The sequence below is a fragment of the Phaethon aethereus genome (genome assembly GCF_964289735.1).
Source record: "Phaethon aethereus genome assembly, chromosome: 5".
NCBI lineage: Eukaryota > Metazoa > Chordata > Aves > Phaethontiformes > Phaethontidae > Phaethon > Phaethon aethereus.
The window spans coordinates 7,053,051-7,174,946 of NC_138579.1; the positions used below are offsets into that span (position 1 = coordinate 7,053,051).

A 121,896-nucleotide genomic window follows, 5' to 3' on the forward strand; every position below is an offset into this window, starting at 1 on the left:
TGTCTCACAGGCATGAGTCTTTCTAGACTCATGAATCTTTCTAGACTCATGAATCTTTCTAGACTCGTGAATCCAGCTGTGGGTCAGACACAGTATATGCCACTAAGCAAACGCTAAGTGCAGGGTTGTAAGGTATTTCATTTTCAGTCAGACATAAATTAGCTTTATTAAAGCTGTGCTGTAAAAACACTAGTGGTTTTCTAACAAAATGTAATGTTCGTTCCCCCAGACTCGACCCTCTAAACCAGGAGCTCTGGAGACCTAGTCCTGACTTTCCCATTATCTCCAGATACAGCACTTTTGGCTGAACAAATGCAGCACTCTTCCCCCAGGGTGGTGAGATAGGAGCCCTCCTCCTCATTTCAGCTAAATTCTCACTGCCAGACAGATTTTCAGCTCTCTTCTTTGGCCCAAAGCATCTGCATATGTTTGTGTTTTGTGACTTTGAAAAGAACGTAAAAGGTCTTATTTTATTAACAGCCAATAGACACTTCAAAGCAAAAATTGAGAAATTAATCATTCTGCACCTCCAAAGTTAGATTTATTATAGCTCTGAAACGAAACCAGAAATGAACAAAAAGCTACATGCATTAATCACTCTTTTAAAACAAAGTCAGGATTTCAATGACTATGGTATGTGTACTGGTAAAATCAAATGCAGGGCCAACTAATTTTTTTCATTTATAGATAATGTTAAAGTAACATGTTGGTCCTTAGTGTCTCAATGGCCCAGGGAAAGTGTTTCCCTTTAGCAGAAAGGGTCTTGTCTGATAGTACTTTCCCAGATTACTGAAAAGATTTTGTTTCCCACTCTTCCTATTTTTTTTTGTCTAAAAATCCAAATTAACTTCCTCAGAGGAAATGCCTACTTTCTGTGTTTACCAGGGCAAAGGTGGCCATTGTCTGGGGAAAATGACTCTGATGGGAATGTGAATGCAGGGACAGGGCATTAACATTTGCTGAGTTGGGTTACAAGTGGGATGTAGTTTCACCTAAGGGATTACATTCATAGATTCTTGGTGGATTTTTTTTTCCACAGTTTCTCCCAATGCACGATTTGCCAGCAGGAAAATGTGGCCAGCTCTAGCTGCAGCTTCAAGGGTGCATATTTAAATAACGGTAGCAATTGCCACTCTGGGAGATGGTTCCCAGCAGCTCCTGGAAAGACGATGAGGTGCTCTCTGCCTGCTCCTGTGCCCACAGCCTCCGTGATCACAAGCTGCTGGCAAAAGTAGCCTATTTCACAGGTGAGACTGTCACCAGAGGAGCCGCCACAATAACCCTGCTATATTTTCTCAGCCCATCTCCTTGCTTTGGGGTCTGGTTGAGCAAGGATGGTGCTTTCCCAGCTGTGTGGCCATGCAGTCTCCATTGTCCTTGGTTCCCTTCAGCTCCTTCTAGGCTGTTGTCACTGTCTTGTAACTCTGTTTCTAATGATGAGTACGTTCTGATTTTTTCCTCAAACTGTATAGCACCAAAAATCTCAGTAGGCAGGACAGATTTGTCTTTTTGTTAAATTATTTATACACAAGATATGCTTTTCCCCAAGGGTTGGAAAGGCTCAGCTTCTCATAATAAACACTTGCCTAATGCACTAAAGTGTCTTGGAATACTTTTATTTTCTGTCCTCCTTGGCTTTATTTTCAAAAGTACAAAATCTCTGACTAGAAAAAATGACAGCTTCACAGTGCAGGGATAAAGCACCTGGACAAAAATGTTGCAGTGATATGAAAGGGAAATTCAAACGTCAACATCAAATCCTTAGACACCTTTGAAAGAGTTTCCTGTTTTTCCAATCCTTTAGGGCCAGGAGGTGTGTTCACGCAGAGCTTGCTCCAAGCTCACTTTACATGAGTAGGCCAGCTCACAGTGAGGACGGCATGTCTACTAACAGCGCCTCAATGCTGCTGATGACCAGCAGAATTTGCAGCAGAAACCCACCCCAAAGCAGGCTTCTTGCTTCAAATTGTGTGCCAAAAACAGGCAAGAGTTTCAAACACATGTCAGCTTCCAGAAGATGGGGCTGCCCTTCCTCTCAGCATCATCCTGCCTGCTTCAGGGGACATCTGCAGCACACAGGGCTGCTCACTCAGCACACTCAGCAACAGACTTTGGTACAGAGCTTGTTTTCACATGATGGTCCCTCCCTAGTCCAAAAAGCACTGTGGTGTGTTCACATGTGCTGCTGCTTTGGAGCTGGGGTGAGCAAAGATGATGGTGTCAGCCCAAAGAGAGATTAAGTGATTGTTGAGGAATTTTTTTATCACTATCCTGTGTAAATGGAGATTAGAGACAGAACAGTAAGTTTTTCTTACAGCTGTGAGTCACTTCTTCAAACAGGAGGGAATACAGTGCTAGGCAGTATTACATAGCCAGCTTCAACAGTGGTGTTGCAAAACGGGAGGACGTGGACTCATCGCAGCATCCAGGTAAAGTGAGAATGGCAGTGCTGTTCTGCCTGCAGTCCATTCCTCCATTGGCAATGCCCTGTGGACCAGCAAGGCACCAAGCCCACATAGCTGGGTTTCTGTTAGTCCCAGCTGAGCCTCACCCCAGCAATGACGTGCTCCTTGCAGGGCAGTGTTTGTCCCCTAGGCGAAGGTCTCTCTAGGCAGTGGAGTCGCAGGAGCCCTGAGGAGGTCCCTGATATACAGATGAGATCAAGCAGGAAGTTTAGTATATTTGAAGTGTCATTTCTCATTGCTTTCTGTGATAAATTGCTTTTATTTGAGGGGATGGCTAATTCTGCACACCAGGGCTTGAATTCTGATCAGAAGTAGTAAGCTGTGCATGATATAGGAGAGTATATAGCGTAGCTTCCTATATTTCAGTGACTGCCTCCTTACTTGAAAGCAGGCCTTGGAAAGCATACAGAGCAGATTAAAAATAAAGTAGTATTCATCACCGGTAATGAAAAACTACTCCTATCCCAAAAGAGAGGAGAGTAACATTTTCCACAGTTTGAGGTGTGGGCATTTGACAGGGCAGGTCCTGCTACGTGCTTGGATGGCACCCAGCCCACGTCTCATCACTGTTTACTCTGTAAATATTGATTTCCCAGTGGGAACAACTGTTATACAGTACAGCCAGAGTTAAAGAACTGCTCTGCAAAAAAAAAAAACCCACATGCATGTCTCACTTCTGCAACATTCCTGGGACAAGGCTGTATTTTTATCATCTGCAAAACAAGCTACATCTGCTGTGCCGAGCTATAACTGGAATCCCAACTCCCTCATTACGAACTCTGTCAGAGAAGTGAGCCAACTTCTCTGGGGTATAATTTAAATTCTACCCAGTTCCATGGCTTTCCTGAGAAAAAGATAACACCCTGGCACATGAAGTTGGATGAGAGACTAGCCCGGCTCAGCTGCTGCAAGAGGACTCTGTGTGCATAACTTAATCTTTCCTCAAAGTCACTCCAGGCCACAAGCATCCATTGCTGCTGTAGATGAACCCTGTTAAAAACCATCTCCCCCGTTTTAGCCTCTTCCTGCACGCAGCAGCTTTGAAGCAATGAGCTTTCTCCCTCCACCTGCCTCCGGAGGCTTGGGTTTGCTGCTCTCGGGCGCTGAGCAGAGGCTGCCCTCCTGCAGCACAGGGAGTGGGATCTCCCGCACAGCTCCCAGCTGCCTGCAAGTCTGCCAGAAATGCCTGGCTTCCTCTGCCCCTTCCGCCGGAGCGCTTGTGCTGTAGGGCTGCTCCCAAAACGCCTCGCGGGCCGGGGCTGGATGCCGTTGCTGTCAGCTTTTGCTCAACTGGTCTGAAGAGCTTCAAAATCCCCCAGGGGAGGGAGCGCAAGGCTCCGAGTCGGACTTAAGCCCAAGTCCTCTGCATGCGGAATAAGGGACACATGAATGCACAGAGGAAAACTGCAGCAACTCTCCCCTCTTACCACTCATCACAGGAAGTTGTTCCCCTGTCAGGGTGTCCTAACATCAAATACATGAATAATATGCTCCTTTTGTAGCACATTTCTTTTACGAAAATCATTTCTGCAGCCTCTGACTTCAAAGAGAAATACCTGAAAACAGGGAAATAAAGCCAACGCCAGGCTTTGCTGGTCCAGTGAGGACTGCTAGCAGGAGAAAAGTTTCTCAGTTTTGTTGCATCTGTTAACAGGATTCAATTAAGCTGCCAGAAATTATAAGCATTTAGAGGGACATCAGCCATCACTCCTCACTACCAAACAAAATCTCTGTCATGTCAGCAGTCATAAATCACAGTGATTGTATTTGGGAAGTGTTATGCACTGTAACTCATCACCAGGGCTTAATTCAGCTTCCCTCGGGGCACCATTGTACCTGGTAGGCCAAGGTAAATGTCTTGCATTGTTGGTATACCCAAGGAAGGAGTATTTGGGGGGTATAGTAACTATGTCTGTTTTCACTGAATTAAAAAAAAAAGGTTCCTTCTAAAACAGATTGAAGGTTGCAAGTGGGAGGTTGGTCAAAAATCAGGGAAAAGTCAGATTCTTTAAACACTTGGTGTGATACCAAATCAGGGCAAGAAAAGGGAAAATATTCTTATTTTTCACAGAACAGTATTTGTCACAAAGTTCTGGGCACGTTTAAACCTTCCACCCCTGCTCAGTTTGCAGCATACAGGCTGTTCACTGCAGTGCTGGTCCCAAGGGGCTTTTGCCCCTGTTTTTTGCCCAGGCTTAGGCAGTATCTCTCACAATGCACCCAAGTAAAAAAGGAACTTACATGGACACAGATTAACATCAAACTCACAGGAGCTAAAAGCAAATGGCCAAACTGAAATGGTGAAGCCTGGAATGACCAAATGGGTAAAAAAAAGTTTTATTTTCAGGTTAAGATAAGGAATGGGAAAATGTCAGTAAAACTGGCATCATCACACAGGATCTATCTGTTCGCAGAAACAGGCATTTCCCTCCCAGATGCCTTTCAGCAGGAAGTCCTTGACCAGCTGCAGGAGAAAGCAAGCTCCAGATAATGCCCAGCATGAATGTGTGAGCCTGGCACTCCACTGTTTCAAGTTGAGGTCTTGAGGTCTACATTGCACAGAGCCCAACAGGCTCCGCCTGGGACCCAGGAGAGCATTGTAAGTCGTGATGGATACATACAGACCAAAGGGGCATCTCCTTCCACCGAGGGTCCACAGGGATTTAAGAGCAGAGGCAAGTGGTGGATGGAGATGGACAGACAGAAAAGCACAAGGACACAGAAGAGTCTACTGCCTGTGAGGGTACAGCCTCCAATGTCTTAGATGCCACTACTGGCTGTGATCTCTGCAACCATCACTGCAGATGACCCATGGGCGGGTCTCAAAGAGATGTTAATGGGAAGCATGAGGGGAAGCACAGGAGAAAACAGGAAGATGGTGGAATGAAAGTGGAGCAAGATGGTTACCATTGACCAAATCCATGCTTGGCCAGGAGAGCAGCTGCTGGGCCATGGAGATGAAGCAAGAAGGTATGCTGTGCTGGGGAGAGATGAGCTGGAAGACAGCTGCAGAGAGATGAGATGGGTCAGTAAAGTGGTAGGGTGGGAAACACCATCTCCTTATGCAGCATTTGAGAAGATGGGCTCGTGCTGAGGATGAAACAGGCCTGGGTAGGGGCTTTGCTGCACAGATGGATTGGCAAACAGACGCTGCGAGGAGGGAGATGCTGCCTTGGGCCAAGCTGGGGAAGTCTTGCCAAGGACCCTCTGGTGTGGCAAGCCTGAGATTCCCTCAACATCCTTCTCGTGGGGGTTGTCCACCACCTCTTGAATTTCCCAAATTGTCAGACCTTTGTCTGGGGATGCCAAGATATGACCCATTCACAAGTGCTTTTTTTCCCCCTAGCCTCCTAAGGTCCTGGTTGCAAATTGCTTCCTGAAATCCAGCTCCTTCCTTGCACATTGGCAAGCCAAAACAGTCACCCCAAGCTGATACAGGCTCTGGAAAATGTTGGTTCACACTTGGCTCTTTCAGCGCCCTGCACCAGGCAATGGAGGCATTTTGGTCCTTGTCCTTCATTTCAACACCATCAATATAGACCTTTTCTTTCCTTAATTCAGGGAGGTAGGAGGGACAGGAAAGGAGGTTTGTTCTTCGCTCTTGCTTTGTGAGCTGAGCAGAGGAAAGAGACACTCAGGGCTTGGCCAGCTGGTGGTTATTTGCTCCTTCGTCCCTCTGCCAAGGTGTTTCACTCGCCTCGGTGCTCCCATTCCACCAACCAGTTTGGGGAATGTGGCACCAGCTCTTCCTGGCCTGGCAGGCAAGCATGTGAAAGACTGGGTGGCCAATGTGCAAACCACGTTACCTCGGGGGACAGCTCACCTTGACATTGCTTGAAAATAGAATTGCCAGGTCAGGAGGGTTTTGCTGTTTTCTGCGCTGCGGGAAGGGGCTTTGCCACGAGGCAGGGGACAGGCTATTTTGGAAATCAGCTGCTCTTTGCGTTTTTTTCCTCCTCAGTCTGCAGATCAGATAATGGGTGCCCAGCAACGGGCAGTCTCAAAGAGTCCTCTGCTAAGAGCAATCAGATCAGGTCAGAAAGAGCTTGGCCCCTGGGCACCAAAATTACTGCTCCTACCTATACTGCCCATGTTCAAAGGTTTAATCAGGGTCTTTAGAAAGTGGGTGCTTTTCTAAATTCTTGTTTCTGGAGTCAGGCAATTGTGTTACAGGTTTTAACCTTTGCAGAAGGGGTTGTTTCTGCTGCTACATGTGCAGGGAAAAAAAGCCAAGACATGTCCTGAAAGCACAAAACCTCAATGAGGAGAGCCAGCTTCTGTTATTTAAAAAAAAAAACAAAACAAAAAACACTCATGATTTGGGGAAGCTTAATTTAAAATTTGTAAAGTCTGAGATTAACAGCGCTGCATATTCGTGAGACTTGAACAGCAGTAAGTGATTTCCTCTGCTTAATTCAGTACAAAAAATGTAACAAGACCTTGGGGAAAAAAAAAAGTCTTCATCGTCCAGCCCACACAAGCTCAGCCTAAAGAGCAACTCCCAGCAAGGCAGATGGGAAAGCCAAAGCACGCATCCAGCCTTGAGCCAGTGATTTCCAACCTGTCTCACCAGTTGTGCGTGCCACAGCCAGCGCACTGCAAAGAGCAAGATCAGGGCTTTCAGCTGGCGCTGGCTGCTGCCGGCAGCCCCGCGGTGGCGAGAAGCTCTGGCGCGTGTGCAGCCTCTCCGTGCCGTCCTTCGATCCTGCTCCTCATGGAAGTGATGACTCAGGCTTAACGAAGGAGCACACCTTCATCCGTGTGCGAGCAAGCTCCACGGCACCTTTGTCTTACCACCGCGGTGACGCATCGTGCCTCAAGGCCTAACCAATAGTCTCATTCTCTTACTTTGTAAACAGAAAATAAAAATAATTTGCTTGGAAGTCGCCAACAGATTAACAACCTCCAGCTGTAACTTTGATGACTAATTCAGCCTACTCTAACCCAGCCGTGCCAAAGTTCTCATTTGTATAATTTGACATCTTCCTACAGGTTCTCCGTGAGGAGGATTAAGAGAAGATGGGTTTTCAGAGGGAGCTGAGGTTTGTTTGAGGTTTGTTTTGAAACTGCGCACTCAACAGGGTGTAAAGATTGTGCAGATCGTGTTAGGATAAAGTGCTGCACACCTGTCCGAAACGAGACGTGGAAAGGGCTGATCTAGAAATCGGAGAGGCTTTTTCACAAAGGTGGAGGTCTGGTTTCAAAAAGCACTGAATGCCGTTCCATGCTCACAAAAAAAGTCTCAGAGTTAAATGCTTTTAAAATCTAAGTTGATTCCAGCCAGTTTTCAGCATGAAGGCATGGAAAAGCTTTGGTATCAGAAAAAGCAAGGGAAAACATTGAAATGTGGGGCTATATTTCTCATATCCCTCAGATTCTTTGTTTTTCTTCTAAGCTGATTTACTGTGTTATTGCAGATTTATTAAAACAAAAAGGGTCAACACTTCAGGAGGAACAGATAGATAGCCAAAATGCCCAATCCAATGCTATCTGTTTTCATCTTTAGTTCATAGCAGCTTGCAGTGGGCATGGGTGAGCAGATCCTGGCTGAAGTTAAATGCAGCTAATCTACTGTGTGAGCTCAGGGTACCTTTCACTATGCTCCACGCTGGCTCACAGAAAGGTTATCTGTAATATTCAGGAAAATACGTCCTCTTCCTTTTCCACGGCTGAGCTTGTATTTAAGATCAAGCTGTAAAGATACTTTTTGACCATGCAGAGTTTGTCTCTTTGCAGGAAGGGAGAGAGGAGGCTGAGGAACAGCCCAGATGGACAAACAAAGGGAACAATAGGAGCCATTCTGCAGGGGGAAGCTGTTGCGTTCTTGGACACATTCACATGGATAAAGGAGATCAAATAAGAGCCTTCAAAGTTGCACAATGATAAGAGAAAAATATTACAATGCTGTTCTGCAGGCTGGATTTTGCAGTGATTATACAGCAGTTTGTCCAAAAGAGCTCCCCAGGGCCAAAATGCAATCAGTAACCCTTCCCTTAGACTTCTGGCTTCTCTGCAGAGCCACAAGAGCATCTGACGATTCCCTAGCAGTCCCAGCCATGGACAGCCTTGTGCAAAGATGTGGTAAGCTGAATGTCCGGTTTGTGCGCTTTTCACATAGAACGAGGCTGGGTCGGAGGCACAGCACAGGGAGGGATGTCCACTTCCCTTCTCTGACACTGATCCACTCTTTGGCCTTGGGCAAGTCATCTAGTTGCAGTCTGAGCCCCAAGAGCCATGGCTGCAGGAGGTATAAGGTGGGACCAGGACTCTCTTTGTGCTGCCATGTAGCCTCCCTGGACATCTGTGCCCAGGGAAGGTAGGTCCCGATGGCAAAGGGACGGGTATGGGTGAGAGAAGCAGATGGAGATGGGGTGGTTGGTGGCAGCAGCTGTTGAGTAGCAGAGTTCAAGGTGGTGTACAGGCAGGTGGACCGCAGGTGGGGAGAGGGATGGGGACTCCCTTCCTGTGGTTAAAAAGGAGATACCAGCCAACTTGCCCCTTCTTGGCTCACTAGAGCTTCAGTTAGAGGGAGTACTTTGCTGGCAGCTCCAGAAAGCTGGAACTGGGCTTTTGAAGAGGAACAGTCGAGGAAATATTATCGAGTGCTTGCTTCCAGGCAGCTCTGGTTGATGTGGAGCACAGACAGCAAGCAAAGACAAACGAGCACAGTCTCTATTGTAGCTCCGTTAGAGCTTCATCCCTGCGCTCCCAGAGCAGTGGGCAGCATTGCTGCACCAGCTCTGGGGCTGGCAGGCTGCCTCTAGGCTGGCTGGGAATGGAGAGGTGCATCTCTCAGACCCCTTGTTTCTCCGCTGGGGCGTTTCCATGCAGGTACAAATCGCACCACTTCTGACACAGGACATCTCATAACTGCACCACCCGCCCCGCTTGCTCTCACCGTCTCTGAAGCCTAGCGTTACACCAAACCCCAGAGACACGGCAGTGCTTTGAGAAGCTTGAAAGATGGATGTTGTTAAACATCTCTAAAAGGAGTCCTGGATGCAGAGATGATTTCTGAGCGCATCCAAAGGAGCCTCTTCACCTATATTTCCCACCAGCAGAATCGCTCAAGGCATCCGTGTTTTAAACAGATGGATGGTAGCCCAACAAAAACAACAGCAGCTTTTATATACAGCCTCCAGTCCAAGCCCTTCCAGAAGAGACTGTTTCAAATAGCAAAGAAATACACATCAAAGCTAGCCCACAGCATCTGCCGGGTTTGCTGTGGGAGCCGTAGCACCTGTGTCATGGGTACGTTGCAAGCGTTCACTCCCCGAGTGGAAATCCCTCTTCCAGGACTGAAAAGGGGAGAACGGGGCCATTTGGGTCTATCAAGAACATGCACGAAGCTCCCGACTCCAGCTCTGCTTTTGCAGTTACTGAACTTAGGTGGGTGGTAGGACATTCCTGGAGCATCCTCTCCAGGGAGCGTATCGGGTGTTGTGTGGGGCAGTGCTCAGTGCCAGAAGAAATGGGTACCAAGAGCCAATAGGGAGAGTGTGAGCCAGAAAAACAGCCAGTCTCATGTTGGTCTCTTTAATCCAGACTTGGAGATGTGCTAGTAGCATGGTTGGCACCTCTGATTGCAAAGAGAGTCACTTAGAAACGAATGGAGGGACTCGAGTACCCTGTGCCAGAAAAAGACCCTTGCATCCCAGAGAGGAGCTGGCTGTCCAGATGATCAGGTTGTCAGCTCCTGGTTTTCATGCCAAGGTTGTCAAGGACACAGCAAAAGTTAATGGAGACTCGTCTGCTGTCATCCCCTGCAGTCATCCTCTGCAGTGATGCCACGTCAGAAGAAAATCTGGGCTGGGTAATTTCACCAGCGTATACAGCAGAACCCCCCAGGCAGCCCTTCCCGAGGCCAACTCAAACCAGCCCTCATACCCAGGATTGGTACACTGGGTGGCCATGGGTTTGCAGCGGCCCATGTGCTCTCTTTTCAGATGAGCAAGGCCAAAGCCAGGAGCCCATGCAACTATCATTAAATTGGTGATTAGTGGAGCTTAATTTGTTTTCTAGGCCTTGCTTCAGGAGGGTTGGAGGAGAGTGCAAGCCTGTCCCAGCCGAAAGAGGGTTGGTGGCAGTCTGTGCCAGAACAGGATGGATGGCTGGAGGCAGATGGGTCACTGGGAGCCCAAGAAAGAGCCCCTGGTGAGCTGCACCATGGGTGTTGGTTGCCCCTCAGCCAGGAGCAGCCCTGGCAGAGCCATCTGCCCAGTGCAGCAGGTAAAGGGACACAACAGCCCATTGCCTGTCCTGAAGACCTAGGAAATGACCTTCCCTCACTATTCATCTCTGCATCTGGTGGGGTGTCCATAACGCGTACATCTTCCTTAAGCCAAAGAGATCTCATTGGCAAGAGCTTGTTTGGCCTGGGAAAGTGTCTTCTACACAGGATCTTTGCTAGTGTAAAAAACACAGTATAAAATGTCATCCACTGAACTGATCTTACTGTCCCAGTGAAAGCTTTGAGTGTTCTGGACTTAGTGTAAATAAATAATGTAGAAAGAATAATGCAGAGCTAATAAAGCTATTATCTGGAAAGATTGCAGCCTAATCTCCAGCACAATGAAGATAATGAGTGTTGAATCATGCCTGGAGCATCCTAAGTAAGCAGCAGTGGTTTTGATAAAGTATAGGAGTGAATTTTTGGTTTCAGCCTATAGATTTCTGGGGTGAGCTGTGTTGGTCCCTAAGCTGTGGGTTCACATTTCTCCTGGTGGCAGAGCTGGCTCAGCCTCCTGCACTCCCATCACCTTCATCTTGGATTGGCCTGGGGAACTCGCCATCTTGACCACACCAGCATGCCCAAGTGAGTAACACATGGCAGGGGCAAGCATATGGAGACAGGACAGAGATGGAGAGAAGGGGATACCATGTCATTTCAGCCCCCTTTTCAGCCTCTGCTGGACCCGCATGTCAATAGCTGTGTGTCACCAAAGGAGATCAGCCTTCCCAATGTAATTACAGTCGTAAAGGATAATAAAAAATGTTTTTACAAATACATTAACAACAAAAAGAGAGGCAAGGAGAATCTCCATCCCCTACTGGATATGGCGGGGAACATTGTCTCCAAGGACGAGGACAAGGCTGAGGTACTTAATGCCTTCTTCGCCTCAGTCTTTAATAGCCACTCCAGGTATCCACAGGATATTCAGCCCCCTGAGCTGGAAGACGGGGATGGAGAGCACAATGTACTCCTCATAATCCAGGAGGAAGCAGTCAAGGACATGCTAAGCCACCTGGACACCCACAAGTCTATGGGGCCTGATGGGATCCACCCGAGAGTACTGAGAGAGCTGGCGGAGGAGCTTGCCAAGCCACTCTCCATCGTTTATCAGCAGTCCTGGTTAACAGGGGAGGTCCCAGAAGACTGGAGGCTTGCCAATGTGACGCCCGTCTACAAGAAAGGCCGGAAGGAGGATCCTGGGAACTACAGGCCTGTCAGCCTGACCTCTGTTCCAGGGAAGATTATGGAGCGGTTGGTTTTGAGAGTGCTCACAGGGCATCTGCAGAACAGCCAAAGGATCAGGCCCAGCCAGCATGGGTTCATGAAAGGCAGGTCCTGCTTGACCAACCTGATCTCCTTCTATGACCAGGTGACCCGCCTAGTGGATGAGGGAAAGGCTGTGGATGTTGTCTACCTGGACTTTAGTAAAGCCTTTGACAGCGTCTCCCACAGCATTCTCCTGGAGAAACTGGCGGCTCGAGGCTTAGACGGGTTTACTCTTCGCTGGGTGAGGAACTGGCTGGATGGCCGAGCCCAGAGAGTTGTGGTGAATGGCGTTAAATCCGGCTGGCGGCCGGTCACGAGTGGTGTTCCCCAGGGCTCGGTTCTGGGACCAGTCTTGTTCAATATCTTTATAGATGATCTGGATGAGGGAATTGAGTGCTCCCTCAGTAAGTTTGCAGATGACACCAAGCTGAGTGGGAGTGTTGATCTGCTGGAGGGTAGGAGGGCTCTGCAGAGGGATCTGGACAGGCTGGATCGATGGGCAGAGGCCCACTGTATGAGGTTTAATAAGGCCAAGTGCAGGGTCCTGCACTTTGGCCACAACAACCCCATGCAATGCTACAGGCTTGGGGAGGAGTGGCTGGAGAGCAGCCCGGCGGAAAGGGACCTGGGGGTGCTGGTTGACAGCCGGCTGAATATGAGCCGGCAGTGTGCCCAGGTGGCCAAGAAGGCCAACAGCATCCTGGCCTGTATCAGGAATAGTGTGGCCAGCAGGAGCAGGGAAGTGATTGTGCCCCTGTACTCGGCACTGGTGAGGCCGCACCTTGAATACTGTGTTCAGTTTTGGGCCCCTCACTACAAGAAGGATGCTGAGGTGCTGGAGCGTGTCCAGAGAAGGGCAACGAAGCTGGTGAGGGGTCTGGAGCACATGTCTTATGAGGAGCGGCTGAGGGAACTGGGGTTGTTTAGTCTGGAGAAGAGGAGGCTGAGGGGAGACCTTATCGCTCTCTACAACTACCTGCAAGGGGGTTGTGGCGATGAGGGTGTTGGTCTCTTCTCCCAAGTAACTAGTGATAGGACAAGAGGAAATGGCCTCAAGTTGCGCCAGGGGAGGTTTAGATTGGATATTAGGAAAAATTTCTTCACTGAGAGGGTGGTCAGGCATTGGAACAGGCTGCCCAGGGAGGTGGTGGAGTCGCCATCCCTGGAAGTGTTCAAAAAACGTGTGGATGTGGCACTTCAGGACATGGTTTAGGGGACATGGTGGTTTTGGATTAATGGTTGGACTTGATGATCTTAAAGGTCCTTTCCAACCTAGTGATTCTGTGAGTCTGTGATTCTGTAATTAATTTCCATGAGGAAGAAACTCCATCTGTGTCCCGGGGCCGCGAGGGCTGTGACTGCAGCTTGGGTAAGACACTGGCTTTGGCTGCTTAGCCAGAGTGAAGCACACCTTTCCCTGGGGCAAAGGGAGGGTGATCCCATGGCCAGAGCAAATTCCTGCTTGCAAAATCCTTTGCCCTTGAAGAATGGCAGGCACAGCGCAAGGGAGTTGCAGGGGCCAGATTCAGCAGCGCTGCGCGCTTATGCCGTCACTGGCTTAAGGAGAACGTGGCAGGAGGGGGCTGCTAAATGCACAGCTTTGCAGCAAGCACTAGAAGCAAGCAAAATAAAACAAAACACCCCCAGACAAGTTGAGGATACACAAAGGAACTGACAGCCTCTGAATCTGGCCTCACATCAATGAGTTGAAACTTGAAAGCTTTATTTAGACTGCTAAGAAAAACAGCTGCAGAAAAATACTGATGACCTGCTTTAAAGGGGGATTTTGACAAGGAGAGAAGCGCTGGGCTCGTTCTGGAAGAGGAGCACCTAATTCCCCTAAATCCCCTTCAAAAAGCCCAGCCTTAGACTGGAGAGCACTGGAGAAGGGCAGGATTTGTATAATCTGAAAAAAATAAAAATAATCCTGAAAAAAAAAAAAAAGCTAGCAATTTAAAAGCAATAAAAACCTACCTTGAGGAGATGGGGAGAACTTAGGGGTGTCATGAACAAGGGACAGGAGTCAGGGAGTGGGTGCTGTGCTTGGCAAGCTTTTGGGTTTGGGCTCCCCCAGGACAAGCTGAGCTTCTTGGTGCTGGGTGGAGGCGACGCTGGTAGAGCAGGCTGTGCACATGGACCTGTGCAATGTTGGAGAAAAATATTTGCAACTGTCAAACAGACCAAGCTTGCTACGGTACCCAGAAGAGCTCTATCGCCAAATCCCTATCTGCACAGCGATAAAAAGCAGGGAGGGGGAGATAACTCCACGGTGAGATTCTTGCGAGCTCATAAATCACTGCAAGCCCTGGTCTTGGGACTGATGAAATCACCGGGAACCCCAGTGGCCTGGTTTCCGCAGTGCTGCCTGCCCTGCCTCCGCTAGCAACAGTATCATTGGAAGAAAAATGGAGCCAAACTGTTGGGAGAGGGGTGGCTTTTTCCGAGCAAGAGGGAAGCTGTTACAGCCCAAGGCTTTCTTAGGATGAAATGATTTAAGCACCTCTCCGGTATCCTGCTGATCTTTTGGAGGGGGGGAGCCCGATAGCTGAGACTCCTCAGGATGATAATTGTGGTGTATTTGCAGAATCAAAGGTTTCCCCTTGGAGTGGAGCCAGCAAGCTTTGGGAAGAAGAATGGATCTGATACAAAGGGTTTTTTTAAAAGCCCATTAAGTCGCCTAGGGGCTGAGCTCATGTTCCCACCGTCTCGGCAGTCAGTGCCGGGGCAGTGAGGTTTTGTTCCCATCCTCTCAGCCCAAGTGAGAAAGTTCTTCGTCACCCTTCCTCCCCTTCTCAGGTCTGCACAGGGAGGGGAATTGCCCCGGGGTCTGGGGGCAGATCCTGACTGCAGTCCCGGAGGGAGCTGGGCGGCCGTCCTCTCCCACCTCCTGCACTGTGAACACCTGGCCAGCTGTGGGGACGCTGGAGCCAGGAGCCCTGGGCTGCTGCAATACCCATGGCTGGGAGCTGCAGGAGACGTGTGAGACTTGGCATGTGTCTGAGCCCTGAAACCTGTAACCTATGCTCATCATTTGCGTTGTCCCTTACGCATAAGCCAGGCATCTGGGCGGTGCAAAAACGCTCCCAAGACCTGATCTCACCCCCAACTCGCCATGGGTCAAAACAAGGAAAGCCATGAACAGACCAGGTTTGCTGCAGGAGCTGGGGGGGTCTTCTCCAAGACATGTTTGTGTCCCAAATGTAAACTCTGAAGGGATTGAGGTGTTTCAGAGATGGTGGAAAAGGCTGAGCTATGCATGCCCACCCCCTCCTATAGTGACACTGTCTTGGAGGATGCTTGGGGCAGCCCTCTCCATCCCAGGCCCCCCTTGGCTGGCTCTGTCCTGTGCCTGTGTCAGCGTCCCGCTCCTAGTGCAACCATTTGGCTCCCCTGATCTGGCCCGAAACTTACCCAGCCTGATAGTCCTGTCAGCATTTCTCTCATTGAGGGTTTCTGGAGGCAACAACCGGCCCTAGGAGTCAGCTCTTACTCATGCCACCCCCGTGGAAAATATAAGAATGGGGTTAGTAATCCAGCTGTGACTAAGGAGGTTGCAGCTGGGGAGGTCCCCCTTGCTGTTGGTGTGACTGTGATTTCCCCCTCTGCCAACTCAGCAACACCCTTGTGTCACCAGCGATTCGAGGCAGGGAGGGCATGGCCGGGATCCCTCCACCTCGCCAGGGCAGGGCATGCAGGGAGCTGCTGTCACCACCGCATCTCCTACAGCCCCAGCCCTCCACCACTCATTCCTGCTCTCCCCGGGGCTCCTCCTGAGCTGGGGTGGTGGTGCTCTGCCCAGGCTGTGATCTGAGTTTGAGACCTCTGAGCAGTACCAGCCGTGGACAGCTTTTAGATACTGAGGACATCAGTCCTGCCAGGATATCAGATGGAGCCCTATGCATGGACCTAAAATGATTGCAAGGTGGACGGAGGAGGAGGAGAGGTTTGTGTGCTTGGGCAATCAGGGAAAAGGCTGAGCAGAGGAAAGAGAAAAGCTTTCCAGCAGTGTCCAACCCCATGCCCAACCAGGAAACCTTTCCAGCAGGGCTATTGCTGTGGGTGCAGCCCAGAGCAGCCAGAGGTGGCTGCAATACCTTTCCTTCACCATTGCAAACTGCTCCCAGCACAGGGGTCTGATGAGCTGATGAAGCCACAGCAGCACAGAGACCCTGGGGTGGGGCAGCATCTGGGTACCATGGAAAAGGGCATGTGAGCCTGCAGAAGTCCTTGCAGCAGAGAAACTGCAACCAGAGAGGAACCAGAAGCCCTCCAGAGAAAACCCATAAGCAAAGAGAGCCAGCCAAGAGAGATGATCTCTGCTCATCACCCCAGGAGAGCCCAGGGATGGAGCAGGGAGGCTGGAGCGGTCCCACACTCGCTCCACCCACGCAGGATGCCTGTTCCTGCGATCTCTTGACAGGGATGCAACAGGACCTGCTGCTCTGATGACTGTAACATCATTGTTCAAGTCTTGTATCAGATCTGTCCCAAATCCTGCTTATTAGAAAGAAATCCAGTATGAGGACCTGAAAAATCCACACTGATCCTTTGAAAGATACTGGGAGCGTGTATGTCCAGTAACACAGCCGTCAGGGATGGGAGAAAGTTTCCTGCCTGTGCTGGTCGCTGAGTCTTCACATTCCAGCCCCTGTGCTGGGAGGAACAAAACCTCTTAGCTTTGTACTTACTGGAGACAGGAGACACAAACTTGAAATCATTTGGAGTCAGGCGCTGTAAAAATTTAGTGATGCAGGACAAATCAGGGTGACCAAAATAGCGAGCAAGACAGAGACGGTCTTGTGATTTAATGCACTGGGCCAGGAGTCGGGGTATCTGGGAGCAGTTCCCAGGTCGACCACAGGCTCCACGTGTCACCTTGGCTGAGTCACTAGGGCCAAACACCGCCAAGAATTGGCTTAGGCATCTTGCAAAAGTAAGATAGGTGCTTAGAAAACCAAATTGTATCAAAAATCAGGAGGATTAAGATATTTCAAATGCAGCTAGGCCCTTGATGAGGGCTCCCAGTTCCCCTCGGATAAGCTCCTCTCCCTAACGGATGGTGGAGTTGGGCCGGGACCCATCTGGTGATGACCTGGGGGTTAACTGTTTTGTTAACTCTTTTATGCTCCATTAGGAGGATGGAGGCTCAGCAAGAGCCTAAGGCGACTTGGCACTTCCTCAGTCTGTCTCTAGAGCAAAGGACTCCCTACCGATAGGGCAACGGCCTCACTTGGCTCCCTGGCCATCACCCATGAGGTGGGTTTGTAGCCTGCTCCCCCAAGCCATGAAGCCAGCATCTGGTCAGGCCACTTCCACCTCCCCATTTTCACTTCCTGCAAAGCCTTAATCTGAGGTTTTAAACGGGATTTAAGTGACGCCCTGGCTTTTGCTGGCCCCTCTGCAAAGGCAGTAAATTCAAGCCCTGCTAGATGTGAACAAATAAAAGCAGGTCTCCCTGTAGGCTGTGTATGCACACATCCCTGTTGAACCCTTCTCTGACAGCCCAAGCAACAGCTGGTGTAAATCTACAGCAGTCTCAGGCTTGAGAGAGAGGCACTGATTTACGCCCCTCTCCCCCCCTTCTCTCCTCTTCCTCCTGCTTCACCTCTTCCCTGGCCACTACCCCTCACCTTAACTCTTCCCTGCTCTCAGAAGATAAATAACACTGGATATAAGGAAGATAACAGGGAACTGAACTTTCACCCATTGAGAATTTGCTCCATCTACCTTGACATAGAGGTTTTTTTGGCCTGGCACCTTCAATAACTGTTCAGTGCAAGAAGAGTCACCTACAGGGCTAGGGGGAGAAAATAAGGTGTGGGCAAAGCTGGAGACCCTTAATCAGTAATGGCATGTTTTCCGGCAGGGGTTGAGGAGTCTGGGGGGGAAGAGATAGTGCCCTCAACCCACCCCCAGCAACACAGTTAGCCCCAGACCCAGCATCTGATGCTGGCACAAGGCTGTGGGTGAAGCCTGGCACCAGTAGGAGGGTCTGGGGAGAAGGATTCACCCTTGGCTTCACGAGCAGGCAGGATTTGCGTGGCAGGAGCCTGTCAAAGACAGGCAAGGCACAAGCAAGATGATCCAAACCAGGACACGGCCACACGCACAGCATCTCACGGGAGACAGCCAGGAGGATGAATGGTGAGGGAAGTAAATGAGAGGGGAGGAAGACAACCACAGAAGCCCCAAAGAGTCATGGGGTGAAAGACCCTGGCCGAGGCACTGAGATTATTAATGGCTTCCTACACCCCCAGCACGCCTGCAAGTGCTTTATAGCTCACTGCCACTCATCTGTGTCATCCCTTCCCCGCAGGGCACTGCAGTTTGTGCAGGGGAAACAACCGGCGGAGGCTGTGCTCTCTCAGCATCTCCCAGCAGAGAGCGGGCTTGGACAGGGCAGGTCTGGAGGAAGACCTCAACTAGAGGCAGTAGCTTATTGCAAGAGGTCTCACCATCTGCTCTCTAATTATTTCTTACATTTTACCCTACTCTGAACACGTCAGAAGAGAAGTCGGTTGCTCCACCAAGGTATGACTCCCTTGTATGCCATAAAGCATTTACGTGCATGTGATTAAATGCCATTGAAGCGAATGGGAATTGGCTTGCAAGCAAATTGCAAATTCCTTACAAGCTTAAGGACTTTGCAGAATCAAGGGCCTAAATCCACTGAGTCTCTGCTCACGCTCCCAGCCAATACAGGCACGGCTGAGTCCTGCCTTGGGAATGCATTTATTTTCCCTTTTGAGGCTATGAAACACTACGCCGAAGCTTCGCCTCCCCCTGCCAGCTGCCGGGAGCTGATGTGAATCCTGGGGCGAGATTGGGCTCGGCGCTGTTAGAGATAATGCTGGCTTAGGGTGCGGTTTGTTTTCAAGCAGAACCTCCCAGCTCAGATAGAGAGCCACAAAAGGTCTTCTACATACTCTAAAAGCCTCATATCAAAGAGAGAGCAAAAAGCATAATGCTGTCTCCTACCTTTGAGCTAAATCCAGCCCTGACTGCAGTCGATGGAAATCTTCCCGTAAGCTCCAGCGGAGCAGGATGGTGGTAGCAGCTTAGAGTGTGGTTTTGTTCATTTGGCGCAAATCTTTGACGTAGACCAAAACAACAATTTAATAAAAGCTATGGCCCATTTTTCTGCTGAGCAGATCATCTATGCAACATGAAAGACTATAACCTCAAGAAGAGAGGGTTTTTTCCTTCCAAAATCAATTTTATTTAATTTTTGTACGGGGATGGGTTCCATATTCCATTACTCTCAGCTGAATCGAGAGTGCCCTTTTAAGTTTCACTGCAGTGGACACAATAAAACTCTCCCCCAGGGATAAGACAGTATTGATCTCACACAGATTGAGCTCAGAGAACATTTATAGGGTCTAGTGAGCAGCTAACAATGAATAAAACCAAGTATATTCTTACAGATTTAGAAAAAGAAACCCATTTTCTTTCCCACAGCTCAGAGAAGGTCCTGGTCTAGTTTTGCATTCAATGAACAAATCTTGTCAAAAATCTCCTGTTACAAGGCATTATAGGGATTTTTCTCCAGGTAGGCTTGGTACCCATGTTCTCCTCTTCTCAGTGCTGGATCTGTCTTATAGGATGACTATTGCATGTGCCCTACTTAGCCAGAGAGGCTCTGGGCAGCTGGTTATTGGGCTTTCCTGTCTGAATATAGGAGCTTAATTTAATAGGCAGCTGTTGGAAAAACAAGCAGGAAAGCAACACAATGGGACTTGATAAACAGCCTCCAAAACAAGCTCCGAGGAGGCAATTAGAAGAAAATGGCTGAGCTGTTTTGACGAGGAAGATGCATTTCCAGATGCCAACTGTTATGCAGCTGCTTGCCCAGGCTGGGAGCCTCCAGATCAAACCATCACTACATGGTTAACGAATGTCTTTGAGGAGAGGAGTGAGAAGGGGACTCCTGGGAGGATGTTTTGTGAAAGAAAAAAGATGAACACAAGAGCATAAGAAAAGCTGTGCTGGGTCAGACACAGGAACCGTCCTGCCCAGCATCCTCTCTCTCCCATAGCCAATGCCGCATGATAAACCAAGGGTATAAGAAGTGTACAAGGATATTTTCCTGTAAACTCGCCAAGCCTGCAGCAGGCTGCATCTCCAGGACTTCCTGAGCCCAAGGCTTGTATAGAAATGCTATATTGAATAGTCCTAGCCTAGCCAGTTATCTAGGTGAAAAATGTTCTCTATCTTTGATGGTCAGTTCTTTGGTGAGAACACAGACTAGATCTGCTCACAGTATTCAAGAGGAGAGCAAACCAGGAATTTGTACAGTAGTTTTTCCTCTTTCCTTATTAACTCCTACCTGTCTACTTGCTTTCCTGACTTCTGCTCAGCAATGAGTTGATGATTTCATCAAATTTCCTGTGATAACCTCCTGTTCCTGTGGGGTGACGGTCAGTTCAGAGCCCATCACTGTGTGCATGACGTTAGGAGTAATTCCACTGAGGTTCATCACTTACATCTACTGCCACTGAATTTCATCTGTCATTTTATCAGCGAGTGTCCTGAGGTCCTTCTGTGGTTTGCTGCTGTTAGCCTTTCTGAGCAGCAAAGTGTCACTAGCAACTATCGCCACCTCCCCACCTGCCCCCACTTCCACATCATTGATGAAGACACTGAGCAGCACAGACCCCTGCACAGCTCTCCACCAAACTCCCCTGGGCACTCCTTTACTGTGGAGACTGTCCATCCCTGTCTGGCCTTTGTGGTTTCTATCTTTAAACCACTTAATTTTTCATGGCTCCTTATTCTCTTCAAGAGCCTTTGATGAAGGATTTTGTCAGAGCCTTTAGGAAATCCATATCTGTTATATCCATTAGATTTCCGTTGTCTGCCAGATCTTTGGCTCCATACAAGGACTGCAATGGATTTTGTGAGTTATAATTTCTCTTGCCAAAAGCTGTGCTGGCTCTTCCCCAGTACAGATATGCTTATCCTCGTGTCCCACAGGTTTCACAGCACCATCATTGGGCTTACTGCTCCTGATAACCTTCCCTTGACACCTTTCATCCCAAAAATACCTCCATGATTGCCACCTCCCATTGCTTCAACACCAAGGTAACAAGAGAGCACCTTCACACTACGATAAATATGGTGCCATTTGCACCTTGGTTCCCTGTGCAATCTCTGCAAAAACCAGTTGGTTGTGGCAATTTGTAATTATTCCTTTTGCCAGTATGATCTGTGAGACTTTTTTCTGGTACTTCAGCTTGAGATGCAGCCTCTGACATGTCCCTCTGCAAAGAAGGGGTCTAGTATTGGGAACCTCCCAATACCCACCATGAACCCAGATGGGACACCGCATGCATCACATCACATTAGAACGGGAATTACAGTAATGCATCTCTTGCTGTGGGCTGGCACGGACACAGAGGCAGGTTCTCAGGTACCTCTGGCAGTTGGCAACTTATACTCACAGAATCACAGAATCACAGAATCACTAAGATTGGAAAGGACATTCAAGATTATCAGGTCCAACCATTAATCCAGCGCCACCATGTCCCCTAAACCATGTCCTGAAGCGCCACATCCACACATTTTTTGAACACTTCCAGGGATGGCGACTCCACCACCTCCCTGGGCAGCCTGTTCCAATGCTTGACCACTCTCTCGGTGAAGAAATTTTTCCTAATACCCAATCTAAACCTCCCCTGGTGCAACTTGAGGCCATTTGCTCTCGTCCTATCACTAGTTACTTGGGAGAAGAGACCAGCGCCCACCTCACCACAACCCCCTTTCAGGTAGTTGTAGAGAGCAATGAGGTCTCCCCTCAGCCTCCTCTGCTCCAGACTAAACAACCCCAGTTCCCTCAGCCGCTCCTCATCAGACTTGTGCTCCAGACCCCTCACCAGCTTTGTTGCCCTTCTCTGGACACGCTCCAGCACCTCAACATCCTTCTTGTAGTGAGGGGCCCAAAACTGAACACAGGATTCAAGGTGCAGCCTCACCAGTGCCGAGTACAGGGACACGATCACTTCCCTACTCCTGCTGGCCACACTATTTCTGATACAGGCCAGGACGCTGTTGGCCTTCTTGGCCACCTGGGCACACTGCCGGCTCATGTTCAGCCGGCTGTCAACCAGCACCCCCAGGTCCCTTTCTGCTGGGCAGCTCTCCAGCCACTCCTCCCCAAGCCTGTAGTGTTGCATGGGGTTGTTGTGGCCGAAGTGCAGGACCCTGCACTTGGCCTTATTAAACCTCATACAGTTGACCTGTGCCCATTGATCCAGCCTGTCCAGATCCCTCTGCAGAGCCCTCCTACCCTCCAGCAGATCAACACTCCCACCCAGCTTGGTGTCATCTGCAAACTTAGTGAGGGAGCACTCGATTCCCTCATCCAGATCATCAATAAAGATATTGAATAAGACCGGCCCCAGAACCGAGCCCTGGGGAACACCGCAGGGAAGCACTTCTCGTGCTTCTGGGGAATGTAAGTCCTTGCAAGACAAGTATGCCTACAGGAAGGTGTTGATGGTTTCAGAAGGGGTTATTTCAGTTTTCAGAGTATTGAAGATTTTCCAGGAAGGTGCAGGATGGATTCCCTGCTGAAAGATTCATTCTCAGGATGGCAGCTCAAGGGCTGGTGGTTGTTTGCCAAAGGCTAGGCTGTAAGAGCAATTTTAAAAAGCTTAGAGGTGTAGCCAGCCCAGTAACAGGGAACTGGGATGACTTTGAAATTTACAACCAATAAACAGTTTTTTTGTTGGAAATTCACACTTATCCTGTGGAGCTTATTGCTACAGGAGACCAGAAGTGGTTGGGAAAAGGATTGGGCACGGTGAGAAGACGGAGAATATCCATTTTATGGAAGTGTGGCTTTGTTGAGATAAATATACCTTCTTGATTTAAAAACAAAGAAGTCCAGCTGACATCTTAATGAATTTTTCTAATGGGTATAACTGTTCTTGAAAGTCTATTGCATTTTCCTCCAGGGATGGTATAGACCACCTGTTTGAACATGGATTTTGGTAGGAAGCGTGGGGTTTGGGACTGAAACCATATAGGATGGGTTGAAACTCTATGGGTCCGACCCTGGTTTTATTTTGCAGATCAAGTCCTGTGATGGAGCTTAGATGGGCAGAAAAAGCCAGTGTCAGGCCTGTAGGTGTTTAACCTGTCTAGCACTTGCATGGCCTCTATACACAGATACATTTCGGTCTTCCTGCTTCGTACAGAAAGCCACCCTGGAGTCTGGATGGCTGTGTATAACCTACCCCGCTTCTCATGTTACATTTTGTTCCTGCTTTGGTATCAGCTCCACTAAGGATGCTCTTTCTTTACTTTCCCATCATTGGCTCTTCATCTCTGTAACAATTTGTGTGGGCTCCATATGAAAAACAATCCCTGTAAATCCCTTCCAGCCTTTCAGACCTTCCCATACGATTGCTGCTGAGGAAAAAAATTCGTACCTCTTATCCAGAAAAAAAAAATGTTTACTTAACCAAAATGTTACACGCTATTAATTTGTTCTGGAGTTTTGATTTGCACCAAAAGCAATAACTACTTCTGCACGAAGCCCACAGCCTTATCTCGTGCAACGAGGTTATTCCAGTGCATGTGGAAATCCAGCCATGTATCAGATTGCTGCTCTGATTTACGTGAAATGGGAATCTCTGGAAAATTGACTTCTTAAGTCTGAGCTGACAAGCGGAGAACATTGTAGCTTGGGAGAACTTTATCAGGCAGCTGGGGCGCTGATCCTTGCGTGTCCGTGATCACCCGTGTCGCCAGTCGGGTGAAACTTGACCTTCACCGCCCGTCTGGGTGGGAGCCGGACCCTCTCCGCCGCGCTCCCGTCCCACTTCCGGGAGACGGACGGCCTGGGGCTCCTCTGCGGCATAAGCCACGGCGGGGAACCGCACCGTGCCTCCCGCTCCGCCGCCGGCCCACGTTGCCCCGCTTCCTCCGTCCCAGTGCCGCTGCCCGCGCTTCACTACAACTCCCGGCAGCGGCGGCGGGAGGGGGCGTGGTGGCGTCGGGGTGACGTCAGCGCGCGGGGCGGGGCCCGGCCGGGCGTGTGGGGCGGGGCGGCCGCGGCCCATTGTGGGCAGGGGCCGGGCGGGCTCCGCGCCGCGCAGCGCAACGCCGCGCCGGCAGGTACGGCCGTCCGCGCCCGCGGGGTGAGTCCTCCGCGCCCAGGCAGCGGCTCCGCCGCCGCTCGCCTCTTCTCCGCCTTCGGCTGCGTGGGTGTTTGTTGGGGTTTTTTTGGGGGGGGTGCGGTGGGTTTGCCTTTCTCCCGTGCCCCGGAGACGCTGGCCGTGCCGGGGGGGAGGGGGGGCGGCAGCGGGGCGGCGGGCCGGGGCTTCTCTCCGTCCGGGGGCTGCCTTTCCCCCGCCGTGGGGAAGGTGCGGAGGGTGGGAGCCGAGCCCGCGCTCTACTCCGGGGCGCTGCGTGAGGTTGTCCCCTCGGGCGGGGCGCGGCGGGGCCCCGCGGCGTCCACCCCCGCCTCGCCGGCATCTCGGGTCTGCTGTCCCGCGGGGCCTGGCGTGCCGTTTGGCCCCGGTGTGGCCTGTGCGCGGGGTGGAGGGGGGGCAGCGGGGCCCCGCCGCCGTGCCCGGGCGGTGCCCGCCCCCATGGACGCCGGGCAGGGGGCGCCTACCCGCGGGCGTGGGATGCGGGATGCTGCGGCGCTGCCTTCTCCATGGCAACGCCTCCGAGGGCTGCATCGGCCCCGGCTCCTGCTGGCACGGCGGCTCCCACCCCTGCGGCAGCTCCCAAAGCGGGCTCGGGCCCCGCAGGGCTGGGCTGTGTCCCCCCGCTCACCCGCAGAGCCCCAGGGATGGGGTTCCCCCGGCTGAGCAAAGCGGGTTTTGGGGTGTCTCTGCCCCCGCCCCCCCCCCCGCCTTTCCACCAGGCACAGCAATTTGGGCCTGCCTAATCGTCTATATGTGCTGAGCCACCAGCGCTGGTGTAAAACACCTTGCTGCGGGCGCACCCTGGTCCAGCCCGACGCTCTGATGTGGGAACTGGGGTGGGCGTAGGATTTCGGCATGTCTCAGTATCGGGCTACAGCTGCGTCAGCGGTGGAGGACGAGCGGGCTTTTGGCTTGGGCACCAGCTGGAGATCTGCCAGATGGGGTGGTCGGGTCTGTCACTGGCTGCACTGGGCTGGAAATTTGGGGAGATTCAGGTCAGCAGGCCTGCATGGAGGAAGGACGATGCCCTTGCTGCATGCGAACCTCGGGGGTTGGCACCCGCTGCCATTGGCGTGTGATGGCTGCGGTCAGATCCTGCCTGATCTTGACTCACTTGGCACAAAATCGTCAATATTAACAGTGGGGTTTCATCCTTGGGGTCTGTGCTGTTCGTGGATGGCTGTGCTGCCTCATGTGCTGGCGCCTGTGTGAAACAGGCTTTCTGCATCTTTAAGTGATCAAGGATAATTTAGGGCAAAAACAGATGATAATTCTCCTCGTGATGAAAGCCGCTTGAACTGACGGGGCTGCGCGCTGCCAAATGGGGGGCAAGAAGCTCCCCCTGGAAATCGGAGGCAGGCAGGAGATCACAGGACATGGCTGAGCCCCCTTTGCCAGGTGCTGGGGTGAGGGGAGCCACTGGGCATGGGCAGCCCTGGTGGTTTCAGCCAGGTCTGAGCACTGCAGATGCTCAGCTTTGTACAACCAGCTGGCTTATCCTGGCTGCACCAAGAGGGACATTAGAACAAGCCTTTTTCTTTTCTTTTTTTTTTTTTCTTCTCTCCTCTCTAGAGGTTGATTCTGATACTGCATACAAAATCGGGTGGTGATGTGTATTAAGGCTACCGTGGTGAACCGTGATGCAACCTTGTTATCCTCCCTCACTGAAAACAACATCTGCCCAAGCCATTGGCGTTCCCTGCCGGCACCTCTTTTGGTCCCACCAGGAGTAAATGGGTCCTGCAGCATCCGGACCTTTTTTCCATGGATGCTGGGGTTCATTTGGGCATGCGTTTCCCCCTCGAGCCTTGCGGGTTGGGCATCCACCTTGCTGTTCCTCGATTAATGAGTGACTCGCCTTGCTCTCCCCATGGCTGTACGCCGGGACCTGCCCCTGCTCCACTGGCAGCAGGAAGCAAAAGCCAAAGTCCGCGATCTCCGACCGCCCAACGTGCGACATCGGGACAGTAGGAAGTGCTGATGCTTCCTGGCTCTGGCCGGCTCTCAGCTGGCGTGTGGCTCTGCTGGTGATGCCCCTGCCAAGGCCACGGGGTTTTTGGGTCCAGCCAGCCAGGCGTGCACGCCACTCTGTGGCCTGGCCTCCGCCCCAGGGAGGCAAACAGGATGAGTGAGGTGTAAAATCAGTGCCGAATCCGCTCCCCTGGGCTTGAAACGGAGTCAAACCAGTCTTGCCCTGAGCTGGCTCCTTATCTGACCCTTTGTGTGCAGCAGGGGAGCGGGAGGGAGCAGGAAAGGGATGGGATGTCCGTGGTGGGCCGGCTTCTCTGGTCCCAGACAAGCCCTCCAGCCGAGGATGGGCAGGAGCTGGGGACAGCCAGTCTAACTGGGTCATGTTTATCTCCCTTTGCTTCTGTGCTTTGTTTTGGTTTCTTCCCCTTCTTCTCCCGTGCTGTGGTTGCCACAGCTGAGGAACCCAGCACAGAGGAGGCACAGAGCTGCCGGGCAGCCGAGCTCCTTGCAAATACTCTGCCAGCCATCCGGGACCGTGTCCCCTCTCGCTCCATTCTCCTGCTATGCAGTTTGCGTGCGTTGACCGCTGGCTCTGGCTTGCTGCCTGAAGGCCTGTAGCTGATGTGCTTACGGCGGCCCACCACATGCACAGGTAGCAAATTTAACTCCTGCATTTATAACCTGAACCGGTTAAAAATTGGCTGGGGATGCTGATAGATGCACCACCCAGAGCGGGGGGTCATCTTCTGCCCATCCTCCTGCTGCATGGATGTGCGGTGAGCTGCTCCTACACAGCCACTTTTATCTCTGAAGTATTAATAAATGAAGCTTGCTTATTTATGTGAGCCTTTTTAAGAGGCTGGCGGGGCTGCCTTAAAGGCTTGCTCGGCACTGCAAGTATTCAGAGCTTTTATTTTTTATTTCTTTTTTTTTTTTTTTGCCTGTGCTCTAGCAGTCGATAAGCCAGGGCATCCAGCTGTCAGCTTTGGAGATTGCCAAAGCCTGCTCAACGAGATTTCTGCAGGCTTCGCTCACAAATGAGGATTTTCTTGGACGCTTTGGTTTCTGACTTGATGCTGGTAATTAAATATCTTAACTTGGCTTCGGAAAGCTGCCACTGCGTGGAGTGACTGGTGAGACCATGTGAAGCAGGATGCGCTTGTTCTGCTGGAGTTGAGTGTGACCTAACTATGGTTCTTCAGCCTGCAATTTTTTTTTTTAAATACACTTTTTTATATAAGTAAAACTCTCTTAAAAGGGGAAGAAAAATCTTGCGTTTTACTGCTGTTAAGCTTGCATGGACCTGCTGGGACAGCTGTTTATTTGCAAGTCGTGGCAGCCGAATGCTGTAAAATTCAAATCATGTCCATATTGATTCTCCCCACCCCCCTCTTTTTAAGATAATCATATGTGGACTTTTCGCTCCTGCACCATGACAGATGTCAGTGCTGTGCTGTAAAAAGGGTTGATCTGAACAAAGGGCTGTAAATTGGGGAAGAAATACTGAATGTCTGATCCTGACTTCTGTGTTGGTTAATCTAGATGCTAAGCCGTATAGATTTACTTACTCTATGTGCTTAGCATACTAGGGGATGAGAGAAACAACTAGTAAAGGGCTGGAAAGTAGGTAAATATGTCAGCAGAAGCTTTTCTGTATATTGGATTAGCTCCCTCACCCTTAATGACTATTTCCAACTTTCAATTTAATGCAAAAAATAGAGAGTCCTCAGCCCCCTGCAAGACACTGGTGGTGATTTGCTGTTTGCCTTTGATTCTTCTTTCCCTCCCTCACCACTTCCTCAACCTGAGCTGGGGTGGGAGAAAAGCTGTGCTGGTGCCTTCTTACCCTTCTGCCCTCTCAGGAGATAGTTTGCACTTGGTATCTCCTGTCCTCGTGGCGTGTCGTAACCTTTTTGGAATATGCTGAAGAACCAGGAGTTCTGGGGTAGTATTGAAAATCTCAGCTTAGTGAGTCAGAAAGCTTTCACATCTTTGTGGCCACTGGGAAGAAAACCGAAGGAGGTGGAGATGAGAGAATTGGCCTGGCACACCATGAAGACGTGGTTAGTTGATTGGAGAGTTTCATGATCTGAGCTGACAGTACTTTGTTTCATGATTGGTGTGGCCTGAGCACCAGCCACCTGAATTATAGCAAATTAACCAAATTAATGCGTGAAGTTGTCTGAACATCTGGCCCATGTTTTCCTCGTGGTGAAGTTGGGTGGGGTCATTCCCAAGGGCATCCTGTCCCACGCTGCGCCCAGGTCTGGAGCAACCTCTGTGCGCTCCGTGCAAATCTCCAGTCACCCCATCCTGTTGGTGCTCCCTCCTGCATTCACCCCCAGCCCTTTGAGGGAGTTTGTTGTGAATTTGCTAAATGGAAGAGGTTTGTGCTGCTTGGAGCACCCTGGCAGGGAGGTCACTCCTGGCCTCTTCCTAAGTCACCCAAATGGATGGGGTGGCCCAACCTAGTGACAAGTCAGTGATGAACCAGTATTACCGTGACTCAATAAATTACTCAATATATTACTCCTCAAGGACTGAGTTGCCTTGAGAGTCGTTGTGTTCAAAATGTTGTCTTGACCCACTGGAGGGGCAGTGTTGGTGGGCAAGCATGTTCTCACCCACCATGGCACGCACCAACCTGTCATCACAGCAGCGCTGACTGGTGCTAATGTGTCAAACCACCAGAGCAGGGTTGCTCTTCATGCCTTGTCTCTTCCCAGAAGACATGCCAGTTGCTTCGTTGCTATTTGGAATTTTCTTTTACGTCATTTTGGAGCTCTCTCGCCAAACTTTTCCGCAGTCGGCACTAAGGAAATACAGCAGTGCGTCCGCAGCACAGTTAGTAGGAGGTGGTACGTTGCTGGTTGGAGGCACCCTTGTCTTTCTCAACGCAGAGTGCCGAGCTCCCCAGTGCTTGCAGGGCCTGGCAGATGATTGAAGGGTTATTTGCCTTGCCAGACAAGTGGCTTCATGTTTCACCTTCTGCATTCCTCCGGGTGAGAATTGCATAGCGATGTGCTTTCAGCTACGTGCTGCTTACCTGAATCATGTCTTCCCTGTGCACGCAGCTTCACTGCCTGGCAGGCAGGGCCGTCCCTCTCCAGGCTGCTCCGTCAACGTGCAAGGGTTTTTGCAAGAGGGTGGACGAAATAACGTGGAGGCTGTGGTGAGGGAGCAGCAGAAGTGTCCTGCTCTGGCTTCAGTGGTGAAGGTAACTGTTGCTGCTTTTACCGCCCCTCCTGAAGGGATGGTTTTTGGAAGCTGAACCCAGTGACCCAGTTCCCAACCTCTGGATTTGGGCTGTTGCCAGGAGTTTTGCACTGAGGCTTCTCATCCCTTTTTCGCAAGGGCCCTGGGTAGAAAGCAGCCATGCCAAAGGCCAAAGCAACCAGGCAGCATCCAGACACAAGTGAGATAAAGAGAGAGGAAGGACCCAGTTCATTCATTTGACCTGTGCCCATCCTCAGGAGAGCAGAGGAGAACACAGTGGGAGCTCCAGGCGTTCATTGTTCCCTGCTGCTCGGTCTTTCACCTTGGGGCTTTCATGTCTGTCTCCCCGTGGCGATGGGCTGGGCTGCTGGCAGGTCCTGCCCTGGGGTACTGTGGCAGGAGGAAGGCAACTCAAAATTGTGCTGTTCAGAGGCTGACTTGGGGGAGTTTTGCGTGACAGACCAGCAGCCAGGCTCTGCACCAATATGCAAAACTGCTGCTACGGAGCTTGGCAGCTTTGGGGGAAGGCTCTGCGGGGCACTGGGTCCTTCAGTGCTTTGCAGGAGGATCAGCTTGCCTTCCTGATGGAGATCCTTCCAGCATCCTCGGAGATTTTAGGGTTGAGCGTTTGAGAGTAGATTGTCAATGAGGAAAGTGCATGCACCATCTTTTGGACAGGAATAAAACCACCCGTACCCGAGTCTGCAGGGCAGGGGAGCTGGGGCAGTGCTCTGCAGCTGAGGGCCAGCCTTGCACCGCTTCAGCCGGGAGGAGAGGATGAAACTTGTCCTAAAAGTCAAAGAAAACTGGAGTGTGAGCAAGGGGGATGCAGAGGGGCATTTTTCTGGGGCAGGACCTGCAGTCGCTCAGGTCACGGGTGTAAGAGGGAGAGCGCAGCAGGTCAGGGAGTGGAAAGACCCATGGTGTTTTATGCTGCTCACATGATGCCCTAATGGCTGGGTGCCTGTTACTTGCTTGGCCTCAGCATCTTCTGAGTGAATGGAGAGGAGCTGTGAACTCTTGCGTGCCGCTCTGGAGGGTCGGCGGTAGCCGAGGTCCGGTGCAGCTGTTTCCTTCAAGGATGCTTGCGTGGATGTAAGCGACTGTAAATCTGTTTGCGTAAAGCTTTCTCTCCCGTGGCTGTCAGTCACATTCTTTCACGCCGCCACTCCAGGAAACCACAGCAGCTTCTCACCCGAGCCAGACCTGAGGACAGGGGTGATGTGGCTGGCAAGGTGGGTACCCTCACCCTGCCTGGCTTTCACAGAAATCCCGTGCAAAAGACGCCTCATTTACTGAGGTTTTCTACCCTCTGCCCCCAAGGCGCTAGGAGCGCCGCGGCTGCGGCCGTGCGCCCAGTGCAGCGAGGAGAGGCTGCTCGCTGCCTTAATATCAGGTTAAGCCCTTCGGATGCGTGGTCCGTTTCAGCTGCCCTGTTTTGCTTGGCACCGTTCTCGTTGCATACCCCATGCATAACTTTCAGTGGCCATGCTTCTGCCAAGGGACGCTCGCCCGGCTTGCTTGCGGACAGCTTGGTGTTGGAGCTTCTCCAGCTGCAAGGGAGAAGAGCAGCCCCGTGGCGATGCCGCCTTGGGTTGTCTTCTGCCATCAGGTCTGGTGGTCGAGCTTCTCCCATCCCTGTTTCTCAGCTTCCATGTGCAGGAGTCGGCAGGGTTAAGGCTGTCGGGAGCCCGGGTGTTGCTTGGCGGTGCTGGGCAAGCGTCAGGCAGGAGAAAAGCTGAACTTGCAGATCCGTTCCTGGGTGCTCCAGTAAGTCATGCCAAGGACTGTTTGAACTGCGCTAATCCCCAGCGCCTCCAGAGCAACGTTGTTTACAAGAGCCGGCGCTTCAAACGGGTATCCTGACAGATATTTTACGTAAGCCATTTGCTTACCAAAGCTCTGCGGGTGCAAGAGGTTGCTTTTGAGACCTCAGCCCACATGCCACCTCCTCACCCATTTTGTACCATTTTGTAGGCATCCTGCAAAGAGGCTGGAGGCTTTCTGGGGACAACTCGGATCCATTTATAAATTCCAGCTCCTTTTACCTTCTGTGGAGAGTGCTGCCTGACAAATTGCATGTGAAGTAGCTGGTGGCTCTGGAGCCACAAGAAATCTCTACCCATCACACAGAACAAAAAGATGTCGAGGAAAATTTTTGGAGCGTGCTAAATATTGTAATCCCTACAGTCAATTTGCTTTTGTTTATGGAGCTGGAAATGAGTCTTTATGCTCATTGTTTTCTCACATTTACTTTTGTATTAAATGCTGCTTTTCTACACAGAGTTCAACAGCATTTGCCATTTCTTAAGTGATGCAGCGGTGGTCGTAGTTGTGTTCAGACTGCAGTGATGTGCAGTGGACTGTGATTTGGGTTATGTAGTCATGAAATTGTGCTGTTCCCTTAGTTGGCATGCCAGGACTTTCCTTATATCCATAAGATACAGTATGTCTCTGGCGTTTCAAGCCATCCTATAGCGTGACCGCTTTCAGCATGAGAAAAAAAGAGTAAAGAGGGACTTTAACCTCAAAATACTCAGCGGGTGGATTTCCAAAGGATTGCTTGTAGTTACATCAGAAGCAGCTCTGCTGGCTTTGCACTGGGGATGAGGCTGAACTAGGTGAGAGATGGGTGAGACAGTGGTGATGACGTGCCTCACAGCTGTAGCTCCGTTGCCTCATGTCCGCACTTTCTTCCCTTTGCCTTGTGTGTTGGACTACATCTTTTGCTTTGGGGGGAGTCAGGGCAAGACTGTGCCTTTGGGGTCTAGCGTCTCTGGTATGCCATGGGGTGTTGGAGCAATTAAGGAGGGACCCATCCCTTGGAATAGCAAGGGCTGAGCCCAAGCTACGACAGTCGGTTGTTACAGTGTGTCCTGAGATGCATGTTCTTGATCTGGGAAATCGACTCTTTGGGAAACAGGGAGCACAGAGAAAGACCCATGAAAAATGGGTGCTCATTTTTCCAAGAGGGGGAGAAAAGCCAAACAAAACACATTCAACAGTCGCCTTGTCAGCGAACGTCACAAGGATGTCTGTACCCAGCCTCTGGGCTGTACTCGGTGCTGCTAATTGTGGCTTCTCTCACTGCTGAAAGTAAAAGTTTGAATCTGTTCACTCTGGGGCTCCCACGGCAGCTTTTTGGGATGGCACCAGCCCAATATCTCCGTGCCTGGCAGCCCGTGCCCAAGGATGGGGACCAGGCTGCCTGTTGCTCTCGCTGAGCATGCCAAGCCTTGGATTTGTGAGTGTCCATCGTGGTTGGGGCAGGTCATGGAAAAACACCTCGCGGGCTCTTGGCCCTATAGTGAACCTGCCTGCTGCCAAAGGCTCTTGCAAAGATGCTCTGGAGCTCGAGGGACGCTGCTGTAAAGGTCCAAAACACATGACCGCCATCCTTTCCGGTGCTGGTCTTGCTTTCGGCTCTGTCCCGCCAGAGGATCCACAGCTCCGCTCTCCTTTGGGTGCAGCACTTCCCACCAAGCAGAATTGGCTTGGATTTGGGAAAATAAACAGACCTCCAACACCGCCCACGCTGGAGCTGGGAGTTTTGGGCTGTTGCACAAGGGGAAAAGGTTGTACCCAAACGGCCCTTTCGTCGCCTCTACCTGTGCCACTGCTGCAGCTGGCTCCATGGTGCTGTAATTGTGCTGCCACCTCGTTTGTAATATGCTGCGTTCGGAAGATGGCTTTAGATTCTTGTTTTTAAATTCTTGCCTAGCTCTGAGAGGGGAAATTATCCTTTCTATTTTGCACGTGGTTTTCCTTCTGTTTGGAGTTCCACATTATGAAAGCTTGCGGGATGCTGCTGTTGGATGTGGTGGGATAGCCCGCACCGCACATCTGGGCAGAGGAGCAGGGTGGTCTCTTGCCTGTGCCTGCAGGGTGCTCGGTGCTTTCCCAGCGCCAGCTCCCGGTCATCCAGTGCCCAACGCAGATGGATGTTAACTGCTTGCCAGTGCTGGTCTAACCCCAAGCCTATTAAAAGCTGGGACTTTTTTGGACTGAGTCTTCCCCTTCCTCCTCCTGCTTCCTCCCCCTCCCTTGCTTTTCAACACCAGGTATTTGAATAAATCATCTAGGATGTGATCGCACAGGAAACTCACTTGGGTTTTTTTGTTGGGGTTTTGGGTTGGGTTTTTTTTTTTTTATACTCCAGTTAGGAAGTGAATTCAGCTCTCCAGGGTTTCAGTCCTGTGCTTTTTAATCACGAGGTTTTCCATCCTTTCTACTCCATCACTTGTGACATGACGTCTCCTCAGCCGCATAAGCTTTTCTCCTGCTACTGCCTGCCTGCAGAAACAATAGCTGCTGGAAATGCTCTTCAAGAACCCAAAATTGCCTGTGGAAAATAGTTGGGGATTGCCTGTGGAAAATGCAATTTGATCTATATTAGTTCTTTTTGTTCTTATTTTGTTTACCACTTGGTTACCCTTTTCCTTCAAAGAAAAGAAAACCCCTTGTTCTTGCAGAATTCATCGCTTCTGGTGTGTTACTCGCCGGAGGTAACATGCTCAAAATACTGCATTCCTTTGTGCATCTTCTTATTTTCTTTTTCTTTGTTGGTGGGAGCTTAGGGGGTATAATGGGCAGATTAGCAACTGTATTTGTGGAGTAACCCATCTTTGTGCAGGTCTGGCTAGAAACCAATTAAGCTTGTCTTGATCTCTAAATGAGATTTTTGTCGAGCGCCTTGCCCTACTGCCTTTCGCATCCATTAGTAGCGGGGTGGGATGAAAATAGCTGAACGTGTACAGATCGCGTGTTGGATAAATAGAGGCGTTGGTTGCAGGGAGGTTCCCTGGGATGCGTGCGAACCGCTGCCTCTTTGTGCGGCTGTTTTGTAGCTCTGGTTCTTGAAACCTGGGATTCGGTGTATTTGGCTGCTAGTGTGCACCCCCCCGCAGCAGCAGCCGTGGGGCCAGCGGCAGAGCTGCTGGATCAATAGGGAACGTCCCGCGGACTTCATTAACGTGCTGGTCCCCAGCCCTGTGGCATCCCTGGGGCAAAACCAGGGTGTGTTTGGGAGCTCCTGGTGACTCTTAGCTGTGGGTTCCCCGAAGTGCCTTGGCCTGGGTGTATCCCCCTGGACCTGGGTTGCTTTTTAGCCTGGGAAAACCCCGCAGCTTTTGCGGGGGGAGAGCACGTTGCATCACTGGGCTGGGGGACCCTGCCTGGGTGGTGTTTGCTGCCGCTGCGATGAAAACCAGTCCGGGAACTGTGCTTCAGTGTGGCTTTTTTGAAGAGAACCGACTAAATAAAGATGCCTTTAATAAACCGTGCCTTCGGGGAACCCTTATATCTCGGTCACAGACTGTGTCTGCGTCAAGATAAGATTGGAGAGCAGCTGGGTTTGTGCAGTGCTTTGGGAGGTGTCGGTGAAGAGAACTGGAATTTCTTTTTAGGGTGCAAACGTTCGTTGTGATCGCCTTTATTTGTAAAGTAACTGCAGACAAGCAGTGCGCAGCCTAATATCTTCTTCGCTGAATGCCTGGCTTCTCTGTCATGGCCAAACAGTGGGGAGAGCGATCTCAAGAGAAGGAGGGAAAGAAAACACCAGGCAAGTGTGTTCTCTTTGTTGGAAAGGATCCCGTTTTCCCCATCCCGGTCCTCCTGGCTGCCACCCGACCCCTGCTGCCCCAGCTCCGGGCTGGGAGTGTGGGCTCTGCCAGCGGTGGGTTATGGGGCTGTTGGTGGTGGGATCATGATGTTGCGCTTGTGCAAGGGCGTAGCTGCTGCAGATGAGCCAAGCTGTGGAGCTAGGAGGAATGAATCCATGCGAGGTGTGGTCGATGGCAAACAGGAGCTCCTGGCGTAAGCAGGCTCAGCTAATTTAATCTGCGGTGGACCCGATCTCCTTTGTCTTCTAGTTGAGTTAAATATACCCTTCGAGTTGTGGTTATGGAGGCTAACTTCAATTTTGATTATGCAAAATGCGCTAACGCAGGATGCAGATGGCTGCCTCCGAACGGAGCCGGGAGGAGAATGGGATGGAGCATCCCATGGCCAAGACCCTTATTGCTCTCTCCTGCTAACCTGTGTCTGGACCACAGCCAAGGTGCGGGATGCTCATTAGGCAGCTGCGTGGAGATCTCTAGCTCTGGATTTTTGAGCAGTGCAGATTTTGGAAGCACTAGGTCTTGCAGCATATTCATAAGCTTTCCATTGTCTGACAGGTTTTAAAGCTTAGTGGCCATGCAGCAGCTACCTGGCATGGCTGGTGGCTTCAGGATGGAGAAAAGTCCGCTCTCCTTCTTTGCAGAATTCCCAGAGGCAGCAGTTCGGTATTTCTGCATGCAAAGAAATAAAATGCTGTTGGTCAGCTTGAGCAGCAATTGGAAGAAATTTTAGTCTTGGAAGGCGAAAGGGAAATTAAATGCCAGTGGGGAAATTTAATGTATTAGCCCAAAGGTGCCACCTGGGAATTTATGTGCCTGGGATGAAGATCAGCAAGTTGTGGCTGTGCGCGTGTTGGGGGCTGCCTGCTTGCACCCCAATCTGTCTGTGTTGGTGCTCTGCCAGAGCTGATGGGTGGGTCCCTGGTTGTTTTATCTCCCGAGGTTTGTCTTGTGTGACAGCATCTCAGATTCTTCCACGTTTGGCCCCATGAGAGTCCTCAAAAGACCAAAAAGTCGCAACAACAGGTAAAAAGCGCTGCTGCATCTTCTCCAGGGTGCCAGCCTCAAAGCCAAGAGCTGCTTTATCTCTTCAGTCTTCTCTTGCAGGCTTCAAAATAGCCATGAAAGCAGTTCTTGAAGCTTTAATGAAATGCGGCTTCAGGGCTTCCAATATCAGCAACTTCTGAGTTAAATCCCCAGTGCCAATCTCGCAAGTGACTTGTGCCGGTGTTTGCTGTGGGCTGGCAAACCGCTAGTCACCGTTTGCTTATTTGCGGTATGTAACCAGCTTATCCTTGAGCAGCTGGATTTAACCCCCTTATCTGCCTGTGTGTCTGCAGCGTGGTGTGCCGTGCTGTGCCGTGCCGTGCCGGCCTACCGCGCTCTCCCGCTCCTCCGCCCCGGCATGCCGGGAGGAGCCCGGATGGCTGCAGCCGCGGCTGGAGGTGGGGGCTTCCGGGGGAAATGGGTGTTTGCCCTCCGAGGGATGATTGATTGCTTCTGTTATTTAAAAAAAACAAAACAAAACAACAAAAACAAACCAAAAAACCCCTCCTGGAGAGGGATAATTAAGCTGATTGAAGTGTTTAAGTGAATGAGTTTCCCTTTAATTTAAAAAATAATAATAATTAAAAGAAAATATATATGTCATCATGTTACCTAGAAGAATGAGCTACTGACCTGCTTCATCCCTGATTTGGCTTACAGATGGAGAGGGGAGAGGCAAATTTTAGATAAAAGTGTGGGGAATCAGCTTTACACTTGAAAGATCCGCTCCTGGGCTTCTGTGGCGATGCCTGAGTTTGTTAGTTAAGAAAATCAGAGGAAGATAAGAAAATCTGTGCCTTCCCGATGCCTCTGGAGCAGAGCAGAGCGGAAGGTGCGGGATGAGGTGAGATCTCACCTCGCTGGCTCGCGCGGCTGCTCGCGGAGCAGGGGTGTTTCTGCGCGCGCGGGCGGAAGAAGGTCCCCCGGCGAGGGCGAGGGCTGCCGTGGGTGGTCGCACGCCCTCAGCCCCCCGCCCCGTCGCCCCCACAGCGTTTGCTGGGCTTGGCTCCAGCCCCGCGCTCTGCCTTTCCTCTTTGCCACGTCGAGTGACGTCCAGCGCCCGAAGAAGCGGGTATTTGCTGGCTGCGCGTCCCCGCTTGGCACCTTAGTGGTTCGCGCTGGCGTGACACCGACTTCAGGGGTGTATTTGTGCCCGTCCCGCGTTGCCGCGGGCGTGCGCCGGCGGCAGCCGAAGGGAAGCGTGCGGTGCACGGGGATGTCCACGGGCTCACCCACCCCGTCCGGGTGCCAGGGTACCGCTCGAGGGCCGCAGCGGGGAGCAATAGCCCCCAAACGCTGCCGTGCCTCCCTCGAAGGAGGGGTGTATTCACAACGAGGGTGATTTCTGATCTGCTGCGAGGGGATGACTGCAAGCGTCCCGGGCTGCTGCAGCGCTGCAAATCCGTCATTTGTTTGGTGGCTTTTTTTTTTTAATTCTCACCGTGGAAAGGAACCGTTTTCTCCCCACCGCCCCCAAACAGCAGGCTGGGGGCAGGGGGTCCATCCAGGGTGGCGGTTCCCAGAGCCAGAAGGATGCTTCGGAGCCCAGAGACGTGCCCTGGGGCTGGGAGGAGGCGAGGAACCGCGTCACACCCGGGATGCGAAACCCATTATTAGCGTTTTATTCTGCAAAGCTGATGCACGTGGGAATGGCAGCCCCTCCATGGCGAGTGAAGCGAATAGATGTGACAGACACGTTTGTTTACCAAAATATTAATCGGTGCCAGGGGGATGGGGTGTGTTTTGGGGAACGGGTGAGGCAGCGTGGCAGGGTGTGAGTGACCGAGAGCTACGGGGACCGCAGACACAGCTGTGTGTGCCTGCACGCCCTGCTCACTCGAGCTCGTCGCTGCTGGGAGTCCCTGCCTCAGATTGCTGCCAGAGGTGCGATACTCTTTATTAATCTGCAGAGATAATTGTAGTTTTAATGTCACCAGTGGGGGAGTTCACGTGAGGCGGAGGCATTCCTAGAAGACCTCCGCAGGTGCCATCCTGGAGGCATCCAACAACATGACTCAGCGGCTTCGCTGATGTTTTTTTTAAAGTAGGTCTCAAATTGGCACCGATTTTTAGAAATTAGGAGATGAGCTGAAGATGGGGGTGCTGGGAAGCGATCCCAGGAGGTGATTTGGAGCCGTGGAAAGCAGCTTGAGCCATGATCAGCTGCGCCCGCTCCTGCAAAAGGCAGTTGGGGAGCGGGGCTGCCGCTGGGCCCGTGGCGGCAGGGTCTGGCCCTGCCCTCGGTGTTGACGGGGCTGGTTTGATGAGGGTGCGGAGAAGTGCCTCACGTGCATAAACGCTGGGGAAGGGCTTCGTGCTGGGGAATGCGAGCGCTTCTCTCACCTCTTCATCAAGAAGCTACCAAAGGCAAGCGTATAGCGCGTTGTCGGGGGGGTGGTGGGCATCCAGCGGCTCTTCAGTCCAGCGAACAGCCCATGTCTGGAAAGCAAAGCCAGATGCACGCTATCCAGAGCAAGGCGCAGGTACGTCTGGATATTTATTTATTTTTGAGCTGCGTTTAACCACTGGAACAAACACGTGCAGAAAAGGGCCTTAGCCTTGTCTCAGAGTCCTGGGTCCAGACCACAGGTAGCTCTGGGAGGGAGTTTGAGCTTGATGAAAGCACGTTAAGCCATCAGTGTCTAGAGAAGTGGGTAACATTAACAAGCTGCAATGCTTGGGAGTCCCGTACTCCAGGAGAAATCACTCTTTCAGAGGAGACACTTCTACACAAGCCAACAAGCAGGCGTGGGTGGAGTTTCTGTGGATGTGAAGCTGACACCAAGCAGCATTTTTACCTACTTGCTTGCAAAAATTACGCATTGGCTCTGCCTGCTGTGGGGCAGAGAGGTGGGGACCAGGTGAGATGTGTCACAGATCCATGCTGGCCTCTCTATAGTCCTCCGCCAGCCTCGCGAAGCCCTGTTAGAAGTGTCTGCTTTGAAAGAGTGGTTTCTTCTGGAGTATGGGACTGAAATGATAGCGCTGCAACCTCTCACTGCCGAGGATAGCCCTTGTTTTATCTTGTCCCGTTGATCTGAATGAAGTAATTTATAAGGACGTTCTCCACGAATCAATAAATCCATGCTTGCTGCTGTGCCTGGGAGGTTTAATTTGCTCTAGATGCTGCACTGAGTATCTCTGTCCTGAATCGCACTGCAGAGTCCTGCTTTTTGGGAGAGGATGGGGATATGGCTGGATGCCCCAGTAACACGCTGTGGGTGGCTGATGGTGCCTAGTCCCTCTTAACTGTGCATCTCCCAACGTGGACTAAAGAGGTGAGGGAGGGTGTAAGTGCAATAGTTTCTCTAGATATGCGTGTGGAGTCTGAGGAATTTGTCACTTGTGCCAAGCAATATTACAGGTCTTGGGGAAACTGAAGCCAAAAATTAAAGGAGAGGTGAGAGCGTTGGCCTTTGGAAGGAGATCATGGTGTAGAAATCTCAGTTATAGGTAGGTTTCCCTTGCAGATCACTGCGTGATGTTTCCTGTTGTGATGAATTGAAAAATTCCTGTTGCACCATGCCACCTCCCCTTTTAAAAACTGGTTTTGCAAGCCAAGGAGCGCGCATCTTTTGAAAGCGATGCATGCGTGTTGAAGAAGCCAGCCACGGGATCTGCCTGAAAAAAGAGGGTTCAAAAACACATCCCTGCTACACACAGAGAAGTCAAAGATAACCCCCAGATGCCCAGTCCCCAGCTTGTTTCCCTTGCTTTGTCTGAGTGTCGTGGTCTCGTGGGGTTGGAGTGGTTGTCATGAGTGGGTCCATCCCCTCGAAGGGAACCTTGCTTTGGGTCGTGTGCCGTGGGTTTGGGGTGTTGTGTTTGCGTGAGGGCTGCAAGGCTGTTGTCATGTGCGGGAGATGGTTTCTGACTCGTTCTTCGGGCACAATGGGTGTTTTGGGGACCTCTGTGCTGATGGGACATGGACTGGGGTCAGCCATCACTGTGGGCACCCAGAGCCTGGCTTTCCATCCCTCTCCAGCTGCCCAGCTGAGCACCCAGGGACCCCTCCACTTCTCCTCCAGAGTGACTCCAAGACCATTTTGCAGCTCTTGGAGGTCAGAGCTTGCGCTGGGAAATCCAGAAGTGTTTCCAGAGCCAAACCACGCCGCAGCAAGTGGGTGTGTGCCTGGTCTCTGCTTCTCATTTCCTTCGTCGCTGCAGAGAGCAGCTGAGCTGCACACGAGGTTTCAGCGGGGTGTCCCCTCTTTTGTTCCTATATATGAGAAACGTCTGTGCATGTGTTTATATTTAATTTTTTTTTTTTTTTTAAACATAACTGGCTGTGAGCTATGCCACTCGGGACATGGTCCAGTTGGGCGGAGGAGGGATGCTGCTCGCAGCTGCCTACCTGTTACGCTGGTAGCCGTGCGATGCTCCTGCTAGTCCGGCCATGCTTGCACTTGGAAAAAAACAAGTGTTTACAGGCAGCTACCCCAAACTTGCTCAAACGCAGCTAGAAAGGCTCCCTCTGATGTGAACAGTTTTTGGAGTAAGTCTCTCAGCATCGGTGGCAAGGCGCAGTTGTTGTTAGCTGTATCGCAGCCCAGCCCAAACCTTTCTACGTGCGCCTGTTGCACGTTTTCTGTCCCTATTTTCCCGCACGCTTGCTGGCGTTTTGGGATAAAACCCATGCATCTTCTGGTGAGAGGGCTGGGTGTGGGTTTGCTGCTTGCCACGCTGCTGCCCATCCTCTGGGATGACAAATGCAAGGTCAAAGCATTGTCGTGCCAACAGCAAACTGGAGCAGCTGTATGAAGTTTTCATTTGAAATAATGGCCAGGATGGTTTCTCCTCCCTCTCCTCCTCCCCTACCCTGTCCCCATGTTCTCCCCCAGCACCGTGTCCTTCCCCACCCACCACCCCGGGGGCTGCCTGGGTCTGTTCAGGATTTATGTTAAAAGGCAATAAAAGGGAAATGTTATGTACGTAATTAAAATGTTGTATTGCTGGGTAGAAATGGGTTTTGGTGCTTACTGCTGTGACTCTTTCTCATGCGTGAGGGTGAGCTGATTGATTACTGAGGTTTGAGATTAAATATTCCCCTGAGCTCCGCTGGCATTTAATGTGGTGGGGGGAGGGCAGAGAGAAGAGGAGGAGGAAAACCGTCCTTTTCCTTCAAGACAAGGAGAGCAGGGGAATGTCTACTGAGCACATCCCTGTGTCCTGCTCTGCCCGCCATCTGCTGTAACGGAGGCTCCCGGCACTGGTGTCATGGACCTTGATAAATCAGGTGCCTTACTCCGCATCCGTGATAGTCGGCGAGCTGCTGGTGGGCTTTGCCGGTTCCTCTCACCTCTGCATCAAGCATCCCATTGTATCCTGTCCCTGTGGGAATTGGATCCTCACCTCCCTGCATCTCAGTCCCCACTCAGGTTCCTCCCCGAGCCCAGCAGCAGGGTAGACCTTCTGTTCCCTCCTTTCTCCCTAGGAACATACCTTATTTTTTTATTTTCCTTAATTTCTTTTTGATGAAAAAAAACCCAAAACCAAAACCTCTCTTTTTGGTTTGAATGAGAGGGGAGGAAAACCCCAACACGCCACTCCTCAAGTGCACGGTGGGAGCCTCGCTGTGCCGGCGCAGGTTGGAGACACCCACCTGCACTCGCTTTCCTTGAAGTCTAATTTTAGCTGAAGGCGACGGGATCCCTCTGGGGTACGGCAGAGGTTTCCTATCAGCCTAGACCTTAAGAAACATGCACGCAAACAAAAACAACACAGAAGCACTTAGGTTTATTTGGGTGAATTCTTTTAAAAAAGGGCGTGACTTATTTTTTGCGCGCAGTGGCTTTGTTCTGCTGCAGTCGGGTATTTCAGGTCTTCCAAGATTTAATCAGAATAATTAGTTACTGTCTGTTTATACCTTCTGTTTTTGTTGCAGGGTTTCCAAGGGACGTATTTATCTTCCAGGGTGCTGTCTAAGTGTCGCTTAATCATTAAGCATCTGATTTCCTCCAAGTTATCTGTCATGCTGCTTGTGTAAGTAAACAAAAAAAATAAAAAAAGACGGGAGGGTGGGGATGGTGTTGGTGGATTCTGCTTGGGGGGGGTTGTAAGGATTTTTCCTGATTGTCACGGGTTTAATTGCGAGCTGCCTTTGGTTCCCAGCTCATCATGCGGTGATCAGAGGACTGCGTGTTTGGATTGGCTTTTACGACCCAGCCAGTTTAATGAGGTTGCTTTCAGCCAAGCCTGCATGTATACCCCACTAAACTGGCAAGAGCTACTTTACTCCCTGTCATTTCAAGAGGGGGAAAAAAAAAAAAGACTTTACAGAAATAAAGGTCTTTTGCTTTTTGCTTGTACAGTTACGCCTTTGACTCTTTAACCCGGTGGTATCCCTTATAAAAATCACAACTCTGCCCGGAAATAAGTTGCCACGATAAGTTTGCCAGGATTGGAAATTGGGTCTTTTTCAGCCCATATTTGTATGTTTGTTTGGCTTGGGAAGGGGGACCGGTGATGCGCACATTTCCCATCTCTTTAACATGGGAGATCAGAAAGACACAGAAAAACACTGCAGAAGAGGATGAAATGGCTGGAAAGCCTCGCAATGAGACAGATGTGGTGTTGAACCCACATGGTTCATGCTTGGCGCCTAGATGAATCGCGTGATGTTTTCCCTTCAGTATTTATCACCGAGAGCCACGGAGGGCAGACGCTGTGCTCATGGCAGTGTGAAGCTGAACAATTTGCTTTTTTCCCGTTGGTTTCCCTTCCTTCCCAAGCTGGGGCGGTAGGGGTTGGTAGGGGTTGCGTGTCGGGATGCTGGCTCGTCGTCTGCCCTCACCACCTCATTTATCGTGTCAGCTGTGCAAACTCTGGGGATGGGGGTTTGGGTTGCACGCTGCTTCTGTGATGGGTTTGGATCCTCTAAAATCCAGAAGCAGCCACTCCAGAGCTCCTCTGCTCTCCCATGTGATGGGGACCACAAATTTTTGAGGTCAGTAACTTTGTGTTAGCCCTTCTCGGGGATTACGGATGCACAGTGGGGCTTTGCTCTCCGCCTTCCCTGGGAGAAGCTCCTTAGTGGGAAGGGGCCAGGGCAAGTGTAAGGTGGGGCCATCGGGGGCTGTGGGGATTTGGTGTCTTCAGTAGACCCAGCAAACACTCCCAGCGTGGAGGCTAAGGTTGGAGTCCATCTCCTCTCTGCATTTGTTGGGGAGAGTAAAGATGGACCACTGCGTTGGGGCACATGTTGGACTCTGCCACAGCAGAGCTGAAGCCGAGCCAGTTTCCCACGTCCTGTCCACCTTACCCAGGTCCCGAGGAACATTTTGGGGAGATGCTGATAAATCCTCCATCCCCTCTGGGACCGACGTAGCGGCTGTCACAGCTGATACTGGGTTGCTGGTGGCCCTCACTCTTTCTGCTCTGGTGTGCATGGGGGTGGGAACAATCTGATTTGATGGAAATATTCTTAAGGAAGGCTGTCAACCTGATTTCTTCCTTGATGTTTACCCAACTGGAAAGCTGATGAAGGTTCAGACGACACTTTCTGAAGCACTGCGGATGTGTGATGGGCCATTGCTCCTGCCCAGCATGGCCTCTCCAGCTGCAGTGAGGGATGCCAGAGGGGTCGGCAGGTCTCCATCCCCATCCTCCTGGCATTTGCGTGCCCGCTTGGCTCAGCCTTTCACAGATCTGCTTGGTTTGGAAGAGGGAGGGGTGGGGAGGAGGAGCAGAGCTGCTGGAAGTTGAGGAGAGTGAAAGCACTCCTCAAGAGGGGAAGGGAGGTGGCCAGCAGTGTGGAGGCGAATGCTGGGAGGAAAAGGAGGTGATGTGGCTTGTTTGCCCGGTGCTTTAGAAGCCACTCAGTTAAATGAAGCATTCACTAGGGACCTAAATTTGATTTTTAAATAGCTTCAGAGCATGTGGCTGCTTCGTGTTGCTCTCTTCTCCTTTCTGTGGCAGGAGTCACCTCCTCTCCCCACCTCTCCTTGAAGAACGTCCCCCTGTTAGAAGTCCACCTTGGGACATGGGAGGTGCAGCTTGATGGCCACGTGCTTTCAAAAAGCCCTTCCAGTTGTCCCCAAGCTCCTTGTCACTCTGGATCGCCCATCCTTTGCCTTCTCCCAGCGTAGCCACTTGCAAGCGCTGGCCATCAGGACTGACCACAGGTCTCCTCTCCTGTGGTGGCCACTCCATGCCAGAGGGTTTGGTGCTCACCACGTGGTACTGGCTGGTCTGGGATGGGCCGGCTGGACTTTTGTCACGTCTCTTTGAGCATCCCACTTAAGGCAGGGCTGATGCCCAGTTGGCTTTGCTATGCTTCTGCAGGGCTGTGCATTTTGTCTTTCCTTTCAGCCACCTGAAATACTCCTCCAGGAAACTGGAAGATTATTTTTTCCTGGAATATCTTGTATTTCCCCAGTTGTCCCTTAGTGCAGAACTGGCTGTTCTTTGTGTGCAGGGTGTCCTGATACTTGGTAAAGGAAACTCATATCACTTAGGTTTTTTTAATTCCTGTAGAAAATTAAGGTATTTCAAGCTGTTTTCTCTTCTTGGGCCCCAGAATAACACGACGCTGGGATGGAGAATGCCAAAGGCAGACCCAGATCATAAGGATTGGGATGCAAAGGACGTTTGCTCTCCAAAAACCTTTATCTTAGTCAAGGATGGAGAATATTGCCCCACACCATAGCCACCCTCGGGACGGGCTGTATCTGCCCACGCAAGCAGATTGTGGCCACCGGGTGCCACTGAGGTGCCCCCAGGCACCGTGCCCCCAGGACTGGGGCCGCTTCCCTGCTCTCGTCCTCTGCTACGTGCCCACCGGACGTGGCAGGGGAAGGTTTGGGAGAAGCACACCCCATTTTCCTCGTAAAACTCCAAACAAGAGGCTTGGCCTGGTTTAGATTTTAAAAATAACTTGCACATTTGGAAGCTAAAGTTTCAGAAGGGCTCTGAATGGAATAATGGCTTTGATCGTGGCAGGCCGAGATCAAGGGAGGGTTTTTTAGGTTTGCTGGATCAGCTGGAAAATATATTGTAGTGTCTAGACTTTATCAACCTCGAGCAAGGCTTTTTTTTCAACTCTACAAAAGGTCTAATCAAAAGCCCACATACAGTTAACAGGATGGCCCCTTCGGAAAGGAGCCTGCTTTGGGTTTTGATTGCGTCCAGAAGCAAATTGAAAGAGGTGGAGATGAGCTTTGGACTTTGAAGGACCTCTAAGACTATGCTTTACAGGTGCGAGCTGTCGTGTCAGCAGCAGGGTGAGGAGGCTGGGGACGGGGACCAGCCATGTGCCAGCCCCCCGGTCCCCAGAGCGGTCGGTTCTTGCAGCTGAGCACTGCTGAGACCTCGCTGCTCGCCCTTTGGCTGCTGCTGTTGGGATCAGCTGCTCAGACCAGCATCTCCCACAGCCGTCTCCATTTTGGCTATGTAATAACCATAAATGTGTTTGGACAGAACTTCAGTGTTTCTTGCTTAAGTGTAGAAAATGTATGTTTTTCTCTCTTTACTTTCCATAGGTGGGTTCTTTAAATATTTTTATTTTATTTTATTATTTATTTTATTATTTTCCATAATTCCAAAGGATTAGAGGCAGAGGAATGATTTCCTAAAGTACTTGGAATAAACTCAAAAGCCTGCCATGAAGATAGAGGACATCTGACCGCGTGCATTTACTGACTCTCTCTTCCTGAAAGGTAGCCATTGAGCTCTGTCACGTTGGAAGATGCCCCATTGAGAAAGCAGAGGCAGTTTTTCTTCAAAATGCTGTGTTTTCTGCACAAGGATCTTGGGCGTGTTTTAGCAGGTGTGTTGTTAGAAAAGTCACCACGGACCATCTCCTCAGCACGCGCTGCAACACACCATGATGCCGCACTCATATAACGGCACGGGCTGCAACCATAGCCTGAGGCTTTGGTGGAGTCACAGCCTAGCTGTGAAAGCTTCAGCTGGAAGCTTTGGAAAACATTTGGAAATGTTTTGGAAAACATTTGGATCGAGGATGTCATAGCTCTGCATCTGGTTGTTTTCCTTTGCTTTGTCCTTGAGAGAGGGAACTGCTGTTGGGTTTCTGTTTTTTCTTTTAGACATGTTTATTTCCAGGGATGAATCAGAGCAAATGCCAGCATCTAAACAGTTTGCAGTGTAAAATGGTATTAAAATTGGGCTGGAAGGGATCTTGAGAGGTTACCTTGTCCCCAAGGCAGGGTCAGTTGTATCCATGCATCAAACTGGAAGGTGATTGTGTTTTCTGGGAATTGTTTTCTCATAAATTATCCAAGGAGCAGAGGCAAAAATCTACCAAATAATGCTGTCAGTATGCGTGTGCAAGCCTCCCTCAGTTTATTCAAATCATTTGCTGAATAAGTGTTGAAAATTAATGCTGGGTTCCCAGAGCTATTCAAAGTAATATTCCAGAGTAACTTTTTCTGCCTTGGCATTTGCCAAAATACTGCAACTTTCATGGACGAGATGCATTTACCGATGTCTGTATTTGTCCCCATTTCTGGGACAACCAGACCCTAGAAGCCCCACTGGGATGAAGAGCAGTTTTTTTCTCTGTTTCTTGTGAATTGGATGTGACTTTTCAGTTCTACAGGTGGTCCCTGCTCGAGCTGGAGGGGCAGCAACAGAATCCTGCAGTAACATGGGGTAGTTTGGGATGCTGCAATGCCAGCCCCATGGAAATCAACAGCAACATCTCCCCTTGACATCCGCAGGTTTAGATAAAGCTGAGAGATCCTGGGCAGTGGTGGGAGAGGATAAGTCTCACTAGAAATCCTCATCTGTTTTGAGATTGAGAGGCAAGCGATGACTTTCCGTTAATTTCTCCTGCATCTTCCTGTGTCCCAGCTTTGTGTCTTGAGCGATAGGTCAAAAAAAACCCCAAACAACTATACACAGGAGCATTAGCTTAATCATCTCACCTTTTAAAGGTGCTGCAGAGCTCTGGTGGGTCTTTTTTCCTTGCTTATACCTCCCCATTTCAGATTTTGAAAGATGTTCACCTGTAGCCAGCTGGATGCTGCCTTGCTCTCCAGCGAGCATTGTGTTGGTATTAGCATCCACACAGTCCAGACAGTGACTGGTTGCCTTCATCTGGTCTTTTTCCCAAGCAGTTTATAGTAAGTGATAGCAAAATTCACTCATCTTTGGCCGTGTGGCAGTCTTGGTAAGTCCTCCGCTCCCCCATCTGTAGGTTTAAAGTGAAGATGGCTGGCATTAGGATTATTGTTTGGCCAAACATATGCAGAGCTATCATGGCTTAGATTTGTTACAGATGGGTTTCTGGATACAGTCTAAGGCATTCTGCCAGCCAATTTTATATCCGTGTAAAAGTGATTGGCATCCCTATAAATAAAGCTGCTGTGGGGTTATAAATCTAAATATACTTATTCATTAAATTATTTTTACATCTCAAGTAGGTTGCCATCCTGGGTTACCATAAGTGAACCATACTCTTTGCATGTGTGTTATCCACAGCTCCAGAAATGCAGCTTCTGAGGCTTTGGAATATATTTTCCCTTGGAGATACAAGTGTGTGAACTATCCATGAGTCACTGTGTCATGGTGGGATGAAGGACCTCTTCACTGGGACCTCTTCACAGTCATCACTGGGAATGACCCTGCCCTGGAGACTGTTGTAGACAGAGCTCCAGAAGTGGTAGTGGCTGTAAATATGGGAATGTGAACTCCTTTTTTGTCTCACAAATTAATATGACTTTGCTGGAGTATTTAGTCCCCATGGTCAGGTAAATACTATTTGCATGGCTCCTTCGGTTCTGGGAAGGACCCCCCACTAGCGTCTCCATCCACCTCCTCGGGCGCGGAGCCTTGCAAAGGGTTTCTTGCCTCTGGGCTGTGGGCTGGGCTGCGTGGGAAAGGGGCTATTTCCACCTCGTTTAAGCACCCCTGCTGTCGTTTCAGCTACAGGAGTTAGGAAAAAAAGTCCCCAGACCATCTCCCGGCATTGCTGTGAGCTGGGGAGGCGCAGAGCTGGAGGGAGAGCCCAGCCAGCCGCCCACGCAGCCGGGCAGCGATGCAGGCGCTGGTAAATCTGGCTTGGTCTTTGAACAGGCTTATGAAAACACTGTGAGCTGCAATCTCCGGTTTCTTTGGGTTTGTTTTCCTTCTCCTTTCAAAGCATTTGAATATTCATTCAGTAAATGATGAAGCATAGAGCACATGTGCCTGAGAGGCAGAATATCAGCTGCCTCACTTTCCTCGGTAATAACGTGCATCACTGAAAGTTAAACTATGATTTTAGCTTAGTTTCCTAATGAAAGGAAGCTTTAAAGTTGGTCTGTCCGTGTGCTCCTCCTCCCCTATCACAATTAATTCATCAAGTCTATTGGCTGGTTTCGTCCTCTCTTCCAGATTGATTTTCAAATCTCAAACACGTGGAGCTGCTGCAAGTTTTGTCAAAACAGGCATCAGGTTAGAAGGGTGTTGTGGAGGTTTTTTATTAAGGGAAAGGATGCAATGAAAACTCAGTCTGTATTAGACACTGGGGAATACACATAAACGTTATGAACATCCAAGCCATAAAGAGTGCTTTAGTTGGATTTACCACATTACGAGACACCAGAGGGCCCACGCTGCAAGACTCTGCACAGACATGTAGGTGTTGCAGGGGGGATGTTTGCCTGTGTGAATTCTCTGATGTCTAATAAATGTAAGTTCATCCTGCAGCCTTAATATAGATGTGGCTTATATTGCTTAGGTTCACAGAGGGAAATCTCTTCGTTAGTGTTGGTATTCCTTGTGCTGCTTACCCCACCAGTGTAGTTTCTGTAGTGTAGTAGGGTCAACGGAGCCTTACAGGGTCTTCAGAGGCTGGTAGCAACATTTGCATGTCTCGACCCTTTGCTGGAGCTGGTTGCAGGTCTGTGTGCCATTCGGCATGGTGGAGGCAGGGGAGGACAAGCAGCTGGGATTTGGCATCCTGAAGGTCAGAGCTGGAGAACAGTGTTGAAAACCTCTTTATCTTCCACCGCTGGAAAGCTTAGTGGGACAGATGAGCAGCAGATGGAGAGGAGGACCTGTCAAGCCTGAGTAGTGGGTCCTTGCGTCCGTGCCTCAGGGTTATTTCCGGTGCACGGTGGCTGAGTTGTAGCTACATGGTGGAGGTGAAAGGTTGGCATGTGGGTTGTGTCCTGGAGGTACCAGGAGTGGCATATGGCTTGGACAGACCAACTATTTGACAAACTTAGAAGTGAAAGGAATCATCTTGTCCGGTGCAGGTAAGGGCAGAGATGACCTTGGCCGTGGCATGAGCCCTGCTGTGTGGCTGGTGCCAGCAAACACGGAGGTGATGGCCTCTGGGAATGACATTCCCATGGTCCCCATGTCCTGCATGCAGTAAGGGAACCCCTTCCTCCCCAAAGCAGCAAACAGCTCCGGATTGGCACATGTTACTGAGGCTCTGGAGGTCCTGGCATGGGGCCCAGAGCATCCATAAGGTAGTCTGGAGGTTATGGTGTGACCAGCTGTGCTAGTGGTGCTGGGAGCTAGCTGCTGGTAAATGGATCCTACGTGGGTGTGTGAGATCCTTGCATCACCTTATGTCTCATGGCGGGAAGGGAGAGACCCCAAAAGACCAGCCACTTACTTGCCTGCAGGGATGTGATGGGGCGTGAGCAGGACTCAACATTCATTGTGTTCTTGGTGAGCTGCCAAATGTTTGCATATCTGCCTGGCTTTTACTGGTAGGTGTCAATACTTTTTTCCATGCCTGGTTTTTGTTCTCTGCTTTCCACCAGAGCTTGAATTCTTTGCAGTGTTGAGTTTTTTTTCTTTGGTTTTTTTTTTTTTTTTTCCTCCTCCATTTGGTGCCTTAGTAAGAACACAGCTGAAGTACTGGGAGCCCAAACTAAACCTGTCTATTATGCATTACCCGATTAGACGCCATGGTAATAAGCATTTAAATCTAAAGCTAGATTAGGCAGGGAGCAGTCTGTGGCTGGATTTGCATAGCACACATTCCTTCTCCATATGACGTGTTGGTAAATCTACTGAAAGTGAATTTATAGAGCACCAGCGTGCTTTAAGTACTCCTGTTGATGCATGGGCTGCTGCTTGCACGGGGCACTCAGCTGGGCAAAAACAGCCTGTGATTGCCTGGAAGATGCTCTTTCTCCCCTCCTGCTGCTCTCACAGCTCCTGTTGCAGCCAATGGGGACAGGTAGCTCTTGCCAGCTCTAAAAACCTGCATTAACAGGGTTTTTGTCTGTAGAAGCAGTTATTTCAGGGTGTTTTCTCTTTCTGTGCAATCTCTGTTGGTAGTGAAGTGAATCTGGAGGTTTTTGGGTAACTAAATCCAATGTGCAGCTTCTTCGAGCTTTCGCTGCAATGTTACAGGTCTTGTGCTGGGAAATGTGGTGAAGATTTGTTATCCAAAAACCATTTAATTTCCTTCCCCTGTGGACAGTCACAAGATTGTGGATGATCTCAGGGTTGCTTCCTCTTTGAGTTATTTCATTAGTGTGTGTTTAAGGGCATCCAAACTGCAGGGTTAATCTGGAGCAATGGGCTACTGAGGTTAGACACAGAGGAAAATGTTTTTCAAGGTTTAGTGCAGTGGCTAGGCTGCAAACCTTCAGGTCCTCCATTGTAGGGAGGTTCTGGACGTTGGAGGTTCTGGATGTTCTTGTTCCATTGGAGGGAGGGTTTGAGATGGGTGTTCTTGTGCTAAAAGCTAAGCAGAAAACAGCTTTATCCAGCCCCTTCTTGTGGTGACTTCCATCTTGTGGCAAAGTGTGTGGCAACGATACCTTTGGGTGTCTGAGCAGAGATGCTGGGATGTCATTGCAGCCCCTGAGCCAGAAAGCACCATCCCTGCTGGCTTGGCTTTGCGTTTTTGTAGTTAGGGCTCTGCTTAGCCTCTGCAGGAGCCCAATGAACACGGCTCACCCTGCCTGAAGCCGTTGCTTGGCCAGCTTGTGACCCTCGTAGCGTGGGCATGAGGAAACACGAATTAAGGAATAAGGCTCATCTCACTGGGTTTCAAGCTCGGTTAGCCCTGCTGGGCCCTGCTTTGTTATCAACGGTGTTGTCTGGCTGTGTTGAAAGATCTGGTGAGCTGGTTGATGGAAAGCTGCAGCCCTGAGTGGCTCCTCTCAGCAAGAAGTTCAGTCACGACCTCTGCTGCTAGAGCTCTTTCAGCTTCAAAGCTGCTAAAGGAATGGGGAAGGTGTTCTGGGGTGTTGGGGACCCACTTTCACATAGGAGAGCTGGGTGGATCTGATGTCAGTCAAATACATCGCCCTGAAGCCAGGAAGGCAGATGAGCTTTCATGAAGGCACTGATCACCAGCGGTACTGTGAAGCCTTGCCCAGGTAGCAGATGTGAAATCCTCTGCAAGGCCCTGCCACCACCTTGACTCAGGACCCCTCAAAGAGGTGAAGTTCTCCATTGCTTCAGAAGGTGAGTAAACCAGACTGGTGTCGATGGGGAGAAGTACTTTCACTCTGCTGGCCAGAGTGGTGGACTCCAACCCCAAGCAAGAAGTCATTTGCAAGGAGTTGTGAGCTTGGAAAGGGCCAGGAGCATCCTGGTTTGAAGACTCAGGAAGGGGAGCAAAGCGAGATGGTGTTGAACCATGGACCGTCTCTGCAGAGATCGCAATGCGTGCGCTGGAGGGAGCTGGTGGATGGAAGAGGGCAGAGCACAGTGCTGTACCCCAGCCGAAATGGGTGAAGTTGTGACTTTCTGAGGCCATTTCGTGCCTGCTGGGAAGGTACATCTGTGCTTGTAGATGTGTCTGGAGTGTGGCTAGTCCCAAATATATGAACACCAAGACTGGCCTTCTGCAGCAGATGAGATTAAATTAAAAACTTCAAACACAGTTATCTTATCTTGGGGTGTCTGAGCCTTTCAGGATCCCCTTGGGTCACCTTTTCAAGCAGTTCCTTGCAATTGCCAGGCTGTTGGTTTTTTTTTTTTTTCTTTTTTTAATGAAAAGAGAGATCATTGTATAAGTACCTACAGGGATGGGAAGATTGAATTGCAGTTTGTGGCAGGTGCAGTGTGAAAACCTGATAGAAAAGAAATCCACTTCTGCACGTAGCTGTGGTGGGGAGGTGGCTGCTGTTGCTGCAGTATTGCACCGTTGAGGGGAGGTTTCCTCACTGGAGCATTTGCTCCGGTGGGGTGGAAGGGCTCATTTATTTTAAGGAACATATAGAGATAGAGGCAGGCAGGATGCCTGAAGCATTAGCAATGCTACGGATGCCTTGTTTGGACTTCAAAGTGTCTGAGAAAAAACAGATTTAGTTAAATCAGTGCGTGCTCCCTGGCCCCGCCCCACCCCAAAATCCTGTGCATATACTTGGTGTGTTTAAATTTGGTTTGTATCGATGTTGCTGATGCTGATACTTTCCTGGATTATGCATTAAAATAGCCTCTATTGATTTTTAAATGCACCCCCTTGGGACCTCTACCAGATGGACATTCCTCTCTGGATGCTCCTGGCAGGGAAGAGGGACCTTCCTTTGGTCCATCCCCAGCAGCGACGTGTTGTCCATCTTCGGAGCAAGCCCTTGCTTGCTCCCTGCCATCAGCAGGAATCAGGATACTTAGGCAATTAAAATGACATGCCTCCATTAAGGCAGGTCCTCCACATTGCAGGCGGTGGGTTTGAGCAGCTCTGCTGGGAAAGCCAACTCCCACTCTCCTGCAGCTCCGTCCTGGTCAAAGCAGAACTTCTGCCATAAGCTACATTGTGTTGCATCCACATAAAAAAATATAATCAAGCCTTCCAGTTAGTCCCGCCTGCTGTGCTTGCCTGGTTTTCTTTATTATGTTTAAATGCAAACAGTCTTTTAGTGTAATGTGATAAAAAATTGCTGCTTTTTCCCAGGCCGGGTGGGAGCTGGCATCATGTTGAAGCTGTTGGGATCGCGTTGTGCCTGACGCAAGCTCACGTATATAGTTTTTCAGCGTTCATCTGCTGAAGCATGGAGGGGGTTTAGTGTCATACTGGAAAGAAAGTGGCCAGTGGGCCATTTCTGCCATCAGACATTTTTATCAAGGAATTCTCAACCCCAGGTTCCTAATTTAGTGGGGGGGAAAATCAATGTGGATTAACATCAGGATTTTAAAACCTTTAAAGGGAAGTCAGCATTGCAGATGGGTAGGCCAGCTGAGAGATCTGACAAATGTGTTTTGTTTGCTTTGGGCACTTTCTGGACTAGACGTTTAATGATATCTTAGTTTAATGATATCTACCCATCAGGGTCCCTGTTAGGAAGGACTCCTATTTACAGCAGCCTCCACCCGGTTTCCATTTTGAAAGAGGAAAAGGACCAGCTTGCTACGCACCGCAAGCTGCATGAACACCAGTGGTTCCAGTAGCCTCACCCTAAGCAAGGATAATCCTAAAAATCTCCAAACACAACCTGAAACTAGCCCGTCGGGACTCAGCCGGTAGCTCCTCGTTGCCTCGCCGTCGTGGTGGCCCCACGGCAGATATTGCTGTGCTGATGGACTGGAAGCGTCTGCTGGGGAGCGACTTGGAAACTCCAGTTTACGATGCCAAATTAATTACGAGGCTTTAAGAGAGGAAAAACCTGCCTGCCTTCCCCCTCGATTTCACACTCAGAGAGCCTGTCTCACCCCGGGGATTACTGCTGAAATGGGGAGCAGTGAAATGGAAAGCTCAGCGGTGAGGCTTTGCATACGATAAATCAAAGTCAGAGCCCAAATAGTCACTGGAGGAGCAGGGCTTGAGGCTGGGGGGAAGGAAAAAAGGGGGAATTAAAATAAAGGAAAGCTTTTATTGAACTATTGTTCTCCAGGAAGAGGCTAATTGACAAACAAATATCCTCCTCCAGTGGGAAATACAGCTCCTCTCTCCCCATTTGCCAGGCTGTTGAGTTTTTATTGACAAAAGCTTTGCCTTGTCAAAGGGAGTAGCAAGAGCTGGGAGTGATCTCGGAAATGAAGCGACTTAAATCCTCGTCCTTTCAGTTGGAGAGGGAAATAGTGAGAGGGGAGGTCTCCTTACAGCAGCCAGGCTGGGAGGTGGTCCCGGTGCCCGAGATCTCAGGACGTTCCTAATCGCCAAGGACGCTTTTCCTGGCTAATTATGTGTAACTTGTGAGGTGCGGGGTGGGCTTCCCAGCTCGGTGTTATCAGCCTCCTGGAGGTGTGCTGTGCTTTGCGTGAGCGTTTTTCCCCCAGCTGGGGCCAAAACCAGCGATGGAAATGGAGCGTGGCTGGACGTTGGCTTCTGCTTGTGATAGGGATGGAACTGGGATGGAGGAAAATGCTCGCCCTGGGGTGCTTGGCAGTGCTGTAGCAGCCCCCTGAGCTGCCCGGGGGGGTCTTGCATTCCTCCCTTGGCTGTTTTTGGCCTTGAGGGCTGCCTGACCAAGGCTCGGCATTGCCCAGCCTGGAGGTCTGCAGCACTGCAGACGCCTCCAAAGGCTCCCTTGAGAGACCAGGTTCAAATGGCAAAGGACAACCTTTGCGAGAGCCTTCACTACAAGGCTGCAGGCTTTCAGGACAGCCCGGGGTCGGTGCTAATCCCTCGCCGCGCGTGACCCCGGCTCTGAAAGGGCCGTCTCTGCCCCTTTGAGCCCCACCACAATGCAGTGCCGGCAGCTGCCGCCCCAAAACAAGAGCGGGGTGAGGGGAGCAGCGGGAGGGATGGCCCCTCATGTCGCCTTTCCTTTCTGCTGGGTTTCTCTGTGCTGCCTTTTGAAGCCAGACTGGGGCACAGGGAGGGCAGGGGGTTCTCCAGCATCCTTCCTGGAGAGCCCCCCACCACCTCCACCTCCCTTGGAAGTCCCTTGAGCCCAACCCACCTCCGACAAGTGTTGTGCCTGGCTTTCAAGATGCAAATCATTCAGGGCGTTTAAGAGAGCAATATGTGACTTGAAAACTCTTCTTCCCACAGCCAGCCTACCCCACTTTTTGGTTTGCTAAAGGAGGACCACAGATTTGCCCAGATGCTGGAAAAAAGGCATGTGTGCATTTGTAGAATTGGGTCAATTAGCACCCTAGTGAGTATTAAGAAATATATATATATTTATATAGGTTCCCAAACTGGGTCTTGTCTGTGGTTCCACGTTTGTTGTCCTTGTTCCTGAAATAAATGGCATTTGCCTGAGCTGATCTGCTGGAGCTCCCCTAAGAAGCGGTCTGTAGCCGGCTCCCAGCTCGTCACCAATTAAGTTGACCCTTTTAGTGGCGAACTCGTGACCTCCTTCAGCATTACTGTGCCACTCGTCGTCTAGCTGACTGGGAAACTTCCAGCGAGGTTTGTTTTTTAACCCTGAAAAACTAAACAAAGTTCTGCTCCAGCAGGATCTCCCCTAGTCAGATTCATCTGTGCAGTGAGCTGTGCTGGACTCTGCAACCTCTGCAACAGGAACTAAAGGGCTATTGTGGGGATCTCCTGGCAGCTCCCATCTTGGAGGGATGCTGCAAGCATCTTCTCCTTGGACCCAAGCTTGTCTCTGTGCCCTGGGACAGGTGTGGTCCTGCAACACACCGGCAACCGTCCCCTGCTTCGGATTTCTGCTGGCTTGCCAAACCGAGCGGCGCTGCTAAGGATTGATTTCAGTTGGAGAGCGTTGAGACAGATCTCGTCCCGCCCTGCTGTGCGCCACGCTCTTCCCCCCGAAAACTGGATTGCAGAGTTAACAGCGCGTGTGCTTCCCTTGGCAGGGACCTCGCTCGCGCACTGGAGAGGTGTATTCCAAGCCAAGCCGTGACATTCTTGCGGTGCAATGAAGGTGGTTGCTCTTTTTCCTGGGTAGCATCATCAACACCTCTAGAGAGGAGAGCTCCACGCAGACACATGCAAAAAAATCTCTCCCAGTGCTTTAATTGCTTGCAGTAGGTGTAAATTTTTTTTGGATGGAAAAAGGAAGGCTTTTTCTGGTGTGTTACAAATTGGTGCAACTCATTTTTTTTTCCCACCGATGAACATATAAGTGTTCAGTGGCTCTGTGAATAAAGTGGTTTGATTTTTCTTGCTGAATTTCACCATCAGGACCCCGAAGCTCATCTGCCCTTGAGCAGTGTAAAATGCCTTCTTGCGAGACAGCAGGCCCAGATGTACGCTTCAGGTTGTGACGAATGCCACAATGAAAGGAAAGAACACAAAGAGGAGGCGACACGTTTTAGGCAAGCGCTGGGTTTTTGACAGTGCTGGCAGATGGGGCTTTCCAGAAGCGAGCTGAGAGCCTGTAACTGCAGCCAGCTCCTGCCAGCATCCTTTGGGTACCGGGTAGTCCGAGCAAGGTTTGGAGATGCAAAATGTTCTTTGTTGGGTTCATGGAGTATAACAGGATTTCTGGGAAGGGGGAGGAGGATCTCAGGTAATTCAGGATTTGACAGATGTATTTATAAATCCATGAAACCCAAGTCTTTGAGATTTGCTTACGCTGAGAATTACAGCTCTTGTGATTTAGTGATGAGTCACGATCCTCCTCGCAGCTGAGTTTCCTGAAGCATCACAGGAACGGTTCGATCCCCATCCCTTTCATGGCTGCTGTTTCATGGGTGTATGGAGGTGGGAAAAGGCAATCATCAAACATTTTAAAGCCTTTTAGCTGAGCGTTTTGGCTTTTTTCCCCCTCCTCCTGACAATACTCACGGATTTCCACCAAACACAAACATTCCCCTTCTGTGCAGCCTGTGCCTGAAAACAACTTTATGCTTGAGAAAGGAGTTTTTGGAAATAGGCATGGGAGCTTGTGGCCAAAAAATCATCCTTTTAACAGGAATGACCGTGCCGGAGATGGCAGCACCGTGCTCAGTTCCAGGGTCCATGCAGGGAGCTGGTGATGGGCTCAGGTCCTCTGGGCTTCTGCGTTGGAGGGAAGGTGGCTACTGCTTAGAGGAAGGCAGTCCTGTTTCTGAGCTTTTCATCCACACAAGGGCTCAATTTCGAAGGTTTTATTTTTAAAATTAAATAATGCTTGGATCCCCCTCATTACCAAGAGTTTCTTTGCACCAGCTTCGTTGCAAACATGAAACAGAGCAGCACTTCTTGCTCCTGAGAGGGGTGAGCCAAAACGCCGCTGCCTGATCGGGTGGGCAGCGCATCGCGCACACATTCTGGAGGGCTCGTCCTCGGGACTGACTCCGAGAAGAGGTTGGGTTAGTGGGTGAGGCCGGCTGCCTTGGGTCCGTAAGGTGAAAAATCAAAACATGTCGAGGGAAGGCTTTGCTGGTTCTCAGGGGGTGCCTCAAATATACAGCTGGTCTGAAAAATGCCGTGGGAGTGTCTAGCTTTTATTGCTGTGGAGGTCTGGACATGACTCATGGGAGGAAAATCATCTAGAATTGTTTGTTTAAAAAAAAGATGCGAAGTAATTCATGGGTTTGATGTGCACCCCAGCACTGCACCATGCGCTGGATGTTGTACGCATAGGGAGAAGCACCGAGGGAGGGTGCACCGTTGCTCAGCAGTGAGATGGGACAAGCATAGGGTGCAGTGTGCGGGATGCCAAATTTTTGCCATGTACGTGGTGTAAAAAGTGGTCCAGGACACCCAGCTCTAGCATTTGCTGGGGGGATGGCGTCTTCTAGAACTGCCTGCCAAGGCCAAGCACCTCCCAGCCACCACCAGAGTCAGGAAATTTCCTTTGGTCAGGAGCACCCCAGGCTGTGCTGAAACTCTGCAGGGTGGGGGAGGCAAAGCTTGGCATGGCCCACGATGCCGAAATTGGTCAGGGCTCGGCAAAGACGGGCAGTCAGCGTTACTGCCCTTGCACAAAAGTGCTCTCCCCTTGTGCAATGCACTGAAATAAAGCTCCCCGTTGAGCAAGAGCGCGCTCAGGATCTTGCATCCTTGTTTTGGGAGGGGCTGGGAGAGGAGCCAGAAAAACAACACGCTAATATTCATATTTGAGGATTTAGCTTCTGGGTGGGTTTGGAGGCGGGTGTGAAGGGGAGCATGCACACTCCTTTGCATGTGTTTGTACCCTTCCTGGGTATTTTTAGGCTGCAGACCACAATGCTGCAATACCGGTGCTGGCGTTAAACCAGCTTGTTGGGGCATCGGTCACAGACAGGCTTTGGCAGCATGTTGCTCCACACAGGCTAATTCAGCTTGCCGAGGAGGCTGTTGAATATGCAAGCGGTAATTGCTGCTCTCCTTTCCTTAAAGCAAAGGCGGAAGCGACACCAGGGTCCAATTTTCTCCTAATGACTGATTTCGTTTAAGCAGTGCTCAGGGCGATGTAGGCTTGATGCTTTGGGGTTTTTTTTAGGGTTGGGGAAAACAACAAAACTCATCTCTCCGTGCATCGCTGAGCTGCAGCCCATGGCCTCTGTCCTGCGTGGGGACCCCAGTCGGTCATGGTGGCACATGTGGGCTAAGCTCCTTTTCCTCCTCCTCATCCTCTTCTCCCTGGGCTTCCAGGCTGATCCCGTCACACACACATTTCCACCCTTGTTTCTGTGAAAGCGAAGTTGTTTGGGAATGATTCAGCCCCATCAGTCCTGCCTTGGGATTTGGGGTTTGGCTAGAAGTTCCCTCAATGACCCTTCCCATCTTATCTTCCCTGGCTGTGTACATACAGGGGCAATTAAATTTAATTTATTCTGACCCACTCGATAGTAAAAGCCAGAAGGCACCATTAGATCACAATCTGACTTAAATTTATTGATGTAATTAGTGCTCAAAGGTATAAATGGGAGGTGGGAGCAGGACACTTAACATGTGATGCTACGTGGAACTGGTCCCTTCTGCTGTCTTTAATGCAAGCCTCCCTGCTGCCAGGGGCTTGTTGTTTTTTCTCCTTGAATAACCCATTTCTGTAGGATTTGCAGGGAAGGAGAAGGCTGCGTAGCTGGACTTTGTTCTGACAACGCAATCTGTGCTGTCTGCAGCTCCCGACGACCTGCCAGGGAGCCATGTTTTGATTTTGATCCATCACGTCAATGAATATTCATCAGCTTTCTGAAGGTTTAATGCTGTTTGCCTGGTAGCTAGCGTATTCTCTCTCTAACCTTTTTTAGCCTTGGTTGGTAATAACCTTACAGCCCACTCAGCCTACACTATAGGGTGGTTTGGTTTTTTTAATTGTTTATAGATGAAAATAAGGAACCTCAGTAGCTTCAGAGCTGGAAGCAGCTCAAAAATGCCTTGTCTTGGTTGCTACATGACTGTCTGCTTTAAAACCCAGAATAAAATCTTGCCTTTTGATCTGTCATTCAAACTCCTCGTAAAACATCGACAGGAGTGTGTATCTCTGAAGAGCAGGTGTTGTTCTGATAAAAGTTTTCCGTACATTTTTGCAAACGCAAGTCAGAGCTTGTGCGTAGCAGCAGGTTTCAAGGATGAAGTTGACGTGGTGTTGAAAAGGGGGTGGAAGGGGATGGAAAACAGCCTGTGGAAGAGGAGAACAGGTCCATTTGCTCTGGACCAGCTGTGGGAGCAGGTCACGCTCTGGGCACGATGTGGCCATACCCATGGACTGGGAGTGACCAAGCGACCAAACTTTGCACAGCTGAGGACGTGCGGGTCAGGACCGAGCTTCCCTCTGCACCCTGCTCCTCCCGGCTCTTCAAAATCCAAACCCGCAACGTTTGCCTCCGCATTGGAGGAGACAGAGGTCTGTGTGCCTTTGGTTTCTTGTTTCCCTCCCTCCTTTAGGAAATAAACTCTTTCTTTCCCAAGACCCTCCTAACACCAAAGGGATTCCAGCAGGCTGCTAATGGATTTGCTGTGGTGCTGGCTGCCAGGGAGCCGCGATGAGAGAGATTTCATGGCAGCTGAAGTTCCTCTGGCACCTGCATTTTTCTACATCCAAGATGCTAAATGTGAAATGAGATTCGGGAGCTCTTCGGGAAGCGGGGACCCTCTGGACTGGACACAGAGCAGTTGCTCAGCCTGGGATTATCCCGCGTGAAGACCCAATAGCTGCTTCCCATCGTTCATGGTTCAGCAGATGATTACAGAATGTGCTAAAAACATGCCATCGAAGATGATAATGTCAAGGGTCAGATCTTCCATTAAAGTAATGTGGGTAGCGCCTGGATTTTCTGCAAGGTCCCTGTTTTGGGAGGGCAATATTTGCCATGCAAGTGGTGGTGCGGGGTCCGACCCCAGGTCAGCCCCCAACCTGCCTCCAGTGCTGGCTTTCCATGGGGCACGGCAGCTGTTTATCTGAGTGTATAAATCCGTAGTTGGAGGGGAATGGCTAGCTCCAGGGAGATCAGACACTCCTCTCCAAATGTTGACCTTTTTTCCCCAAGTCTCTTCATAGCGTTGTTAATAAATCTGAGTCATCCGTATTTCAACCTTCTGCATTAACCTTGGCTGTTTGTCCTGTCTCTTAACATCTCAGCATCTTGTTTCGCAGAGATAAAATGTGTGGGTGTGTGGCTTTATAAGACAAATGTTTAGGCTTTTTAAAAATTCTCTACTTTGCTGGTTGATTTTTCTCATTAGGGTATTTCTCTGCCGTCCTCATTCCTCGTAGGTGGCCCTCCTCTTGTATCATTGACTTGACAGTTCCAATTTTGGGGCAGTATTTGCCTGGTCCTTGCCACTATCGGTCGGGCAAGGCACATGTCTCCTGCCCTGAGCTTTGCTCCCAGCCTGAGTTTCAGAAATCAGCAAAACCCAAGTGACCGCCAGCATGAGCGATGCCCCACGTAAGCACTGCGTAGGAAAGTCTGAGCTACCGGCACTGTGTGATTTTTATCAGCTGAAACGGCGTCTTGTAAATATTTATTGGAATTTCAAGTAGGGTTTATCTAATTAAAGCCAAGTAAAACTTTCCATGAAAAAGAGCTGCCCAACCAGCAGTTGCCAGTGGATGTTTAGGGACATGTTTAAGAGCTGGGGCAAGAATATAAGATTTTTTTTCAGCTCTGCTGCCCTCTGTGGCTTGGGGCATCCTTGGCCCCATGAGGTCTTCAAGCACTGAATCACTCATGCGGGGACCATGTACCTGGTGGCCCTGAGCACATCTAGCTGTTTCTGGCAGCAACCTCCCAAATTTGCCATACCCCTGTGGGGACTGAGATGGGGACTGGCCTGGCTGTCACGGCACGGGGAGGTCAGCAGGGATTTGCTGGGGTGGGGGTCCAGGACCCATCTCCCCGTGGAGACGTCCCTCTGCTGCTGCTGGCTTTGGCACAAGGCAAGCAAATGCATGATGTTTAACTCATGTGGTCATCAAGGTTGCCAGGACCATAAATGTCAAATCTGAACAGAAATATTTGGCACGTAAACCATCTCTGCTCTTCCCCTCCGTGCTGAGCGCGTGGGAGGCTTTGATTCCTCCTCCCCTCAGCGGGACGGGAGCGCAGCGCTGCGGGGCGGCTGCTTGAGCCTCTTCTCTTCTCTTCCTCTCAGCATCTAGTGCCCAGGAGGGAGGGACGCAGAGGATTTGGCCATGGCCCCAAGGAAGAGGAGTGGTCGGGGGATCTCCTTCATCTTCTGCTGCTTTCGCAGCAGCGACCACCCCGAGATCACGTACCGGCTGCGCAATGACAGCAGCTTCGCCCTGCAGACCATGGAACCCGCGCTGCCCATGCCGCCGGTGGACGAGCTGGACGTCATGTTCACCGAGCTGGTGGTAAGTAGAATGCTTTTTATTCCTACCCTCTGCTTTTTTCCTCTCTTTCTAGTCTCTCCAGGCTTGGTTTTGAATTTTCAGGCAAGCTTTGGTGTGAAGGGAACATCAGGGGCTGCTGTTGGGAGCAGTTTTGCACTGAACCTTGAGCTCTGCCCCTCCCTGAAGTCCTGCCAGTTTGAAGTGGTTTCTCTTTCGCATTAGAAAGCCTTGTTTTCTTAAACCAGGGCTTGGGAGCTGGTCTCGCTTTGTGCACCTCCAGGGTGACACAGGGGTGTCCGAGCCAGCAAAGCAGGTGGTGCCCCATAGGTGCAAAGTGATTGTACTTGCTGGGAGCTGTTTCACAGAAATCCTTGGGTGTGGGCTAAATTGAGATTTGGAGAGTCAGGATATAGTTTCTCTGTACCTCAGCATCAAAACTCTGAAAGACATGGATCAAAAAAATAAAAAAATTCAACCAAAAAAAGTGCTTTAATTTCTTGTAAGCAAAAATGTTTTGGTGTGGCTTGTTGGATGGACCCAAAATGCTCCACTTGGAGTTGATTCAGCTGTGAAATGAGGTTTCCCTACGGCGTTTTGATGCGTAGAGAGGGAGCTGGGAGTTGTTATGCTGGTCAGTCATGCCTCAAGGTGTAGCATGTCCCGTTAGGTGCCAGGCAGTATGGTTTTGGTGAGCCAGGCCACTTGGTAGAGGAGAGCTCCAGGTTGAATTACAAGAGCTGGTTTTGCCCAGACCAGCAGACTGGGACACCCAACGCAGCACAGTGGGGATGAGACGTCCTGGCAGCAGGACCTCTTCTGGCAAAGAAGCAAAATGCTGCCAGTCAGATCGAGTTTGTTCAGGTGGAGCAAACGCCTCTGTTCCACATTTTTCTCCACTGATAACTTGGCCAAATCAGATTTTCCTGGGGAAATTCTTTCCTGTGGAAAACTCTCCCCCTGCCCCAGTGGAGGGAGGTAGTGTAAGAGCTTGTTGTGCTGCAGCTCAGCATCACCAGCCAGGCTGAAGGAGGCATCTGCAGAGGCTCATGCACTGGAGCCCCATCAAACCTGCACGCTTTCCTCAGCTTGGAGTTTTCAAAGCACCTCTCCCAAATTCAGCTGGATGCTCCATGCAGAGGCTGTGCCGCAGGGCACCGCTGTGTGCGCAGCGAGGCCAGAGCTCAGCAGCGCTCGCAGGGACCAGCCGGCCTCGGGGCGTGCCCTGGTGTGGCCCTTCTGCTCGCCGTCCCGTGGTCCATGCTGCCAAGATTTTGGGTTTTTTCCACCAGCCAAGTGTGAGAATAAGGCTCGGAGGCAGCTGCTGCTCCAGGGCACGCCAGCAGCAGCAGGCGTGCTTGCTCCCTGGGGACTGAAGTAATTGGGGGGGGGGGGGCAGTGGGTGCCCACTGTGCTCCTGCGCAAGCAGCTGCAACCTCCTGGCTCCCCAAAAAACCCATCAGGCAGATCTCGACTCGAGCCAGCGCTGGGCGGGGGGGAGGGGGAAGCCAAACTCTGCCCCGCGGATGCGAAAGTGCAGATTCCCATTTGGGGGGAGTGAAGATGCAAATCCCACCCCCCCCATTACAACAGCTCCTTCTTGCTCTCAGTAACCTGTTGGTGTCGGATATTAAATTTCAGCATTAGTTAAACGGTTTGGACAGTGTCCCACTGTTTCTGTATAAACCCACTGTGTAACGTTTGGAAGAGAGACAGAGAAAGCACTCAGAGGCACTGGGCTGATTTTTACGCCTGCAGGAGCCTGATGCCACCCGGCCCGTCACGCTCAACTGTCCAGGGTGGGATGGCTTGTGCCCGCTCTGGGGGACCAGGGCTCCCTCCAAAGCCCTCGGCTGTCTCGGTCAATTAGGTTGAGGGAAGTCAAAGGGGCTGGAGGGGGTCTGGAGGCTTTGCCAGCTCTGGTTGGTCCTTGGCCAGCTCTTCTCTTGCAGCTCAGTAGTGACTTTTCTGCCCCATTTGTTCCTATTAGGGACTCAGGGTAGCAGGGGTGGAAGATTTTAGGCCAGGGATGGGTGTTGTTTTTGGGGACGTTGCAGCAGTGGGTTTGGTCACCAAGATGGACAATCCTCCCACAGAGACCAACAATCCTCCAGGGTCCCTGCTCCACAGATCCCAGCCTGCTGCATACATCAAAGGGCAAAACCTCTTTCTTTTTGGAGCCATCTCACAAAATATTCTCTGGGCTTCAGGTGTTTTTAAGTGTGCCTGTTCGTCTGAGTTGGGAAACATCTGTTAGCAGGAGAAATCGGTGATTAGCCCGTGCCAGCGGCAGAGAACCAGGGCCTGAGCTTCAGAGGGACTTGGAGCAGCTGACTCCAAGGTCAGCTAAAGGCTCAATCTGCTCTTTTGGTGTGTGTTTCATGGCCTGCTGTGTGTTACATGGACACTTGGATTTTAACTAGAATAGTTAACTATAATAGTTAAATAGTTGGGGTTTTAGTCTGTGGCCGTGCAAGTGTTTCTCAGGAGGAACAATAGGGAAACAGGGAATGGTGGGTTTTTTTGCCTGGGCGCAGACAGGAGCAAGAAAGTAAGTAAATGCCCCATGTCCATCCTGCGCTGCAGGGACGATGCGTCCTGTCCCAGCCATCAGTACGCAACAGGCGATGGCTTTTCCCTGGCTCAGGGCAGGTGCAGATGTTGTTGATGTGGTCAATGACTTATCACTGCTTCCTCCCGGAGGGACCTTTTCCGTTTCCCTTCCTTTCCCCCAGCCTGGCCTGAATGGGTTTTCGTCAGGGTATTGTTGGGATGTCGCTCAAGTGGGCACTGGCCCCGTCTGAAAGGCTTTTCTTTGTCCGCTGTCCTGCTGGGGCTCCGGCCAGGCTCAGCCATCCAGGGAGGAGCAGGTGCTGGCGGTGAGGTGCGAACAAAAGCAGGGTATTTCAGCAAGATTTCCTGATTTGTAGCTCTGATGGCTGGGACAAGGCTTTCTGATGTCGTGCAGCTCTCCTTGCATCGACACCAGTGTGTCCTGCCTGCTCGGGTTGGTGGTGTTTGCTCCTTGGGGCTTGTGCAGCAGTGTGGTACCTGCCAGGCAACTTCCATTGGATTTAAGGAGTTTCAGGAGCCATTGGTCCTCCTGTAGGACACATCAGGAGGATCACTGTGCTGTGGGGCTCCTCAGCCCCGGCAAGGGATAATTATCTGGGGCTGCAGGAGCTGCCTGCAAACCAAGAGAACAAAGCTGTGCCATCTGCCACGGCTTCTTTCAAGAGGCTCCTGCGTTTCCAGGCTAACAATAACGATGTTTCTTCAAAGGCCGAAATCTTGCTTGCACGCTCAGAAAAAGCACTTGCAAAGCTCCACATAATGGTGCCATATGGTAGATCTTGCCATAACAATCCTCTCTATTTTCTGCCAGCAACTAGACTTTCCACCAGATGGGTAAATGACTGATGTCCTTTATATCTGCTTAACACTCCTTGTCACTCTGAGGTTTGTAATGAAACGCTCTGTGTGTGGTGGTGTGCATCGGCCCCGTGGGATGTGCGCCAGGCGGGGGGTGGAGGCATGGGGGGATTGAATGGCTTGCTCTGGAGAGGGCAGCGGGAGCCCCGGCACGACCCAGGACCCCTCGCTGGCTCTCCTCCCGGTGGGGCGGATCGCAGCGGCCTCTCTGTCCCAGCAGTACGAGAGCGATGCTCCGGCGGCTCCTTAGGCTGCCTGGGTGCTTGGAGGAGTTGCCGCGTCCAGCGTGGCTTCGCTGCCCCTGGAGCATGAGGTACTGCCTCTCCCTGGTCCTGCACCTCGCTCCCAGCCTGCATCCCTGCCGGTGGAGGGAAGGGCTCAGAGGAGATGCTATCCCAGCCACCTCTCGAGGCTTGTCCTCCCAAATACTTGGGCTTTGAGGAAATTCCAGCTGCTGGTCCTAGTGGGGCTTCTCAGACTTTTCACCTCCGTCTTGCCTTTAGCAATATAAGAGAAATTAAGAGCAGCCTCCGTCTAGCCCTGCAGCCCGCCTGTAATGTGCAGCAGCCCATTTCTAGCCTATGAAACCAGAGCAGGTAACCTTCCCCAGGTCCCTCTGCCTGGAGTCTAGCAGCCAAAGAGGTTTTGGAGACCTGGGGAGGCGATGCTGGGAGGCGATGCTGGGAGACAGCTGGCTCTGCAGTGTCCCCAGTCCGCCGGGCCCGGGGCGGGTGCAGACCCTTGCCCGCTGACGTTGTGCAGTGTTAGTGACTGCCTTCACTGGGACCTGCCGGAGGGGAGATATTCACACACTGTCTCCGAAATGTTGGTCTTTATGCCTTCCTCTCCCACAACGTGGAAGGCTGCTCTATCCCTCCCTGCTGCTTGATGAAGTAGTGGAAATTCGGGAGCCTGGGGAACAAAAAAAAAAAGGTCTTTGGCAGCTTACAAGATTTATCACAGTATTTGTTTTTGCTGTACTTGGGGCAACTAATGCATTTCTTCAGAGCCGCTCTTTGGATGCTCTCTGTTAGCAAATAGCATCTCCCGTTACAGAGATTAATTCTGCGTCGCCTTTGAAATGCTTCATGGTGGGCGATCGATCTGTGGCTCGCAGTGTGGGGTGCTTGGATAAGGTGCTTCATGCATAACTGTCCTGCAGAGCCGTGCCTTCCCACCCTTCAGCATGCCAGGATGATTGCTGTTTTAAATGCTGCTCGAACAGTGAGCAGAGGACACCCCCAGTGCGAGGAGGAGGTGGTGGTGCGGTCAGGGTGAGCGCTGTGACGTGTTAGTAGCAGCGCCAGGTTGGGAACTCATGGCTAGCAATATCCAGTTTTACTTAGGAACTTAAGTAATGTGCTTTTCCCCCGGTTTCTAATCCAATAAGGAGAAAGTATGAGGTTGTGGGCCTTGCAAAACACCACGGCTTTTAAGTAACAGCTGAGGGATCAGCTGCAAAGCCAAGCTTTGCATTTCATGCTTGCAGGTCAGCTGTCATTTTTTGCTGCCTGGTCTTTGCAGCATTAAGGACTTTGGGATTTTGGGAATCACTGAATGGTGGCCAAAACAATTTTCCCCTATATCTGCAAAGAAAAGCGTGCAGTTGGTACCCAGAAAAAAATAAGATTGCAGTAGCCCTTGTATCCTGGGCAAAACACCCCTTTCTGCAGAGTCTCTCCAGGGCCAGACACTCAGCGCTGACCCTGTTCCACCACTGTCTCCCGAGACCAAGCTCCCTCAAGCTTATGAATCACTTTTAAGGAGGAAGGCCAAATGATTCGGTAATATCTGCTTTTAAATTCACTCTTCAGTGCACCATGTGCCACTTTGACCAGGCTGCCCAGGTTCTGCCCATTAGATGCGAACAGCTTGGACCTGCCACGCTCTCGTCCCAGACCACCACTCATGGCACTTGTTTTTGGCACCTCATGGCATTACACCCTCATAGAGACTTCTTAAATGTGTATTTTGATAGGTAAGGGTTTGATACAGAAGTCGCACACACGAGGAAATAAGGATTTTCTGCCAACACTGTTCCATGAACCGAAATGAAGTAATCCACTAAGGAACGCTATATTTCAGCTGAAGCATTCGTGTAATTGCAATACATGTTACAGCTACAAACCAGCATGGGGACTTGCCCAAAAACCATGCTGTTCCTGACCCGTAATTTTACAAAGGAGCCATGTTATGGCACAATGTAAACCCCAGCTGAAGGCAGAGAGCACATAAGAAACCCCTTTGTTTCCAGGGGAAGTACAGCTGAAGTGGAAAAATTATATGGTCTACCTGCTAAATGCTTTCCACTTTGCACTTCATAAAAAAGGAGCCCACATCCCTGGGAGGTGCCTGGGCAGCTCATTGTAATGCATTGGTGACCTTAATTGGGGCATTTGGGTTTTTGGCTTGCACCTGCTCCAAGTGTTTCTGGCACAGATCACTACAGAGGGTACCGGCCTCATAGCATGGGGCATCTGCTCCAGCCATGGTCTTCTCCTTCCTGAACGCTTGGTGGTTGGGTGTTGTTTTTGGAGTTACAGGCAGGACATGGGTTGTGCTTCATCACCAACCTCATCAGGAAGCGTTCCTGGCGGAATAGTCTGTGCCTGCCTTGTATCTGTTTGCAGAGGCAAATGAAAGCCGTTTGTACTGCTGTAGTATCTGTCTCTGGCAGAGTCTGGGCGTTCCTCGGCGAGCGAGCATCAACAAGGTTGGCTTTTGGCATCCGAGGCTTTCTGCAGCCCCGCAGGCAGGATCCTGCCTGATCGCCCGGTGTTCCTAGTTCCCATGAACTCTGGTGTTCAAATCTATGCTGTTATTTACAGGGATCAGTTCCCCTTCCCCAACAACACCTAACATCTGTGAGCCCATCGGATGCCTGCTTGTGCTACGCATATTGCTGGACGTCAAACCTCGGTCAGAATTTGCCTCCTGGCAGGTTGTCTCTGCTTTGCACCTGCTCAAGTTCTTAAAAAGGACCTCAGGATGCCAGGTGTGACCATAGGTTGTGGGGAAATGAGGACCACTTGTGCTCCCCACGCCAGAAGTATGCAAGGAGCCCACTTCCTAAGTTGCCATCAGCATTAGGCTGTAGCTGTCTCCGGCTCCCCTTAGCCACATCCTTTGGGTCCCGCACACAGAGCAATAAATCTTGGGAAGCTTTCAAGATTGAGTTGGGATGGGGCTTTGCAGCCACTAATTCACATCCAGCCCCTTTTCAATGCCCTTCCTAGGGCCTTACCTGGGGAAACCTTGGAGCAGTTTAACCCCAGACCAACCATGCACAGCTTTCCGGAGTGAGCATCTGCACTGGGCAGGGGACATCTGAAGCCACCGTTGACCCATTGGTTTGACTTCCAACTTCAGTAGCTCTCAGGGATACCAGCAGCGAAGGTGGCATCTAAAAACTGATTGGAAAGGGAGCTGCTTCTGTGGGTCCATAAATAGGTGGGAAATCCATGTCCGAAACCTTCTTCTTATTTATTTGCCAGCTCTGTGCTTTATTATAGTACAAGGTGCACCCACCAAAAGGCAGTCATGCCCAGCTATGGTTGACTTGAATTTAATCCATTTTAGCGATCACAGCAGTAAATAATAGGCTGATACATCTTATTTTTTTGTTTTCAGGGTTTATGTACAATTGCATGGAAAAAGCACGCTGGTGATCCACCTGCAGGGCTTCTAGATCTGAGAGTGCTTTGGGGTAAAACTGCGTAGATCAATAACTCAGGCTGGAGAAGTACCCTGTGTTAATTAAAATGAGAGAAAGGTTTTCCAGATGATGTCAGTGAAAAGGTCACAGAAGGCCAAGCTCAATAAATTAAAAAAAACGTATATATGTGGTTATAGATATATATTACAAGAAGAAAGATTGAGAAACCTAAGTAGATACCTCTCTTTTAAAAGACATTAGTATTGGAATATGAACATCTTTAAAACCTTTAGCCTATTAAAATAATTAATTAAATGAAATATTAAAGCAGTATGTGCTGTCTGCTTCAGTTAGGTGTTTGAACTGATGGGAACATGAACCAGCTGCAGCTAGAGTTTAGTGAGGAGCTAAATCAGCTATTGATGGCCATAATCTTTCCTGCAGAAGAAGAAAGGAATGCATATTTTGTTTACGTCTGTCCAACGCGTTCAGGTCAGTGCAGAGCCAGGGTGGGCTAGGCTCTCTCCTCTTCCAGTCTGGGACTAAAAATTCAGTGTGGGAAGAGGTTGACTAGATGTAAGCACTTCAAAGTGCTTTCACATTATTCCTTGTTGCTGCTGCTAATTCCCTTGCTGTGAGCAATTTCCTTTATTAAAAAGATTCATTACATGATAAAGGCAAAATTAATAAAAATCTTCTGTTATATTAATAAATATAAGTAGTTGCATTTTGTTCATGTTCTGTAATTCCAGCTGCAGGTTGTCATGGGTAAATTAAAAATATATAGTGATAATATTGGGTGGGAATAATTTGTCGGCGAGGTTATTTTTAAGTTCTCAGGGTCCTATGGCTGAAAAGACATGTACTAGGGAGGAGGTATTTTCAATGCTAATACTAAAAATAAAAGACTTCATTCACTACCTTCCTATTTTTAAAAAGCTAAGATAAATCTGCATACGTTGGGAGTTGTAATCACCTAAATAAACGTGGCAGATAGAGGAGCTCCTGCAGGATGCGTTTGAAGGCGGTTAGTTTTTTGCAGTGTAACAGCCACTGAATAATAAGTCTGTTTCTTTAGGAAAACAGCTTAAAAAGAAAATAAGGAGCGAAATAAGATCAGTTTTGAGGCGGAGGTTTATCACGTGCCGATGCAGATAGCAGGCAGGGCTGGCAGCCGCAGGCAGCTGCCCAGCTGACCGTGTGGGCAGCGCCTTCGCCCGTGGAAGATTAGATGAAGTCCGGGGGAAAAATGCTGATCGCCGTTTCCCTTGACACCACAGCATTCTGGGATAAATCAAACTCATGAACTTGGAGGAGAATGCCTGGACGAGAGTGAAAAAGCGATATGACCCCTGAGAAAGGAAGCTGATGCAGACTTCAACAGGCCTTTTTTTTTTTTTTTTTAATTCCCATGCTGTACCAGTTAATGCCAAATGTTGCCAAAAAGTTCCCACTTGTTTCTTTCTTTCTGTGTTTTTCTGGATCTCTCATGCTTTACTTGAGGATGCAGGAGATCTTGCCTTTACGTGCTGTAGCCTCACTGGTGTCCTTACAGAAGTTTCTAAACTCTGTGCATCCGTCAGGACTAAATCCACTTGGTCTTTATTATGTTGGTCACATACTGATCTGTGTGTGTGCGTGTGTATATTTAGATATATATGCACACATATGTATGTGTGTATAAACCCAGAACAAGCCAGCAAATTTTAATTAATTTTTATTTCAGTTCTGGCAGTGGATGACCTCCTTATTTTCCCTGTCTCCTCCATGTATTACGGTTACACAATTTATCAGCCAGAAAGATGCATTAAACTTAAAAGTTTTTTCCTTCAACCTCTGAAGATATTTTGGGGTGCAGACCTCTACATAGGGAATTATCCCTTACTTAATCTCTACTCCTCAGCTGCTTCTTGCATAACGTTTGGTGTCCCGTGGGATCTGTGGGCTGTAGGGGAAGAACCCATGGTGGTCATGCTGGGGCGTTGCGGCCGTGGCTGGGCAGCGCTTGTGCTCGTCCAGGTCCAAGAGCCCATCCTGGAGGTTGTTTCTGAAGTCAAGATATTTGCAGCATCCTGCTGGCATCCTGCTGCTGCCCCCATTAAAGCCTGTGTCTCAGCCTGTGGAGGATGCTCATTAAAACATCCACCATGGGGTGGGCGAAGTGGTAGAGGCAGGTGCTTGCACCGAGGAGTGCACTGTGAGGCTGGGGCTGGACTCGTCCTTTCCGCTGGCAGGGTTAAACGTTCCTTCCAGCAGCAGTACCTTGCTTTTCTTGCTTGATCTGACTTTGCCTTCAGGAGGTGGTTGGAGACTACGGCAGCTGAAGACCAGAGAGGTCGTGGAGTCTCCCTCCTTGAATATATTTAAAAGCCATCTGGATATGGTCCTGGGCAATGGCTCTAGGTGGCCCTGCTTGATCAGGAGGTTGGACCAAAGGACCTCCGGTGGCCGGGGCTACCACCCTATTGCCAGCTCAGGGAGGTACGGACCATAGGAACATCTCCCCCTGAGTACCGCTGAGTGTCCTCCAAGGGAAAGCTATAGATCACTTGGATGAAAACTTGTTTGGCCCATGCGATTGTGCTCACAGTGTGCTGAGCTGAGCCATGTGTTTCTAAGGTAGCTTTAGGAGAACGGTGTGGGATTGCCTTCACTCGAGCTCATGCCGTGCTCAGAGAAAGGGAGAGGTTTGCTTGGCTTGAACAGAAAGCCATCAGCAAAGCAAGCCGCACGGAAGTATTTTACCTCCTAGAAATAGCAAATACATGCTGAGAATCAAATCTCCCCATGAGTGTTTTTTTTGTAAATCATATTCAAATGAAGATTTAATGTGGAAACATGTTTCCTGATCTAAAGGTGAATAGTTTAACCGTACGGGATAAATATTTAAGAGTAGCGTATCTCTTTCCAGTAAAAACACTCCGGGGAGAGACTTCCTTTTGGTAGCAAAATGAGGCTGTTATTTTATGTGCCTTTGACCCAATTAAAAAAAAATATTTAAAATAGCAAAGTTGGCAGATCCTGCCATGGGAGGTAGCCTGGTGGAAGGGGCAGAGCTGCGAAAGGTGAGGCTGGAGGGAGGGGTGAGAAGGCTGTGGGGGTGATGGACACTGACCCACCAGCTATCGTCACACTCTTCAACAGCCACCAGCATCGCACACTGGAGCAGGAGTGCCCGGCTTGGAAATGGCCTATAAAATTAATTGCCAGTTAGAATCACCTAATTATCAAGCTCGTGATTATTAATTGAAGGCGCATATGGGTTTGAGGTTGTGCAGGGCTTCTCTGCCACATTACGACTCCGCTGTGCAATTGCAAAAGGCTTTGTCGGAGCGGCATTTGTACGGTGGTCTGTGAGCCACCAGGACATGGCTGATGGTCCTGTCCTCCGCTGATCTTTTGGAGTTCGAGGGGCAGTTTATGAGCAGCCTGCTTGGGGCCATGGAGTATTGAGATACCCATTGGTGAGTGTAAGCAAAGGGCTGGAGGTGGGTGCAGGGATCCTTGTGCACAGAAAAGCAACAAAGACCTGACTCTTCGCAGTTAAGTCGCCGGTACAGCTCAGAATAACAGTCGTTAGTCACTGTTTGGTTTTGAGGATTTTCATATTCACTGGGTGCCACATAGTATTTATTTAAGCACCACTCCTGCATTTAAATCCTCATCTTGCAAGATATCATTAGGGAAGTGTTGCTGAGGGATGCAGGGCTGTGATGACTGAACATGTTAGAGCCAGGGCATAATGCAACTTGCTGTGTGGGGCTCAGAAGCATTTCTGCACCTTTTTTGGATGTGTTTGCATGTTGTCGTGCACCAGCACCTAATACGTTCTTCTGCTTTATCCCTTCTTGCTCCCACGTAGGCTTCGGCTCAGTTTAGATTTTTTTTCTTGGCTAATAAATCTTTGCGTTTGCACAAGTTGTATTTTTAGGGTATGGGTATTTTGAAAGTTTCGATAAATGTTTTTCTAAGAACCTAGGTACAGATGTGCGTGGCTGATGCTTTTCATGCCTGAATCCCAGATTCACGTGGCAGGGAAGCGGGGCTGCAGTGGAAGCACTTTCCTGCACTCACTCAAACCCTCACAGCAGAGGTAAATATTTAGCAGGAGACCCTCGTCCTCTCCCACACACCCAAATGCCCTTTTCCAACAAGCTGAATGTCAGCCAGATCCCTGTTAGGCCAGCCGAACTGGGGCTGAAGCAGAGCTTGGGTGTCTGACTGGCTCAGAGCCTGAAGAGAACATGGTGAAGGACGTTGAGTGCGATTTCTGTTTTGAGGCATGGAAGGGTGATGAGGCTTGCCCAAGGCTAGGAAGGAGATCAATTGCTGGGTAGGAATCCCTGACTTTCCAAACTGTAAGGACGTGGGGAGGTTTGAAAGCAGCGCTCGTTGGAGGAGTCCCTAAGCCAGCCTCCTCCCTGGGCATAAGTGGAGGAGAGGTGTCTCAGACTGGGCTCGGGCTCTCCCAGTCCTCACTTTTTTCCAAGCCTCTGTTGCAGCAGCACATTTATTTCTGTTGTAAGGGTGTCTTGCAAGTCTGCTTCCAGAGCTCCACCAGTGTCAGCTCTGTGCAGCACGGTGGTTTGAAGAGTCAGTCGATATGGGGGGGGGAAAGTCAAGGAAGAGGCAAAGCTCCTCCATGCGTACGTAATGGAAAAAGCTCCAAGACACCTTTCCTGTCGAGGAGTAATTTCATCAGGAGGTGAAATTAATACCTGAAGTGGATGTATAAACCTCTTTGAGATGCTCGGGACTGCCAGCAGCCCTCCGTCGCTGCGTGTTGCACAGGAGGGCCCTTGGGTTTGGGTTACAAGATAGCTGAAGGCTCCCTTCCTTGGCTACTGGGTGCAATATGAGCTTTAATTAGATCAGCTGAATTTCTTCGTGGCCTGTGGGCTTGCTGATGCAGGGACCTGTCTTTCCCCATAGGCATCTTGCTCAGCCTTCACCAAATGGGGCTTTTACCTTTGATTGGGGTACCAGGGGCTACCAGCCTTACTTGGTAAGTGTTACTGTTCAGGCAGGGAAACTTTAATGGGTCTCCATGTGGTTTCTTTTTTTTCTTTTTTTTTTTTTTTTAATTGCTGGAATTAAGCGTGCAATTTTTAAATGGAGTTCTTTTTCATTAAATCCACTGGGTGGGTGGGATGGGTTGGCTGGAGGCCACAGCAGGCCTCTCCTGTGACCTTCTACAGCGTCTCCAGTGCTCCCATCACTGCGCCAACACCCCTCCAGCACGAGGATTTTCATCAGCAGTGGTGATTTTAAGAGACATCCATGGTTGTAAGATCAATGTTGGCTTTAGCAACAAGCCTCCCAGCCCTGCCTGAATGTTTTATTTAGTTAGTTCTCTGATAAAAGCTTTGACCTACATCTAGCACCAAGAAGCAATGAGGCTTTGATAATACTCGGGCATTCTGGCGGAGGGTGTGCAGCTAACTGAGCCTCCTTCAAAATGAAATCAGATCAACTAATAAAGGTTTCAGTCAGTAAACAGCTTTATCTCTCCAGTTTTGATGGAGAGGATGTACTTCTTTATGAACAGTAGATATTAGGAAGAGTGCTTTGTATTTTTAGTTATAGGAAAATAAATCAAAAGCCAAAAAAACCCCCCAATTTTTGGTGATATGAGGGTGTCAGTGATGGAAATGGGCTGGACCACTCAGGGTGCTCAGTGAAGCAGTTATCTGTGGTGGTAAAAAAGACGGGTCCTGTTTGAATTCTTTGCTGTGCCTCTCTTAGATGCAGTCTGTCATGTGAAGCTCTCAGTCCTCTGTGTGAGGCTGTCTTGCGGGCAGCTGTAACAGCTTCACGGATGTCCTTTCTAAAACGCTTGCTGCCTTTAAAAGCAGTGAAGGCGATGTCTGGGAGGAACGAGGTAGAGAGGTTTCAGCCCCATCCTCCCAGCAGCCAGCTGTAACCCAGAAGTCAGGGGAAGGTCAGCATGAGAATTAGCATGGTTGCCCTGACAAATAAATAGTCACAGGGCGATGCTGTGGCCCCACATTGATTTATGCCTCTTATCGGGGGTTTGCACTGTGCCATTACCCATTTGTGTACTCACGTTAAATGTTTTGTGGGTTTTTATTCCCCTTTCCAGGATGAACTTGACCTCACGGACAAGCACAGAGAGGCCATGTTCGCGCTGCCGGCGGAGAAGAAGTGGCAGATCTACTGCAGCAAGAAGAAAGTAAGAGACCCGGCTGCACCCCTTCCCCTCTGTGGAGGGTTGGGAGGGGGGGACACAGCTCTGTCGTGGGATGCCGAGTGGTTTTGGGGATGTCAAAGAAATGCATCAGTTCCCTGGGGTGGCCTTGGGGAAGCAAGGGTGACCAGTGAGGTCTTCAGACTCCAAAATGCACAGCCCTTCCTCCCAAGCCCACTCAGGCTGGAGAGGCATCTCCGTGCCCCACACAGGTGTCCCCCACTCCATGCTCGTCCATGCCAGCACAAGTGGGGCCACGTGGAGGCTGGCATTGGGGCGGTCGGGGGCTGCTCTGGTCACTCATGGCCCTGCTCTTCTCTGCTGATGCCCCAAGGCCTGATTACAACCTGCCCAAAAACCTCCCCTTGCCCTGGCGTTCCAGTTTGCTACCATGAAACCAGGTTGGGTGTCGTTTTTGTTCTCCCACTGGCTTTTCCCGGAGGACGGCACAAATGGAAAGTGCCGCTGGGGAAGCCGTGCCCCCACAGAGCGGCCTGCAAGAGCTTTAGCCCAGCGGTGCAGAGATTGCTCTTGGGGTGAAGCTGTGTCACCCCTGGGGTGATGAAGGGCTTTAGGTTCACGGGTGTAACGGAGGTACTGCTGATAAGAGACGAGGGTTGATGTGAGTCGCTGATCTGTCTGCTGAGCTCCTGGCGTGATGTGTCCTCTCTGCGGTGCTGCCCTCGCGGCCATGTTTCTCAAGCTGAGAACAGGCACGGACATCTTCCCAACAGCGAGATACGCTGATGCTTGCTTTTGCTCCTGAGGACATGCAGCCCGAGCGACACGGGGTACCATGGGCTGGCAGCCTGAAAAGTGGCCAAAATCACTCTTTTTTTCCCCAGTAAACTGAAGATTTTTGCCCCTGTATGTTGGCACAGCTCTCTCTGCTGGGACTCATTTTCCTTCCCAGCCTTGGCCAAAGCAGAGAACCTACAGGATGTACTGCTGTGGGGAGAAATGGGGCAAAAATCCTCAACTTCGCAAGCAGGTGGAAGGACACAAAGGCCTGCGAGGGAAAATGCCCCAGCTGGGGGCATGGACCTGTTGGAGAGGGTCCAGAGTAGGACCACAAAAATACTCAGAGGGATGGAACAGCTCTGCTGTGAGGACAGGCTGAGAGAACTGGGGTTGTTCAGCCTGGAGAAGAGAAGGCTCCGGGGAGACCTTCTTGCAGCCTGACAGGACTTAAAGGGGGCTTATAAGAAAGATGGGGAGAGACTTTTTAGCAGGGCCTGTAGCGGTAGGACAAGGCGTAATGGTTTTAAACTAAAAGAGGGTAGGTTTAGACTAAATCTAGGGAAGAAATTTTTCACAATGAGGGTGGTGAAACCCTGGCCCAGGTTGCCCAGAGAGGTGGTAGATGCCCCATCCCTGGAAACATTCCAGGTCAGGTTGGACGGGGCTCTGAGCAACCTGCTCTAGTTGAAGATGTCCCTGCTTACTGTAGGGGGGTTGTACTAGATGGCCTTGAAAGGTCCCTTCCAACTCAAACCACTCTATGATTCTGTGATTCAGTTCCCAAATTTGCCGCTACACCCCCTAACCCTGCTGCAGGAGTTGGCTTGGCAGTGCTGGCGGTCGCCCGGCCCCGCTTGAAGAGCGCTCACTGTCATTAATGCCTCTTTTCTCCTGCTGTAGCAATGGCACCGGATTTTCCATCCGTGTTTTAGGCCAAGAGCAGGCTTACCTTGCTCATGTAGGATTAAGTTTTAAGCCTCTCATAAATACCCCTGAAATCCCTGTATTATTGTTAGACAGAGGCCTGCCATGCCCAAGATTTAAATCGGAGGGGAGAAGAGATGTTAAAAAATTACAGGCACTGGTCTGAATCAACAAGAAAATGGGCAGGAAATGCTTGTTTGTCACTGCCTGTCGGATAAGCAGAGCCGTGCTCTGGTGCATCTGGATAAGGAGAGACAACGGAGACTTAAATCAAGCGAAGCTGTGTAATTATTATTGTGAGTGGAGATTACGTGCTATCTAATCTCTTGAGGAAGGGTTTAGTTGGGGCCGATGGTGCCTCTTTCCTATTCCACACCTCCTTGAGCTCACGGTTTTTTAAAAACCGTGCTGAGAAACTCCCTGCTCCCAGGGATGTTGGAGGAAGGAGCCACAGAAGCACCCCGCAGCACCCTCAGAGGTCCTCGGAGCAGGCGCCCATCTGAGGCTGGATCCCGGCTGCTGTTCTGCTCTGGTCCTCCTTCCTCTGGCTGCTCTCAGCCGCTCCTTCCCTACTCTTGATGCCGTCTCAGTGAGCTGCAGAGCATACGTGCCACTGCTTGCTCTGAAACAGATGTGCTGGTGGAGATGAATGCTTTTCGCCTGCTTTTTAATTAAAAATGAGTGAGACCATATCAACAGAGGCTCCAGCAGTGGAGGAAAGGAAACCAGGAATCATGTGGGCTGGAGAACATGTCTCTATGCATGGCAGGCTCTAGGCAGTCCTGCTGCTATGTGATGAGGACTAGTAGGCATTGGTGGCTAACCCAGCGGCTCATGGTAAATCTTACCCATGCACCTCTGTTTTTATCTGACAAATCACTTACATGGTAGCCTGGCATCCAGGAGAGGGACTGGGCTTCTCCAGCTGAGAGCAATGGCTGGGTTTTGGCTGGGGCAGTGGAGCTGAAGATGGGGCTGGGGTCGGGGTCCTACCTCCCTGCCTTGGCTGCAGTCTGAGCAGTGGTGATTTGGGAAGCCCAGGATGTGCCCAAACCCTTTGGTCTGCCTGTGTTTAATAGCAAGTTGTTGCTTGAGATGCTGGTATCACCCAGTTGCACCTGGTGGGTCCCGGACATCAGTTGCCGGCAGCTGCCTGCCTTAACAAGAATCCAGAATTGTCCCCTGAGCAGTTTTTGCTCTTTCCTCTGCTGCCAATTTGCCTGTTGCAAACAGACTGTTAAGTGTCAGGCAGTTTCAGTCAGACTTCATGTCCGAAAGCCCCAGTTTGGGACATTCCTAATTTGTAGCAATTTCCCCGTTTTCCTGCTGGTTGCACTCCCACGGCAATCTCGGAGACCAGTTGCAACGAGCTCCACCTCAAAAGGGCAGCGCAAGGTAGGACGGAATCACTGCCCAGCCTTCTCCTAGGGGTTTTCCTCGAAAATCAGCTTTACTGGGCTCCAGAATGTCTTGCACTGTGGCCGTAGCCTGCCCAGCCAGGGCATTCCCCTGCCTCTGTCAACGGCAAAGGTGTGTGCAGCACAGAAAGCGTCTGGATATCTGTCCTTTCAGCACGTTCCCTGCTGCTGTGTGCTGTGTCTGGCACTTCTGCTTTGCCATCAATGTCATCCACCGTACTCAGCTCTCCAGAGCGCATCCCAGTTATTGTATGTTTTATGTATTCCTATGATGGGCAAGATTTGGTAAATGGTGACCAAAACAAGACATTTTGTTGTGCCGGGTTGTCTTGGAAAGGGACCTGGCAGCACCTGGCCTTGGCAGGGCTCGTTGAGAGGAAATCAGAGAAAATCAGTTATTCCCCAGGCGTATTTCCTTCCCTGGAATATTTACCCCTGGCCTTCAGCCCCCAGGCCTGGTTTCTCTGCCCTGAAAGCAGCTGTTTTTATCCCAACTGACAGCTTAGCAGGGCAGAGTTTTTGTCCTCCCTGATTCTCCATCCATGGAGATGATGGGTCTGATCCCCGCCCTGACCCTGCTTGGGGCAGAGGGTTGCGCTATATGAAGTCGTCATGGTCCCGTCCCACCTGCATCACCCCGTGATGCTCAGGATGGCAGCGGGGGCACAGAGAGCTAAAAAGCACCTCGTGATGGGGGCTGGCGAGTCTGTCGGCAGTAACGCAGGCAGGAACTGAATTCTGCGTTAAATCCAGCAGCCGTGCAGCGCTCGGGTCGGGAGAGAGATTTAAATATTATTGGAGAGACCTTCTTTGAAGTCGTCAACCCCCTCTACGGCTGTAATAAAGCAGGGAAATGCAAAGGTGGAGATGCATTAACAGCGGGATGAAATCTGCTTTTAGAAGTGGTATTTCTGGACGATGACTCGTTTCATATCTCATCCTGAAATATTTCACTCCCTGCTGGCCCCGCTCTCCAGGAGAGGATATTGCTCGGAAGCGCAGGGAGGAAGCAGGAGGGTTCCAGCTTTACTGTTTCTTTGGCTGCGGGTTTGCTTCAGTAGAAGAGTGACTCAGGATGGCCTTTCTCAGGAGGCCACGCTCCAAAAGGAGTTAATAATTAACACTTTGCACTTACTCTGCAGCGCATCTTAATTACAGGAGGCTTGGCTCCTGCCAGCCAACGTACGTAATGTCAAGCTATTAAAGCAGCTCACCGGGGGATTTTTATGAGCCTCAAAATATGGGTGTGTAAGGGGCGTTCAGGCAGGAGCTCAGCATAAATAACCAGGTGGAAGGGATCGATAGTGAAAACTGGCTCACGCAAATGCAGGGTCTGGCTCTGCCCCCTCCCTTTCCATTCGGCTGAGCCCTCTGAGTATCCGTAAAGCCAGGGAAGGGAGAAATGACCTGCAGGGATGTGAAGCGATGCTGCGTGCATTAAGCTTGTGTTGAACTTTAAGCTTGTTTGGGTGGGAGTGTTGATCTGCTGGAGGGTAGGAGGGCTCTGCAGAGGGATCTGGACAGGCTGGATCGATGGGCAGAGGTTTAGATTGGATATTAGGAAAAATTTCTTCACCGAGAGGGTGGTCAGGCATTGGACCTGACCACCAGGGAGGTGGTGGCGTCGCCATCTCTGGAAGTGTTCAAAAAACGTGTGGATGTGGTCCTTCAAGACATGGTTTAGGGAACATGGTGGCACTGGATTAATGGTTGGACTTGATGATCTTGAAAGTCCTTTCCAACCTTAGTGATTCTGTGATTCTGTGATTCTGAATTTCTTTACTGAGAGAGTGGTCAAACATTGGAACACGATGCCCAGAGAGGTGGTGGACTCACCATCACTGGAAGTCTTCAGAAAACCTGTAGACGTGGCACTTTGGGACATGGTTTAGGGGGCATGGTGGCATTGGGTTGACGGTTGGACTTGATGATCTTTTCCAACCTTAATGATTCTGTGATTCTATGAAAACCCGTTGGCATGGCTAACACTGCTCTCAGCAGAGTTAAGCTGTCCCCAGGCAAGCAAAGCTTACATATAAAACTTCCTCAGACATCAGATATAAAACCAGGATCCCTTCACACTAGGAGAAGGCAGCAATGGTGCTTTTCCAGGGGAGAATGGCAAAAAATGTGATAAATAAGGAAATGAGTGATGGCTCTCCAATAATATTATTTTTCCCGGCCAAACAGCCTCTTTCCCCTCTAGCTGAGCCTTCCACCCACTCCCTCCAGGGAGCTTCGCTTTCCGTCTTGCTCTTCCACTTGTAGCTCTGTCCTGCAGCTCATTTGCAGGGCTTGTGTTGCCATCTATTTCCTTCATTTAAGTTGTGGGGGTTTTTTGTTGTGGTTTTTTTTTTTTATATAGTAGCAGAACTAAGAGCAAAAGCTGACAAAGATGGCACGCAAGGAAAAAAATAGCTCAGTGTTTTGCCATGCTCTTGGGTCACCTGGGATGGAGGAGAAACATTTCATGGCCACTGAGCATCCAGACATACCTGCGGTTATTGCAGCAGCAGGTTGAAATATCGTCTTGGGTGTCATTTTCTTGGGCTGACCGAGAGAAATGGACTGTTTGCATGGCTGGGGGTATTTTTCAATAGGAAATGTTTATAGTTTTTATCTTTAACGGTAATTCCCTTTTTAGTTCCAATCACAACACACTTTTGTTTAAGCGAGGTTTTTCTCCCTCTCCAGCCAAAAAATGCATCTGTTAGCAATCTTTTTGGATTTTAAGGCAAAGCTTTTCAAACAATGAACCAGCTGACTACGAAAGGCATCTGGTCATGCTATATTTGCTTATGGGGAGCATAATTTTTAAACCCTGGGAAAAGTGTACAAGGGCATCTGTGTATTTATAGAGGAGAGGGTATAGGAAGTGTTGGCATACAGAAAACCAGAGTGGTCTAAGATGGGATGGTTTGGACCTTAAGATTCCAGCTCGGTGAAAATCTATTGAAATTACAGCCCTTTGCAGCATCGCTGCATGGGGAAGCGGCCTTAGTCGTATCATTTAGGTTTTGTTGCAGGGATACCTGGCAAGCCGAGCCGCTGAAGTGACAAGGAAGACCCAGATGGCCATGGTCAGCCAAAACCTCTCCCAGCGCACGCCTGGCAACAGCTCAGCCATGTCGGCAGAGCTGGGCTGGATTTAAACTCCCCGTACAGGCTGCAGACCTGTCGGTTTTAAAACCCATCCACACCGCTCTCTGCTGCTTTTTTGACCTTGCAAACAGCCTCCACAGGAGGAAGGGAGGAAGGAGTGTCCGAAACACTACGGGCTGCCGGCTGCCACCAGCTTTCCCTTGCTCTGCCATTATGGAGCAGCAAGGAGGGGAGGGGAACACTATGCAAAATAAAAATGCCATCAGGAGGATGCGTAAAAATGAAGAGGGTTGCTTCTGTTTTTGTAGCAGGTGCCAGCTGAAGAGTAGGGGTTTTTTTTAATCCCTTGCTATGACTTTCCTGGTGTGAAGTTCTCCAGGGGCAGACCAGCCTTGCAGGTGGTGCCAAGAGGGAGGTGAACCATCAGTCACAAGTGTTGTCGCTGAAGAGCTCTCTGGGGTTTGCTTGGAGCTGGCTGCTGCAATCCAGCCCTTTCCTTCTGACTTGGTTTCACCTTGAAGGATCTAACCTGGTGTGTTGGACATCAGGTGGATGGAGAACCCAGCCAGCTGCCCTCCGGGCTCCAGTTATCCCAGAGCATCTCCAGATCCATCAACACCATGGGCTGTGGGTGTGGGAAGGAGGCTGCTGGATCTGACGGAGATGTCGCCTGCAGGCTGGACATCTGAAAGGCATTGCCAGAAGCTTGATTTAGAAGCAAAGCTGCTGTAACGAAGCACAGAGGAGCTTCAGGTGCATCTTTGTGCCTGCTGCCATAGGGACATGCTGCAAGCAGGAGGGTGCATTGTTCCCAGCAGCTTCATTCCTGCAGACCAGAGGGGCAGCAGCTCATGGAGATGCACCTTCCAGGTATAAATAACGGTGCACAGATGCAGCCAAGAGCAGCTTGTGAACTGCTTTCATGCCGCCGCTGACTGAGTCATCACCTCTGTGCTCCTGCCCAGTGTCCCGAGGATGGTCGCTGGGAAGAAAGAGCAAGGCCAGTCTGGCTGTGGGAGCTGCCAACACGCTGAGGGGGAGGCACACGGGCTGTGGAAGTGTCAGGCTTGTCACCAAGATGTGGCAGGGCTGGGGAGCATGAAACCTCCCTGGGAAGAGCAAGGGGATGGGTGGAGCTGGCAGATCAGTAACCTTCACTTGGAAGAAGCTCCTGCTAATGAGGCATCTTGACTGAGCACTGCTTTTCCCCGGCACCCAGCACTGAGGGGATGGAGCTTGTTCACCAGGTTCACACCACGACACCCGCCCGCTACAACAGCCAAGCGGCAGCATCCGTCAGCCCCGCGCACGGAGCCCGGGGGTGAAGGGGCGGTGGAGGTGAGGAGAGGGCTCAGCGGTGCCGGGGCCGCAGCTGACGTGATTTTTATTTTTGCCAGGTACCTGAAAGGAAGAAGTGCATGTTGGGGGGAGCGGGTGGGAACGAAGCAGGGGATGAGGCTGCACGGTTTTGGTGTTTCCTAATTTTTGCAGCAGAGCATGTGTGTGGTGGCATGTCGGGGCCGTTCCCTGGAGACAGCGAGGGATGTTGATGTGGATGTTACAGATGAGAAGGGATACCCGTCCCTGCACTGTGCAGTTACAGCCATCAGCCTGCCTCTAAAAGAGCAGCTGGTAGTAAGCCACAGCACGGCACCAGGCTATCAGCAGGGTTCAGATCAGTCCTCACTTCTGTGCCTCTTGAGAAGAGTACAAACACAGCAAAGACCTAAACACAGCCCAGAGAAGAAGAAATTGAGAGGTGTTTGTGTCTCTGGAGCCAGGCGGGCAGGATGCGATGGGGCATCCTGGAGAGCTGACGTTGGCGGTGCTCAGCACCACGTCTGGGCATCCCTTGTCGAAGGCACGCTGCAAAACTCATATCCCCAAAACCCACCCTGGGTGCTGGGAAACCATTTTACAAAAATTCATCCTTTCAACTCCTGGTGCCCAGAGAGGTTCCTCCCTCCAAGCAAAGCCTTGTGAGTCACTTCCCTCCGGGCTCGGCGCTTTGTTGGGAGATTTCTTTACTGCCTCCGAATGCACTAAAGGACACTTATCAGTGTGCTGTAGACCATTAGCCACAGTAATTACCACTGAGCAATGTCCTGCAGCGAGCCGAGGGAAGCCTGTGCCCTGATCTTTGCCTGCTTTATTGTGCAGTCCCCCTTTGCCTGGGAAGCTGCTTTCTGATGAGGCTGCCCGGCTGCTCATCTGAATTAATGAGGTTCTGCTGCACTTAATTGAGACCTCTCTCTAAATTGGGGGTTTCAGAGAGGAAATGCAAGAGCCTGAGGGAGCCGAGCAAAGGGAAATATTTATAATGCAGCACGTTAATTATAAATGAGCAGTTTAGCCAATTTTGTTGTTCAGCCTCTCCTCCGCCCCCCGGAGACCTTTATTTTTTTGCTCCACCGCTTCCTTTCAGCCCTAAGCGAGCAGCAGGTCGGATCCCTGCCTGCCTCGCAGGTGTTTGCACCATGCGGAAAGGCCCTGGGATGCGGGATGAGCCAGCCTTGGCTACCTTCCCACCCCATTCCTTGGCACAGGTCTTGCTCCCTGCCCAAATCTCCTGGCTGGGTGCATCTGGACACCCCTTGGTGCTGTGCCATGGTGGGGACCTTGCCACCTTTCCCAGCCGGTGTAGCTGCTGGGAGCACTGGTGGGAGAGGGATGCTCCTTATAAGAGGTGCTGATGGTACCCTGGGGTGATGCGGAGGACTTCCAGTGATGTCTCCAGGAAGTGACAGGAGCTGGTCCCTTTTTGGACCGTGTTCAAGGCACACATGGGCGTCACAGCTCCGCCGTCCCCCGGGGCACCATTTGCATGCCAGCCTCTAAAGCAGGGCAGGAGAGCTGGGAAAATCCCAGTCTTTGCCCGCAGGGTTTCTGCAGAGTCTTCCCGCGGCAGAGTGTAGGGTGGCTCGGAGGGGTGGGTTGGCAGATGTGCACAGGGCTTGCGGCTCCACAGCATCCCCCCCTTCTTCGTCGGTGCCTCCACCACAGGTACGTGCCCTCTCCTGTTTCTGGCACACATAAATGGCATGCTGTGCATGGCTGTGTGTACCAGAGAGGGGTGTGCTGTCACACACAGGAGCGGATGGGAGTGTCCTTTAGGAAGGTGGGCAGTGTGAGCCGAGAAACCAGAAAGTCCTGGCTGCCTGTGTCAGATGGGATCGTCACCGAGCAGGAAGGTGGCCTGAGCGTCACCCCGGCTGCTTGGCACTGCTGAGGGACCACGGGGTCATCCAGGAGGATGGGTGGGCAGCACTCAATAGGGTTAGCACCAAGAAACTGCCCTTTGGTTGCAGGAAAATAATGCAAGCAATGATCTGCAGATTGAACCCGCCATTGGGTACAGCCTGACCTCGCTCCTGGGGGCTTGGTGGTGCCACCTGGGTTAAACCGACGGCTCTAACCCACAGGTTGCAGAAATGATGTGTGTTTCTATGGGATGACAAATAACTTCGCGAAATACAACCCGTTACTTTTCCCACCCCGCTCCAGGAGAAGCAGACCTTCCTTCGGCTCTGCGAGAGGTGGTGGTATAATTTGTGCCTTTCCATTCGACTCGCGTTACACCTCTGTTTCTCAAGCCCCCTGACACTTTCTCCATGCTCCTGAGCATCTTTCCAACAACCGGGATGTCTTTCGGCAGGCTGTGTCTGAGTGGACACACCAGGGGCCAGGATTCCCGTGGGCACGGCAGGTGTTTCTCTGCACAGTCCGGCGTTGGGAAGCTCTGACCCACCAGACGGATGCAAACGGGTGTCCTCTTCCCAGCCTCTTGGGAAGGCGTTGGGTTTCCCCCACCGCGGCAGAACCCCCGCCTTGGCCATGGCTTCAGGTGTCCAGACTCAATGCTGGCAGGTGACAGTCCCTACACGTAGTCCCAAATGTGGCCAGAAATGCAGCAGGGTGGGCAGCCGGATGGTCCCCAGGTTATTTGCAGAGGATTGCTTCAACAAATCCATTTGCCAGCAGGCAGTGAGAGGTCTTAGGTCCCACCTCTGCCCCTCTGTCCTCTTGCCTTTGCTGGAGGCAAGTTTTCAGAAGGGAAAGCAGAGAAGCCAGCGCATCCCATTTTTCCTGGCTGTAAAAAGACCAAAGGCATCCCTGTCTCTCCCCATCAGGCTGGGTGTTGCACACTCAGCCAGCAGATGAGCATTTCTCTTCTTTTAAGCACTATTTGGACAGGATGGGTACGGTTTTATTTGTTGCTGGCAAAAACTAATTGTCAGAGCATGACTATGAATGATTCTCCACCCATGCAGAGGCAGGCAGCGGAAGCTCCTTCAGGTTTATCATGTTTGGCACTAGCATCAGTAGGACAGATTTTTTTGTTGTTTTTCAAACATCTCAGAAAAATTCCTACTCTGCTGATTCCCACTTGGTTAAAAAAAAAAGAAATGTGGAGGGCAGGTGAATCAAGTGTTTCATTCAAAACCTCAGTTCGTGGCAGGAGAAGGAGGGGAGAACAACCCAAAGTATTAAAGCAGCAGGCAGGGAGGGCTGAATGCAGTCTTCTTGCTCAGGAAAGTGTTTTTATTTGCTTTAAACTTGACCAGATCTATAGAAGATTAAAAAAAAGTCAGTGGGAGCCTGCCCAAGGGATGTGCTTCCTAACCATGTGCGTGGGCAGCTGGCGCGAGCTGCTCAGGGCAAGCTGGTTACTGCCAGGCTGGATCACGGCTCTTTGGAGAGGGCTGGAGGTGGCCACGAGGGCGGACGAGCCACTTCTCTTGGCCCTCAGCGTGTCACAGGAGATGCCCAAGGGGTTACCAGGTCCCTTGTTGCTCTCAGACTTCTTTTGTCCCCATCCCAGAGCCAGGCACAGCGAAGGGTCAGGTCTGCAGGAACGGGCTGCACTGCCCATGGGGGAACTGAGTCCTGTCCAAATTACCTGTTGCTGACCCTGTGTGTTCCCATCTTGGCAAGCTGCAGCTTGGGAAGTTTGGATGCACAAACATTTACCACATACACCTCTTGAACCACAGTAAATATTTGGGACTCTGCTCGTTGGGCTTGCTGAAATCAGCCAGAGGATCGGTAGTTGTCTGCATGCACAGACGTGGGGGCAGAAGGGTCGGTCGTCCAGCTCCCACCATTGCAGGTGATTGCAGTGTAGGATAACCTTAGCAAACATCTCTTAAAGTTAGAGAGGGGGCAAAGCCATGCAGCAAGTCAGGCTGTGAACTGAAGATGGTTACCGAGGGAAGATATCTGGGATTTGCATAGTATCAGTTGACTCCAACCTAGACTTGTGTGGCATTTCTGCTGTGGATCCTTTTTCTTCTTTTGATGTAAGTTTTTAGGAAAATACAGTGGGGCAAAGGGTTGATTTTGAAATATTCCCTCAAAATCTGCCTACTTGCTCCAAGCAGTCCCTGGGGACATGCAGTGTTATTTATCTGAGCTGAGCTCTGAGGTTCTTCAGTCATGTCCTACAAGAACATGGCAGAACCTGAAAACCCCTTGTGAGTCCCATCAGATGCAGGGCATTGTAGACCAGGATGACCAAATGAGGCTCTGCATCATTCAGTGTCATAGATCATGGGCCCAGGGGTGACATCCTTTAACAGGGGACATTGCCAGGTGCATGTTCCCTCCTAACAACTAATGAAGCCCCCAGAGGAGTTGTCTGTTGTGCCTGGAGTCTCTCTAAGGATGTTGGCAAGTCATGGTCCTGCTACAAGAGTGGAGCCTAGTTCATGTCATATTTATTCACTCTTCATTACTTGTAAGAAACTCTTTTTTTTCTCCCCCAAAGCACATTAATCAAGGTTGTGCAAACAAAACTTCAAGGTCACTGTAGAGTCAGTACAAGAGAAATCTGGATGTAAAATTTCAATGTTGTTTCTCCAAAGCTGATAAACACAAGACTGGTGCAGTACCACTGGGATGGAGTTTGGTCACAGGCAGATGACATAACATAGATTGTATATAAAATATGCTACTTCAGTAAAGCAGGCAATGTTCCGATAGCTGGAGCTGTTGGTAGTGAGCTTAGAATGTAGAAAGTCGAGCTTATATTGATATAAAGTAATGGAAGAGCTCAAGGGCACTTCAGAGGTGGTTGGTCATGAAAGGCAAGGGATGTCAGTGCTATTTCTACTAATCTGCTGTCTTTGTTTCACTTTTTCCATCCCCCATCCAGGATCAGGAAGAAAATAAAGGAGCCACCAGCTGGCCTGAGTTTTATATTGATCAGCTGAATTCAATGGCTGCTGTAAGTATTTCCCTGATGCTTTGGCGCTTGTGAACCCCGTACAGGGCAGCAGCACAGCAGTGAGAGTCCGCGGTGTCATCAGCATGGCACCCGAGAGAGCGACGACTATTGTAGTCACGAAGTTGTGACCTGGCCGTTTTCAGCCTTATGGGTCTGTGGACCTCTCAGTAATTTGGAGTTGGCAGTAGCTTGCAATTTGTCCCAGCAGTTCAGAAACCCCTGATGTAAGGATTTAAGGATATCCAACATTAGACCAACAGATACAGCTGGAAAACGGAAGCATTTTCTAGAAAGAGCATTTTATCTTGCCCCGGACTGGGAGGCTGCGAGACAGATGGCAAACAGCAGCTTTCAGTATAAAGCCACCAGGCTGGTTTGTAAAGACCCCGTTTGATTGTGCAATGCCAGTGGGGCACCAAGCTGCTGTGGTGGCTCTGAAGCCAATAGTTCCTGTGCTTTTTCGTGGATGCCGGCTACCACCTTGCTCCCAAGCCACTCTTCTGCACCCGGTGGCCACGACAAAACCCAGCACTGCAGGTTGTCTGTCCCACGAGGGATGTGCTTAAATGTAACTTTATTAAATACTTTCCTGTTGACATTGTGCTGGGCAAGAGAGAAATATTGCTGTTTTCTGTAAGAAATACGGTTTATTTCCTGCAAGGTTGCAGAGTTCAGAGCTCCTCCGTTCTTGCTCCTGCTTTCAGAGGCTGAAGGTGCTGAGGTTTGTGTCTGCCATGTCAGGGATGGAAGCAGCATGGAAAACAAAAAAGAAAATCATAGTCTTTCTTTTTTTTCCCCCTATGTTTGCCCTGCTGTCACAGAGATAGGGTGACGGGGAAGGTGGGGCTGGATGGGGGAGCAGGGATGGAGGGGGTGAGCAGGGGGCTGTGAACGAGGAAGGGAGCGTGCTGCTTCCCTCCGGAAAGGCAGAGATGCCCAGGACGGGACACAGGCTGCCAGCCGCTCGAAACCCTGAGCCTGAGCAGAGCTTGTGATCAAAGCCTGCCAGATGCCTGGAGGGTGGCTTTGATCTCCCCGACACAGTGCCAAAGAGGAGCTGTGTTAAATGTGGGGGTCAGCGCAGCTCTTTATATCTGCTGGGACCCTTTCTCCCTCCTTGTCTTTAGCCTCAGCTGGTGCTGGTGGGGCTCACCCTGACGCTTCCCAGGGCCCAGCGCCATCGGATGGTGCAGGAGCACCCAGAGTGTTGCTTTAGCTGTGGCTTTGATTGCATGAGTTGGGGTGAGCAAGCCATACCCTGTGCATGCCCGGGGCTACAGGCAGCCATGCTACCCAGGTAGAGCCACGGGAGCCAGGGTCCTGGCCCCCAGTGCCAGCCTGGTAAAAAATCCAATGTAGGAGATGCCAAGGGCATCCCATGCACACAGCCACTGCCCCCGGCCCGGATGCACTGGGAGCAGCAGGGTTGGCAGGACCCACCCTGGCTGACCCTGAGCGTGGCTGCAGCATCTCATCCCCTCCAGGCTGCGGGGCACCCTCTGAGCCCCCCGCTTCTTCTGCAGGAACACATGCGTACTTGTTGGCGTGCAGGACCCCTCCTTCTCCCCTCCCCCAATTTAGCACCTTTCCTCTGTGGACCCCAAATTAGTGTTGGCTTAGCCCCCTGCATCCTCGCAGCTCCCTCCAGCCCTGGAAACTCATCAAGAGTGGTGTCACCTGGATGTCACCTGCAGCATCTCTGAGCAGGGTTTGGCCAGACACTTTCTTATGGGATACTGTGATGGCCTTATTTACCTTTTCCTTTTACAATGTGTATTTCCTGTTGTGGGCTGTAGGGGATGTGCCAGGATTTACACTAGAGCCCATGAGTTGGGATGCTCTTTGCCTGAATTTCAGTCTGAGGGTAGCTGGGGGACAGTCACGAGCATCCTCCAACATGGGCTTGTCTGAATGAGTTGCAGGTCAGCAATCTGAGGTGACACCACTCCTGCCTGTAGGGCGTTAACTCTGGAACCTAATAATCACACAGGACAATGCTAAGTGTGTTCTCTCAAGGTGGTGATCCAGCTCTCTCAGGGAAGTAGAGCCTGGCATTTTGACAGGTCTTGCTGAGGGGTGAGGACGAGGTTGGGGAAGGAGGGTGCTGGATTCCGGTGGCCTTGCTCAGCACTGGCCGATGTTCGTTTCCCACTGCTCTGAAACAAAACCCAAGTGGCCGGATAGATACAAGGCCATCAGCAACACTGCTCCAAAGCTGATGTGGGTTGGGGTGTCGCTGACTTGTGATGCCCCAAACACTCACAGCTTAATTTTAGGTTTAGCTAATTGTGCTAACGAGTTCTCTGGGTGCTTGCAGGCAGCATCTTCAGCCTGAAGCGACGCCTTCACCCTGCTGTCCCCAGTCCGGGTCGCCTCCTTGCAGACCGTGGCGGGGGTTCCAAACTGCCCCTTTTCCCCAGTCGTGTGATTGATTTCCATAAGGATCTGGACTTCTAGACTTCCAGAGTTGGTTTAAGGCGCCAGCTCTGTTCCCGTAGCTTGGCACGGCAAGGCGACGGGCACCTCGGGCACGAGCTTCGCGGCGAAACCTCCCCTCTCTCATCTGCCTTTCTTCTTTCACAGAGAAAATCGCTGATCGCTTTGGAAAAAGAAGATGAGGAGGAGAGAAATAAAACAATCGAAAGTTTGAAGACTGCACTGCGGACAAAACCAATGAGGCAATTCCCTTCCATTTCCTGGCTTTATTGCTGCGGTCATGGCTCTTGATTCACGTCCTCTGGCGGAGGAGGGGTTAAATAGAAATATAAATGGGGGCTGCTCAGGCCAAGGGAGGCAAGGACCCTGAAACACCACTTGTTTTATTTGATTCAGCCCTTGTAATTTTGTTCCTTTACCTCGGCCCTTTTAGTGGCTGAGAGCCACCAGGACCTTCACTTCTGTTCAGGCAACTTCTTTTTTTTCTCAAATTTGCTTTTGTACTCATTGGAACAGAATGTAAAAATTCCTTCCAGACTGAATTTTTTTTTTTTAAATCCAATTTTTGTTGGTCAACCAGGCCCTTTGTTTCAACTTCAACTTCTCTTGCACTTTTTAAAGGAATAAAATCACATGAATCTTCAGGCTTTTATGAAATGCACAAAAAAAATGTTGTTAGGAGGTTTTGATGAGGAGGATAAAGAAAGGGTGGGACTCTTTCAGAAAGTCTGTAGTTTTTCCTTACTCCAGTTTCTCTGGAGTCCGCTTGCATGCTTCTGCAAAACCTTTAAGATGCCTCAGGTAGACATTTTCTGATGGGAAAATGTTTCATGACCCGGTCTGGTTACAGAAGAAACAACTATTGCTTGTAATTGCATTCCCCTCTTCCATTTCTCTTTTGCAAAGGTTCTGGTGATGGTACTTGGTAAAGAAATTCCCAGGGTCAAGCATGAGCACTTTCCATGGAACTTGGACCTCTTGGGTGCTGGCTCCCCGCAGTCCCCTGGGAGCAGAGCTGGTATCCAGCCATGAAACCTTGCAAAGTCCTTAAAAGTCATTTGTGAGTCTGTCTCACTGGAAGCCAGAAGGATCCAGCTGGCTCTATAAAAAATTTTACCTGTTAGACCTGCTTTTGCTCCCAGGGAAGTGAACATCAAATTTCCTATTGACTTTGGCTGGAAGAAGAGCAGGCTTTGAAGCAGAGAAATCAGTTTTCCCCAAGCCTGCAATTACCCCTTTTGTTGCTGTGCATCAGCATGGCTTGTTTTGAATTAAAAACATCCTGATGCTGGGATGTTCTTGGCTCATTTGCTTTCCGAGCCCATGCCTTTTGCCAAACCAGAATACACCCAGCCTGGATGGCATTGGGCAGGGAGGTCCTAAAATGCCTGAGCATCGTGCAGTGTTATGTCTGCCCGCTCTAGTGAATATGCCTGGGGCACTGCTGTGCATTTGCTGTCTGCTTTCTTTAAGATATATAATGATGGCATTATAAGTCATCATAAAAATCAGAAATCCCTTAAAATTGGTGAGATGTACCTAAGGGAGGAGAAGGATGTGGGTACTGAGGCAGGAGAGGTAGCAGGAGGCAGAAAGTCTGACAGGCATCATGGGCTTGGCTAGTGTTGGGGTGTTTGCAGCTGACGAGGAGGCGACTCCAGGGCTTGGGAGCGTCTTCCAGTCCTGTGCAAGACTGGTCCCAAGTGAGTGAGATTTAAGACTCAGGTTGGGGATTGGGAAGGTTTTGCAGCAGCGTGGCTGCAAACTCCTAACCTGCACCCTGGGGCTTGTGCTGATGGCTGGGTTAGCTGGTCTTCTTCCAAGTATCCTAGCTCTGGACAACTTTGTGCAGATGGTGCCTGGTTGCCTATGCTACCAGGCACCGATTAAATTGCTGAGATTTTCACAACCTCATCCCTGTGCTCCAAGCCTGCAGGCTTTCTGCTATCTAACGTCCAGGAAAAAGTAGATAAGAAGGTTCTGGGTTTACAACAACAGACAAGTCAGCCTTGTTTGAGGTTAAAAGGGTCCTTCAGCATTTGGTTTTAAAGCTAAAAAGCCTCTTTCTGGCAGGTTTGTAACCCGGTTCATCGACCTGGATGGCTTGTCATGTATTCTGAACTTTCTTAAAAGCATGGACTATGAGACAGCAGAGTCTCGAATACATACCTCGCTCATTGGATGTATAAAAGCACTAATGAACAACTCCCTGGGCCGGGCTCACGTCCTAGCCCATTCGGAGAGCATTAACGTAATCGCTCAGAGTCTGAGCACGGAGAATATTAAGACGAAGGTGGCAGTGCTGGAAATCATGGGCGCTGTGTGCCTGGTTCCTGGGGGCCACAAAAAGGTACTGGAGGCGATGCTGCACTACCAGAAATACGCCAGCGAACGGACTCGTTTTCAGGTAGGTGGGTCTTGACTTATCCCTCAACTCCCAAAATTCAGTGTTCTTGTCCGTTCTTCCTCCTGGATATCTAAATGACGCTTGCAAATGATTTATTATGGTTGTTTGCAGCTTAGATGCTCTGGGAGTTACCCCAGAACCATGTCTGATGAGATCTGCAGCTGATACAAGAGTGAGGAACCAGTTATTTCAGGCAGCACCCCCATCTCAAAAAAACCAAATGCTTGCTTGTGCAGGGTCGCTGGGATTGCAGCTCCGCAAGGCTGCAACAGGTCTGGGTGGGCCGATGTTAGCTGAAACAGGTGCTGGGGTGGGCTGTGGTACAGCAGGCAGCAGCTGATGGTCCATCCAGCAAGTTGCTACAGGGGCCGTAGGAGCACCACGAGGCGTTGTTCCAGCCGTTTGTGCAGCTCTGGGGCTGTTGGTGGGCGTTTAACTGACGTTGCGTGTTTGGCAGACGCTGATCAATGACTTGGACAAGAGCACGGGGCGGTATCGGGATGAAGTGAGCCTCAAGACAGCCATTATGTCCTTCATCAACGCCGTCCTGAGCCAGGGCGCAGGCGTGGTGAGTGCTGGGGCTCTTGGAGAGGGAGGTGTTTTGGTGGGTTTGGGGTTGTTTTATTTCAACACGGTTTCTGAGGATGTGCACCTTGCTGTGTTGACCCCACAACTGTCCCTTGCAGGAAAGCCTGGATTTCAGACTCCACCTGAGATATGAATTTCTCATGCTCGGGATCCAGCCAGTCATTGATAAACTACGAGAGCATGAAAATTCAACCCTCGACCGGTGAGCAGTGACCCCCAGCCCGACGGTTATTTTTGCCCTTGCCTTATGCCCTTACTTTCTCGGTTTTGGACTTGGCCTCTGGGAAAAACCCGTGGATCTAGACTGTTGATCTGGCCCCTCTTGAAGAAATTCTTCACTGTCGCCAGAGAGGGAGGGGAAAAACCCCAGTGCCATTTCACCACACTCTAGATGTAGGATTGAGCCAGGAAGGGCGTGCCACTGGGGGCCTGGGGGATGCTGCCAGCCCTCCTCCTCCTCTCTTGTCCCAAAAGGCTCCTTGGACAGTCTGTAATGACTGGGAGCTCGAGACTGAAGATCCAGTTGATGTTTCAAGCCCCACTTGTCTCTGGGCTGCTGCCAAGCTGGCTGCCTGCCGTTTATTAATTGTCACATTCGTATCTGCTTTTAACAGTCTCTTTTTTTCCCCCTTTCTTTCCTCAGGCACTTAGATTTTTTTGAAATGCTTAGAAATGAAGACGAACTGGAATTTGCCAAGAGGTTTGAGCTGGTGAGTACGAACATTGCTGATGCAGACACTGGCACTCGATGTCACTGCTCCTTTTAAAAGCACCTATGTGGCCTGGGATGAAGTGTGGTCTTTTGGATAAAATTTGGAGGTTGGAAATCTGTCTCCTGCGCCCTGCTCTGTTGCAACTCCATCCTACAGCCTGCTTCATCCCTCTTCTCCTCTGGCTGTCAACCAGCACTCTTTGCCCCTTGCAGGGCAGTGGGGCTTGTCTGTCCATCAGGTGTGGGGTGGCTCGCGGGGTTTGGAGCTGAGACTTTGGAAGCAGGCCGTGCCATTGCTGGTCCGATGGCCTGACCTCGCTTCGCTCCCGTCCTAGGTCCACATTGACACCAAAAGCGCGACTCAGATGTTCGAGCTGACGAGGAAGAGGCTGACACACACCGAGGCATACCCGCACTTTATGTCTATCCTGCACCACTGTCTCCAAATGCCTTGTGAGTCCCAGGGGAGGCGAGGAAACCCGTGGCTGCCGGGGGCTTGGCAGCCCACATCTCCTCCCTGGGGGTGGCAATGACCTCCTTGCTGCTCCCCTCAGGCTCTTCCCTTCTTCCTCTGCAGATAAAAGAAGCGGCAACACTGTCCAGTACTGGCTGCTGCTCGACAGGATCGTGCAGCAGATCGTCATCCAGAGTGACAAAGGGCAGGACCCCGACGCCACTCCCCTGGAAAACTTCAATATTAAAAACGTCGTCCGAATGTAAGTGCTCATCCACCTTCGCCAGGGCTGGCTGCTGAGCAGCACCAACATGGGCCGCAGCGGCTTTGCTGCCTCCCGCTCTGGTGGGCAAGAGAGCCAGGGCTGGGGGTTATCACTGCCCGCTTGGCATCACTTTGACCTCTTAAGCACAAAGTGCAGGTGAATTAAGCTCAGCCTCTGTGTCCACAGTGAGCTATTTCCCCCAACTGCTGCTGTCCCTGTTCCTTACTCATCACTTACTGTCACCTGGTGATGTTTCTGCTCCTCGGTTGGACAAGCCAGCATCCCTGGAGCTGCTGAGACAGTGCTGCATCCCAGCCTGCAAAACCCTGCTGGGGGGAGGCAGAGCAGAGGTGTTAGAAATACCAGTCTGGGAGCCTTAAATTCATTGCCCAGGTGTCCTGGTTTCAGCTCAGTCATGTTTCTTGCTGGTGATGGCCGCTTGTTTACTGCAGTAGGATTGTCTCATAGAATCATTAAGATTGGAAAAGACCTCTAAGATCAAGTCTAGCCATCAACCCAACACCACCATGCCCACTAAACCATGTTGTGAAGTGCCACATCCACACGTTTTTTGAACACCTCCAGTGATGGTGACCCCACCAACTCTGGGCAGCCTGTTCCAATGCTTGGCCATGCTATTTGTCTTTGTCTTTTAGGTTAGTCAATGAAAATGAAGTGAAACAGTGGAAAGAGCAAGCAGAAAAAATGCGGAAAGGTGAGTGATGGAGAGAGACATGGCTTTAACTTTAACTTTAGCACGTATGGTAAGTTAAACAGATAACATGTATATGTATTTAGCTGGATGGATGCTGCAAGGCTTTATTGAGTGGCTGAGACTATATCACACTATGGGGCTTACAAGGAAAATGGGCAAAGTAGATACTCAGTTTTTCATGGGGAGTCCCTGGCTGGGGCATTAAGGCACAGCACACACTGCCTTTTCTTAACTGCATAGCTTCTCTGCAGGACAGTGCAGGGGTTAGTCCTCTGCGTGCTGCCGTTTGCCAAAAGGGAGTGTTTGTCACCAAAAATGGTCTCATGGGGCTGTTTCAGAGCACACTGAGCTTCAGCAGAAGCTGGAGAAGAAGGAGCGAGAGTGTGATGCCAAGGCCCAGGAGAAGGAAGAAATGATGCAGACACTGAACAAGATGAAGGAGAAGCTGGAGAAGGAGTCCAGTGAGCACAAGCAGGTCAAGCAGCAGGTGGCAGATCTCACGGCGCAGCTCCACGAGATGAGCAGGGTGAGGGCCCGAACCTCCTCCCCATTGTGGCTCAGTCCCAATCCCCCTGCAAACACCATGGGGTGATTTCTGGAGGCTGAGCTGCATGAGGGGCTGAAAAAGGTGCTTAGTGGGAGAGCCACCATGATGTGCATCGCCGGTGATGGGGTGATTTCACATCTCCAGCTGCATCGGACCTCAGTCAGCATTGCTGAGGCCCTTGGGTACTTCCAGTGCTCGTTAAATTTTAGCAAAAAAAACTTAAAATTAGCATGGGGTCATTTTTTGGGTGGTGTCCCCCTGCTCTGTATGACCGGTCCCCCCTCCTCTTTCTCTCCCAGAGGGCAATCTGTGCTGCCGGCCCCGGAGGACCTCCCTTGCCACCAGGAGCTCCTGGTGGCCCTTTACCTTCTTCAGCTCCAGGATCCCTCCTTCCCCCTCCACCACCACCGCCACCACCAGGGGGATGTCCCCCGCCACCTCCCCCGCCACCACCCCCTCCAGGCGGTCCCCCACCCCCACCCGGCCCCCCACCCCTGGATGGGGTGATGCCTCCCCCTGGAGCACCTCTGGGCTTGGCCCTCAAGAAGAAGAGCATCCCACAGCCAACGAACGCCCTCAAGTCCTTCAACTGGTCCAAGCTGCCAGAGGTAAGCCAGGCAATAATCCAAGCAGTGAAACCTGAGGTGCTGGATGGCCACCTGGTGCCATGAGGGCAAGTGGGCAGGGGACCCCAGCCCTGCAGTCCTCCCGCTGTCTTGCAGAACAAGCTGGCAGGCACCGTGTGGACCGACATAGATGACGCAAAAGTGTTCAAAATCCTGGACCTTGAAGACCTGGAAAGGACATTCTCTGCCTACCAAAGACAGCAGGTAACGGCTGGCCCGGGGCATGTGCGGGCATCTGGGCAGGGCACCGCTGTTACGAGATCGCACAGTTTCACTCATGGTCTCAAAACACGTCTCCTGTCATTATTTCATATCAACACCATGTTTGCCAGATTGACACAATCTGCTTTGTTCTCTCATCTGCATGCTGGTGCCTTTGTGTTGAAGTGGCCATTGATGCCTCATTGTGCCTGATTTCAGCCCTGCCCACGCACCTGACCACGTGTGTCATGAAGATGGATCACAAAACAGAAAAAAAAAGAGACAGGGAATGTATGAAAATAGCCCCCAGATGTGGCCACAGTTGGGTAATATTTTTGGATCGCTCTTAACAGCAACTGCTTCATGTCTCTGTATTGGGTGGAAAATTTCTATCCCTCTCTGGCCAAGAAGGACTAAGTTTTGCCCACATCCACCATGGGTGGATCTCTTCTTTTATTTTTGTAGTAAGCCCAGAGCAAAATGTGAGCTTTGAACAAAAAAGCAAATCCCAAACCAAAATAATGACACTGCAGGCAAAAGTCTCTGCTTTTTAATCTCCTGCTCAAGCAATATGGCCCCAGTTTGGAAGGCATCAAAGCACACGAAGAAAATTAGACACTTACTTTACCCCAGGCAGGACCACGATGAGCGAATGCAATGAGTTTTTCAAGAAAGCAGGAGAAAAAGCAAGGAGAGGCTGGAAAAGTTATGTTCACCTGCTGAACATCTGGCTTCATAGCTGGGAGGAGAGGACAGCTTGTCCCACTCTTGCCAGGTTCAGGTGGAGGGACGGTGCCAGGAGGGAGTGGGCCTGACACATAAGCTTCTTAGGAAATGTGAGAGTTTAATCTCTTCAGAAGCTAATTGAGGGAAAGATCAGGGTGGATTAAAGCAGGGCAAATATCAAGAGTAACCCAGCAGACGTACGTGCTGCCCTGGTGCGTTTCGGGAACACACAGTGCTGGCTCTTTCCCCCGGCATTTTTGGAACTTGACTCATGCCTACTGAAGGGCACATCTGAAGACAAGAAATGGAAATGGAAGGGGAGCAAGAATAGAAACCAGCTGGACGATTCACCCTCTGGCTTGCCTGCCCAAGTCTGTGAATCACCTGGTGTGCTGCAGATTATTGCCAGGCAGGTATTTTAAAATAATTTGGCTTTGCTGAGGTCTTGCTGGGTGAAGTCGCTGGTTAGGATCAGGGACAGCAAGAAGGAGGATATGCTACAAGGAGAGCTGTGACACAGGCTTGCGCCCCAGATGGGACCAAAAGGGAGCTGAACGTGGGAGCCAGAGTCTGGGGTGGGACTGGCAGAAGATGCTGCAAGAGTGTCTGGAAAGGAGATTGGGAAAGAGGAGGCGAAAGCTCACCTGTGAGGTGCTTCTGGGGCTGGAGCCACCTTTGGGAGTGTGACGCATGAATTCTTTTGCGGCTCATCCAAGCTTCATGGTAGCACCAGTTTGTGTGAGTTAAGTGACAGGACACATCACCCTGGACCTGAGGGCATGCGACTGCTCACCTGCGAGTCCCCAGGGTGCCCCGCTTGCAGTGCTGGCATGGGGAGGGGGTTGCCAGCAGCACGGCAACGTGCATGCACCAGGATGCGGGGTTATATGCGGACCTTGAGATAACACACGCAGCACGGGGCTCTTCACATGCAGTGTGGGGCTGGGGGAGCTCCATTCGAATGGCCTGTCCCTGCAGGGAAGGAGGATGAAGGAATGCCTTAATAATTTGCAGCAGTTTTGAGCAGTAGCTGGTTTCTCTTCTGAGGAAGCAGTGGGGGAGCAGGGATTTCTCCTCCCTGCTGCCCGTCTCGAGCCCTTGGCTGAAAATCACTTCCTTGGTGATCACACCTCTCACTTGTCCTCAGACGCAACGTGGGACATGAGGGGCTGCCTGCCTGCCCGTGCCCCAAGCAAACTGGGTGCTCCGAAATCGCACGGCTGGGCGGTACGTCACTGTGGCCGATGTCCCAGCAGGGTTCAGGGACAGCGTGCAGAGGTGTGTGTGGTGCAGAGACCCCTCAGACCCCCCAGAAGTAGCTGTTGCGGCGCTGCTGTTGATGGGACTTGGGTATTTTTATTGCCATAGTGCGTGGGAATCCCTAAGTAGTGCACAGACCTGAGACTTAATGATGTACTTAATTTTAAGCATCTCTTTAAATGCTTTTCCCCCAGGCTGGGATGTAAATGCAGGCTATAAAGTGAGCTCTGCAACTCTCAGGAAAGGCTGTTTCCATGCGGGGAGGATGGGAGCCCTGTGGCCTTCCTGGGGCTCAGCGTCCCTGCCCCGTGCTGTCAGGAAAGCTCATATCCTCCCTGCTGAAGCTCTGCAGATGTCCCCATCCCTGGTGGAGGGCTCAGCCCTGCAGCTGTGTGCGATACCAGCGTTTACGAATCTTCCTAGATATGACAGAAAAACCTGCAGGAGCTCTGTGTTTCAGGCTGTGGCATGAGGACCCGACAGGACTGGGGGTAGCTGCTTAAGGATGTGCATGTGGTGATGAAGGAAAGCAAGTCTAGGGCCATCAGGGCTTAGATGTGCTACACAGGGCTCCGCGCCTCCGTCGGAGATGTTTTGAGAGCCTGCAAGGGGAAGAGGCTGGGAGTGGTGCTGATAAGTGGCAGGGACACGGCCAGGGCAGTCCTGGCAGGTCCCGCAGTGGTGAGTGATGTAGAAGAGCCGGAGCCAAGTGGTAAAAATATGTGTTGTTGAACCAGGGGCTTAGCAGCGAGCTGGGAAAGAATTCGTCTCCCAAAAAAGGATGAAAGAAGAAAAGCCTCCAGCTCCTCCATGCAAGCGAGAGTGACCTGCGCAGGGGCCAAGGGAAACGGGTGGGGAGCATTTGTGGGGACAGTAACAGCAGATTTAAAGCTACTTCTTACACCACCATCCTGCAGCAGGGAAAGGGGCAGGGGTGAGGCTGGTTTGAGGCAGAGGGTTTTTGTAATGAGCCTTTTCTGTACCTTAATGCATGGGGAACCCTCCCTCTCCTGGAGCAGGGGACTGCAGGAGGATCACTGCATCCTTCTCCTTTCCAGCAGCGTAGGGCAAGTCTGAGCTGTGTGGGGCAGGTCTGGGCACTGGGATGGAAGGAGGGCTTCCTTATCAAGGACCAGTTAAATGAACAAGAAGAAATCCATTGCTGCTTGTGGGTGTGCTTTGTGCCTGTCCCACAAAGGAGCCTGCTGAGAAGAGTTTGCTTTATGAAACACCAATCCTTTACAACCTTGACATATCCACGGGGTTAATTCTGCCTTTGCAACAGCCTCATGTCCAGCAAAATTCTACAGTTTTTCATCTAACCTCCCTGAAATACAGCGGTGGCAGCTTAGGTGTCCTTATTCAGGGTCTGCAGGTCCCCCTTGCCTTGCAAAGCCCCCAGTGTGGTGGCGTTGCCGGAGCTCTGCTCCTGGTGAGGGTCGTGGCAGCTCTTTGACACATGTTTCTGTGCAGATGGGTGCAACGCTGCCTCGGGAACCGCTCGGTGCAGCGCCGTGCCGGGGTGCCCACACTGCACCCCATGGGCGCCCAGACCTCTGCCGACGAAAGGGTCGGTCCCTCTTTTTTTTTGTCTGAAGTTTCTTTGCCTGCGGGCACGTCTTACTCTGCTTCATGGCCACAGCGTTTCTGTTGGATCAAGGAAAGCCTTGATGCATTGCTTTTTAGCCACAGGGCTCGCTGTCTTCATGGCTCAGGCCCCAGCGGGTGCCGGTCCTGCAGCCCCAGGCGTTTGGTGGCATCTAACAGAGCCCTTTCCCATCCCTCCCACCCAGAGCCACGTGTGGGTCCTGGGCTGATCCAGCCTTGGCAGCTGCTCAGGGGAAAACCTGCATAAACAAGGTTTCCTTTAAAAAGACAGCAGTGTTTGGGGATGACCAACTCGAACGAGGCACGTGGGTCATCAGTCACCTCCATGCGGAGTGGCTGGAGGGAACCTTCTTTGTAAACCAACTGTGTTTGGACCCATCTAGCCCCTCCACTCACGGCCTGCCTTCTCTTTTTTAAAAAAAAAAGTAATCAACCATTTACGCACCTTGAAACCTTCTTCCCCATCACGGAGCTGCCGGCTGGTCTCTTGAGCCAAGCACAAAAAAAAAAACAAAACCAAAGATGCATCCCAGGGAACAAGGAGGGAGAACCCTCTTGTGTGTGTACACGTGTGTGGTGCCGGCTTTGCCGCACGTGCTTCCAGTCTGCTGCGGGGAGCCTGGCAGGACAACCAGGTCTTCGAGGAGCATGGTGCTGGTGGGGCATCAGAGTGGCATTTTGGCCAGGGTGCTGAGCCCTGGAGAAGGGGGGGTGTCCCTGCCAGAGGAGAAGTCAAGGGGAAACGTGTTACCATGGCAAACGGTAAAGTTTTGCTGCGGCCAGATTTGCCCAGGATGAGCCTCTCATTATTTCCACTTGAAAGCCCTGTTTTTCCTGGCAGTTGCACTGGCATTTCAGTCCCTCAGATTTGCAAAAACTAGCAATTTTCTTCCCCAGCACGGCGGGCTGAGCGGTGCTGTGCCTTCGGGCCAGCGCTCGCCGGCTCTGGCGCGGAGCAGTGGCAGGACTTGGCCAGCGTCCTCCTCCCTCATCCCATGTCCCCTCCTCGAGCAGCAGCACCTTGGCCTGATCCATTCATGGAGCCACCTCTCCCTCTCCTGCCAGCCCTCCCCTTTCTGCACATCCTTCAATCCTCACCGCATTTTCCCGAGCATCCCCCCTGTTTCGGCGCTGGCAGATCCCGAGTGCCTCTCCGTGCTGCCGAGCCTCCCGTGTTGCACTCTCCCCTTGCCTGTGCTTCAATTCCTTTCGGTTTCGCTGAGATCACTGAACTGCATGTGTTTTTACTGCCTTTTTCCATGCTTCTGCTATGGCCGTAGGACTTCTTTGTGAACGGTAACTCCAGACAGGTAAGCGAGCGTCCGCAGGAGCCCGGTGCCTGCAAGTGGTGAGGGCAGGGCGAGAGCGGGGCTGGGCACGTGGGGGACGTGCGCTGCTGTGGGGTTTGACGTGCGGCGAAGTGGGGTTTAAATCAGAGAGGTACAAAGATTGTCAGGAAGGAGCAGCTTGAAAGTTGATGCCAGGGAGGCTGATAAGTAAGAAGCTGCTCTCTCTGCTGTCTGGGTGGACATCAAAGCCAATGTCCGTGTCCAGGGGTTGAATTTTCAGATGCGGCTTAACACGGAGAAGCTGCCACCACTGGGCACTTTTGCTTTTCAAAAGATGGAAATAAATAAACTCGTACCTGCACGTTGAAGCTCTCTTTTGTCGTGGCCAGAGCAAGCAAGGCACATGAGAGGGGCAGCTGATGGTAGGTGACTTGGGGCTTGCCTGCCTTCACCTGCCACCGCCTTTGTCCTACACCACCTGTCCCAGCATATTCCTGCTTCTTACCGCTGTTTTTTTTTCATTCAAGCAAGAAAAAGAGTAAAAAATGGGAATTTCTGTGCTCAGTCTCAACCCATGCAGTGGCTGTGTGCCAGGTCTCCCACACTCACAGACGTTTAGTGCAGATCTGTAGCCCATGGGACCTTACAGCTCCAGGTTGTGTTCCTTCCAGAAGGATTGAATAGCTGGCTTTTAATTGATTAACCTTACTAAAGCATGCGATATGGTAAATTAAAACCGGGGGCAACATGAACCCCTAGGGCAACCCTGCAAAGTTGCTGTTACGTAGATCTGCCCATTCGCCTGCAACCGCAATTTGGTATATCGTTACTCATTTGAAGGTAACGTATTTAAGCTGCTTAGGAGCTGTAGGTGCTCATGCCACACCAATTCCTGCTTTCTCATCCCTTATTTCGGGAGCATTTCCCTGAAAGAGCAGCAAGTGCTGCAGGCTGCGTTTGAAGTCTGGTGGCTTGTGTTGGTTAGCTTGCTCGGGAGGACTGGTGCGTGAAGGGCGACTGCAGATGTTTGGAGCCGGGGTGAAGAACAAGAGTGATGCTGAGTGTGTGCAGCAGCCCATAATGAAATATTTCATGTGAGGATTTAATGAAGTATCACAAATATGTATGCTAAGAAAGCCCAGCTTTGTTTATTCAGCAGCGCCTGTGTGTTTGCAGATTCTTAAATCTTCCCTGTCTGAGAAAATATTTACATTTCTAACCAGTGGCTTCAAAGCCAGCTCTGGTTTATGAAGCGACTTACAGTGTTTCAGTTACAGGCGATGGGTTTTACCCGTAACCCGTGGTGACACTCCTGATTAATGGGGATCCGCTGTGTATCACGCTGCTATGTGCTGGGAGTACTAAATGTCTTTGCTTCTCCATGGCTTTTCTCCAGGCTTTTTTTTTTCCCCCCCCCTTGTTTTTTTGTAGAAGGAAGATGCTATCGATGACACCTTGAGTTCCCGGCATAAAGTCAAGGAGCTCTCAGTGATAGATGGACGGAGAGCTCAGAACTGCAATATCCTCCTCTCCAGGTACAGTTAACGCCTCTCGCCCTCCAGGGCGTGGGGGGATGCTTGATAACCTGCCCTGGGCCGGGGGGCTGCTCCTTATCCCCAGGGGGGTGTTTAGTGACAGGAGCCAGCATGGGAGGAGAGCCAGTGACACCTGAACCCGGCTGTAGCCTTACACCGTTCATGGCGGGGTGGTGCCGGGGGGAGATGTGATTAACTGGGTACATGGCAATTCGGTGTCCCCGGGAAGCCTCAGAGGGGCTGGGGTACCCAGTGAGCTTTTATAGGGGATGGGGGGCGGGGGGGGGGATGATTTCACCTCTTCTCTTCCTCAGCCTGGGTTTTGTTTGCTCTTTGGGGGTGGTTGGAGAGGGTCTCTCTCAGGCTGGGGAAAGCGCTGGGTATTGGCAGGGTGCGGGGAGCGGCAGCGTAATTCAGCCAGGGTCTGACTGCCCGCACGGGTGTCCTGTGCCACATCTGGATTTCGGCAAGGAGACGTCCCCTTCTTACAGCTGCCCAGCACCGCTGGGGTGACAGCCTCCCACGCACCCCTCGCCAGGCAGTGCTGCTACCAGCAATTTAATCCAATCCTCAGATTGCTGCCAAGAGGATAAAAAGGGCTTTTTTCGTCAAGATAAACTACACCAGTAAGACTGACTCCAGAGAAAGGAGAAGCCAGGCTGCAGTGGTCTGAAAGGATGAACCATCAGTGTAGCTACTTGAAAAAAAAAGCAGCAGTAGAAAATGCCACTTGTTTCTGACTCACCCAGAAAAAAAATTCCCAACAGCAGTAAAATATAGCTCCATTCAGAAATACTTGCTCTGCTGCCTGGAAGCGCAGAAGCTGTTGTGCCACCCAGGACTGACCGGGATGGAGCAGCATCGCTGGCAGGTTGGGCATGCAGCCGCGGCACCCAAATTCTGTGTTTTCCCAGACCATGGGTCAGTGGAGCCAGTGCCTCGCCTGGGCAGCCCGGCAAGGGTTTCCTTCCCTAGAAAGCATGCAGAGGCTGATGTCTGCAAAAAAAACCCCTCTGGGTGGATAACTCGCGGTCCCTGGTGCTTCTTCAAGCTCTCCTGGAGATGGTCCAGAGCCCCGTGGGCAGCGGGAGGGATGAGTGCAGCGAGCCGTGTGCCTCAGCATTTCGTGGTAAAGTTGCCATATTCATGGCCATTTCTGCTCTGGGTTGCTTCTGGGGATTGTCATACTTCTAGCAGACCAAATAAAAAGGATGACGACGAAAGTGGAGTTTAAAGCAGCAGGCAAATGAGCGCATCTATGGCAGCCAGCTATTACCAAGTGATGGGATTCGGGGCACTGGCTGGGCTGCTCCCTGCCATACTTAGGCTGAGCACATTCAGAGTGGGTTTAGGTGTAATTCAGCAAGAGGTTGAAGTGTATAATTAAGCACACAGATAGCCCCTTCGGTGGGAAGGGGAGCTACCCAAGCACTTGACTCAAATGCATCTTGCCCGAGTAAAGGTCTTAATTTCATCTCACCATTTCTCTTCCAAGAAAGCGATGGCTGGAAACGAGTTGCCAGTAATTAATCCCACAAAAAGGGCACAACATGGAGGCTGCTGCCTGTCTGCCCTCCCCTTTGGGTTGTTTCCTAGGGGAGAAGCGGGATCAGACCTGCCCTGCAGCGTAGTCCCCAGGACTCTCATACGGCTTTTCCCGGGCGCATCCCGCAGCATCGGGGCCCTGCGGGGCGAGTGGCTCTGGGGAAGCAATGGCGTGTGCCAGCCGCTGCTTTGGAGGTGCCTTTGGTTCATGCCATGGTGCTCCCGGGGACGCACGGGCGGAGGGGCCAGCGAGGCGAGGCGTTTCTCTAGCACTGCAGCAGCAGCCAAATCTGCTCCTTCCCCCATTTCTGCAAGTGACCAAAATCGTGTTTCTCTTCCCCAAATCCCTTTGGGTGATTTACTCTTGACAGCAAACCACTAAAAGGAAGAGCAGGGTCGGGATGAAGCCCAAGCATCCTGCAGCCTCCCAAGGGCCTCCGTAGGCTCAGGTCCAGCCCCTGCATCTCCAGCAGACTCCCTGTGACCTTGGGCAAACCCCTTCATCTCTGCCCACCCCAGTTGCCTATCCCTAAACTGGGCAGAGCAGCGGGTCCCTGGTCCCAGTGTTCCAAAGGGACTGGTCTCGCAGGGTGGCTCGCTGCAGCCGGGCTGCTGCTCTCCTGCCTCGCTGGCGCAGCCACCACGGGGACGAGCGGACTTTCACATGCGAAAGGACCTGCAAGCTTGGCCCCTTATTTAGCCCAGACGTTTGTTAGCTCACCAGGCATTGTCTGGCTTGCAGCGTGGAAAGATTACAGACAGCGAGATACTTTATCTCTCTCTGTAGATTTAGTTTTTTGCCTGTTTCCCTTGCTTTGGGAGAAATTACTGCGCAGTGAGATCACTGGATTTTCCTCCAGCTTGTAATGCAGCACAAGAATATTTTTAACACTTGCTTTTTTTCTTCTTTTTTTTTTGGAGAATGCTTTGCCGATGTCAGTGCATTATCAGGTCCTCCTCTGTCAACCACCACGTCCTTGCTTTTGCTCCCTGTATACCTGTGTGTATTTTTAGTGCTGCTTTCTGCAGGATGCAAATCAAGCCCTTGCTCCATCACTTTCTGCATGTGCTGGTGGTGAATGGCTCATTTGATTCCTCTCTCCAGCATGGCGGCGTGGAGCATTTTTGTCGAATGAATGTGGCTTTTCAAGAGGGCGCGTCTCTTTCCTGACGGAATTCGTTTTTTCCCTTCACACTTATTACGTCCTCTGCGGGATTCTACAAAAGCCACGCAAAATAGCCCCACGCCTGTCAGGCTGGCGAGCTGTCACTTCGGATCGGCGGGCTGCTGGCTTTAAATCCCTGTGACAGCAAGTCCTGTGACCCCGTTCCTCTCAGACGGCTTGTGTTCGACAGCTGCTGCCAACAATGATAATTATTGTGGTTATAGATAAGCTTCTAGCTTTCACTGGCCTCTTTCCCATCAAATTGTCTGAGAAGCTGTTTTCTGCTGGCGCCCTGCACTTGCTCTCTGCCGATGCCGGGGCAGTCTCTTGTTCTTGGCACTGGGTTTTGATGATTCCTGAGAAAAGTTTTTTCAGCCTCTTTTTTTTTTTTTTTTTAAAGTATATTCTATTATTGACTTTGCTTTTAATGAGCATGGCTTACAAAAGTCACTCTCATCTTTTACCACCCTTCTGGAGACAATCACAGTGGAAAGTGTGTGCTTTAAGTGTTCACTTTGGCTTCGGATGAGGCATAGCTGCCTACCAGCCCCCTCCTCCCAGGAGCGTTTTTGCCTCCCAGAGAACGCCCAAATGTCCAAACCCAGCCAGTGTCTGCTTTTCACTGGGGTGGGGACCGATGTGACATTTGAGCTTTCATGTCACCGCTCGGGTGTAAAAGGAGTCCTCCTGCAGCTTCGTATCCCATGTCATGTCCATCCCAGCCACTGCCCTCACTGCGGACAGGCAGGGTGTCCCCAGGACATGGCTGCTCATCACTGCGAGCATCAGAGGGGACATTTTCCATCGATCCTGGGTTTACTCCTTGTGGGGCACCCTAGGAATTGTCCTGGATGCTGCTCAGTGCAATCTTTGACCTTCCTCCCCTGGCTGAGCTGAGGTTTTCACTCACTCCTCGTTTAACAAACTCTCTCTTGGGGGACTCCCTCAAGCAAGAGGTGAGAGAGGACTGGGTACAAGATGAGAAACATGAGCTCATATGGAACAAATATTTACTTGCCAGGTCTGTAAGATCCACCAGCCTTGATAACGCTAATCCGTCACTCCAGTCTTAAGCAAAAGATTTCAAGCTAAACCAAGCCCCTGCTAGCATGGTCTTACAGACCAGCACCCTTCCCGCTTCAGCTTCATCTTCCAAAAGCTAGCTCTGCAGTCGTGGTCTGGTCCCCAAAGAGATGTTCAGGAGTGGGGATGCCTCCTCATTTAATTACTTGGAATGATCAAGTCAGCTCCTGATCTTTTTGATCTGCTGATCAGGTTGACTTCCAAGGTCTCACATCCCTCCACAGAGTGTTTTTCTGGTTTCAGCTCATTCCTTTGAGCCACATCCAGTGTTTCAGCATCCCGTGGCAGCGCTGATCACTGAGACTGGGGCAATGGATTTCCTTAAAGCCCATGAACAGATCTTTTCAGCCGTGCGACTTTTCTGTGCATGCAAGTATGGGGGATTATTTTTTTTAAACTGTATCTATTGCAATGGTTTTAACCATCACTGCAAGCTGGGCAAGGGATAGGGTGTTGGCAGACAGAGTTGCAGGACCTTCTGGGCTTTTCCACATTTCAATTATTTTATCAACCACAATGCAAAAACGTGAAGGAAAATATATTTGGCTTTGCAATCAGAGTCCTTGCAGGGAGCGGTCATGGGGAGTGCTGCCGACATCATATGAAACTGTAACTGATGGCTGCTGCAATTTGGGGCTATGTCTTCAATTGCTGTTACGTGAAGTGATGGAAGAAAAAGGGGGGGGCAGGGGGCTGGCTTCCAACCTCTTATACTTTGAAGCACATTGAATCCCCACCCCCCAAAAAAAAAAGCTGATGGGTTTCCTGGGATGCTGAGCATCTGCTTCCCCAAATTTTTTACTTCTTTCCCTTTCTTCCTAGAGAGAGACTCCAGCCAAAGGTGGCAGGCAGGGATGGGGGAGACGATGTTCAAATCCAAGAAAAGCAGCAGAAATTGGCCATGTTTTCCTCAGGGGTTGCGCCAACGTGTTCAGGAGCAGTGCTGGGCTGTGCTGAGCCCAGGCTGGGCTGCGCTGCCGACAGGGAGCGTGATCCCCACTGGCCCCATGGCCTTCGGGGATGCTGACGCTGCAGGAGCAGCACTGCTGTGGGCAAGAGTTACACATAAAAGTTATTTATTTTTAATACGTGTGCTACTTACAATACTTACATAAACCACTATGAAACAGGGATGGCAGCTGCGGTGTGGGGAGAGGGAACCGGCCGGCGGCGTTCGACCCCGCATTCGCAGCGGGGCTGCTCTGTGCTGCGCCTTGGCAGAGCGCAGCCCTACCGCGTCCTCACGCGTCCTTCGTCATAGCACGCCGTACAGTGTCATTTGTGGTGCTGCTGCCGGCCAGGAGTTAAGCTGTTCACGTCGCATGGGTGTGTAGGAAATGCTCCTCAGCGCTGTGCGATTGCTGGGCTGAGAATAACTCTCCTTCCCCCTCCACCTCGCAGGCTGAAACTCTCGAATGAGGAGATCAAACGAGCGATTTTGACGATGGACGAGCAGGAGGACCTCCCAAAAGACATGCTGGAGCAGGTGGGCAACGTGTCTCATGCTCCTCCGTGGTTGCCTCATGCTGAGACCACGCTGTGCAAGGCGCTCAGGACCAAACCGTGGCTTTGGGAATGTGTTGGGGCCCCAAATTATTTACCAACCTCATGTTGAAAAACCACCCAAGTGGGCTGGAGCAGCAAGAAAGCAGCTCGGTCATAGCATTGGCGCTGGGAGCAGCATGGCCTCCACATGCCATCCTGTACCTGGGTCTGCCCTGGGACCGCAAGGCTGAGCCAGTTGCCTATTTTGTGGCTGCAGCATGAGCCCGGTAGGGTTTTATTTTTGAAAGTTTGTTCAGCATTTGTGCAGCCCTCAAAAAGGGAATCCCATTTTCACCACCTCTGAATCCCTCTGGAAGCATTTTAGTCACCTGTCCTTAAAGCTGAGCTGGTAATTGCTCTTTCAGCAGAGACATGGAAGGATTCGTTGCACAAGATTTCCACCTGCAAATAGGTAAGAGTTGGAACAAATGAGATTCCCTGACATCTTGGGCAGAGCTGATGTCAAAACCTCCTTGGAGCAGACATAGTACATCTGTTGTAAAACGAGAGTGATGGCAAGGCAGAAGCAAGAGACACTAATGCAATGGGGTAATGGGAGGAAGGTCACAGGGACAGTGATAATACTTATTTCACAGGTGCCTTGGGGTCACTGTCTGCACATGCTGAAAAGGTAGTAGATTCAAGCAAATAAATCACCGTTTTGCTCTTGAAAAAGCTGTGCACAGACCTCATGTCCACAAGTGTGCTTTCCCTTGTTTAGCTCCTGAAGTTTGTTCCTGAAAAGGGTGACATTGACCTCCTGGAAGAGCATAAGCACGAGCTGGACCGTATGGCCAAGGCTGACAGGTTCCTCTTCGAAATGAGCAGGTTAGTGGCCCAAGAGACATGTGTTTTGGCCAGTGACTGCACAGGCTGCTTGCAAGGCGGCTTTTTAATGGACCCTCATTGGGAAATATACCCTGTTTGCTGTTTTTCACATCAAGAAATGAGTGGGCCAAGGCAAGGTGCTCCCACCCATAAGGATCACTTGTGATGCTGTGCTCCTAAAATCAGGGTTGTGCGTCCCAGACAAGCAGCAGCTGGACAAAGCAGGGGGGAGGGATGGGGAGATGGATCCTCTGGAGAGAGGTGTTGGCTTCCCACGTCATGTCCCGACACATTTCCCCTCTCATTCAGGGGAGAATAGCTCAGTCTGGCACAACTCTGTGAAAGTGCACCATCTGCATCGTGGCCCAGGTGGGACGTGCTGTTCGAACAGTAACACGATGCTCCTTTCCCCTTCACACAAACATATCCTAATGAATACTCAAGACTGATGTATGTAAATTTTGCCCTGCTGTGTAGATGAGTCCCACTCCTCACCTTGGGAATGACGCATTCCTGGGGGTCCTGAGAATATATGAGACGGAAAGGAAATGTTATTTCTTCCTGCTCCTGGTAGCAATCATTTACAGCTTAGAAGTCTTCAGGCATGACTAACCTTATCTTTTGCATGCACATCCTCTAGAGATGCTGGTTTAAAATTTTGAAGCTCCTTATTTAAATCCAACTGAGTATTGAGCTCTTTGAATTTCTTAGCTGAACTTCAAGCCAGTCACTTGTTTGCCAAGTCAGTGAGTTTTACAACCTGAGATTGTACTTGGACACCAAAAATAGAAACGCTCCTGTCCTCCCTGAGAAATGCACCGATGAACAGCAGGGCAATGCACCGTGTAGTTGCTGAGTGTCAAAGACAGGCAGGACAGAGCTGTGAAGTTCAGACCTGAGCCCTCAGGGCTGGAAGATGCTCAGAATTAGCTTTCCTATTACAGGTCACCTTTCTTCTTCACAGTCTCTTGCCCAAGTGTTGCTCCCGTGCTTTCATCTTTGGAAAGCACAACATGCCAATGCAAATATTTTCCTTGATTTCCAGCACAGCTTCTTAATTTGCCCTGTGGTCTGTAACTGAGTGTGATGTCTTTGTCACCTCTGATTAGTACAACGACAGAGTAGCCCATGGCCTTGTCTGTGAGCACATCTCCCGTGGGTCCCTGGTCCAAATGACTCAAATCAGACTGCCATTTGTGTACAAGTGAGATCTTGTTTAGCCTAAATACAACTGACAGGAGCAGAGCCGTCACTAACTTGCCCATCCCTAACTTGCCCGGGAAAGAGCTGGATGGGGCTGTGTTGGTGGCTATCCAGCCCAGGCCATCATTTGGAGGATCTGAAGGTCAAGTTTTGTTAGTGCTGGTGGTTGGTGTGCCTCTGTCCAGCCACAGCTCATCACAAGCCATTGCGAGCCCAGACCTCATCAGCATCTTTGCTAAGGAGTGGTCATATATGAACTGTTTGTTCATAGCAATAGGGTGTAAAAATGTACTTGTTGAACCTGCTGAGTTAAGGATAGGCCTAAGCACGTTCTTAAGAGCCCACCTGGATCTACCACAGGACAGCTGTAGCTTCAGTTGTCATTTTTTCCCATCCTAGCATAGCTTCAGGGAGAAATGCGGTCATTATTTTTTAATCACCGTGGCTCAAGCAAGCTTTGTAAGCACAGCTGCAAGCAGCAGAGCAGCGGAGCTCCGCCTGGAGCAACCAACGCTCAAGCCGCACCTCTTTTTTTTTCCAGGATAAACCATTATCAGCAAAGGCTGCAGTCCCTCTACTTCAAGAAGAAGTTTGCAGAGAGAGTTGCAGAAGTCAAACCCAAAGTGGAAGGCAAGTGACCGGGCCTGCTAAGGGCTCCGTGGCAGCACGGGGAGCACTCATAGGAAGACCATCAGTCCATGCCAGGGCGAGCCTCGTCCACGTGGAGGTTGCAGTGCCACAGGGGAAGGGAGGGAGATGGTGGTCACTATTTGGCCATGGGGGCACTGAAGGGGTTGCTGCAAAAAAAGGGGACTGCTGTGCTGTCATGGCATGGGGTAACGTCCCACACCTCTGCTTTCAGCCATCCGCGCCGGCTCCAAGGCAGTGCTGCACAGCAGCAGCCTCCAGCAGCTGCTGGAGGTGGTCCTGGCCTTCGGGAACTACATGAACAAGGGCCAAAGGGGCAATGCCTTCGGGTTTAAGATCTCCAGCCTCAACAAGATCGCAGACACCAAGTCCAGCATTGACAAGTGAGCAGCCCCTGCCCTCGTCGTCGGTAGCGTCCACGGGCCCCAGGGATGCTGGGGGAACGGAGGGGTCGTTAGCACTGCCTCTGGGGTGTGGGTAGGTGAGAGCAGTCCCCTTTCTCCTGCCATCCCATCCGGCACATCCAATGAAGCAAGTATCCATTTTTGGAGCAGAAGAGATGTCAAGGGAAGCCAAGCTGCAGATCAGCATGGGGATGGCCTTTCCTTCCTGGGCCGGCTAAACAGTAGCCGAGGCTGACTGCAAGGGTCATCCTCCAAATGCTTTTTCCCTTCTTTGAGAAGCCCAGAGCCATCGTGCTGTGGTGTGACAGCTGTCCACAGGGGAGGACACTGCACAGGCAGTCCCAGGGACTCCTCTCCACGGGGATCCCCTGTGCAGTCCCCCCCCAAGCTGCTACAGCCATCGTCTGGTTCACTCTCCCCTGCTGAGCTCCGTGCACGGAGCAAGAGGAGCTGGGTCAGGTCTCAAACCTGCCTGGTCTCATCCAGCAGTAAAGACAACGGAGGACAGGAATGGTGGTGCTCAGGTCACTTCCCCTGGGTCCCTGCTATGGAGAGCCCTTGCTGCAGGGACCAGGCTGCTCTGCACTGTGGCTGTGCATGGGACAGACCCATCCCACATCCCCTGCTCTGGGGTCCAGACAGGCAGTGAGCAGCATCCTTGCAGAAATCCCAAATAGCTTGTTACCAAGTTTGGGATTTAACCAGGGTGTTCAACTGAGCTCTCAGCTCCCTGTGGTGCCGCTATGCTGACCTTGCCACTCCTCTCTCCTAGGAACATCACCCTTCTGCACTATCTCATCACTATCGTTGAAAAGAAATATCCCAAAGTCCTCCGCTTGCATGAGGAGCTGCGAGACATCCCACAGGCAGCTAAAGTCAAGTAAGCAGGGATTTAGGTGGTGCTTAGGGAGTGCCGGGAGTGCCTTTCCCTTCGCTTCAGCCTGCCTTTTGTGTCCCCCTCCCCTGCTCGCGCTCCGGGCCAGATCCTGGCCACCGGGCTGAGCCCTGTGCTTTGGCCGCGCTGGCCCGAGAGCAGCCCCAGAGGCAGGAGCAAACATCACCTGGTGGCTTCAAATCTCAGCCCTTGCAGCGAAAGGGCTGGGAGCCTCCGACCGACCGCAAGGGAGGAGAGCTGCTTGGAGCAGCCGTTTCCTGTTGTTATCTCACCGCAGAAGCATTTAATTAATTTCTAATGGTACGTTAAGTAATCCGGGAGGAAGCGGTTTGCGGTGTGGCTGCAGATAAAGGGCAGCTGTTTATCTGCGCGTGGTGGGGAGGCTTTGCCTGCAGCACAGGCAGGACCAGGCAGCGGTGCAAGGGGCTCACCTGCCTCCAGGTCCTGCCTGGCCCTGGTTTCACCACCAACAATGGAGCTTCTGGTGTTTGCAACGAGCTTTTACACCCTGTCCGCCTCCCGGTGACCTGTTCGGAGCAGGCTGCCGCTGTCTCTTTGCCGGCGGAGGCCCCTGTTCAGCAAAGCCCTTAAACACACACTGAACTTTTAAGTGCAGGAGGAATCTGCTGTTGTGCTGCAGAGCCCTCAAGAATGTGCTGAAATCCCTCTGAAATCAATGAGGTTCTGTTTCGGTTTTAAAGATCAGCGGGAGCCTACGGGCTTTGCTGCTTCGGGGACCTGAGCAGCAAAGATCACACGTTTCTGCAGTCAGCACGTGTTCCTGTTAGCCGTGGACATGAAAAGGGCCTGAAACTGCACCTTTTTAGAGAGGGGGTGGTAAATATGCACAGAGTTTACAGCAGCTTGAGGGTCTTTCAAGTTTCAAAGTGCTCTTGTAGCAATAGCAGCATCCCCACAGAAGATCTGTAATGTGCAAAGCAAGCGTCCTTGCGTTTAAAATGTAAAATAATTGTCAGCCATAAGGATTAAACGAAGCGATAGGACAAGTCTTGGCGGGTGAGGAGCGTGTGGCTGCTGCACTTGTAGGCATCGGCTGAAGATGTGGTCGAGCTGGGCACACTCCCTCGGCAGTGCAGGCTCCAGCTTTCTCATGCTCATCTATCTGCAGCTGTTGTACAGATATACGTATGGGAAAGAAAACGTCTGCGTAGAAGGGGGTTTTTTTCCCCTAAACTTTATCATTTTGCTCTAAACTGGACACCATATGTAATATTTGGGTTTGGTCCAATCTACAGTGAAACCAAAAAGTTTCTAAAGCTCTGGAAAACCCTAAATTCCCCCCAGCTCTTGCAGCTGTGAAGCAAAATTGCCGCCTCTGTCAATCCCACCACTAGTAATGAACTGCTGGAGCACAGGGCTCCCAAAACTGCATTTTCCCAGACTAAACCTGCCAGGAACACTTGCCCCATGACCCGACGTCAGCGTTTCCAGGGACCCCAGCCTTAGGACAGACACCCCTGGAAAGACATCAAGACTGTGGTCATTGAGTCTTTGTGAGAAAGCTTCCACTCAGATGTAGTGGTAGAATCCTGTAAGCACTTGAACTTGACACTCATCAGGGGCTTGAGCCTTGTGTAAGCACAGTCAGTGCCAGACATGATGATTTTTTTTTTGGTATTATTTCCTATATTTGGATTGTGTCCCTTTATGAAAGCCTGGTTGCCTGGAAGGATGCTTTGCATGGCATTCACCTAACCATGGTTCCCTGAAAAATTGTCTGCTGTGCAATGGGACAACAAGCCTATCTTCTGTTGGCCCTCGAGAGAGGAAGAGAAATCTGTGCCCAACAACTCTCGCCTGGGCTCTCCTTTTGCTTGGAGAGGTCTGGAGGCTGCTGAGCTTACTAAGCCTGCACAGTCCCCTTGATGAAAAATAGAGAAAAGTGCTTTGCTTTAAAACAAGCAACTGCAGCCACTTTGAGATGGGTGGCTGCCCTAGCTTAGAAGCTGTCAGCCCAATCTACTGTTTGAAACATGCTGGTCTGCAAACAAGAGGCAATGTGCGCAGTGCTGGGGTCTTTTCAGTGGAAAAATATGGTCAAATTGGTCAGGGAGTCATAGGATTTGCTGGGCAAGGCTGAAAATTAACATCCTGCCATTTCCAACAGTATGACCGAGCTGGAGAAAGAAATAAACACTCTGAGGAGCGGCCTGAGAGCGGTGGAGACTGTAAGTATTATTTAAATCAAATATAGTCCAGCCTGGCTCCAAGTACCGCGGCATCCCTCCTTAGGGAGGCAGGCGAGGGAGCTCCCAGCAAAGCTGCGTTTATCTCACATCCTGGAGATCTGTTTGTCTTTCCTTCCTGCCCTGCACATGCACTTGTCCTCTTAGGGCTGTTTTGGCACCGAAGTTACCGTATGTGGTTAGGCACGTGCATGGTTTATATCTAATATGCCAAGAGGGGCTGAGTAAGCTTAGTGATGATGCCCGTGGAGGACCTGTGATGTGCCGAGGGGTCTCTCTTTGGCTGTAAAGCCACAGAGGGCTGGGGCTTGGGCTGAGAAACACTTCTGCAGCCTGGCTGGAATGGTGATGAAATGGTGGAGGTATCCCGAAGGACTCGCTGTCTTGCTAAATTACGCTGCTTCCATAATCTGTCCTGCAGGATTTGGCCTTGAAAGCGTACTGCAGGCATGGTATTGAAAACGGGGTAATCCGTGGTCTCACGCATGACGGGAGGGAGCAGCGGTGGCAGTGCAGCCAGTACCCGTGGCACTGGTGCAGGTGCACACCCAACAGCACTACCGGAGGCCGATGGTATTGGTGTCCCTCATCAGCCAGGGCCTGACCAGGTTTACATTTTTTTTTCCCCAAGGAGCTGGACTTCCAGAAGTCTCAGGTTCAGCAAACAGGTGACAAGTTTGTGTCTGTTGTCAGCCAGTTCATCACCTTAGCCAGCTTCAGCTTCTCGGATGTCGAAGATCTTCTGATGGAAGCGAAAGAGCTGGTAAGGTCACCAACATCCTGGAGATCTGGGTAGCGTTTCAGCCTTTCCTCCAGGCAACAGGGGAGGGATGATCCTGGCTTCCCAGAGCACAGGCTGTGTGTCAACATCTCAGATATCTGCCCTCCGAGATGGTGCGAGTGTCCTGCTGAGACCCTGACATGGGAAAGGTGCTGGACTGCTCTTTATGGTTTGTTTGGAGTGGCTGGGTGGGTGCATCCCTGTTTGTCCCCAGGGTCTTTTTCCTGCTCCACAACCCAACATGCCAGGGGACCACAGGTCAGGCCAACAGACTGCTTCTGGGATGCAAGATGTGCTGTAGAAAGCTGTGAGATATGTGTCTATTTTTTGGAAGTGCAAGGCAGGGGCTAGCCATGTGAGGGTTGTGTCCATCAGAGGAGGAGATGATAGGTCATTTGTGAGGACCTGAGTTTTGGTGAAGAGTTTTCACTCAAGCCTAGAGGGCTTGCTTTGCTTTCTGTGTCTTAAAATGGAAATATCCCAGTTTTGGTGGCTTTAGAGTTAGGAGTGAGGCAGCTGGGGCATCTTGGCCAATGAAAGTAGAAGGTGGCAAGAAAGCAGGCTGCTCTGTCTGGTGTTAATGGAAGAGGAGGAAAGTCTTCAGGCTGGACATGAGGTCACCCAGAGGTTGCTGTCAGAGTCAATCCAGGCTGCCCGAGTGACTCCACTTCTATAGCGCAAAATAACATCAAATGCGAAGCATCAAATAACTTCAGTCTGAGACCTGCCCAGCTCTTCTCTCCAGAGAAGAGGGAGAGGAGCTCAGTGACATGAAACGAGTCCAACTTCAGACCTGGTTAGAGAAGCTACTTGAAAGGTTTGCCTTCCCCTTCCCTAGAGTAATGCCTTGGTGAGTGTTTTGCGGCCATGTGCAATGACCTCTTGCCATTTTGTCCTTTTCTCCCTGCCAGGCTAGTTTAAATCACAGCAAAGGGGTGGCCATTGGCTTACATCTTTGATTCTCAAGCACCTTTTGCTTCCCCTCTTTCAGCAAAGGGACACACAGCTGGTTTCCATTTCCTCCAAGAACCGCCCTCCAGTGTCTCCTCCTTGGCCTGGCCTTCATCTTGATTGAAGTGGCAGGGAGATAGTCCAGCACAGGCTGTTTTAGAGGTCCCATCCTTGTCCCTCTGCATGAGCTACCTCTCCAAAGCCAGAAGTTACCAAGTGTCACCACCTCCTTCTCCCAGGTTGTACCAGTGTCCAGCTAGCACTGTCCTTCAGACCATCCACCCATGCTTGGGCATTATGATTGACCATTGCCTTCCTGAGGCCATGGCTAACCCAGGCCACCCTTTTAAATTGTTGGTAACCTGGCAGATCTTGCCTTCAGTGAGTTAGGACTGTGGAGATGGTGATAATGCTCTGCAGACTGTATTGTCTTCTGCTGACTTGGCTGGATTTGGAGGAGAAGGTCTGGTTGTGGTCCCCAGAGCCCACTGAAGTCCACTCCGAAGCAATGCGCAGCTGTTCCCATGGTTATTGGATAGGATGGGCTGTGTGAAGTGCAACAGCTCTTTGCTTTTTAAACACATGTCCAGATTCAAATTACGTTACTGCTTTCTCTTTGGAAAGCAGAAATATCATTATTTTATAAACTTTATATCCCACAAGGATAACATTTTCAGCCTCTCCCCCCGCCACCAGAATCTCCTGTAACATGGCAGAGAATCTAGTATCTTGATGAAAATCAACAAGAATAACCTCAATTATTTTGACTTATATAGTGGCAGCTCTCAGATTCCTCCCCGCATCTTGAAGTGCTAAGTCACTTAAGTAAACAAAGAAATAAAAATGCCCTAAATGTCTTTTGAAGAGCCTGGGGCACCCCCGCAAATAAAACTAAATCATATAGGCAGGCTTTAAAAATGTTCCTCTTGGTCCACCCAGCAAAATCAAAGCAGCTAATAAATCTGTTTGTGCTTTGATTTTGTTTTTCCTTTCTTTTAAGCGTGCTTATCTCCAGAATGCACCATCACAATTTTAACAAACTTTCTGTGCACAAAGAGTCTCCTTCAGGCTGAAAGTGAGAACCAAGGATGTCAGTCCCAAGGATGACTTGTGGGCTCCTCTGGGACCAGGACCCATTGGCAGATCGTGGATGTCCTGTCCTGACCCTTGCTACAGCTTCATTCGACTCCCTTACAGTAATGGTGTGCAAACAGCACGAAAGGCTGGAAAACTCCCTATTTCCCTACCCAGGGCTGTGCCTGAGCCCAGGCAGAAACATCTTTTAGAAGTTTTACCAACACATTTGGTTTCAATAGCAGAGCATGTGGCAATGATAAATAATACCCCAAAAATACTTCAAAGAAAAACTTAAAAGTGTGAGTTTCCCTTCCCCTGCCGTGTTTACTATTAGTTTTATGTCTTCGGTCTTCGGTCCCACAATATTTTGCTTCCTTGTTTTTACTGCTGCTTAGTTAATAAAGTTGAGCTGGGGTGGGGAGGGGCTCGGCAGAGCCAGAGGCAAGAAGGGTTGCGTGGGGGATGTTTTAGGAGAGGGGGCTTGGGAGTGATGCAGGTCAGCTCTTACAGGGCAGCAGGTAAAACATCAGATGATTTATTTCATGTTTAAGTCAAGGCTTGATGAAGCAAAGCCCTGCTCTCCACCGTGGCCACTGGTAGTGTTTCTCGCCACTCCATCAGGTCGAAGGCTTCCCATGGAGGCTTTCACCGGTGCAGTGGGTATCTCCAAGACTGATGGACCTCTGTCTCCTCTCTCCCAGTTTTCCAAGGCTGTGAAGCACTTTGGAGAAGACATAGACAAAATGCAGCCCGATGAGTTCTTTGGCATCTTTGACCAGTTCCTTCAAGCCGTGACCGAGGCCAAGCAGGAGAACGAGAACATGAGGAGGAGGAAGGAGGAAGAGGAGCGCCGGGCACGCATGGAGGCACAGGTGAGCGCGCACCAGCAAGTCCGGCAGCAACTTTGGGACACCCAGGGATGGCAACTGTGCCGTGCTGTCCCCAGCAGCTGCCCTTGGCCACGGTGGCACAGGGACTACTGAAGGCTGGGCAAAGAGCTTCTGCGCTCTTAGACCCTCCTGCTTTTCGCTCTTGATTGCTTAATTAACTAATGGCCTTGGGTTGGTGAGATCTCAGAGCTAAAATATGCAGCAGAGCTGGTGCTGCCCGTGAGCTGCTGTGACTGCCCCACCAGCAGCAGCCATGGAGCTATGGACCTCAGCCCATGGGTTGTATCAGTAATCCTGACCAGCTCTCACGTGCTAAATGCTAGGGTGGGAAACAGCTCTTGTTTCATGGGTTTGGGGGTCACTACCTTGTGTCGGGCACCCCCACAACCTCCTGCATGAGGGTATGATGTCTCCTTTCCCCCCTCCTGCCATGGCACATAGCTGAAGGAGCAGCGGGAGCGGGAGCGCAAGGCGAGGAAGGCGAAGGAAAGCGGCGAGGAAGGCGGCGAGTTCGACGATCTCGTCTCGGCCCTGCGCTCAGGCGAAGTCTTCGACAAGGACCTCTCCAAGCTGAAGCGCAACCGCAAGCGCATTGCCAACCAGCTGGCCGACAGCGGCCGCGAGAGGCCTGTCACCAAGCTCAACTTCTGAAACAAACAACAACAAAACTCAACAAAAAAGGCGAGTTAGTCTTTTTGAAGTGGCTGGGGGGGGGGGATTCCCATTATACTGCCTTGCGATTCAAAGCGAAACAGTGGCACGCTCTTTCTCCCCGCGGGCAAGTGTGTGTGTATATACCGTGTATATAGTTGGGTCGGGGGTGCGAATGGAGGTGCATGGGCAGCCCAACTTGATGGGTGCCAGTGCCACCTCCTCCCCTCCAACCCCCCCGAAAAGTAGTTCTCCCCATGCACAAGCACAATGCCGCGTCCATGGAGCAAGAGAGGACCCAACCCAGAGACGCCGGCGGTCCCCGTGGCCCCCAAAGGCAATGGGAAGCCGCTCCCCGCTGCTCTCCTGCTCAGACCCACCCCGGACCCTTTGCAGGGGGACGCCTTGCGCACAAGCCGAGCGGTTTAAAGAAGAAAAGAAAAAAACAAAGTTGACTGAACTTTAATCTGTTGGCTGGTTTTTTTGTCGTTGTTGTGATTATTCCAAAAAACTCTCAGACCCGTGCTTTTGCACTGGTTCCCAACCTCGGCACCACGGGCGCTCACGGCGATGCTCTTCCCATCGTCCTTGGAAAATGCTCTTTCTCCTCTTACCACCACCTTGCTAAAGGAAAAAGTTTACCCCAAAGTGCTTATCGCTCTAACGCCACACAGATGTATTTATACTTCTATAACGTTTTCTGGCCCAAGACGGTGGGAAAGGTCGGTTCTCAGAGGAGACGAAGAGCATAAACTTTTGCGTTGTTATTTTTATTCTTGCTTTCTGTTCAATGGGACAAACTGTATCCTCTGTAAAGGTGGATCAGGACCGAAGGTCTCTGGTATACAAAGAGGCTGGTGCAAAACCTGCCGGCTTTAACCCACCTTCTTTTCTCTTTTCTTTATCGGACACACAGAAGCAGCGATGCCAAGAAACACTCATCTCTTAGCCAGGTCCTTTTTCCACTGGTTTACTGCTCGTTGTCATTGCAAATTTGTAAGCAGAACTACCTGTCAAATGTCAGTCCAAAAAAAAGACAAAAAAAAAAAAAAAATTTCAAAGCTCTCAGGGAGTAATAATTTAAAGGTTTAGAAAATTAAGAATTGGAGAATAAAAAGTAACCACCATTAACATATTAACATTTCTATTCTTAAATTATGCTGACTATATAGAGGACTGTTACTTTTTACTTTTATTTATTTGTGGGGTGTTTTTAAGAAAACAAAACAAAACCTTTTTATACCACCAATACTTTTGTGATCCTTTTTTTTTTGTTTGTTTGTTCTTTTTCCTGTGGAGAGATGAGTTTGTCCCTGTTGCACTAGATATGAACACTATTTGAAATAAGGTCGGGTTTTCTTTTTTGTCAGATAATCGGTATTACTGGTGGGGTATGGGATGTCAGTTAACTATATGTACTGTATAGCAAAAGTGCTGTTTAAACTAATTTGTATAAAAAAATATGGTTCTAAGCACCTGAAGGCCATGGGGTCTGCGTGCTGAGTGAAAGCTGTGAAATCTCTCTCTAGCCAGAGTTGTCAAGAGCTGTGGTTTTACCATTTTGTTCTTCTCTTCATTGCAACTTTTGACGCACTGTAGAATAAAAAAAAAAAAAAAGATAAAAAAAAAAGACTTTCTGAGTAGCATTTAAAACAGTAATAAATAAAGCAGATAAGAGCAAAAAAGTCCAGCACCTCATATCCAAGCAGCTGCAAAACCTGCAGATTATGTTCAAAGGTGAAGTTAAGCACTTTGCTTTAAGAAGGAGGGGGAAATAAAGACAAAAGGTAATGATAATACTATTCCTTAACTAAAGTGCCTCTATTTATATTTTTTATTTATGGCTGAAAAAATGGGGCTGATACAATTGAGGGAAGGGACTTTGGGGGGAATTTAAAATATTAAAAAAAGAAGAAAAAAAAGGTTAAATAAAAAAGTCTGGCCTCTGACGGTTTAAGGAATGGTTGGTCACACGTGTTTAATTCGAAAGGCGGTGGGAGTCGGAAAGGGCGATCGCCTCCCGGGGTCCCTGGGTGCGGGGCTCGGCCGCCAGCACCCACCCCCGGCTCCTGCCTCCACAACCCCAGTGCCACATCAGGACCTTTCCTGACAGATTTCCTCTTGCCCTTCCAAACCCTTTTTTTTTTTTTTTTTTTAATTGTTCTACAACAGCCTTGTTATCAGGCTAAGTTTGCCATTTCTTTGTTTTCTTTAAAAAAATAAAATTTATCTCTATAAATAAATGCAAAGGCTGTGTGCAGGTAATTCCATGTGCCATTGTTGAAAACTACTTTTAGATTGGTGCTGGTGTAAGTAGCCACTCTTTTCTCTTGGGTGTGTATTTTAAAGATGATTTTTTTTTTTAATAATGCCAAAAAGAAAAAAAATAATTCCATAATAATTTGTAAACTGAAGTATATGTCTTGGACCTTATTAGCTTCGTAGTGACCAAGGTAGTCTGTTAGGTGCAAGGATGTTAGTAGTCTTAGCTAGTGGGAAATGCTGTGTAATGTTATGAGACTGTACATTTTCTAAGACAGCAATATGCAATAAAGAAAAACAATTTCAGTGAGTGTACATGGCAGAGCCACGAGTTATTTTTCAAACCAGCAACATCTCCCCAGGGTCACCGGTGGGAAAAAAAATGGGTTATTTGGGGTTTGAGCCAGCTGTTGGAGTACGGGTGTATGTGCAGCCATTGCTGGAGTTGGCTGCTACCTCACTTCACTGCTTTCCTGCGCACCAGGTTTTAGGTGGTCGCGTTTTTCCACCTACCTGGCTCCAGCATCCTCATGGTCGCCTGTTCGTGGGCTCTGAGACACCCCCCCGCCGTTAGCGACCCCATTCATTTCTCCCTGCTTCGTTGTTGCTAATGCCACCTCCCACCTCGATGACCAGCCTTCCTGCCAGCCTGCGTTGAGGAAGCCGACCGTTTTGCGTCGTGGGATCAGATCGTCCCCCTTTCTCCAGCTGACGGAGTCGAGCCGGGGCTGGCTGGGCTGGCCAGCGTGCCTCTAGCAAGCCTAGCCAGACACACCGCAGATGGTTTCTTGGCAGCAGCCCAAACCCCTCCAGCTGTTCACGCTCACCATTGTCTTTCCGGCACACCTTCCCATCTGGGCGCTGTGTTGTTTGTCTTCTTTTTCCAATGCTCTTTGCACTGAATGATCTTTGCAGCACCCAGCACCCCCAGACCCCGCTGTCTGTACAGATGGGAGCGCCTGTGTCATGCTCCAGCTGATACGCTTCCTCCTTTGATCAGGGCTTTCCCCAGTATAACCAGTAAGCTGGCACTGAGCCAGCACAGAGGGATGGGGCATCTAACAAACACATCCCTGGGCTTGTTGGGTCTTCCTTTGGTGCGATCCCACCCAACATCGGGGCTGGCAGACATGGCAGCTCTCTCCTCTTTATATCCCATGGCTGGTGTTTCCTACCACGGAGCGTATTTCTGACCCAGCGTTGGTCAGGTCTGGGCTGGAGGGAGCA

General features: G+C 50.7%; 1 protein-coding gene across 2 annotated transcripts; it reads left to right on the forward strand.

Moving 5' to 3' along the window:
* Nucleotides 1-61,299: 61,299 nt before the first annotated feature.
* DAAM1 (dishevelled associated activator of morphogenesis 1) lies at nt 61,300-118,407 on the forward strand (the record flags this gene model as incomplete). 2 transcript variants are annotated; one of them, XM_082000019.1, is made up of 25 exons in its annotated part: nt 61,300-61,482; nt 74,649-74,738; nt 87,093-87,164; nt 89,748-89,842; nt 91,674-92,007; nt 92,465-92,575; nt 92,694-92,797; nt 93,239-93,305; nt 93,643-93,760; nt 93,885-94,023; nt 94,683-94,741; nt 95,080-95,267; nt 95,588-95,896; nt 96,011-96,118; nt 100,990-101,019; nt 102,430-102,533; nt 107,729-107,813; nt 108,594-108,700; nt 110,445-110,533; nt 110,766-110,934; nt 111,728-111,835; nt 113,979-114,039; nt 114,689-114,820; nt 117,568-117,738; nt 118,198-118,407. In XM_082000019.1, the coding sequence occupies 25 exons, from the start codon at nt 61,300-61,302 to the stop codon at nt 118,405-118,407; spliced, it is 3,243 nt and encodes a 1,080-aa protein (XP_081856145.1). The 2 variants fall into 2 exon arrangements, with proteins under 2 accessions (XP_081856145.1, XP_081856146.1); XM_082000020.1 differs by lacking the exon at nt 100,990-101,019.
* Between the last annotated feature and the right edge of the window lie 3,489 nt (nt 118,408-121,896).